The 120,033-nt window shown below is 48.0% G+C and overlaps 1 protein-coding gene across 12 annotated transcripts; it reads right to left on the bottom strand.

Annotated features, from left to right (window-relative positions):
- Nucleotides 1-1,433: 1,433 nt before the first annotated feature.
- On the bottom strand, nucleotides 1,434-76,081 carry PICALM (phosphatidylinositol binding clathrin assembly protein). 12 transcript variants are annotated; one of them, XM_040426378.1, is made up of 22 exons: nucleotides 75,673-76,081; nucleotides 57,224-57,366; nucleotides 46,710-46,785; nucleotides 46,192-46,294; nucleotides 45,678-45,771; nucleotides 43,915-44,026; nucleotides 42,212-42,318; nucleotides 40,504-40,545; nucleotides 38,641-38,726; nucleotides 36,980-37,103; nucleotides 36,663-36,799; nucleotides 27,223-27,317; nucleotides 24,135-24,215; nucleotides 22,268-22,378; nucleotides 20,618-20,749; nucleotides 20,505-20,535; nucleotides 20,328-20,427; nucleotides 18,083-18,106; nucleotides 14,178-14,237; nucleotides 11,031-11,129; nucleotides 7,747-7,849; nucleotides 1,434-2,756 (listed from the first exon to the last, which is right to left on the bottom strand). In XM_040426378.1, exons 1-21 carry the CDS (start codon nucleotides 75,800-75,802, stop codon nucleotides 7,757-7,759), a joined length of 1,980 nt encoding a protein of 659 aa, XP_040282312.1. In that variant the 5' UTR covers nucleotides 75,803-76,081; the 3' UTR covers nucleotides 1,434-2,756; nucleotides 7,747-7,756. The 12 variants fall into 12 exon arrangements, with proteins under 12 accessions (XP_040282312.1, XP_040282310.1, XP_040282313.1 ...); XM_040426376.1 differs by having other exon boundaries at nucleotides 27,223-27,320; nucleotides 75,673-76,080; XM_040426379.1 differs by having other exon boundaries at nucleotides 27,223-27,320; nucleotides 36,663-36,793; nucleotides 75,673-76,079.
- Between the last annotated feature and the right edge of the window lie 43,952 nt (nucleotides 76,082-120,033).

Here is a 120,033-nt window from a genome sequence, read left to right as displayed (position 1 = left end):
TTTCCCTTTCACTTACTACTTTCACTCATTTTTACGCCCACGATTGCTGGACGCTCCTAAAAGAAACCCCCTCATGGTTTGCAATGGCAAAAAGTTTTGTGAACTGCAGAGCGGCTGGGAATCCTCTTCCAGAGGTCTGCTGACTGAATTACACTACTCACAAAAAGTTAGGGATATTTGGCTTGTGGGCAAAATCTCAGGATGACCCTAAAATACCCTCTAACCTTTAGAGGTGAACTTAATGTGACCTTCTCTAAACTTTTTAAAGCCCATGTCCAACTGTTCAGTGTCAGAACTTTTTGCACAACTTGCTGTTCTCCAACAAGGTGCTTAACGGCAGGTGTTTGATCCATGAATCGCCCAAACCTGCACCAAACCTATTGAAGACTATTGCACTGCACTCATCACACAATGAACCCCACCTGATAGAGGACGACCCTGGAAGTGGAGGTGCTCAGTGGGTCTCCATTTCTCTCCTAACATCTCAGCATTGCATCCCCTCATCCGAGTCCATCTTGTTTGTATGGACGCCGTCAAGGGCTGTTTCCTTCCACATTTCCAAAAAAACAAACTAGTAGGGTGCCTGTAATAAAGAACCTGGGGGCAGTGACTGTGGCGGAAATCATTACCCACCACTTACCTCCTGAACATTGGGGCCATTTATTCTAGCTGTGTTCTAAGCTGCTCCCAATGGTAAATACAAGGGAACTGAAGGAAGGGCTCCCCAATCCAAAGGTTCACCATGAATGGGGTTGAAAAACATTGCTCCTTTCTTCCAAAAACTGCACCACACCTATCCACTGAACAGAGCCGAGCCGCAATACCCGACAACCCAAGGACAGGTGCGGTGCGGTTTTGGAAGCAAGCAGCCATGTTTTTCTAATCCTAGACATCCCATTTCTTTCTAAAACATGGCCAACCCAAGCAGTAAGAAATCCAACAGAAATGCTGTAAATGTCTCAACCACCAGCTGCCACCATGTACAAACCATTCTGTAACATTCACAGTCTATCCAATATGAAGATATGCAGCAATTTGTTGGGGGAGTAGAGTTCCCCTTATAAAGAGAACGTCTCATTTACACAACCCCATGGGCATCATAGAGGCATTGGTGGGAGGGGGGTCACCCACTGCTACGAACCAGAACGGAAAGCTTCTCAGTAATATCGCATCCCGTTGTGGTGGGCTTGAGAAGTTATTGAATTATATGGATGGCCATTCATCTGCATGGCTGCCATGTAATACTGCATTTCACCTGTAGTGGCCGCTGCAGGGGAAACGCTAGGTTTTTGCCAGGATTGGGACCAGGGGCGATCACGCTGATTGTCCTGAGGACTATAGTGTGAAAGTAGTGCGACAACCCCTCTAAACCATGCACTATTATTCCCCACCTTTAAATAATGTCACGATAAAACACTGACACAAAACCTCAAACCTGTTGAAGCTGAATTTTATTTGAAAATCCACCAATTCCTGACCACATACAACTTTTTATCTTTTAAACAAAAATAGAATCTGCAGAGACAATGCAGCAGGTACGCGCTTCATGTACAGAATTGCTTTCATGCCGAGAATTTCCCTTTCCGACGTTACTTCTGGCGTTTTATTTACATGACGAGCGCTGGTCAACAGCGCTGGGGAAGACCCCTTTAAAACAAAATGGGCGCGTGGGGTGTGTGTGCACGGCTGTAAGGCACTGCATGACAAGGGTCTGACTTGGCGATCTCCCGTGGGAAGGCCGGGGTTATTACTCGGGGGTCGTCACCTGTATCAGCAATGGGTTACAGTCGGGAGAGAAGAGGGTGGGGGGGTGTGGCTTAACCCCTAAATCCCCATATGGAAAACATGTTATGGCACTTAAAGTGACAGGTTTAAAATCCCCCCCCCAACTTTATAGGGTTTAAAAAGGAAATTATACAATGAAAGCAATTCCTCACATTCATTTTTTTCCTATTTTTTTTTCTTCATAAAAGGCATCACCATGTCCAACGTAAAATAATAATCTGCCAAGCACAAAGCAGTATTTCGCCCCCCCCCCCCAATTTAAAATGTAGTGCTCTTCACACCCCCATCCCCCTTTGCAGACTTCTAGGCACGTCGCTATTGGAATCAAAGCAGCTCAATAGGGTTCCAGGTCTACTGAGTTCACCTTGCACCCCTCCCCCCATTAGCAGTATACGGACTTAAAATATTTAGTGCTTGGTATGAAATCACTTTCATAATAAAAAAAGAAAAATAAAAAAAAGAAACCTGTTTACATCCATACATAGGTCATAAGGTGTTCGATACATTGTTAAATTGATAATCATAAATAAATACAAATAATACATAAGGAATGTCTACTGCAAACTGAATATATATATATTTATAGCTCTGAGAGGAAGGGGTGGGGTGGGGGGGTGGTACTCATTTTACGGCCCGGAGAGAAGGAACGTGACTGGTGTCTGTTAATGCGGCCGGCTGCGCTTCCCTCGTCCTGTGCCCCCTAGGGGGAAAGTGTACAGTAGTAGAAAGTTTGTACCCCTTCACACAGAATAGCCAAATACAGGACGCTCTACTGTATTCCCGTTGTGGGACCGGTTACGGCGTCCCGATTCCCCCCAACAGCCCGTTCTGGTACCATTCGTGAGGAAGTGGAGAGAGCTTCTGGTCAGCAGCTTGGATTTGACTGGAAGTAGGGATTTGTTACGTAGCCTTTTAGTTTTTTTGTTTTCTTCTAAGGGTTCTCCCGTCCAGCTGGGTTACATGAACTGCATCTGGAAAAAAGAAAAGGGACGGTCATAAGAAAGGCTCAGAGTAAAGGGGTTGTCCAGGACTTCCACCATCAATCAGTTGTTACCTAGTGGCTCCATCCACCGAGTAGTGGGAAGAGCAATGCTCCTTCCTACTTAAGTGAAGGGGGATCTACAAGGTAACAGCTGATCGGAGTGCGGGGAAGGGAATTGGACCCCGCTGATTTGATACGAATGACTGATCCACATCAAAAACCTGGACAACCCCTTTAAGGCTCTTGGTTCTGCACAGAAGCTGGTCCCGTGGCCTGCACAGGATACAACACTCATTTCTAGGCTTGTAGACCATGTGGCCGATACCTAATGTCAAATGTTCTCAATGGCCCAAAATTACCAACCTATTTGTACTTGTTTTTGGTGTTTTTTCACTTCACAAAACGTATCTGCCCCATGGCACCGCAGCCAGCTCTGGCCTTGAAGAACAGGCTTCTTTTTTTTTTTTTTTTTGCATCCCTGTTGTCCCAGAGGCATAACTGGGGTTGGGTTTTTTTTTTTTGTGTGTGAAAGGAGTGCATTTTTTAATGGCCAGATATAATCTATTGAAAACATTCCATCACAATTTTTTTATTTTTTTTTATTTTCTTTAAAGCAGCGAACATGCCGTATAGACGACGTTACATTCTAGGGCTGCAGCCATCAAGTAATCTATCGATTATTCCAACGACTGAGCACTCTAATAAGAAAAACCTTCTTAAAATAAAGTATTGCTTTATAAAAAACTATATTTTTTTATTTCTTAAAGTGGTATAGCAAATAACTGCACACACACACGAGGCTTCTTCCACAGCTGCAATATACATTCTGTCAGAAGAACAGCCAGAATGTACCGTATCAGGCATAGCTGGATACTGCCGGATGCTGCAGCCATTGACTGTAATGGGGTCCGGCCTCGTTACAGCATTCAAGCTGGGTTTTGGCCAGACCAAAAAAAAAAAATACCTCTTCAATTAGTGTTTTTCGGTTTGGACGATACCCAGCATGTATGCCGGACCACATTATAGTCGATGAGAGCATATAGCTGGTAGTATCCGGCTGTACCCAATACGGTATTCTTCTGCCAGAATGTGTATATAAGGCTATGTTGTGAACTCCGGCAGTTTGTTCCGGTGGAGGATCCGACTGCCAGAGTTCACTGGCTGCATCTGTCATAGCTGGATGCCCATTGACTGTAATGGGGATCCGGATGCTTTACCCAATGCTGCACAGTGACATAGCATCCGGCCAGATGATCAGAGCCCCAGTGTTCACACACCGCAATGTGAACCTGGCCTAAGCTGTTAAAGAAAACTAAAAAAGATTATCAAATTACTTTTCAAAGCAAAATTCAAATAAAAAATACTAAATTACAAAAAAAAATTACAAGTAAACAAACTAGTAAGACATGAACATTGCCTTACTCTTCATGTTGTTCAACTTTGAAGACTTACAGGCAACTTTAGTTCTGACCGTCTTGCATAACACATCTGTACTGTGTCTTTCTAGGGCTTTCTGGCATTTTTAGAAGGCAAAAACTATGGGGGAGATTTACCAAAAGTGGTGTAAAGTAAACTGGCTTAGTTTCCTAATAGCAACCAATCAGATTCCACCTTTCATTTTTCAGAGGAGCTCTGAAAAATGAAAGGTGGAATCTGATTGGTTGCTAAACCAGTTGACCATTACACCAGCCAATTGCCATGTTACCCACTCCCCCAGTGCCTTCAAAAAGTTTAGATCAGCCCCTCTATGCCATGTCCCCCACTCCCCCAGTGCCATCTGCCCCTCCATGCCATGTCCCCCATTACCCCAGTGCCTCCATGCCATTTATTGCCATGTGATGTCCCCCACTGCCATCAGATCTGCCCCTCCATGCCGCCCCCTCATACTATCCATTGCCATGTGATGTCCCCCCCACTGACATCAGATCAGCCCCTCCATGCCATGTCCCCCACTGCCATCAGATCAGCCCCTCCATGCCATGTCCCCCACTAACCCAGGGCCAGTGCCATCAGCCCCTCCATGCAATCCATTGTCAAATGCCATGTCCCACACCAATCAGATCAGCCCCTCCATGCCATCCATTGCCCCCCTCCCCCAGTGCCTCCATGCCATCCACCATGTCCCCCACTCCCCCAGTGCCATCAGATCAGCCCCTCTATGCCATGTCCCCCACTCTCCCAGTGCCATCTGCCCCTCCATGCCATGTCCCCCATTACCCCAGTGCCTCCATGCCATTTATTGCCATGCGATGTCCCCCAGTGCCATCAGATCAGGCCCTCCATGCCATGTCCCCCAGTGCCATCAGATCAGCCCCTCCATGCCATGTCCCCCACTGCCATCAGATCAGCCCCTCCATGCCATGTCCCCCACTGCCATCAGATCAGCCCCTCCATGCCATGTCCCCCACTGCCATCAGATCAGCCCCTCCATGCCATGTCCCCCACTAACCCAGGGCCAGTGCCATCAGCCCCTCCATGCAATCCATTGTCAATTGCCATGTCCCACACCAATCAGATCAGCCCCTCCATGCCATCCATTACCCCCCTCCCCCAGTGCCTCCATGCCATCCACCATGTCCCCCCCCCCCCCAGTGCCATCAGATCAGCCCCTCCATGCCATGTCCCCCAGCGCCATCAGCTCTTCTATGCCCCTTCAAATCACCATTATCACCCCCTGCGCCCACCCCTAACCACCCCCGCCGGCAGATTCGGGCCCCTGCTAACTTTATACTTTTCCTGGCAGTGCGCAGCTGGCTGACATGGAGTCTGCAGGAGACGGACATGCACTGGGAGGGACCTGATGTCTCACACAGCGTCAGGCTGTGCGCTGACGATGTGTGCACGCAAGGCCCTGGTCAGTGCAGCGCGGTGCCGACGGGAGGGCACGGAGCGGTGAGTGAGAAGCTTCACTTCACTCACGCTCCGTGGTCACGTGATTTAAACAAATCCTCAATGCAGGGACATTGCATCGAGAATTTTTTTGTATCGATTACATCGAGTAATCGTTGCAGCCCTATTACATTCATATAGTTTTTCTTAATGTTTTACTACTTTTGTGCAATATATTTTTATATGTAATATTTCATAAAAATAAAAAAAAACATTTTTTATGTTGCGTGGCTATATGAAAAAGAAGAGCAAACTGTATAAGAGATTCGGCGAACGGCTTTTTTTTAATTTTGCAGCCCAAATAAATACCCAAATCCAGGTGTGCAAACCTTGTAGCATCATCCCCAAGAAGACGGGAGGCTGTAATCACTGCACATGCACACTTTTTTTTGTCCTTATCTGTTCAGTTTTGTTTTTTTTGCGGTCTGTATGCGGAACCATTCAATGGGGACGCAAGAAAAAAAATAAATAAAAAATTTAATAAACTGGAATTTGTTTATTTATTTAAGGAGCATGTGCAAAAAGTGAAAGAGACTGAAGACTTTCTGAATGCACTGTACATGTCTGTGAAGGCCATGGTATATCCTTAGTGACAAGTCAAAGCAACAGGCCTTGTATTTCTCTTGAAGCCGTTTCGGTAGATATCCGAATGAGAAAGCCAGTCGGATGACTAACAAAATATGTTCTGAAGAAAATACGATTCCAGTTGCTCCGAGGTATTACTAATGATACATTCACATTAACATTTTCTACATTTTGTGTAAATCTTAAAAGCTCAGAAATCAGAGTGTTGTATCACAGGATCAGGCCAGTCCCCGGGAGACGCATACAAAACAATCCGGGCTGATCACCTTCAAGAACAGAAAAGAAAAGCTCAATACAAAGCTCGGCGCGCTGAACGTACGTGCTGCATGCAAGAAACAGATCAAAGCCGTGTCGTTCAGGCCTAAAATAATTAACGATTGGGAATTATTAACAGAACGTGACACAAAAAGCACAGATACAAAGAGGAGAATCAAGTGAACTGGGACAGAAGAGGCAAAAGGAAGCAACACAAAGAGGGTGAAAGGCGCGTCTCCTAATACTCAAGGATCAGGCGGTGAGGGGGGGGTGGTCTACAAACCGTCCAGGGGGGAGGAAAGACCATAAAACCAGGCTTCTTGAATGTCACCCGACCTACGGCATGTCCATCTGGATGTGGGGAATCTCTTCATGGAAGCTCCATGTTAGGCATCGATAGTCTACGCACCCGGTCGTGTTTCGTTGGATGAACAGCCTATCTCAAGTCTAATTAACCACTGCTTCTAGCAACAAGGAAGTCAGGAGGGCCCCATAGATGTCAGAATGCCCCCCAATAAGGGTATAGTCACACGTGGCAGATGTATTCTGTAACTGTCCCCATTCATCTCGATCTGGCTTGCAAAAACTCAAGTGCAGTTGAATGGAACAGATTTTCACCTGAAGACATTTCTGCAGCAAATCTGCCATGTGTACATATCCCCTTGTGTCTGCTCCCTCCGTTTAGATGCCACCTGGGCCAATCCTTCCTTTGCCAACAGTTTGGGGGGGGGGGGGGGGGGGGGGGGGGTTCTGCATGAATGAAACCAAAAAGGGCTGGGCCCCTCTTCAGGTTATAGTCTCGCTGCATAGATGGCTCAGCCTTGCCATAGGGTAGGGATCTCAGGGGTCCATCTTGGAATATGGTTCTAACATATACAGCCTACATCTTCTTTGTGGGCAGTACAGTTGCTGAAGGGCTTCTCCCCATCCAGTGTCACAGTATGCCATGACCACCCCATTAAACGGGCACTCCAGTCTTTAACTATCTTACAGTGAAGTAACCCGCTCTGTAACTGGACAGTAATCAAGTCTTGTTCTTCAGCACCCAGCCCTCGCCCATTCTGTAAGTGATCGGTGTGTGGGCCATGCCCAACGCAGGTCTTGCTATTCATGGTGTCGGGGTACGGCCAAATCAAGTAAATAAAACCAGGGGTAAAAACAGAAATTAAAAAAAGTGACAAAGCCCCAGAAGGGGACTGAGAAGCAGCTAGATAGGAGTGCTCTTCCTGCCACCCGCCTGCTGACTATACCTATGTGGTCCTACAAGAAATCCTGTAAAGAGAGCTGTGGATAGGGGTCCTTCCCGGGCGCTCTGTGAGGACTCTGACTGGAAGGGCTGGAGGCTGCAGACAACTGGGTGAGAGGCAGAGAGAAATAGGTCTGAGAAATGACAGAACATGGAAATGGAAAAAACAAAGGGATTCCCCCCTTTTTTACAGACAGAAAAGGAGAAAAGCACAGACAGATGTACAAGAACAGTCCCACTCCCTGCAAAATCTCCACACTGACGTCATGTTCTGATGAAGCATCCCCAGATCAGGACGACTTCCGGCGTGTTCCACCACAAGTCACATTGGGCCATTAAAGCCCTGAATGAGATGATCAGCGCTCATTTAAAGGGTCTTTTCACACGGAATGATGCAAAGTGAATATGGGACGAGCTGTCGTTATTATGACTGTGTCCACCCATCCATGTCGCACATTGTTAGCAATGTGCTGCCCACAAACTGGGATTTAGGGTGCTGGCATAAAAATCTGCATTTGTCGGGTGATCGGTGATGTGCCTACAAGGGGCAATGGATGTGATTGGATGTTTGCGACCATTATAGGCCCTATCCAACTGTGTAACACTGGCCTCATGAGCCGTCCTCTTTAGGCCAGATTTACATGGCATGCGTCACAGCCGGACCATGAATAGATTCCTCTGATGTTGTGAGTTTTGGCTGGGACTCATGCGAGTAATACAGACATGTCCAGGACATGGACGTGTGAAGCTTTGTGAAATATATCACTGCTGCAAAATAAGATGGCAACCATTAAGTTACTGGATAAAAACCACACAAGTGCACGGAAGGGACATGCACATTGTTAACCCCTTAGGCTAGGGCTACACGGCGACGTGTTGCGCGCCATATATATATCGTACAACTACACTGATGTCACACAACATATTTTGCAATGCTAGCCTATGGTGTCGCACTGCAACATGCGACACAACAGTCACACTATAATCAATCTTAGATGTCGCAGTGTGACACCATAGGCTAGCATTGCAAAATATGTTGCATGACAATGGTGCGAAATCAATGTCGCGCGAAACATGTGGTCGTGTAGCCCTAGCCTTACTGACCAGCCCCAGCCTAACCTTAAAGGGGGTTTTCCAGCTTTTCTTTTTAAATTTCCACTCCAGTCCACGCTGTGAAAAAAAAAAATCAATACTCGCTTGCTCCGTTGCTGCTGCCTGGCCGTCTTCACTGGTCTTCTCTGTAAACTACTGGATGGACAGGGTGACCGATGAGGCTGCAGCCAATAACCTCAGTGGTAATGTGTAACCAAGTGGAAAGTGATCCAGCGGTAACATGCACCTTGGGGACAAGTAACCGTGGCGGTCAGTCATTGGCTACAGCAGCACACGTCTCACCCTAACTATCCAGAAGTTTACAGACGGGAACGAGTGGTGGGAATAGATTCTTCCAGATACTGCAGGTTGCAGTGGAAATCACATGCCGTAACCTTTTTTTTCACTTTTTCCGTACTTTTTTTTTCTGAATAAGTTGCATTTCTCAATCACTATTGACTATGTTTAATGGGCAACTCATGTCTTAATAAAAAAATCTATTTTAGCATATGTTACTGCAGCATTATGCATAAAGCAATCTTTAGTTTCTTCACATAGCACCATTTTCCTTGAGTTTTTCCCTTCGTTATAATCTTCCCATGATGGCTCCTCTGCCAGTTCTCTGAGGCCAAAACTGCTTTCCCTCACTTCCCATACATACTTGCTTTAGCCAGAAGCTCCCTGCCAGCCAATCAGGTTGGATTACTGAGGGACACGCCTCCTCACTCTGAAGCCTAATGCAGACATGCAGTGTGGAGGACCGCCCCTCTGTCTTCTGTTTATACTAAAGGGGAGACAGACAAGCCCTAGCAACGGTCTTTTAAGGGAGCAGTGGAAAGGGACAGAGGACATTAATGAAAGCTGTTATTATAAGGTAATTACAGATCTTTTGATAATCATTGACAGACTAACTCAGGTATACATGCCTAGCTCTAATAAACTAGCAGATAAAATAAAAATATGACAGTAACCCTTCAAGAGGTTGAATGGCTAGGATCAGACCTGCTGCACTGGGAGCCTGGCAGTGAATGGCGAACACGCCCTAACTAGCCCCTACAAATAATGGACGGGCACGTCATTCTGCAGGTTAAGGAGTTAAACTATTTTCTGCCACATCTTTTTAGAACCTAAAGGTTAAGCTCCAAGAAGGAGCACACAAAGAGTTAACTGTGAGCTTAAAAAAAAGGGATCCAGTCGAGAAGCCAGGTAGCCCCCGCCACCTAGACTCTAATTGACAGTGGCGAGAATGCAGCCATTCCCCCGGCTGACACATGGAAAGAGCCTGTTCAGCCTGAAAATCATCATCTGTGTGAACGGGGATTAGATGCAGAGTATGTCATTGCATGACCTCAAATCCAATCAAATAAAAGATGATAAAAAAAATAAAAAAGCCCAAACCACATCGGATAAGCCTAGATTAAGCGCTGGCACAGGACTGCAGGTATAAATAGTGCGTGGAGAAAAATACCATGCATCAGATGCACTCAGGGAAATGTAGCGGTCTCAGGCACATTAGGGGCCCAAAAGGAGACCACAGCACCAACAATGGCAGGTGATGCTTAGGGCCAAAGTGTCGGGCTAAACCTCCTTATACCTCTAGGATAAGTTAAATAACTTTCTTCCATCATAACCAATTTTTTTTTTTAATGCTCCAAAATGAAAAATGAAACTACTTTTCAAATAATCTAAATTGAAAATCTCCTGCCGTTTCAGGCATACAGCTCCTATTCCAACTGTCTGATCCTGCAGCTCCCCTCCAACTGTCCATAGTCTATGAAGATTACTTAGGGGTTATGGAAATCATTAGGAGGGGTGGATGAAGGAGACACTCGGCAAGTATGGCGACCATGTAATGCTATCGTTCCCCTGCAGCCACCCTCAGACGGTTAGAGAAGCCGGGCCCCGACTGCTGTGCTGGCTTCTATCGAGATAGAAAACCTCTTTACCATTGTTCTTTGAGGCGCTGGTCTGCCTTTGGTAACATCTTGGCTTAAATGATAGTTTACGATACGTTTGTGATTTTCATAGGAAAGTAATGAAGGAAAACGTAACACACATTGGTCATGTACGGCCATCATGATCACCTCGCGCAAGGAGACAAGGCAACCAGAACTATCCTCCTGAGGGGGTCTCCAATTTAGATAATGGCTCATGAGGAGCACAGAATCTCTCTACTAGGGACCCGGCAGAACTTACCTGTGCTCCTGATACAGGGCCAAAGGGATTAGGTGGTCTCATAACAGGCTGGTTGTATATCAATGATTGCTGTGGTATTACAGGTCCCATTTGTTGAGGCTGCAAAATAACAGTAAAAAAATAATAATCAATTATACAAAATAATAATAATAATAATAATAATATATAAATATATATATATATATATATATATATATATATATATACACACACACACACACACACACACATATATATATACACACTGCTCAAAAAAATAAAGGGAACACTTAAACAACACAATGTAACTCCAAGTCAATCACACTTCTGTGAAATCAAACTGTCCACTTAGGAAGCAACACTGAGTGACAATCAATTTCACATGCTGTTGTGCAAATGGGATAGACAACAGGTGGAAATTATAGGCTATTAGCAAGACACCCCCAATAAAGGAGTGGTTCTGCAGGTGGTGACCACAGACCACTTCTCAGTTCCTATGCTTCCTGGCTGATGTTTTGGTCACTTTTGAATGCTGGCGGTGCTTTCACTCTAGTGGTAGCATAAGACGGATTCTACAACCCACACAAGTGGCTCAGGTAGTGCAGCTTATCCAGGATGGCACATCAATGCGAGCTGTGGCAAGACGGTTTGCTGTGTCTGTCAGCGTAGTGTCCAGAGCATGGAGGCGCTACCAGGAGACAGGCCAGTACATCAGGAGACGTGGAGGAGGCCGTAGGAGGGCAACAACCCAGCAGCAGGACCGCTACCTCCGCCTTTGTGCAAGAAAGAACAGGAGGAGCACTGCCAGAGCCCTGCAAAATGACCTCCAGCAGGCCACAAATGTGCATGTGTCTGCTCAAACGGTCAGAAACAGACTCCATGAGGGTGATATGAGGGCCCGACGTCCACAGGTGGGGGTTGTGCTTACAGCCCAAGGACGTTTGGCATTTGCCAGAGAACACCAAGATTGGCAAATTCGCCACTGGCGCCCTGTGCTCTTCACAGATGAAAGCAGGTTCACACTGAGCACATGTGACAGACGTGACAGAGTCTGGAGACGCTGTGGAGAACGTTCTGCTGCCTGCAACATCCTCCAGCATGACCGGTTTGGCATTGGGTCAGTAATGGTGTGGGGTGGCATTTCTTTGGAGGGCCGCACAGCCCTCCAAGTGCTCGCCAGAGGTAGCCTGACTGCCATTAGGTACCGAGATGAGATCCTCAGACCCCTTGTCAGACCATATGCTGGTGCAGTTGGCCCTGGGTTCCTCCTAATGCAAGACAATGCTAGAACTCATGTGGCTGGAGTGTGTCAGCAGTTCCTGCAAGACGAAGGCATTGATGCTATGGACTGGCCCGCCCATTCCCCAGACCTGAATCCAATTGAGCACATCTGGGACATCATGTCTCGCTCTATCCACCAACGTCACGTTGCACCACAGACTGTCCAGGAGTTGGCAGATGCTTTAGTCCAGGTCTGGGAGGAGATCCCTCAGGAGACCGTCCGCCACCTCATCAGGAGCATGCACAGGCGTTGTAGGGAGGTCATACAGGCACGTGGAGGCCACACACACTACTGAGCCTCATTTTGACTTGTTTTAAGGACATTACATCAAAGTTGGATCAGCCTGTAGTGTGTTTTTCCACTTTAATTTTGAGTGTGACTCCAAATCCAGACCTCCATGGGTGAGGCAGCCAAATTAAAACTACTACAAGTTCCTTACCGCTAGTGTGAAAGTACCCTAAATCTATTTAAAAAGTGAATTGGTTTCACTGTACTTCACACCGGTTCTCCACTGCAGTTTCTCCGTTAACACATCTAGCCATTTTTAAAATTTTTATGGTTACCCTCGGTAAAAAAGACGATTTACCTCCACCCCTCACAGACATGCTCTAACCTTCACCAAATCTATCAAACCTATCCTGAAGAAAGAGAGGAGAACCCCTTAATTTGGTTGCAATTTATCTATAGACATGCATCTATCTCCCATGGACACAGCATTTCAATATAGGGAACTTACGGCACCGCTGTAGCCTTATCATTTTGTCCAATCAATATCTGCTGCTCTTGCCCGAGGTTCCGCCAGACCCGAAGATTGTGCCAAAAGGCTGAGGATCCACTGATAAGTCTAATGCAGGCATGGCCAACCTGCGGCTCTCCAGCTGTTGCAAAACTACAACTCCCACCATGCCCTGCTGTAGGCTAATAGATATAGGCAGTCTGGGCATGCTGGGAGTTGTAGTTTTGCAACAGCTGGAGGGCCTCAGGTTGGCCATCCCTGGTCTAATGCATTCAGCCAGAATTACCACAACATTCAAAGGAAAAAGGCAGGAAAGACAGATGTGTGTCCCCTGTGCCTCCTAACTTTCCCTGTTTTTTGTTTTTTTTTCAACCGCATCCATTTTGCGGCCTGCAAACCAGGCCTGACTTCAATGGGTCTGTGGTCTGCATTTTACGGACATGTTCTATCTTTTTTGCGTAATCACATGCAGATCTGGAAAGCACATGGATGATCCTTGTACTTTTCGCATCTGTATGTCCGATCCACAAAAAGGCAGAACATGTCCTATACTTGGCCGCAAAATGTGGACCACAGACCCATTAAAGTCAACGGGTCTGCAAAAAAAAAAAAAAAAGTGGACGGCACACAGACCACATCCGTATCTTGCAGATCCGCAATTGGCAGACTGAAAAATACACACGGTCGTGTGCATGAGGTCGTAGGCTACATTCACACTCGCGTTTTATGCGGACCCGTCATGGACAGAACTGTTCAGATAATACAACCGCATGCATCCGTTCAGAACGGATCCGTTTGTATTATCTGCAACACAGCCAAGACTGATCCGTCTCGAACACCATTGAAAATCCATGGAGGACGGATCAGTTTTCTATTGTGCCAGTGAAAACTGATCCGTCCCCATTGACTTACATTGTGTCAGGACGGATCCGTTTGGCTCCAAAGCGCAATGGAGACAAAACTAATGCAAACAGATGCATTCTGAGCGGATCCTTTTCCATTCAGAATGCAAACTGATCCGCTTTGGACCGCTTGTAGGAGCTCTGAACAGATCTCACGAACGGAAAGCCAAAACGCAAGTGTGAAAGTAGCCTTAAAAGGGAACCAGTTAGAATTGCTGTATGAAAAACCAGTGTGTGACAAGCCTTACCATTCCGAACGCTGTGATCCCTGTGGGCGTTGTAGCTGGATAAGCCATTACTGGTGGGGCCTACGTGAAGAAAAACAGGACGTACGTTAAAATCCAAGAAACCAGGGTAATGCATTGTATCAGGCCATTGCAGTGTGGCCATGCAGCAGAGGTGACCCAAAGCGAGAAGTGATGTGCTGCACGGACCTGAGTGATTTGTGCTCAGACAGTGAATTACAAGCCAAAAATAAGGAAAGTTTATTCCCCGTATCAAGCAGGAGGCTGAATCAACACAAGCACCCGAGACGCCACACTCAATTATTAAAAGGAAGAGCTGGAAGCCGCCACTTCCCGCAAGTGATATTTTTTTTCATGCTGACTTTTGAAAAGACTTCTTGTGTTGAAACTCGGCAGCTGCAAAAGGTCAGGGCTTATAAAACGACGTTGTTGTAGGCGAGATGACACGTTATGTCAGTGAGTGTATGGGCTGCCTACAGACGCCAAGATCTCTGCAAAAACCAGCACGAAAAATCAACTTGCAGGGTATACGATACAAGAAAGCAGAAAGACCATCACCTACAGAGCTGAGCTATACCTGACCGACTCTACGTCTAGTCCACTGGCACCTTATCACAAAGGTATATCACATGTATGAGCACACGTGATGGCAGCACAGCCATGACATGTCGACTGCCTGGACTCTGCGCTCCAAGATCAGGTCTATAGAAAAGAATCTTCATCTTTAGGCCTCATGCACACAAACGTTATGCGGCCGTTCCGTAAATTGGGGACCGCAATTTGCGGCCCCAATGCACTGGCAACATCTGTGCGGCGGCCCGGATGGATAGAGACCCATTAAACTTGAATGGTTATGTGATCCGTCCGTACCGTAAAATAGAACATGTTCCTACATAACATGTTTTAAACTGACTTTATAGCTCTGTGGGAGGCAGATCTAGAACACTGATGGTACCCGGGTTTAGTTTTTCAGAGCCTCCAAAGTGCCCGGGGGGGGGGGGGGGGGCGGACAGCGTGCTGCAAGTGCCGGGGGGGTGGGGGGGGGGGGGGACAGCGTGCTGCAAGTGCCCGGGGGGGGGGGGGGGGGGGGGCGGACAGCGTGCTGCAAGTGCCCGGGGGGGGGGGGGGGGGGGGGGGGCGGACAGCGTGCTGCAAGTGCCCGGGGGGGGCGGACAGCGTGCTGCAAGTGCCCGGGGGGGGGGGGGGGGGGGGGGGGCGGACAGCGTGCTGCAAGTGCCCGGGGCGGGGGTGGGGGGGGTCGGCGGACAGCGTGCTGCAAGTGCCCGGGGGGGGGGGGGGGGGGGGGCGGACAGCGTGCTGCAAGTGCCCGGGGGGGGCGGACTTCTCCCGTCTGTATCATCCGGCCAGCCCTGTATCCTTGCCGCGTCATTCTCGTTTCCAGTCGTAATCCAGCGCCTGTTCGCTTTACCACCGGGTCCGGGCATGAGCAGTACATTGCCCACTGTGGGTAGAGGCCTACCGGGCACTTACAGCACACTATCCGCCCCCAGGCACTTGCGAAATGCAAATTACCTATCTTTAAAACTTCGTTTTTTGCACTTTGGAGGCTCTGAAAAACTAAACCCGGGTACCATGAGTGTTAAGGATCTGCCTCCCACAGAGCTCTATAGTCAGCTTGTCACCTACATAACATGTTTTAGACTCCCTTCAATAGAATTATTACGTACAGAAATCTGGTGCCACACTTTTCATACCAAGGTGTGTGCACTGTAACGGTTTGTCCCTAGGAAAGCATGTACAAAAGCTGAAGGGGGTCGACCACGATTTACAAACTATCAGAAGGTTAACCCAATGATTGCAGCGATCAGATTTCATCTGCAGGGAACCTGGCAGCAAGCGTTTAATTCCTGTGCAGCGCCACCACAGGTTAAATTACGCATTACACATTTCTCACAGAAATCAACGGGGTGTCCCTATAATGGACAGACATGATGGGACCTCCAGAGAGGAAAATCTCTGCAGAACCTCCTTTCTTAACTTCCATACATCAGCTGATAAAGGCGTTCAAGAGCTTCATCGGCAGCATTCAGGAAGATGCAACTACACGCACCCAGTCCTCTCAGGGCCTTGGATGGGGATTAATGGGGTGCAGTGTATGTGGGAGGTGCTGTATCTATCCCATAAGGTAGGCTTTTTGGCACCAGGACGACCTCTTGGATGTGACATTCAGGGCAGGCTCCATCAACACTGCAATCTTCCAATCCCTATGATCCCAAGGAAGTCTTCTCATGGTGGGCGGCATGACTGCACCTTGTAGTGTGAGCAGTCCTGAGGAGTCCGTGTATAATGGCGCTGTAGGGTACGGGTAGAGCAACTGGCTATTACGTCCATGCATCTCCCATTCGGACATGAAGTCCCAAGTCTGTGCAAATGAGAGGGTCTACCTGCCCCGGAAAGCAGAAGAGCATCATTTTAGCCAGAGGAGAAAAAGGGGTTTCCGGGTGAATTTTTCAGGACTGGAGTAAACCTAGATGGTACATTGATGATATAGGACTTCAATGTCTGGTTGCTCGGGGTCTAACCACCAAGCACCTGTTTGCCACTTGCCCCTTTATCCCAAGTGTGGTACAGTTTGCAACGTGAGAGATAAGGAATAAGAACAGACGGCGCTCAGACTGAGAGCCGAAAAAAATCAATCTGGAACACACAGAGCAAATGCTTAAGTAACAATCCCCCAAAATAAGACCACCATCAATACTACCACTGAGACTTGAATCTGAACCGCCCCGGAGTCACTTCTAGGACACTTGAGGGTTGCTATTTAAAGTGTTTGTCCATCTTTCATAACTTTTTAAACTGAACTGTGCATATTTGCTTCTTAGCAGATAATTATATTATTCAGGGGCCCATTTTTCTGAATCCGAGATCCACATCCCCTGCTTAGACAAGTTAAATCCCAACATGCTCGCTGCCTGCAGCCGCCACTAGAGGGAGCTTACTGCATACAGTGTTATTATTGAGTTCAATGGATAACCAGTGTGCAGTACGCTCCCTCCAGTAGCGACTGCAGGTAGAAATGAATCATTTCAAAGGGGTTTTCCGGGATTCATAACAGGACAGGTCATCTATATATGATCATCTGGGGTCTGACTCCTGGCGTCCCCACCCATCAGCTGTTTGAAGAAGCTGTGGGCCTCTTCCTAGACCATGTGACATCATGCTCATTGGTCACATGGCCTAGGTGCAGCTCAGCAACATTCAAGTGAATGCAATACCAAGAACAGCCACTATACAATGAATGGCGCTGTGCTTGGTAAGCTGCGAAAAGGCAGCAGTGCTTAGAGCTCTGGCTGATCGTGGGGGTGCTGGGAGACTAACCCTGGCTAATCTCATATTGCTGACCTATATCCTGAGGATAGAAAAACAATCTGCTCTACCATTCCCAAGATAATTTCAAAGGTGCTCTCCGGGCTTTTAATATTGTTGATCTATCCTCAGGATAGGTCATCAATATCAGATTGGCGGGGGTCCGACACCCGCCAATAAAGGAATTGGACTTACAATGAACATTTAAAGATGGAGGTCACTTAATTCAAGTGCCCCTCAGGCTCTTGCTGCACTGCAGCTCTCAAGCAGAGCAAGAATGATGATTACAAGACGGTAAAGTAGTGTCATGCAGAAACCATCATCACTGCAATCTCCCGTAGCTCAGAGGTCAGCTCCGCGCCCAAGCTAGAAGAAGCAGGAGGAATCGGGAGGCAGCACTCCATGCCGTTAGTGGAAGGATGCAGGGTGCACCGGGTGCAGTGCAAGAAGATTCAGGTCTCTAGACACAAACCGTGATTAGAGTGAGGAGGCAGGGTGCCGGGACCTGCGCTGCCGCGGCAAAAGGGTTAGTCACAACTGCATGCCAGATTAAAGCAGAGAGGCTTTTTGCGTCAACTTACGTATGGTGGGTAATGCATGCCATTCTGGTTTACGGGTCACCGAGACGAACAATGCAATAACACAAGATTAGAACACAAACTTACACAAAACGGTACAGACATTGCTAACAAGGGTGCAGGGGACAAATAAAAGGGACGTCGGCAGATGGGTGTGACCTGTATACACAGCGAGCATCTGCAGGCTAACCATTCACCTCTATCTACTGGCAATGACCTAATAAACGTGCAATGTGAACCCAGATGGTACAAATGGCTACCATCTAACACAGGCATCCTCAAACTGCGGACCTCCAGCTGTTGCAAAACTACAACTCCCACAATGCCCTGCTGTAGGCTTTTCGGGCATGCTCGGAGTTGTAGCTTTGCAACAGCTGGAGGGCTGCAGTTTGAGGATGCCTGATCTAACATGAAATTTAGCAAGACGCTATACTTTGGAGCAGCTACCGAGAAAAAAAAAAGGGGGGGGGGCAAAATGCCAAAACAGGGTTTCCCACGAGGCACACATAGGGTATTGGTGTCTGATCGGCGCAGGTCTGACAGCTGGGACTAGGGTTGAGCGAACTTCTGTTTTCAAGTTCGGCGTACAAGGTTCGGGATAGCTAAGAATTCTGTTATGGATTCCGCTACCACGGACCATAACTTAACGGGATTCTTAGATAACCCGAACCTTGTACGCTCAACCCTAGCTGGGACCACAATCCAATCACAAGGTCTGGAGTCTTGAATCCACCCCCATGTGAATGGAGAGGCAGGCGCTCGTGTCTGCTCTCAGTCCCCTGCAACTGCATAGGACTGTGATGAGAGCCGAGGGCGACAGACTCTTCAACAGTCCCAGAGAGATGGAGGCAGCAGCCACAGACATGTTGGACTGCCCACCCTCTCAAACAGTGACTGGCAGGACCCCCGATCTCATGATCAGCAGGGAAGGGGGGGGGAAGGGAGACCAGCTGCCAGACTCTCCTAAGTCTGGTAAAATCCATGTATTAATCATTGACCCCCTGCACAAAGGCGACTGCGGCTTGGGGTACACAGCTGGTTGTACTACATGATCAGTGCAACGTATACAGATAACTGGATAAAAAGCAATCACTATGTAAACTATTTCCAAATATTTTCTGAAAATGCACAGCTAGAGAGCCCGTCTATCAGAAATACTTCAGACTTTGTGCCATTTTTCATGCTGTGGCAGAATGTGTGTCTGCCCATCATCTTGCTGCTTTTAAATCCAATATTCTGTGCTGATAAATTTCTAAAAGTGGTTGCCCGACATAATTAATCTCAGACAAGCCCTCAAATGGTGCAGGATAAAAAAAATAAAAAAAAAGGAGGATGCTATAGATGCTATACTGCGGCATCCCCTGCCTTGCTGGTCCAGTCCTCCTGCCACCACTAGTTTACAGACTGCAGCACCACCACTGCAGCCAACTACTGTCCTCAGCCACACAGAGAACAGTGCCAAAGTATCATTTAAGTGGTAAAATTCTGGCTTCCGGTTGCCACCACTAGAGGGCACTCCCTGCATACAGTGCCATTCATTTCAATGTACGCCGGAAGCTTCCCTCTAGTGGTGACTGCAGACAGGTATAATGTACCCTACTCAATCTATATCTATGCAGGGGATATGGAGCTTTGTAATAATAAAATGAAGCTCAGAAAGCTAAAAAAAATAAGATATACAGAGATCTTAACCAGAGCAGAATGATGACAATTTAAAGGAGGACCTTTCACCAGAATAAAACCTCTAAACTGACTATACAGACGCGTAGAGCGGCGCCCAGGGATCCCCCTGCACTTGCTGTTATCCCCGGGCGCCGCTCCGTTCGCCCGGTATAGCCTCCGGTATCTTCATAGTTAGGCTCCACCCAGGGGAACCTGACAGCGTCTCATTCTCCTATGCTGTAGCGCTGACCAATCGCAGCGCTCCGCTCATAGCCAGGCTGAGAGCTGAGCGCTGTGATTGACCAGCGCTACAGCATAGGAGAAAGAGACCGCGGCAGGTTCCCCTGGGTGGAGCCTAACTATGAAGATACCGGAGGCTATAGCGGGCGAACGGAGCGGCGCCCGGGGATAACAGCAAGTGCAGGGGGATCCCTGGGCGCCGCTCTACGCGTCTGTATAGTCAGTTTAGAGGTTTTTATTCTGGTGAAAGGTCCTCTTTAAGCTAAAATAACAGCAGTGATCACAGGTGAAAATTCCATTTAAATATTAAAAGTACTACATTCTAAGTGTGGTCATTTTTGCTCACCAAAGTCGCTGGATTCCAGGTTGTGGTTGGGGCCACTTTTGGCTGCCAGTTGGTCCCTCCCGTTAGTTTCTTTTCTCCAGGCTGACTCCAATAAACGTCACTGAAATTATAATTACAAATCATTTACCAAAGTCCACTCTACCCCAAAAGAAACTATTAAAGTCCCCTTTTACTCACTTTTTTGTGGTCCCATTCCCGATACCCAGATCTACAAGGGATAACAGAAGTGAATGAGCAGAGAACTTCTAATGGCTTACAATGGGTGTTAATGCACCACTAATCATACTCACTGCCCACGAGGTTGGCCAGAGAGGAGTCCAAGTCGTCAGACACGAGCTTGCCCGGTGGGTTTTTAGATGAGGGGATGCTCTGATTTTGAGATGCTACGGTCGGCTTCAGCAGGCCTCCCATGTCATCAAAAGCTTGGGATGAAAGACAAGCATGTATATTAAGAGGGTGCAATGTATTGTATGCACAGCCTGCACGCTCTTCAACATCTTCAAGATCTTAGATTGCCGTCAGTGACTATAAACACTTGTGTTCCATCCAGCAACAGAAAACATGTTATGCACTAGTATAAAGCTGACCATATGCATTAGGACTGTTGCACGCAGCCCTTGTTCGGCTGTTCCGTGCATTGGGGACAGCATATTGCGGTCCCCAATGCACGGGCACCATCCATGCAGCTGCCGTGACGGAACCAGACCCATTCAACTTGAATGTGTGTGATCCATCTGCACCGCAAAAAAAATAAAAATAGAACAAGTTCTATTTTTTTGCAGCGCGGAGGCACGGAGAGCAACCCCATAGAAGCACTCTGTAGTGTTTCTGTGAGGTTCCATGACTCCGTTCCGCACCGCAGCTCCGGATTGTGGACCCATTCAAGTGAATGGGTCCACATCTGTGATACGGTGCGCACATGGCCGGAACCCGCATATTGCAGACCCGCTGTTTGCGGGCCACGGCCATGTGCATGAGGCCCTTAGATGGATGTCAGCCAAACCTGCTGATCAGAGTGGAACCAACTGCAAATCTAAAGTGCAAGTGACCTTCTGATGTTTGGGGGTGGAGAAGGATCAGGCTGTTAATTTCATCATGCCCAATCTTTTTTGCTGCCAGGAATATAAAGGTCCTTTTACACGGGACAATGGACAAGCAGATTGTCAGGAAGGAAGCGTTCCTTCACGACAATCTGTTGATCGCTAGCGGAGGAGACCTTTACATGCTAATGCCATCACTCTTCCCCAGCAGCAGATCATGCCACCAGGAAAAGTGGATTTTTGTGCTGCACTAACAATTCAATCACCCGATGAACGAGCGTTTTGCCATTGAGAACACAAGCATGCTTGGTCACGCTGAGCCTGCATATGTATAGGGCAGGCATGCTGAACCTGCTGCCCTCCAGCTGTTGCAAAACTACAACTCCCAGCATGCCATTGTGGGAGTTGTAGTTTTAGAGGGCCGCAGGTTGAGCATGCCTGGGATAGGGGATAGTGGGAGAACCGGCCCCTAAAATGTCACTTTTATCCTATAGACTAAAGAAATGAGAATCAATTTTTCACGTGTCCCAAGTGGACATGTTTAATGTAGACTATGCTTTTCTATGCAGTGGGCCACGGTCAAGAATGTATATCACGCGGCTTATGTTTTTTTGCCTTGTGTGCCTCTTCATGATTTAGCAGTGGCATACACGGAGGTATATAATGGGGACACTCACAACCTTATGTACAGACCATACACGATGTGAACAGAGCCTCACACACATCCCACTGCCATCAATAAGAACTGTGTAATGCTTCATTACTTCTGTGGTGGCGCTCTGCAGGGAAATGTGCTGCTGATTTACCACAGAGGGGTCCGCGCAGCAATAAACCCTTTTTATTGACTTCAGGGGGGGTGGCAGGCAGGACAGTGCCACATTTTCTGCACTCGGCTCTTACCTGTAGGATCTATATTAATGTTGGTGGGAGACTTGTTGCCAAAAACAGAATCAAAGTCGACATTAAGGCCACCGGAGGTCTGTGGTTGAACAGCTAGAGATGGAGTAAACCCTGCAAAACACAAAGGCGGAAGATGAGGGATCACATATCCACAAGTCCTTGTGTATTCCTCTGGAACCCAAGTACTTAGTGCTTTCTGTTTATAGGAAAGCTGGGTAGCTTTGACCGACATGGATGATTACAGAAATAATTACTTTAAGGGGTTTTCAGAGACTTTTATACTGATGACCTATTGTCTGGATAAGTCATCAGTATCTGATTGGTGGGGGTCCGACACTGAGGACCCCCGCCAATCAGCTGTTTGAGTAGGCACTGGCGCTCGCAGTAATGCCACGGCCTTTTCGCAGCTTTGCCTAGGCCGTGTGATGTCACCTTCATCGGTCACGTGGCCTAGACCTAGCTGAGCCCCACTGAAGCACAGCCGCTACACAATGTACAGCGACGTGCTTGGTGAGCTGAGAGAAGGCCGCAGCACCCAAAGGGGGCGCCAGTGCCTTCTCAAGTAGCTTGTCGGAAACCCACCGATCAGATACCGATGACCAATCTTTAGGATAAAAGTCTTGGACAACCCCTTTAAACCCCTATATACCTCTATGGTGCACTCAGACGCTGAATGAATGGAGCAGTGGCCATGCACATCTCCATTCATTTCTATGGGAGTTACAAAGCAGCCGCGCGTTCGCCTCACAAATAGAGAGGATGATCTATTCATTGCTGGAAGCCGGGCTGAACCTCTGCCAAGACTCATTCACAAGCGGACAATTTGCTCGGTATCTCCCCTTGATGCATCACAGCTGCCAACAAATGAGCATTCAAAAACCAAATAACAGGAGGCTGAAGGATCCCCCACCAGTGGAGAAGTCAGACGCACCGCGGCATGTTACAGCAGAGTAGAAATATTAAAAGATCTGTGTAGTATAAAAAAAAAAAAAACACAAATTATGGTGCTCGCCATGGCGTTTTCACACTTCTCATTAGGTTCTTCAGTCCCTTATGGGTGTATAAGCGAATCTCACTAGCTCTAGGTTAAAGAATCCGGTGATCCAGTCATAACGCAAAGAGCCTGCAGACAAATCAGCAGCACCCCCTGCTGCTGGGGAACCAGTTGTGACTCACGACCCCCTCTGAGCTCTGCTAAGTGGTTCAGTGGGGATTAGCATACCGGTATGTAATGGATTACAATGGCACGTGTTATTTTGGGCACATGTGCACCCATGCCAACTGGGCATCATCATCCAAAAAGTAGCCAAAAACACTCTACACAGGGTCAAAACCATCCAGCCCTGAAGACGGTGACTGAATCCATCACTTATGTCTCGCCCTCCTCCAAAAGAGGAAAAAAGGTCACCTGAACCCGCTATTGAGAACTTAGCAGAGCAGCAGCACCCAGTGATATTCTCCAAAAGTCTCCTCTCGTCATCTTCTCTAATTTGTCTCATATTACAATTGAGAAATATATCCAGAAATGGTGTCCCAGGACATCATCAATGTCCCCCCTCCTTCTCCTCACTGTCCTGTATCTGACTGCAGCAGGAGCCCCCTCTCCCTTGTATGCAGTTAGGCAAAAAAATAAACTCCCATTGACTAACCCCACCCATAACATCCTGCCCACTGACCAGCACTGGGGGGAGCCGATCTTCATGTCTAGGCATACTGTGGTCCTGTAGGGCTGCCTGCACATGGGCCTACATGTGGTGGGAGATAGTGTTTAGAATGATACCCGATGAACATCATTTTCTATAAACGTAGGCATTTCATTATCTTCCAGTCACACAATTCCTCAGGACTCGGTGGTCCCGGTACCTACCTGCATATAGGCCAGCTACTGTAGAGGGTTCAGTATGGAAATGGGAAGCGTTAGGATAGACTTGAGGCCCACAGAAAGAATCTGTTAATTCAGGTGACAGAATGAAAGGAGTTAGTCGGCGCAGGTCGGTATATGACGGTGTCACTACAGACATACAAATAGTGGGGTGGATGCTACGTGGAAGCCGTATACTGACCCATATCATGGAGGGGCCTTAAAGGGGCGTACCTTTTAGTGTAAAAGTCTAACCAGTCATGAAACTTTCTAATATACTTTGTATTTCCCTGGTCCTGTCAAAGTGCAGAGGACGCGGCAGCTGCAGAGAGAGCAGAGCCTCTAGGTGTAATGGTAACGCCCCCGTTGCTCCTGGAGGCTCATTTGCATATATTAAAACCAATTTTTTTTCTTAGCAATGCGGACACATATGAACATGGGACCAACAGAGATGCCTTCAGCTGCCAAGTGCACATGGAACAGGTCAGCCAGTGTCATAGGTACAGAACTGCTGACAGATGTCCTTTAAAACACTCGGACAACCCTTTTAAGAGGAAAATATAATAGATTGAAGGTTCACATACACTTGAGCAGCTCTCCGTTCTGGACCATAAAAGTGGGCGACAACTGGGGGTGTTCTAACTTGATGCTGCACTACCCTACCTGTTATTATCACTTCTCAGATAACTATTGAAAATAATTGGTTTAGGCCATGGGCATGATAAAGGAAGATTTTGCTTTGCATTGGTGTTATGTGGTAAAAAAAAACCATTTACAATAATTAATAAAAAATGTTTTACTTGTCATCTGCAGCCTTTATGTATTCACAAATATTGCAGGCTGCTCTGTGCCCTACTGTGTAAAATCCATAGGATGAGCTCTGACTGCTCACTCTGTAGCCTCTTCTCTCATTTCCTGAAGGCTCATAAAGCTGACATCTATTTTAATTTAAGTTTATTTGACTGTCAAGAGGCTACATTATATTTACAAAGATAAGTAATGTATGTACACAGTGACTGCACCAGCAGAATAGGGAGTGCAGCTCTGGAGTATAATACAGGATGTAACTCAGGTTCAGTACAGGATAAGTAATGTAATGTATGTACACAGTGACTGCACCAGCAGAATAGTGAGTGCAGCTCTGGAGTATAATACAGAATGTAACTCCGGATCAGTACAGGGTAAGCAATGTAATGTATGTACACAGTGACTGCACCAGCAGAATAGTGAGTGCAGCTCTGGAGTATAATACAGAATGTAACTCCGGTACAGTACAGGGTAAGCAATGTAATGTATGTACACAGTGACTGCACCAGCAGAATAGTGAGTGCAGCTCTGGAGTATAATACAGGATGTAACTCAGGATCAGTACAGGATAAGTAATGTAATGTATGTACACAGTGACTGCACCAGCAGAATAGTGAGTGCAGCTCTGGAGTATAATACAGGATGTAACTCAGGATCAGTACAGGATAAGTAATGTAATGTATGTACACAGTGACTGCACCAGCAGAATAGTGAGTGCAGCTCTGGAGTATAATACAGGATATAACTCAGGATCAGTACAGGATAAGTAATGTACAATTCATCAATGCTTCCTTATGGACGGTAAATCACAAGTGGATTCCCATATCCAATCAGCACAAGCATTGGGTTATCCCACACATTGGCCAGCCTACTCCTCAACCAAGCAGAGAAGGGACTGGTATGATCTAAAGATCCAAAGACAAATTAGACTACAGTCTAAACAAGAGGGACATGATATGGGGGGGGGGGGGGGGACACAGATAACTGCAGCCACTGAGCAGATGGATATAGATCGAAGGGTACTTTACCAACAAATATGTCATGGCTAGGAGTCTTAGCAGTGAAACTGGTGGTGTCAGTGGTTTTAGCGGGTAGATGGGCACCATCGCTAGGTTTACTTAGGAAAGGATTAAGATTTGGGATTGACTCATCCACCGCTTCGGACGTGAAAGGATCTGCTCCCCCCATTCAGAGACAGGACAGGTTAGAAGAAGCAGAGAGAAAAGCAGGTTAGAGAAGGAGACAAAACAGATTGCTAGCAAGAGAGAAAGTCAATTATATAGTCTGGACGCGTTCACATTCGGCCGATTTTCTGCCACAACTGAAAACCTTCTCCAAATATCTGAATGGGGTTATTTCTGCAGCGTGTACATGGACTCCTGCAAGCCCCAATCAAGAGGGATGGGTCAATTTCTCCAACAAATCTGGCACGTGTGAACTTACCCTTACAGTACTGCTCAGTCTCTGACACTATTAAGCTAGTCCCCAATTTTTCCCCCCAAAGTTTTGCAAGAATTGGGGCATGTAAGCAGAGGGTAACATGCACCTCAGCAGAGTAGAGACATGTAATTAACATGGCCTACATACAACTCGCCCATTTCTCATAGGAAAGGGAAGCGTCTGATCGCACTTTGCACCTTCACACAGAGCAAGTACAGCTTCCCGTGGATGGTGTGATATAAGAGGAATTACTTCACCCCTACCAATGCAAAGATTACCTCTCACCTCTATCCTAAGTGGAGGTTTCCTGGGGTAGGTTACCTTAAAGGGGTTATCCGAGACTATAAAAAGCTCGCCCATATGCCCGGGCCCCTGACACTGAATATACTTACCTGCACCGCCACGGCTACGGTTTTTATCCGCACATGGGGAGAACCAGGAGCGGCGCAGAGAGCCAAGTAAGTATATTCATTGTGAAAGGCCCGGGCATATGGGGGAGCTTTTTATAGTCTCGGATAACCTCTTTAAAGGGGTTGTGCAGTGCTTTAAGATTAATGACCTAACCACAGAATAGGTCATCAGTATCAGAACAGTGGGGGTCCGATTCCCGACATCCACGCCAATCAGCTGTTTTGAAAGCATTGCAGAGCTTGTGTCGTAAGCTCCGCTTCCTCTTGTGAAAATAGCAATATCCATAACGGAGAATCGCACTCGCACACTGAGAGCCAGCCACACTGTGGAGCACATTCACCCTATTAATACTGAAAAGCCGATGTGATGCTGGAGGATATGTAAAGCTTTCACGGCATGTTCCAGGCTTAGCATAAAATTCAGGCACGCTCCTTACCTCCCCATGTACTCGCTACTGGTGGCACGCTCAGCGGATGAACAGCTGGCTGGAAACTTGGCTGCATGTCAAGCAAGTCATTTGGCAGCTTGGAACTGCTGAGAAGAGAAAGTACAAGCAGTGTTATGTCTGTGCAATTACACTCAGCCCACACAAATATCTCGCCCGCGGCGGCCGGCTGGGCTCAGACAACCTCTACAGCTTCAGGCACCATCTATATAGCAAAATTATACAACGGCAATCATCCCACGATCAATGGCACTGAAGAAACCGGCCTTACAGGCTAACCATCCTGGCTACAGGTGAGCTGGGAGTTGTAGTGCAAGCCTGGATAATGATGATCAGATGTTTGAGAAGGCAGCAGAGCTTGCAGTAGCGCCACGGCCAGCGATATCACGACTATGCCACATGTCCTGGTCACAGCTCTGTCCCACTGAGGTGAACGCAGCTGAGCTGCACCCAGGCCAGCGGGAAGCAGCTGCGCTACTGCATGTGCTGCTGCCATCTCAAACAGCTGATTGGCGGGGGTCCTGGGTGTCGGCCCCCATGCCGATCAGATGCTAATGATCGATCCAAAAGGACAGATCATCAGTAAAAAAAAAAAAAAAAAAGGTATAGAACCCCCTTTTCAAATATTCATTAACCCTTTCAGCAGCAGAGGATTTTCTATTTTTCACTCTCTGCCTTCCCAGAGCCATAACTTTTTTTATTTTTCCATTCACAGCTACAGGAGGGCTTGTTTTTTGCGGGACAAGTCGTACTTTACAAAGAACATCATTTAATATTTCATATAATGTAGTGGAAAGTCAGAAAAAAAAAAATTCCAAATGGGGTGGAATTAGCATAAAAAATAAATAAATAAATAAATAAAAGAAATGCAGTTCTGCCATTGTTTCATGGGTTTTGTTCCTTATGCAAGAAAACTCACCTGTTCCCTTGATCCTAAGTGTCAGTATGATTACAATGATACCACATTTGTATAGTTACTCTTGATTTAATAATGGAAAAAAAAAAAAAATGCTTTTCTTTGCTATACTCTGACCCCCATTAATTTTAATGTGCTGATAAATGAGAGCTGCTGAAGACAGCAGGACCCTGGAGAGACAGATCCAGCATCTATTACTATGAGGGTCACAGACATGAAAAAAGGAGATTTTTGTGAAACTCACCTGTAAAATCTTTTTCTCGTCTTTTCCATTGGGGGACACAGACCATGGGTATAGCTTAGAGATATTACTAGGAGGGACACTATGCAAAAAAAGAAGCTCCTCCTCCTCGGGCTATACCCCCAGGCACCTCCAGGAGAACTTCAGTCGTTGCAAAAGCAGTAGGAGAAGGAGAACGGAAATAAAACACAATGGAAACCATCACACCGCACACCATAAGGCGAAAACCATAAAAAAAGGGGCGGGAGCTGTGTCCCCCAATGGAAAAGACGAGAAAAAGATTTTACAGGTGAGTTTCACAAAAATCTCCTTTTCTCGTTCATTCCATTGGGGGACACAGACCATGGGACGTCCCAAAGCAGTCCATGGGGTGGGAACAAGAAACAAACCCAACACCGCCTGGAATAAGCGTACCGCAGTTAAACAGGAACCACAGCCTGCAATACCCTGCGCCCAAAAATAGCATCAGCCGAGGCTAGAGAGTGTAGCTGATAAAACTTTGTGAAAGTATGTAAGGACGACCAAGTGGCCGCCTTACACAACTGGGAAACGGATGCGCGATTGCGTCTAGCCCAGGAAGCTCCCACTGCCCTTGTGGAGTGAGCAGTAATCCGTGACGGCGGAACCTGGCCACGAGCGCGATAGGCCGCAGCAATAGCGGAACGGATCCACCGCGCCACGGTGACCTTGGAAGCCGCCAGGCCCTTACGAGACCCTTCAGGAATCACAAAGAGAGAGTCTGAACGCCGGAAGGAGGCAGTAGCCCCCAGGTACACCTTCAGAGCCCTGACGACGTCCAGAGAGTGGAGAGCGCATTCCTTGGGGTTCGCCGGAGAAGGACAAAAAGAGGGCAGGACAAGATCTTCGTTAAGGTGGAAGGGAGAAACCACCTTGGGCAAAAAAGAAGGCACCGGTCTGAGCACCACCTTATCCTGGTGAAAGACCAGAAAAGGTTCTCGGCAGGAAAGTGCGGCCAGCTCCGAAACTCGCCTGATGGAGGTTATGGCCACCAGAAAAACCACCTTCCAGGTAAGTAAAACCAGAGAGATCTCCCTCAGAGGCTCAAAAGGCGCCGACTGAAGGGCGCGCAGAACCAAGTTGAGATCCCAGGGGGGCAAGGGAGGCACATACGGGGGAACAGAATGCGCCACCCCCTGCAGGAAGGTTTTCACAGGTCTCAAAAAGGCAATGGACTTCTGAAAAAAGATAGCCAAAGCAGAAACCTGACCCTTCAAAGAACTGAGCGACAGACCCATGTCAAGGCCGGATTGGAGAAAGGACAGCACCACTGGGACAGAAAAACGTAGGGGCGGGTAGCCCGACTTCTCACAAAAAACCAGGAAGGCCTTCCAGGTGCGATAATAGATCCGTGAAGAAGCCGGCTTCCGAGCCCTGATCATGGTTCTCACCACCGCCTCAGAGAAGCCTCTCTTCCTTAGGATGGAGGTCTCAACAGCCACGCCGTTAAACGCAGCTGCCGTGAATTCTGGTGGAAGAGTGGCCCCTGAGACAGGAGATCCTCTCTGTCGGGTAGCGGCCAAGGAACGTCGACCAACATACGAGCGACGCTGGAGAACCAGGCGCGGCGAGGCCAATCCGGGGCGACGAGAATGGTTGGTATCCCCTCCGCCTCTATCTTGCGCAGCACCTTCGGCAACAGAGGAATCGGAGGGAAGACGTTAAAGGAGGCCGAACCGCTGCCATGGAGCTACCAGCGCGTCTACCCCGTCCGCCCGCGGGTCTCGAGCGCGGGCTAGATACACCGGCACCTTGTGGTTGAGCCGGGAAGCCATCAAATCTACGTCCGGACGGCCCCATCGGTTGCAGATGTCCTCGAAAACCTCCGGATGGAGAGACCATTCTCCCGGATCCACCCTGGTGCGACTCAGAAAATCCGCCGTCCAATTGTCGACTCCCGGGATATACACTGCCGACAATACTGGAACATGCGACTCCGCCCATAAGAGGATCCTCGCTACTTCCTGCATTACTGCCCGACTGCGGGTCCCGCCCTGATGGTTGACATAAGCCACAGCCGTGGCATTGTCCGACTGAACACGCACCGGGCGAGTTGCAAGGAGAGGAGTCCAGTGGGAGAGGGAGTGGAAAATCGCCCTTAGTTCCAAGACGTTTATCGGGAGACGGGACTCCTCCGTCGACCAGATACCCTGAACTGTGAGGTTCCGGAGAACACCTCCCCAACCGATGAGGCTGGCGTCGGTGGTGACTACCGTCCAGGAGAACGGAAGGAAGGACCTTCCTGACGATAGGTTGAGGGAAGACTGCCACCAAGGGAGAGAAGCTCGAACTTGCCGGGACAGAAGAACAGGAGTGTCTAGACCCCGAGGGCTCTTGTTCCAGAGGGCAAGGATCATTTGCTGTAGCGGACGAGTGTGAAATTGGGCGTACGGAATCGCCTCGAAAGAGGAGACCATAAGGCCCAGCACCCGCATGCACTCCCGAATGGTGGGACGTGGAGAGCGTAGAAGAAACACCACTGCCAGTCGAATCTGGGAAACCTTGGAATCCGGAAGAAACACCCGAGAAATCGAGGTGTCCAAGATCATCCCCAGGAACGAGAGTCTCTGGGAGGGGTGAAGAGAGGACTTGGGAAGATTGATCAGCCACCCGAACCGTTCCAGGGCTTGAACGGTGATTCGGACGCTGTCCTCGGCCTGTGGAAGAGACGGAGCTTTTATCAAGATGTCGTCTAGGTATGGTAACAAAGAGATGCCCCTGGTGCGAAGAAGCGCCATGAGAGGCGCCAGAATCTTCGTAAAAACCCGAGGGGCGGTCGCCAACCCAAAAGGTAGGGCGACGAACTGGTAATGACGCCCCCCTATGGCAAAGCGCAGAAAACGATGGTGGGACTCTGCAATAGGGACGTGCAAGTAGGCGTCTTGAATGTCCACAGACGCGAGGAATTCTCCTGGACTCAGAGAAGCAATAACGGAGCGAAGGGACTCCATGTGAAACTTCCGCACCCGTAGAAACTTGTTGAGAAGTTTTAGATCCAAGATCGGACGCACTGACCCCTCCTTCTTTGGAACAACGAACAGGTTTGAGTAAAAACCTGTCCCTTGCTCTTCTGGGGGAACGGGGGAAATGACACCACGGTCCAGAAGAGAGGAGACCGCAAAAAAGAGATCCGAGGCCTTGGCCGGATCCCCCGGAACGCGAGAAGGGAAAAAAACGTTCCGGCGGACTGGACGCGAACTCCAACTTGTAACCGGACGTCACCACTTCCAGAGCCCAGGCGTCCAGAACGTGAGCCCTCCAAACTTGTTGAAAGGAGAGCAGACGTCCCCCCCACCACGAGGGGTGGGGGCACCCCTTCATGCGGAGGGTTGCTTGGGAGCAGGAGGACGGGCTGACTGCGCCCGAGGCCGCCAAGAAGGCTGGGGCTTGAAGAAAGGCTTCTTGCGGGAGTCCTGGGACCCCCCTGCCGATGAGGACGACGGCGTCCTGGCAGTGGAGAAGCGACGAAAGGACTGGCCCCGGAAACCTGAAGGCCGAGACCGAAAGGGACGCTTGGTCCTGGGCTGAGGTAGATGAGTGCTCTTGCCCCCAGTTGCGGCCGAAATAAATTCATCTAGTTGAGCCCCAAAGAGCCTGGACCCTTCAAAGGGAAGATTAGCGAGTGAACGCTTAGATGAGGCATCAGCATCCCACACCTTCAGCCAGACCTCCCTGCGCTGAATGACAGAGAGGGCCGAAATACGGGCAAAGAGGGAGCCGATGTCCATTGAAGCCTCACAGAGATATTTGGAAGCTTGAGACATCTGAATGATAAAATCCAGAGTATCTGCAGAGGCGTCCTGTTCTGACAGATCCTGGTGGTGGCGCTGCAACCACATTGTAAGGGCTCTGGCGACCCAAGCTGACGCGAAGGCCGGTCGCAGGGAAGCGCCCGCCAGGGAGAAGATAGACTTGGAAAGTGAGTCCAAACGTCTGTCCACCGCGTCCTGCAGAGAGGAACCGTCTAGGACGGGAAGGGCCGTGTTCTTGGCTAACCTGGCCACCGGAGGATCTACCTTAGGGGAAGAAGTCCACTTTTCCACTGTGTCAGCTGGAAAAGGATACAGTGTATCCATACGCTTGGTGGCCGAAAACTTTTGATTAGGACGATCCCAAGCTTTTGATATGACCGCAGTGAATTCCTCATGAATAGGGAACACAGCGGACTCCTGCTTCTTAGGTGGAAAAAGGGAGAACTCCCGACTAGTGGAGGGAGGCGAATCCCCTTGTATATTAAAAGTGTCACGGACGGCTGCCACCAACTCTGTTACCATGGTGGAAAGCTTAGGCAGGGGTTCCCGCTCCGTGACTTCGTCCGATCCGGACAATTCCCCTTCGGATTTGCGCTCCCTGCGGGGGGGAGAGTCAACCGGGCATGCCTCAAGGCGAGGGGGAGAAGCGGAGTCATCCGAGGAGGAATGCTGCCGCTCACGCTGCCTTTTAGAAGTCAGACGCCCTCTGTGAGAGTCACTGAGAGGAGATGGAGTGGTGGCTGCCACAGGGGTAGTAGCCGCCATGCGCTCCATGAAGGATATGGCTGCCTTGGCAACTAAGGCCAGATCAGCTGCCGCATTAGACATGGCGGAGGCCCAGGCGGGTACCGCTGGTTCCGCAGGGGCAGAGGGAGGACCGGGCTGAGCAAGAGAAGGAGGCTGATCCTGTATAGGAGCAGGGCATGAGTCACAAGAACCAGTGACAGAAAAAGGCCTAAGGCATATCTTACATGACTCCAATGGAGCCTGAGAGGGAGCCTTGGAAGGCTTAGGGGCCCCAGGTTTAGGCATGATGGATTCCAATGTAAAAACAGAGTTCCTACCAGGTTGCTGCAATTCCTACCACCCAGGCAAACAGCAGAAGTCTCCGGTCACTGAGGAGCTGCACGGCCACAAACCAGCAGAGTCTCCGGCGTAAGGAGAAAACAGGCCGGACGCCGAAGCTCCGCCCCCTTGAGCGCGTCATTGCGGCGCGAAAAAAGCGCGCGCGCGCGCGATTCAAAGTACACCCCATAGCTGTACGGCGCAGCAGGGGTTAATGAATGATGGAGCGGTCCGGCGGGGAGCTGCAGAGAGCGCAGCGGCCGCAGTCTAAAGGAACGGAAATAATCATATGCAGAGGCGTCCTGTCTCTGCCGATCTTAAGCTGCCGTTTGAGCTGTAGGCAGGTAGGAAAAATGAAGATAGGGAATCCTCAGCCCTGCCCGGAAGGCCCCCTCCTCTAGGAAAAAATGCCCCCAGCAGGTCCTTTTCCAGCTCACCCAGGCGGCCTCAGAGTGCCAGACAAACGACATGAAGATAGGGGGGAGGGAAGAGAGAGAAGGGAGATTGAAGCAGGCAATACTTATCTGCTCAGCATGCTCCCTCGATGTCCAAACCAGCAGGGATTCACCTCTTCAGACATCTGACTCCAAAGGAGGGCAGTGCTCTGGGGAGGGTAGGCAGCAGGTGTCCCAGCAGCTGGTGGGATGCCAGAGCTTACATGTCGAGCCTGGATCCACTTTTCTTCTGTGGGGGAATGGGAGGTAGCCAGGAACCTTCAGAAGACCGTGGCAGACACTCCACAGGGGCCAGGAAAGCGCAATGCTGACCTGCGTCCCCATCTGAAAACAGAAAAAAACAAACAGGAGAAGAGTAAGAGTCAACCTCCTTGGACGGACACTAAGCAAAGACTGAAGTTCTCCTGGAGGTGCCTGGGGGTATAGCCCGAGGAGGAGGAGCTTCTTTTTTTGCATAGTGTCCCTCCTAGTAATATCTCTAAGCTATACCCATGGTCTGTGTCCCCCAATGGAATGAACGAGAAATAACTGAAACTAGGAGCAGGCTGAATATCAGGATGTCTGAAAAGTTAATGAAGAAACGGAGACTGTGACTGAGAAATGTGACTGTGACGAGGGGACATCCTCTGCGTCTGGAGGAAAGAAGGTTTGTACACAAACATAGAAGAGGATTCTTTACGGTAAGAGCAGTGAGACTATGGAGCTCTCTGCCTGAGGAGGTGGTGATGGTGAGTACAATAAAGGAATTCAAGAGGGGCCTGGATGTGTTTCTGGAGCGTAATAATATTACAGGCTATGGCTACTAGAGAGGGGTCGTTGATCCAGGGAGTTATTCTGATTGCATGATTGGAGTCGGGAAGGAATTTTTTTTCCCCTTAAGTGAAAATTAGCCTTCCTCTGGATCAACTTGCAGGATAACAGGCCGAACTGGACGGACAGATGTCTTTTTTCGGCCTTATATACTATGTTATTATGACTGCAGCCTGAAACTCTCTGCAACTTTATATATATTTTTTTTTTATAAAACTCAAAGTAACCACTAATATACTTAAAACGAATTTTTCCATGTTAAAGGGGTTGTCTCATCATAGACAATGTGGGGATATCGCTAGGATATGCCCCCATTGTCTTATAGGTGCGGGTCCCACTGTTGGGACCCGCACCTATATAGAGAACGGAGCCCCGCAAAGTGGTAGCTGGAGGACTCCGGTCCGGCCACCACCAAGTCGGCTCCCCATAGAAGTGAATAGGAGCATACCGCGCTAGCGCGGCCCCCCCCGCTGCCATTCATTTCTATGGGGTCGACGGCAATAGCCGAGCAAACAATGCATACGGGGTAAATGCACGTTTACAGTGAGCCCACCCTTGCAGCTTTGGGTCGATATAGATGGGATTATACTGCAATAGTCATACACGTCATACTGGGGACTACAGAGGTCCATTATTTCCATCAGTGGACTTTAGCAAGATCAGGAAGGCACATGGCAAATAACTGATAAGAAACAGATAAAAAGAGAAAGGCAATAAAACTAATGCAGATGGAGAACAGAGACAACATGGCAGGAGAGGATGAAGTGTCCTGTGACCGATCCCTTCAGATTAGGTAATGCCTGTCAGCTACCTGATCATCTATACACTGGTGGAAAATTAACTTTTCTTCACCGATGAAAGGTTAATCTGTAATCCCAGCAACAAATAGCTGGATTATACTGTCCAAGCAGATCAATAGACACTGCAGTCACACAATAATCCTCCACCGTATAGAGCAGGAACTCTATGATCGAACTACCCATCTGCAGCCAGTCAATACACTGGAATTCTATGTGCCATAGGCAGCACGTTACTTTGATGCTGTTGGAGCTGAAGTGTCTCTTCTGGCAAACCACTCGCTCCAAGAGCAACCCAGGAAGTTGTATCAAAAATGAAGTAAAATTCCTTTAATCTGGAATGAGTAATCTCATGTGCCAGATTAGAGTATGGTCATAAACGAGTATATTATATATATTAAAAAAAAAAACACTATAAAAAAAACAACAAAAAAAATACATTTTAAGAAACCGCAACATTACCTTGCATATTTCTACTTAAAAGGGTTGTCCACTTTTTACTATTGATGACCTATCTTCAGGGTAGGCCATCATTATCTGATCAGTGGGGGTTCGACTCCTGGCACCCCCACTAATCAGCTATTTGAAGAGAAAGCAGGGCCGATACGATCGTTGCCTTCTCTGCTCTGTTTACCTAGTCGCCGCAGCAATTGCAGCGGTAAGCAGTGTAATTACAAATATGGCGTCCCCGATCACGTCTATGGGATGTCTCCATCCTTTTCATTTGAACAGACAAAGCCGTCCCATAGAAGTGAATGGGGACACCATACTTGAAATTACGCCGCTTGCTACTGCAATTGCTGCAGCCAGCAAGTAAACAGTGAAGCGAAGGCAGTGTTTGTTTGAGCGAGGCACTCTCTTCAAACAGATGCCAGGAGTCGGACCCTCGCCGATCTGATATTGATGGCCTATTCTGAGGAAAGGTCATCAATAGTAAAATCCTGTAAAACCCCTTTAACAATACTGCATTCCAGCACCAAGGCTCCTGTCCATGCTGGACCAAAAGTCTGACGTCCATTCACTGGCCTCAATGGTGACCCGTCTCAACGTGGCGTGTGACCATAGAGGCTTTGAGGTTACATGCCGCTTCTGGACAGGTCACCTCTAAGGTCAACAAATGGCTGCAGTGGTGCACGTGACCACAGCTGGGTCATCACACTTCCGTTCCAGCGGGTATGGGAGCCCCAGCACTAGAATGGAGTGGCGTTAAGCAGGTGGGTGCCTTTTTTCACTTAGGCTTAAACACTTTCCTAACTTTAACTAAAAGCGGCCTTAGGGTCGGACAATCCCCTAAAATCAAGGGACAGATTATCAGGTTTTATGGCCTATTAGAGGACTGAATTTTACAGTCAGTGCTGTAGAGCTTTAAGCATTTACCTGTTCAATGAAGTTGGTGTCGAGAACAGGTCAATGGCAGCCGTCGTGTTTATGCTGCCCGCCGAGGATGACACGGGGGAGGAGGCCGTAGTGGAAGCATTGTGAGGCTTTTTGGAGAGTTCCTTAAGACGCTGTTCCTTGAGGAAACAAAAAAACCTATTACATAGGAAAAGTAAAGACGTTCAATTACTTAAAAGAAATAACCTAGCACAAGGGAAGCTTCTATCCATAGAGACATCAGTGAGGAGGAGGAGGATGCCCAGCAGTTTCACCGCTGATGTGTGCGTCTCATTGTGCGACATGCTGCGCCACATTACCTTTAATGCTCTTAATCGTGCCTGCTCCTCCTCCAGAGCCGCTTGCTTTTCCCTTTCATCTACCCTGGTGAGAGACAGACCTGTGCTTGCGAGGGAAGACACGGCGTTGGAAAGCGTTGTCGCTCTGTGAGAAGAGGAAAAGGGGTCGGGACACTCAGAATCGCCATGCCTGAAACTTTTTGTTAGAAGAGTCCAAGAGAAGCTAGTCTATAAAACCTCTAGGGCTGGAATCAAACATGTAAGTATCTGAGCCAAAACTAGAAGCTGGTTAGAAAGGAATAGGGAATCATGCAGGAAGGACACTTCTCCGTCCTGCGGGATCCACTTCTGGCTTTGGCGTCAAATACTGCAGGTTTGTCTCCAGCCTTATAGCAACCTTCTAGGACATGCATAGGACCACTGTACGTGTGTGTGTGTGTGTGTGTGTGTATGCACAACCCACCAGGGGACACAGCCCAGCACTCAGACTGGACTACTATGGAGTGCAGTCAATGTGTTTTCCCAAGCTGAAGTCACGGACTAACCTTGTAGATCAGGGATGCAAAACATAAGGCCCTCCAGCTGTTGCAAAACTACAACTCGCACCATGCCCCAATAGCTGTAGACTGTCCAGGCATGCTGGGAGTTGTAGTTTTGCAACAGCTAGGAGGGCCGTAGGTTGGGCATCTCTGCTCTAGATTAATACAAATCAGCAGGAGCACCTCCTCTATGCTGCAGAGAAGACGTTTTATGCTGTACAGATAACCAGCCATTCAGACACAGAAAACACAATACATCCATATTTAATGGCATCTCCTGGGCAAAATGATGCATCGAGCTGGAGGGCGGCCAGATGAGAGTCGACTGCTGCCAGGAAAAATTATATAAACAATCTAAGAGACCTTTCACACTGAACAGCTTAACTAGACAATTACAGGGGGTTTCCAGGACTAATACCTTTAGGGTAGGCTGTTAATGTTAATCTGCGGAGTCCAATGTCAGGAACTCTGCTGATCAACAGATCGTTTTGCAGTGGCTGAAGTTTGGATTGTGAGGTTCTGCAGCAGCTGAGGTGTGTATTATGAAGTTCTGCAGCTGACGTGCACATTATGAGTCTCTGCACCATCTGAAGGGTGTATTAAAAGGTTCTGCAGCAGCTGTGAATATTATGAGGTTCTGCAGCAGCTGTGGTGTGTATTACAACGTTCCACAGCAGCTGAGGGTTGTATTAGGAGGTTCTGCAGCAGCTGTGGTGCATATTACAATATCCTAAATCAGCTGAGAGGGTGTATTGGGAGGTTCTGCAGCTGAGTTGTGTATTACGATGTTTTACAGCAGCTAAGAGGTGTGCTGCATAGAAAGATGTTCTGCATCAGCTGAGATACAGAATGTTAGGGTTAGAATGCTAACAAACAGCAGCTCCTGAAGACTCTTTCATGAGTGGAAGCACTATATGTGACAGTCTTTCTGCATGAAGAGATAAGCGGCGCTTACATAGCGCCGCTCGTCTCTGTATAATCGTCAGGTTCTGATATCAGTGACATTCGTACACATATCATTAACAGGAAGATTTTCAGTGCAATAGTCCACAGCTATAACACTTCCACTGTGCCCCGTGAACTTGATGAAAATACCCTTGAGAGAAGTGGACAGGCCACTATCACTGCTATCTGTCAGTCTACCTGCTTGCTGCCGTTGAGTCTTTGATTTTCTTCCCTTCCAGAGAGGCTAGGTGTTGTTCCAGGGCATCGAGTAGACTGCTTGGAGCCTGTGCAGAAAATACATCCAAGTCAGAAGAGCATTTGGCGGCAAGACATCCTCAATCAACTTCAGATCAGCATTCGTACAACCCAGGGCTGGCACAAGAAAGTACGCAAAAGTACACTGCACCACCCAACACTGACGGGCCATGATGACAGAAAAGCAGCAAACAATGAAGTCATCGACCAGTACTTGTTCTTAATCCATAATAATAAAAATGGAAAGTTTAATTGGGGATTGAAAAAAAATAAAAAGGGGGGGGGGGGGGCTGAGTCACCAGTAAAAATCGCATCAGGTGTGAGGACACTAAATGAAAACTGCTCAATTCTCCAAAAAATATATTAATTTAGGGGAGGGGGGGTTTTAGTGCGACATTTTCCTTGGCACAAAAAAGGTTAAGTAAGACCAAGCAAAAGGTGCGCAAATATCAGTCAACAATTGGCTTGAGACTTTCCGAAGGGTGGGACCGAGCCCATAGGCATTGCTTAGACTCGCTTCATTTAAAGGGGTGTTCCGGCTATAAAAAGGTGTTACTATTTTCTCCTCCGTACTGGATGGGTAATAACTTGATTCATGAAGGTCTGACCACTGGGACCCCGACCAACCATGAGCATGGGGGGGGGGGGGGTCTTAAGTCCCTTGTCTGAGTGGAGCGGTGGTCGAGTATGCGCATTACCACAGCATTCGCTGCCTACGGGACTGACGGAAGGAGTACAGCACTGTCCCATAGCGAACAAGGTGGCAGCACAGCTCCTTAGGGGGCCTTAGGACTCTCTGGTGATCTGTGTTGGTCCCAGCAGTCGGACTCACACTGAACCAGCAGTTATACCCTGGAATACCCCTTTAATGTTGGGGCAAAGTAAGCAGAAGTAACAGGCACCTCTGGGGAAACAACTAATTTTTCCATATTTGTACCAATTTTACTGCAATATGGAAAAAGCTGAATGAACAGGAGGACATGACCTGTTTGCACCTTTGGTTTCTTAAACCCTTTCCCTGCAAAAGGGGTCATTTCGGAAACCAATGGCGTATACCCCGGCTATAAAAGGCTCTAAGCCCTGGGATCAGTTGGGGCATCAGCGACCATAAAGTGACATGTTATTACGCCAGGTTCCGGGTAATCAGCCTCCCAGAACATGCACAGAAATTGCTGCTCAGCACATGTTATGGCTGCCTGCAGCGGTCATAGACTGCAGGCTCGAGATCAACCCCCCCAAAATCTGTAAGTGGCCGGCGAGCAGGCAGCTACGTATCATATATGAGCAGCTGGAACCCAGACATCTGGATGGCGGATAACTGGGAAATTCTTCAGAGAACGTGCACTGAACGTCAGGACAAAATATTTCCCTCGACACATTCCTCTGGCCTGGACGGAGCAGATTGTGGCAATGAGTCAGTGAACTCCTCTGTGATCTCTCCCATGAACGTGGCTCTGTACCGCCCGCGCCATTCCTAATTATCCGCAAAGAAATTCCAGTGAGAGAGCTCAGGCATGATACACTGGAGGGAAAGCCCCAACATGACCGTAATCACCACGGAGTTCCCCCAAATCTTCCTGGTTGTAGCAGTTGTCCTTAGACTATGGGATTGGATGTCAAACTTGCATATAAAGGATATTCCTGGGATACAGATTATAGCATAACAGGTCCCTGCAGACCCAATCTCTTGTCCCACGGGGTCCAGGAGGGGTACGAAGGGTACAGCCATGTCTACATGATGCTCAGTCATTCACACACACACACATAGAAGCTTCTGTTACTACCACTTTAAGAGATGGTGCTTACCTGAGATAGATCGGGTATATCTCCCCTGTCAATGCCGACTTGCTAAAATAGAAAAAAACAAAAAAACTGAAAATAAAAGTAAATCCCATATGGTAGAGTCAGAGCAAAAGGTGAAGCTCTTGAGCCAAGATCCAGTATCGGCACCGGTGTCCCCATATTACTTACAGTATTGCCGATTTCCAAAGAATACCTCCACCTCTAAAATGGAATTTTAATATAAATGGGTCTAAAATGCTGTGCAGATTACCTCCCTAATATATCTTTACAGAGGTAAGAATGCCAAATCGCCAGCAATGACCATTTAAAATGATGAAAGTCCGTCTGCCTGCAGCCACCACTAGAGGGAGCTCAGTGCCTACAGTTTTTGCATTAATCAGATTGTGCAGTGGCTTAAAGGGGTTTTCCGACGGTTATACTGAAGACCTACCCTCTGGATAGATCCACAGTATCTGATCAGTGGGGTGGGGGGGGGGGGGTCTGACACTTGGGACCCCCGCCGATCAGCTGATTGAGCAAATGCTCAAGAAATGGGGCTGAGCTGTGGGGCAGCGATGTGTAATTACAACTGTGTCATCTCATTCAAGTGAGCAGGAGCCGAGCTGCAGTATGACGTCCTCTACACAGTGGACCGAGCGCCTTACATCCACTGTACTCTGTTCTGGCGCCTGCTCACAACAGCTGATCGGCAGGTTGCCAGGCGTTAGACCCACACCGATCTGATAACCATGTCCTATTCTGAAAATAGGCCGTCAATATCTTAGTCCTCAAAAAAAAACTTTAATGGAGAACTCCTTTAAGCTCCGCCTAGTAGGCAGCAACGGGAAGCTTGATTGAAATGAACCCTATTGGGGAAGTCATCTTCGAAACAATGCAATTTTAAGGGTCCATTCACACGTCTATGTGTTTTTGCAGATCCGCAAAACACGGACAGGCACTAATAGAACATGCCTATTCTTGTCTGCAATTGCGGACAAGAATAGAACATGTTCTATTTTATTTTGTGGAGCCGCAGCCCGTATGTTTGGGGCCGCGCTCCGGATATGCAGAGAGCACATCGTGTGCTCTCCGCATCTCTTCCGGCCCCATTGAGAATGAATGGGTCCGCACCCGTTTCAGATATTGCGGAAAGGATGCTGACCCATTTGCGGACGTGTGAATGGACCCTTAGAAACTATGACAGAAACTGTTGCAAATTATAGTGCAAATCTACAATGACTTATTAGATGTAAATTTCAATATTGGAGTAAGGACGGCTAAAGATATGCAAATTTGGTGTATTTTCCTCCAATGAAGTATGGGTGAAGACCAGAGAATGAAATGCTAGTCTTCGAGTGGGTTCACATCACGCTTTTTCCACCCGTTTGACATATACATTAGGAAGAAAAAGAGATAGAAAAGCGCAGGACACAGTGTTTTTGTATTATGCAGTGTGGTTAAAAAACTAAATAAAAAAGTATACATTTTGTTTTTTACAATGGAGCTCTATGATGAATGGATGCCACTGTATGGCATCAGTCAGACGTATACGTTTTTTTTTTGCATGCGTTAAATGGATGGGAGAAACATGATGTGAAACATGATGTGAAACATGATGTGAACCCAGCCTTATTAACTCTCCGGAATTGTTTGGGGTTTGACAAAACCAGTGCTCACCATTAATAAAATCTAGACAACTCAGAAGAGACATCAATTTGCTCTGGGTCCTTACCTCGGCTACTTTCAAGAACTCAGAGATTCGAGTCATTCTAGTGAGAAACTTCTTGTAGATGTCCAGGCCATCCTTACACTGGTTCTTTTTCATGTCAAAGTATTTTTCTAAGGGAACAACAAGCACATAGTTATTACATACTGAAAAGGCAAAATCATTTCGGGTAAATTTCTCCTCCATCTAGGTGGATCAGGCGGGTTTTACCAACATCACTAATTGGAAAAACTGGCTGTTTCCAATAATATCCAGCGCAATTATGAATGCAGCTCTGGAGTGACCAGTACAAGATAAGTAACGTAGCAAAGGCGGATTTATACGGGCGTTATTGTGAACGCTCGTTCCTGATAATCAGCCTGTGTAAAGGTGCTGACGATCACCCGATGAATGTGCTAAAGGCTTGTTCATTGGGTAAAATGATCGCAGATGCGGACACCTCAATCACCGTTTATGGGCAGCAGATTGGGTGGTGTGAACAGGGATCTGCTGCTCAGAAACAATAAATCTGTATGATGAGCGATTGCAGTAGCCATTGCTTGTCTACATACAGTGGAGGTGATCGCTGCATGTAACTGCAACTCTTCACAACCACTGACCGGCAGGCAGTTATTGGGAAGGAATACTTCTATGAAATAACTGCCTGCTCAATCGGCGCATGTAAACACACCGCAACTTTTAAGGCAGATTATATCGATGTATTGTATAAACTGAGAAGTGTGCGACTGTCTGCAGCTTTCACAGGGAATACAGATATTCATGATGGGTTTTTGCAGCTTGACCAGTGGTGATCTACTGACTGTAGTGGGGTCTGTATTTAGCTGGGGTTACATGGTAACATGTCTATAGCCTGGTAACAGATCTGCTGATTAAAGGGGTTGTCCGCTTTTGTAATATTGATGACCTATTCTCAGGATAGGTAATCAATAGGCTTGAGCGAATTGACCTTCGGATCATAGAACCAGACTTCAATGTCAATGCCGTTTCCGTAAGCGTTAAAATGTGTGGACTCCGTGGAGCCAAACTTAGTCTTACCCAAAGCCGTGGGAGACTTCAGTTAAAATAGGAATCCAAAGTGGGCTTTGGTACTGGCTAGTACCTCGGTACCAAAGCCCACTTTAGATTCCTATTTTAAATACGCAGATACATTTTACACAGCCCATACATTTTAATGCTGTACGGAGACAGCATTAACATCAAAGTTTTTGAACAAATTGACTTCGGAACTATGATCCGAAGGTCAATTCGCTCAAGCCTAGTTATCAATATCAGATCGGCGGGGGGCTGACTCCCATCAGCCATTTAAAGAGAACGCAGCACTCGCATAAATGCTGTGTTCTCATCACCGTCAACAGTGTAGTTACAGCTTCGCCGTCCCATTCACTTTAATGGGACGGCTCCGGCCTACTCACTAGAATAGGAAGAAGACGTCACATTGAAGTAAATGGGATGGCGAAGCTGTAATTACACTGCTCACTGCTGCAATGCTGACAGCAAAGAACAAACAGTGAGGAGAACACAGCACTCGTACAGGCGCTGCGTTCTCTTCAAACACCTGATTGGCAGGGCTGCCGGCAGTTGGGCCTCCATCAATCTGATATTGATGACCTACCCCGAGCATAGGTCATCAACATGGCAAAAGCAGAGAACACTTGAGAACAGATCTGCAAATCAGAAACTGCTTTATAAGGCAGGACGGAGAGGTTTACCTAGAAGATTAATTATTCCTTCGTTGTAGGCAGCAAACAGTCTGATGGCATCTTTGAAGAGCAGCATGAATGCAGCATTAATGACGCCATTTGTCAGCTCGTTGGCATTTACCTGGGGATGGAGAGGGGAGGAAAAAAGGAGAGATCAGAGAAGCCTGTATTCCAGCACAGCGATCTATCGTTTTCATCCTGCACAATTAGAGATGGATAAATATAGAGCAATGAGCCCGATGCTGTAAGATATATGCCATAAATCCATAGCAAAATACTGAACACAGATCAAAAACTATTAGGTTCTTTGAACAACATTTTTCAAAAAATATGCGCCAGTCGGGGGCTGCGATCCCCTCGGCGCCAGTCAGGGGCTGCGATCCCCTCGGCGCCAGTCAGGGGCTGCGATCCCCTCGGCGCCAGTCAGGGGCTGCGATCCCCTCGGCGCCAGTCAGGGGCTGCGATCCCCTCGGCGCCAGTCAGGGGCTGCGATCCCCTCGGCGCCAGTCAGGGGCTGCGATCCCCTCGGCGCCAGTCAGGGGCTGCGATCCCCTCGGCGCCAGTCAGGGGCTGCGATCCCCTCGGCGCCAGTCAGGGGCTGCGATCCCCTCGGCGCCAGTCAGGGGCTGCGATCCCCTCGGCGCCAGTCAGGGGCTGCGATCCCCTCGGCGCCAGTCAGGGGCTGCGATCCCCTCGGCGCCAGTCAGGGGCTGCGATCCCCTCGGCGCCAGTCAGGGGCTGCGATCCCCTCGGCGCCAGTCAGGGGCTGCGATCCCCTCGGCGCCAGTCAGGGGCTGCGATCCCCTCGGCGCCAGTCAGGGGCTGCGATCCCCTCGGCGCCAGTCAGGGGCTGCGATCCCCTCGGCGCCAGTCAGGGGCTGCGATCCCCTCGGCGCCAGTCAGGGGCTGCGATCCCCTCGGCACCAGTCAGGAGCTGCGATCCCCTCGGCGCCAGTCAGGAGCTGCGATCCCCTCGGCGCCAGTCAGGGGCTGCGATCCCCTCGGCACCAGTCAGGAGCTGCGATCCCCTCGGCGCCAGTCAGGGGCTGCGATCCCCTCGGCGCCAGTCAGGAGCTGCGATCCCCTCGGCGCCAGTCAGGGGCTGCGATCCCCTCGGCGCCAGTCAGGGGCTGCGATCCCCTCGGCACCAGTCAGGAGCTGCGATCCCCTCGGCGCCAGTCAGGAGCTGCGATCCCCTCGGCGCCAGTCAGGGGCTGCGATCCCCTCGGCGCCAGTCAGGAGCTGCGATCCCCTCGGCGCCAGTCAGGGGCTGCGATCCCCTCGGCGCCAGTCAGGGGCTGCGATCCTCGCGTTATTTCCATTTAAACACCACCATCAGAATTGCTATTTAAGCAATAATTGACTGAATTTTATCTCGCCAGGAAGGCTGCTGGATTCACTCTGGACTTTCAACCCCTAACTCATACAGTGCAGTTTGTACAGCAAGGGATTATTCATCGTGTCTCATATGCACTGTTGTAACTCCCGCAGCCTAAGTCTCAGCTGGGAAAAGGAGCATTATGATACAGATTACAAAGGTTACTGAATTATAAGGTCAAAGTATGGAAATATCGACTTCGATCTGTGCAAAGTCACAGAAGAAAAATGTTATGATGCAACTGTAATATTACTATGTAATGGCGACCGTCTACATAGACAGAACATAACCTGACAGGGAGCAGCGATCCCTACACAAAAAAAACAGCGCAAACCCCAAAGGATGGGCAGCCGCTGCTGACAGTGTATTGCGGCCACCAGGCCATCCAACTTACATTGAAATCGAGCAGGGCATCCATTTGGTTCTGTATGATGGGCATGGTTTTTAATAACTTCTCAGTGTTCATTGTTCTCATAACCCCATCAGCTCTGAAAAAAAAACAAAAAAAGAAAAACACAAGGTTCATTCATTAAAACCTATAAAGCGTTGCCCAATACGAGGAAGCAGCTCCCATTTTACAGTCATCTACAAGTATTGTGAATGCTGGTGACTTCCTCAAGTGTACACTACACACAAACATGGATATATACATACTGCCCCATTGATGCGCAGATACCCCTTGGCATTGCTTACTCTCTATGGCTATACCTCAGTCCCTCACCCCGAACACAGCTTAGCCTCTATGCACATACACCCCCCTCTAAACACATATACCCGGGGCCCCGTCACATAGCTTACCCTCTATGCACATATACCCGGGGCCCCGTCACATGGCCTATGCTCTATGCACATATACCCCCCTCCATGCGGCTTATCCTCAATGTACATACACCCATGTCCTGGCTCACCCTCTTTTTACTTTGGTGAAGTCAAAAGCAACTTGTCTGTATGACACGGCCTTCTCATTCAGGTAGCGGCTGTAACGTCGTATAAATGTAGACATGTCATAACCTAGGAAGAAAAAAAAAAAAAAAAACACGACAAGTTAGAGACCACCATCCTTACCCTAAAAATAAAGTGAGAAATCACAACCTAAAGACTTTCCATCCAGTTCAGTGGCAGGCTTCTCAGACGTAGAAGACGGCCCATTATCGTGGCTGATTTCCCTTGGTAATCCTACAGACGATACCTCAATCTTACCCAGCTTTACACTTGTGCTTATACACAGGAGCCAATCTGAACAAGGGGAGCTGCGGAAAAAACTATGAAATAGACGGATCCATCAGGAGGACGAGCGACATCCAAGTGAGGGCGTGTGGGTGAGAACCAGCCGTCCGCCTGTGACCCGATTCAGCTTATCTTTCTATCCTGGAAAGAAAGGGCTTACGAGGAGCACACAGCCCCGGGCGCGGCCATCAGAACTCACCTTGCAGTCCACTTTTGTCCAAAAAATTGCTCAAATTGAACAGGGTATTGCGTGATGCCAGATACTGGATAAAGCGCTGAGGAGGAAGAAAAGACATGATGAGAACAGATTGACGGGAGGTAGAAATGTTACTCTATAAAGACTCAAATTTGTACATGAAAACATAGGACCGATGGATTAACTAAGACGCCTAAGCCAGACAGATTCGGGGGCTCAAGCGCGGGCACATGGACGACCCTGCACTTGCCTGCGTGCAACAAAAGTAATCCCAGCAAAAAGGCACATGTCAAGGAAATGCTGTAGGCCACTAATCTATGCATCTATATGACACTGCTGGGCCCCGCAGCCACTGACTAATAGGTCAGGACACTATCCTCAAGCATCTTCAGATGTCTGAAGGGAGCGCTGCAGTCTACCAAGTAGAGCATTGTATGTGTTATAGGAGATCTCCTGCTCCATAATGAGTCTTACTATCTGCCTCCAGTATCTGAGCGTCCATATTTGTCAGGTCAGCGCTTTCCTTCCCCTGTTCTCGGCATCTTTTCATCCCAGCAGGATGTTTACATGCAGGACTTCCTGTTTTCCTCTGCTTCCTGCTGCATTTTCTAACCAATCCCAGCATGCTTTGCTCCGCCTGCCACATCGTTCCCTCTGCAGTAGTCGCGCCCCCTACACCTCCCCTCTCCATGTGAGCTAGGCGGAGAAAGGCTTGATCATAGCACGGAAGGGGTTAAGCGCCAGGATCGGCGTGTGTTAGGGTGCCTTCAGCACACGGCACAGGTTTTGTTACAGAATGAGGCCTGCAGAAATCAGTGTGCTTGCGCTCAAAACAAACCCACTCGTGTGAACAGAGCAGAAATGTCCCTCCCGCCACTGAATTCAAGTGCTCTGGATGGGGAGAAAGCCACCGCCAGATACCCCTGAGTAGAGAAGACTTGGGTATGCTGCAACGGCATGGCCGGATCCTCCTCTCCCGTGACATCCGATGTGGGGGGAGGGGGCTCAGGACACACTGGACAAGCAAACGTTAATCACAGGGGTACGGACGGTTTTACACAGACACGGATTACATTTGTGGCAAAATTCTGCCCAATGAGAACTGTGAACCCCGCCAGACCGACACAGTACCGTCATCTAAATAGAAAAAAAACAAGAACATGATGCTCCATTACTTACATGGTCAGGGGATACAAGAGGACTGACTGGCTAGTCCAAACCCCATGCTTTAGCTACCAAAAGGGGTTAAAGGGGTCGTCCCACAAAAAATATTCTAGTTTTCAAACCAGCACCTGGATCTGATTCTGAATACTTGATTAATTGCAGGTAATTCAAAATGTAGTATAGCCACTGAATTATTCAATAAAATGCATCTGTAGAGCGCCACCTGCTGTCTGCTTTTTTTTCTAATTTCTCTGTCCTACTCACTGAGATAGCAGTTGAAGGAAAGAACTGTGAATGCGCCCCCCTAAGCTGCTGCAGATAGTGGGGGGGGGGGGGGGGCGTGTGCTTTCTGCAGCAGCTTAGTGGGGGGTGCGTGCTTTCTGCAGCAGCTTAGTGGGGGGGGGCGTGTGCTAAGCTGCTGCAGAAAGCACGCGCCCCCCCCCCCCACTAAGCTGCTGCAGAAAGCACGCCCCCCCACTAAGCTGCTGCAGAAAGCACGCACCCCCCCCCCGCTAAGCTGCTGCAGAAAGCACGCACCCCCCCCCCACTAAGCTGCTGCAGAAAGCACGCACCCCCCCCCCCACTACGCTGCTGCAGAAAGCACGCACCCCCCCCCCACTAAGCTGCTGCAGAAAGCACGCACCCCCCCCCCCACTAAGCTGCTGCAGAAAGCACGCACCCCCCCCCCACTAAGCTGCTGCAGAAAGCACGCCTCCCCCCCCCACTAAGCTGCTGCAGAAAGCACGCACCCCCCCCCACTAAGCTGCTGCAGAAAGCACGCACCCCCCCCCACTAAGCTGCCGCAGAAAGCACGCACCCCCCCCACTAAGCTGCCGCAGAAAGCACGCACCCCCCCCCCCCCCCACTAAGCTGCTGCAGAAAGCACGCACCCCCCCACTAAGCTGCTGCAGAAAGCACCCCCCCCCCACTAAGCTGCTGCAGAAAGTGTGTGGGGGGGGGGGGGGCGCGTGCTTTCTGTAGCAGCTTAGTGGGGGGGGTGTATTCTGCAGCAGCTTAGTAGGGGGGGGTGCATGCTTTCTGCAGCAGCATGGTGGGGGGGTGCGTGCTTTCTGCAGCAGCATAGTGGGGGGGGGCATGCTTTCTGCAGCAGCTTAGTGGGGGGGGTGCTTTCTGTAACAGCTTAGTGTGGGGGGGGGGCGCGTGCTTTCTGCAGCAGCATAGTGGGGGGGTGCGTGCTTTCTGCAGCAGCTTAGTGGGGGGGGCGCATGCTTTCTGCAGCAGCTTAGTGGGGGGGGTGCTTTCTGCAACAGCTTAGTGTGGGGGGGCGCGTGCTAAGCTGCTGCAGAAAGCACGTGCCCCCCCCCACTAAGCTGCTGCAGAAAGCACGCGCCCCCCCCCCACTAAGCTGCTGCAGAAAGCACGCGCCCCCCCCACTAAGCTGCTGCAGAAAGCACGCGACCCCCCCCACTAAGCTGCTGCAGAAAGCACGCGACCCCCCCCCACTAAGCTGCTGCAGAAAGCACGCGCCCCCCCCCACTAAGCTGCTGCAGAAAGCACGCGGCCCCCCCCCCCCCACTAAGCTGCTGCAGAAAGCACGCGGCCCCCCCCCACTAAGCTGCTGCAGAAAGCACACGCCCCCCCCCCCCACACTAAGCTGCTGCAGAAAGCACACGCCCCCCCCCACTAAGCTGCTGCAGAAAGCACACGCCCCCCCCCCACTAAGCTTCTGCAGAAAGCACGCGCCCCACTAAGAAAAAGAAAGGCGGGAAAATTATGGGAATCCAAATGGGAGGAAGTGACATCAGGGCAGTGTCACTTCCAGAATCTAAATAGGAGGAAGAGACATCAGGGCAGTGTCACTTCCTGTGTTGTGTGTTCCACACTGGAACGCAAATCAATTGTTTGCATATGCATGATTTGAATATGTGATTTATAGACAATGCTGATATATGTGGCCCACAGGGGAGAAGTAGGGGGCTTAACAGACAGTGTTTTCTGTTATCTTCTAGCGAGAACCAGAAGTGACGATCTGGTCCGTCACTTCCGGTCTTGCGCTCCGCCATGGAACGCATGCTCTCGATCAGGCCAGAAATGGCCTGGATCTCAGATGTAGTCACGCTTCCGGAAGCGGCTCGGATCTGGGCTACACCTGGACCACTCTGCAGCCTCTCTTATACAAACACACTACTAAGCATTTTTTCCTAAAAATCCCCAAGTCAAGTTGCCACTACATATATTCTGGGCACCCCCCTGGGTACATATCCAGTGACCACCCCTCAACCTCTCATTTCTTCCGTTTCCCTACGACTGCAGCTCAGGCCCATTCACTTGAATAGGCCATGTGATCAATGTACATGACATCATTTTCCTAGGAAGACTGCCAGAGCGGCCTCTTTAAACTGATCAGCGGGGGTGCCGGAAGTTGGACCCCCATAGAACAGATACTGATGACCTGGCCATCAATATAGAAGACCTGGAAAACCCCTTTAAGAAAAGGTGATCTGGAAGCCGACTGTCAATCCCTTTAGGGAATGTGCACGCGGCAGAACCTGCCTTGTGGCTTCCTGGAGCAGGTTTGGACTTTGATTGACGGCAGAACAGACTGTGGAAATCCAGTATTTCACAGCAACCCTATAAATGACCATGTAATGTATGGCTGTGCACCGCCGGAGCGCGCTCCTGAACGGAGGACCACCCCTATGACATCCAAATCCCCTGATGGAGCCCGTGGAAAGGATCTGCCGAGATGGAATAAACCTAGAGTGAAGGAGACACCATAAGGGTCCATTCACACGTCCGTAATTTGGGTCCGCATTCGTTCCACAATTTGCGGACCTATTCACTTTCAATGGGGCTGGAACGGATGCGAATCCGCATTTCCGGGATCCGCATCCGAAATTTCGGGATCCGTTTTTACAGAATCCGCAATTCTGTTTCTGAAAAAAATAGGACATGTCCTATTCTTGTCCAGAATTGCGGACCTGAAAAGGTATTTTCTATTATAGGGTCTGATGTGAGGTCTGCAAATTGCGGATCTCACATTGCAGGTGTCAGTTTTTTGCGTATCCGCAAAACACATACGGACGTGTGAATGGACCCTAATCCTGTACAGCGCCGGAGATGAGGCCGTCCTACGTATGCGAATGTACAGCCGTTCTCCAGCGCAGGGAACACGCTCTGTGCAGGACGGGCGCATGTACCGCTAAATAACATGCATCTTACACAGACGGAACGTGAAAAACCTGCCCCTCGGTCCCAGCAGGTCCAGGCACATAGACGGCGCGTGCTTCAGGTGCCAAGGAAGATTTTATGTCTAAACACAGACAGGGCTGAAAAGAGAGATGAAGGAGGAACTGCTGGGGGCAAATATCTCAAATGGCGGTGACTAAAGGGGTTCTCCGGGGATTCGTTTAAATAGGAAAACGGGGTTAGAGTGGACTATAATAACAATCCAACCTCTCCACTGCCCAAGTCTCCTCTCCAGTTCTAAGTCTTGGGCTCAACACGCTGCAAATGGCTGGGACTGCCGACTCAGACAATCACTGACCACAGTTGGAAGCGACAGGGGTTAATTTTACAGGGCGAGGCTTAAAGGACCTGACACCTCCCCTGACATTTCTGTTTTAGCAACTACTTGCCTTTGTAAAGACAGTTCTGGAGCATCTATTCCTATGACTCTGTTGTGCTGTTCCTTTAATATTCCAGCTAATGTTTGAAATTAAGGTCCAGCCGGGCGTTACCATCTGAGGAGGGGGGGGGGTCCCTGCACATTCTGCCTTTGTCCAATCAGTACTGCCGGTGTCAGGCTGTGCAAGGACGTCCCCCACTCCCAACTGGTAACACCCAGCTGGACCTTTGTTGCAAACTGCTGGCCATTCATAAAGGTCTTAAAGAAAGTACAAGAGAGTCAGAGACATAAGGGGGGTCTACTAACATCCAGAGAGTGCCTAGACCGCCACATTATTCTCACAGCCTAAAGTCGGCCCAAACCCACCATTTCCATGGGGGTGTCGCAACTCTGTCACGATGGTACAAGTGAAGGGAGAGGTACAGCCGCCACCAGACTAGTCTGAGACCATACTGAGAACGTATGCATGCTCTGCCGAGACCAGAGCCATGTGTATAAAGGGGGCAAATGGAATAGATGGCAGCCAAATGGCGGTGCACCAGACCGCTAATTAAGGGTTATGGCCACCATTAGCCCACCGTGACTTCTACTTGAATTGAAGCCATGACTTCAGAACCTCCTAGTAACCGGCCATACATTCACTGTGCAGCGGCCGTCAGGAGATACATTGGGGGTCTGGATAGGTCATATTGGGACAACCCCTTAAAGGAGCAAAGAACAAAGCTAGCAAATGGAGTCTAGTCCAGGCTGTAGGCATCGCAAGTATTTCCACTAGGAATGAGCGAATCTACTTCGGATGTTTTATCCAAAGTCGATTCGCTCATCCCCAATTAATTTTCCACAACAGCTAATCGCAGAGGGGAGAGACCCCCTAACCTGCAGGGAGATGCACTGCGTGTACTATGGCCGTCCCTTTAACAGTACATGACGCCCTAGCTTTGGACGCACCTGCCCGTCTTCACGTTTTCTTCTCTTAGAAAAGCAAAGCGTAAAAACTAAATATTTACAGCAGCAACAAAACGGCGTTCACCCTGGGCGCAGCCGGTTCTGTCACCCCCAGGGTACGCTCCTCCGGAAAACTGACGCCGCCACCTACTCTCTCACTACACGAGGAGAATAAATAACCATGCACGAGACACTGGCGAGGTGTGTCCACACAAAAGAAGAGACTGTCAAATGAGTAATGATCGGAGTCCTGACCTGGAGCAGCAGATGTGATCCGATCGTATTTCACTCTGCCCCACGCCTAAAGATGAAGCGAAGAATGACACACACCCCCCCCCCCCCCCCTCCGATGGGCTATAAGGAAGGGGACCGCACATATATAGTGAATGCTTCACCAGGGCGACAAACGAGGAAACAATGTGTGCAAAAAGTCCCTGGTGTCCCGAGGCAGTCCTGCACAGAGGAACCTCATGCACCTCCTGTGGCCGCTACCTACCCACCAGTGATGGCACACACTGCCACATGACGACAATAATACTCAGGATACACTGAGTCTCCCATATACTGGGGGCAGGCGAGCGGTAGCTGACTAGTCCACTGGACCACTAGAGATAAGCGGTGCCTCCTGAAATAAGAGGATCATGCAAATACAGAAATCTATTTTCATTTTGTGCTGTGCACACTGAGGGCAGGGTCAGCAATAATCTCACTATCATCACAGACATAATTACAACAGATAACATCTAAATACAGATAACCCAAGACCCACCTTCACAATAAGCGATAGATGCAGCTTATCTCCTCTCCCTCCCTGCGCAGGACACAAGGAATGCCCACAACATAATCCCACAGAAGGCATCTCTGGACTATAGTTTCCTTCCTCTCATTTTACACCTCTGCATTAGTCAATTTATAATTAAAGGGGGCATTTGAGATTTTGATATTGATGGCCTATCCTCAGGACAGGTCATAAATATCAGATCAGCGGGGGTCCTGGTTTCGGCAATAGATGCGGCCTCTTCTTAGGCCTAGGCGCAGCTCAGTTCCTTTCAAATGAATGGGGCTGCTGCAATATCAAGCACAGCCACTATCCGATGGACGCCCCCCTTCAAAGAGCTGATCCGCGGGGGTGACGGGCGTCAGACCACCATCCATCAGATATTGATGACCAAACCGGAACATAGGTCAAGGCCTGTGCTGCACTTGCTTGTGCGCGTTGCAGGCTCTTCCGTCCAGAGATCTCCCCATTCATTGCTCCAATTGCTGCGCTAGATTTATGTCAAGGAATTTATGTCAACTGCATCTGGGGGCAGCTGACGGATGGAACAGAGTATGTCAACCAGAGGGAGCTGGACAGAGAATTTAGAAAATGGGCAAACAGCAGGTGGCGCAATACAGACAGATTTCAGTGAATAACTCAGCGGCAATGTAAAATTTTTAATGACCTGCAATTACAAAAGTATTCAGATCCGGGTGCAAGCTTTAATAATGTAGAATTTTTTTTCATGGGACATCCTCTTTAAAGGGCATCTGTCAGAAGATTTGTACCTATGAAACTGAAACTGTTACATGTGCGCTTGGCAGCTGAAGGCATCTGTCTGTGTTGGTCCCATGTTCATATGTGCCCGCATTGCTGAGAAAACTGATGTTTTACTATATGCAAATGAGCCTCTAGGAGCAACGGGGGCGTTACCATTACACCTAGAGGCTTCGCTTCCTTTAACTGCTGAGCCCTCTGCACTTTGATTGACAGGGCCAGGCTGGAGTGATGATGTTTTCACTGCCTGGCCGGGTCAAAGTGGAGAGGGGGCGGCAGTTGCAGAGAGCAGAGCCTCTAGGTGTAATGGCGACGCCCCCATTGCTCCTAGAGGCTCATTTGCATATAATAAAGCCTCCTTTTTCTCAGCAATGCGGGCACATAGGAACATGGGACCAACACAGATATTTTCAGCTGCCAAGTGCACATGTAACAGGTCAGCCAGTGTCATAGGTACAGATCTGCTGACAGATGCCCTTTAAACACCCAGAAAAAAAAAACTTAATTGAATTGCTATTATTTTCTACTCGGGATGCAAAACCAGGCCGCAGCAAATACACTCTCCTCAGGAACAGCAGAGCAGTACAGCAATAACACTGCTACATCACGGTTTGGCTCTAGACTAGCGAACACTGTCAATCAGCGGCTTACCGTAATATCCTCTCTAATGGAAATGCTACCAGTAAGTGGCCACCGGTCTATAGACCTCTCCCTGCACATCTTTTAGCAGCCGCTCTGCTGTCTGCAGATTTACTGATAATGCAGAGATCTTGCTCGCTCATGTATCGCCTATGGACAGGTGTTTCCTAGACTCGAGGACTCGCCCCCCGGGGTTTTACCAAGCAGCTGATTCTCTACGTGAAAGGTGAAACCTGTCGGCGGCAGGGAGGCCTTACATAAGCAGAAGAGATCTGTAAGCGCAAGCACCGAAATAGGGAAAGGTACAGCAAAAATGTCATGTATATACCGTGTATATGTAACCCGTCTGCTGCGCTCTTCTGTGCACGCCCCAACACCCGCCGGGTTGGTAAATGGGGGTTATGTTTGGCATAGGCGTCAGGAACTTTCCTGGCGCATAAGCTGTAAGTGTTCGCAAAACAAAATGTGAACAGAGCCCGAGACTGGAATCACAAAGGTGGATTTTGATGCAGTTTTTGAGAAGGCTTTCCTTCTATTTGGATCTACTTCTGTGTTTGACCCAAAAACAATGTCACAAAGACGCGGTCATACGCTGCCCACCAACTCCTATTTAAAGGGGCTTTCCCCACAGTACAAACTTCTGGGGATCAATATCTGATCGGTAGCGTACAACCACTGAGACCCCCACAATTATAAGAATGGAGGTCTTGTGTCCCCATATGAATGTAGTGACAGGTCCAGCATGACCGCTGCCTCTCCATTCATTCGTGGGGGTACAGGACCCCATTCTTGTGAAGCCGTATGACCCCCACCAATCAGATACACATCCCATCCCCTATCCCGTGTATAGGGAATACATTTTGTATTGTGAGAAAATCCTTTAAGGCCCCCACACAGATGACAGACGACCCAACCAACAGATCTCAGAGGGGCCAACCTGTGTATGGGAGGCCCCCGACTCTCCTCAAACAGATGATGTTGGGTAAAAGAAGAAGAATTAGGCAAGTCTTGCTGCGAAAGGAAACAAGCAGCCAGCAAAAGTCATTTTCTCCTTTCTGGCCCCTAAAAATACATGCATACTCAGCCAAACCAAGCATGCAAGTATATGGCCGAGCCAGGAGGAATAACCGTCAGCTGAACGGGGAACAAGCTGACAGCTATACAAGGGGTAGCGGCACTATTCCACCCATTCCACGGTGGACAACTGCTTTAGGCTGTTTACTGCACAGAAGTGGAGGCTGTTTTTGATGGAGGGGTGGGGGCAGCCATCTTCGATCAGACCTGTTTACATCCCCCAATCAAACAAAAAGTTCAGACGACTTCCCCGAGAACGCCGCGCAGCACAATAACTCCACAACTTCACCCTCGTGTGCTTTCAATTTACTGACAACTGAGCCCCGAACATCAAAGTGCCTTCTACAAACAGTGCGGGGGACGGAGCAGAGGCCTGGATTGTAGATCATCCTGGGATCGGGCAGGAAACAGACGACAGTAATCAACACCAGGGAAAGCTGGAGACTGCCCTCATGGAACAGGACATAAACCTCATCAAATAACATGACGTGCTGGTAACGGGTTCTCGGAGTACCGGAGGGGACGCTGAAGAACGTGCACTGCTCCCACAAATATACACAAGGGGATAACGGGGGATGGACCACCAATGACCTCTCCATCAGTCCCATAGACAGTAAATGGAGTAGTAGTGCACGTGCTCGAGCACCGCTCCATTAAAACAGCGGAGGGCCCCAGTGAATGCACATCTATCAGAGCTGCGTCTTAGGCTTGTTACACACTTGTTCCAGCAGTGGAGCAGCCTGCCGGAGAAGTGCGGATACCGGACACCCATTATAGTGAATGGGGCCAGACGGCGATGCGTTGGCTTCCGGCAATCCCAGAATACAGAGAGTCAAGCAGGCCGTTCCCTGCCGAAACATTGAGCCGGATCACTTAAACAGGCCTCAGGCCCCTTGCAGCCAAGCGAGTATTCCGCGCGGGTGCAATGCGTGATGCGAACGCATTGCGCCCGCACGGAATCCGGACTCTTTCATTTCAATGGAGCTGTGTACGTGTGCGTTGGTTTTCACGCGTCACTTGTGGATTGCGTGAGAATCGCAGCATGTTCTATATTCTGTGAGTCTCACGCAACCCTGGCCCCATAAAAGTGAATGGGGCTGCGTGAAAATCGCAGCAAGTGCAGATGCGATGCGTTTTTCAGGGATGGTTGCTAAGAGATGTTGTTTGTAAACATTCAGGTTTTCATCACGTGCGTGCAAAACGCATTGAATCGCATTGCACCCGCGCGATAAAAACCGAACTGAATGCAATTGCATACAAAACTGAATGACTTGGTTTGCGAAATCGCACATTTTTCACTGAACGCATTCGCAACGCATCCGGACCTAATCCAGACACGCTCGTCTGCAAGTGGCCCTACAGTGAGCTCCATCCTGTCAGCCCCCCTATAATGATTGGACTGGCGTGCCGTCTCCATACTTATCACTGGGTCCAGCGGGTATTTATCCCAGGATCAAGCCATCATTGTATTCTCCCAGAAAAAAAAAAATGGCTGAATAGACCCCCTGCGATCCTGAGAACGAGGCCTCTGTGCAACTTATCCACAGTATAACTAGAAAGCGCCCTTACCTCATTGCCGTACACCATAAGGTGATGAGTCGCGATGAGAGACTTGAAGACCACCACCCAGCTGCTGTTGGTCGTCCTTTCAAATAAAGTGTCTGCCAGCTGCGGGATGTTCACGTTCATCTCATTCGTGCACTGGATCAGATCTGAAACATCACAAGAACGTATTAAAATCTAAACTACAATTAGTTTTTTAGACCCGACAGGTATTTCTAATCGGCATGGAAGAAGAAAGCAAAGCTACGTGACGTTTGTCTAATCCCATTCACTTTGCTGGCACTGTGTTACGCTGCGGTTTTTCACGCAAGAACCTTGCGTAATCTGCAACGTTTGCAGGCAGCCATAGAGTTCAATAGAGCGAGACTGCAAACGGGGGAAGACATGTCGGCATTGGTCAGACACTTAAAGGGGCAGTCCACAGAATCAGACAGGTGACAATCCGATAGACAGGAGTCCACATTTTCTGTGTCTCCTATAGACCGCTTAGGATATATAACGTTTTATCACTGTGATTCGCAACCTACATCCCTGCTTGTTGTCACTGACTAGGACCATTGGGCATTCACATCCATTCAGACCAAACGCCTCTCATTCAGTCTGGACAACCTGCCATAAGCTACATACATTACTGATACTTTGCTACAGTGTATCAGCACAGGCACAATACATCAGCCTGGAGTCCTGCCTGCCTAGACTGGAAGCAAATCTACCAAATTCTCGGCACCAGGTCTGTAGAGGTTTTAAGCCTTGGGATATCAACCAGAATGATTCCATTCACAGACAGCAAGCAGAAATTTTGATTCTTCATTATCCAACCATATAAGTTTTAGTTTCACAAAGCCAGACAACCCCTAAAATGGAGCGTTCCCAGTAACACCATCACTTTACCAGACACAGACAAAAACGCAGTACTAAATACAGCGGCCCTAACCTGGTGGGGGCCCGGCCTGTCAGAAACAGTGTCAACGAGCCACACCGTGTACAGCGCAAGGAATGGGCAGACACGTGGCAGGTCCCCTTCTGCATCCCAAACCTAAAAGCGGTAGTACGCAGAACCAGACAACCTAAAAATCACCATTTCTGTCATCCATTTTACTATAAAATTTGCAAGAAGATTTACAAAAATAAAAAACTTCCAAGAAACAGGGATCGGCGCCCGAGACACGGGTGAGATGAACTCGCTGCACCAAACCCCCCCACACCCCGAGGCAAAAAAGGAAACCACAAGGAACTAAACATTTCATCAGCGCGTCTGCTGACATCATCGCTCCGGGCTGTCAGACCTCTGCCGTCGTCTTCTACTTCTCCAGTAGTTCGCCATCATCTTTGGCCAGGAGACATCAGATTCCACAACCATTACAAGCGATGGCTCACTGGCTGTGTCTGACTGATACAGGGAGACGCGTCATGGAAGAAGTATCCCCAGCATTCGCCTGACATACAGGATTTCATGGGCACTGAGCAGACTTCAAGTAAAGGGGTGCAAAAAACTGCAAACAGGTGTCGCCGTCTGTGTGCTGCAGCGGGGCGCCCCCACGAAGCCCCGCACCTAAAGAGGGGCCCTGGAGCGAGGACCCGCACCTGAAGAGGCCCCCCCCCCCCCCCAAGTGCCTTATAATAATGCACAAGCTGGGACCACTAAGCAATAGTCACCTCATTACACAACCACCCAACACTAATCCACGAAAAGACACCGTGAGAGGTCCCTGCAACAGCACAAATCCTGAATAAAGCAGCCCTCTCTTCCCCTCTCCCAGCAGGAAGTCCCAGCACACAGCAGATTACCAAACCATCGCCCCTCTCCATGTGTGAGAAATCAGAAATTCTCGAATACTCGTGACCAGTCAGCACCCACGCTAAACCACATCAATACCGTTAACGTCCATCACTTTTATGGGAATATCTGGACAAATATGAGAAGTTTTCATCTCTCTGGGCGGTCGTCAATCACTGTATCCCAAGGTCAAAACGAAGAGCGTTAGCACTCTGCAGGACAAAGGGAGCTGCCGGTGGGTGCACATTTCAGCGCAGACAGATGCTCAGCACATGGAGTACACACATTCACTGACAGCAAGAGACTCTTTTCAAGCAGTGATATTTTAGGCCTCATGGATATCTGGCCAGCCCTGCTGCAGGGACATCTGGAAAACATGTTCTGTTCTGAGATCGACAAAACCTTAATATTTCAGTAAGCCGTGGCATCATTAACCCTTTAAAGCCGTAAGCTCAATTCTACAGGATTTCTAGCACTGAGATTATAATATTTAGATAATCCCTAAAAAGCACTTTCTAAGAATTAAAATAACTGGTCTCGACTACAATGGGATAAGACGGGGATCCACGTGCACGACGTAGTCCGACTGAAGGCGAGCATTTGTCCTGGGATCCTCCGTCACATCCCATTGTAGTCAATGGGGGATCTAGCGTCACGCTGCCATATCCGGCTATGCCGGACCCAGAGAAGCCCACCTATCTGCTCCCTTTGATGTAGATCACATGGCATATATGAAGCTAACCTTAAAAGGGGTTCTCGGGAATGACAAAAATGAAGGCCAATCCTTAGGATACACCATCTATACCACATCTGTGGGGGTCCAACTTTCAACACTCCCACCCATTAGCCATCAGTGGGAAATCAAGGAATGAACATGCTCAGTAACACATGTCCGCCTACACGTCATCAGAGCGGCTCTTTTTAGCCTCCCTCTACGGTCTCTGCTGCAGCCAATCAGTGGCCTAAATGGATATATGCTGATACCGGGAGTGCGGCACATGACCACTGAGGCCGCCGATGGGCTGCAGCTGCTTGTAAACAAAGACTGGGGGGACCAATGGGGCGTCTGTGTCAGATCAGCAGGGGATGGAGGAGGCGAGCAGTTTATTTTCTATTATTTCCTTTAATCTTTTTATAAAAAAAGTTTTTTTTTGTTTTTGTTTTTTTTTTAAGAGACAAATTTCTAGGCACTTTGAAAAGATTAAAGGGAGTCCGTCAGCAGTTTTGAACATGCTAGAGAGCGGCTGGAAAGAGCAGGAATTTTTTTTCTTTTACAAATCAGGAGTGGCGTGAATAAGAATTTTTTTTCTTCCAAATTCTGCTCCTTCAAGTGCCCAGGAGGAGGCGCTCCACCGAGATAAGCTCTCTACATTGAGCTGCTTCACAGCCCCTCCCTCCTGTCCCAAGTGACAGCTCTAGTTGTCTCCGGGTTGGATGCTGCACCTGTCACTCAGCAGAGGGGAGGGGCTATGTCTGGGCACTTGAAGGAGCAGAATCACCCAGTATATGGGTTCATAGTCACACTACTCCTGATAAAAGCTCTACAAAAAGGTACATTAGCCTTGCTTTTCCCAGCCCCTGCCTTGATGGGTCAGCAGTTTCGCATGGTCAAAACTGCTGACAGATTTATTTTTAATCAAAAAAAAAAAAAAAAAAAGGAAAAGCTAAAGACTTGCCCACCACTTGTATTCATATGTACTATAAAAACGAGAGTGGAATTTGGACCGTTCTTATGGGCGGCGGCTCCTCCACCTGTAGGCAAATCTGCCCCTTTGGCTACCAGTCTCCTGATCTGTCACGTCCTATCACCACACAGATGATGTCATCACATTCTCCGGGCTGGTCTACGTGGAAGTATTTCCCAACAGTATTCCGGCAGTGACTTCTGTGTGCAATACCCAGAGCGGCAGTCTGATCCACGTATGCTGGGGGAATCCAATACAATACTCCAGTTCAGGGATCAGATTCATCATTCCTCCCACAACACATTTTTGACATTAAAAAAATGGCAAACCTCGCTTTTGCAACTTTTAAAAATACCAGTTGCAACAAATTGTCCAAAACTCTGTTTCTACGCTACTTTCTGAAAAGGGGGCGCCTCAGCACATTTATCTTTTACGCCAGGCGTAAGTTAAAGGGGTCCTCTCACTTCAGCAAGTGGCATTTATTATGTAGAGGAAGTTAATACAAGGCACTTACTAATGTATTGTGATGCTCCATGTTGCCTCCTTTGCTGGCTGGATTCATTTTTCCATCGCATCATACACTGCTTGTTTCTATGGTTATGACCACCCTGCAATCCAGCAGCGGTGGCCGTGCTTGCACACTATAGGAAAAAGCACTGGCCCCTCTGGAGGCCTGGACCGTGGGAGCGCACATAGGCTGGTGCTTTTTTCTATAGTACGCTAGCACGACCACCGCTGCTGGATTGCAGGGTGGTCTGTAACCATGGAAACAAGCAGTGTATAATGCGATGGAAAAATGAATCCAACCAAAGGAGGCAATATGGACAATCACAATACATTAGTAAGTGCCTTGTATTAGCTTTCTCAACATAAATGCCATTTGCTGAAGTGAGAGGACCCCTTTAATACTGAAGTCTACATGTCGGAGTTGCCATAGATTTCTGTATAGAAGCACGGACCACGCACACCTTCATAAATTAGGCGATATGATGGACTGGTATAAAAATCTATGAAAAATCTGCCCCAAAGTGTCTCTGTGCCCCACATTCTTCACCCGGCTGAGGCACGGTGATCAATCTGGTTACGATTAGTAAATCTGCCCCATTACATTTTTTAGGGCGATTGCTTCATGCATGAACTTACACCCGTCACTGCATCGGCGTGTGCGTTCACATACAGAATGCGGACTACTATCCTGAGATGAGAATATCCCTTTAAGTCCTATCTGCAATCCCACTTATTTCAGTAAACATTTGCAATGTTTGCCAGAGAGCAGCCCCAGTCGTCTCCAGCGGAAGCGCCGGCTGCCAAGCCTCCGACGAGGACGGCTTAAAACCATCTGCTCGGAGAGAAACATTCACATCCACGTGAGGGACTAATGAAAGCTCGATGGACCGAAACCTGGGAGGAGGCCTCCACCGTGCCGGCAGTGTGACATCACATAACGGATGTACTTCCTGCGCGTCTCACGTGACCCGTAACCTCACGGCTGCAGGACATACACCGCAGGGGGAGGGGTGCATCTCAGGGGCCAAACCACCACAATATGGCTGCTGGCCCCCAACCTTGGGGCTATTTTCATGACTATGTAATGATAAAGACTGGCTCCGCTCAAGGACGTCTCTTCAGTTCTGACACCTTCTGGGTCTCCTGGAGGCAAAAACAGACTTGTGGGGGGGGGCTCTCTGGACCAGGACTCTGGGCTTTTTGTTAAGAGCTTTTTTTTTTTCTGTGTAGCCTCCCAAAATTTGCATTACTATTTTGACATGGCTGCATCGGGCCTTGTTCACTTTTTTCGGCACAGCTTGGGTTCATGCGGGTGCACACTGTACATAGGTGGTCCAGAGGGCAGCAGAAAGTGTCTTTGACAACCAACTACATAGGGTGCACCAGGAAGTCGGAGATGCAGCACGGCCATCTTGGATGGCAAAAGAGGACCTTTGGGAATGGCAGATCTGCAGCTGACAGGAATAGGAGGGCACAGGACTCAGTGGGTTAAAAAGAAAACAGAAGCCGTACCCCCCTGCCCCCTTACAGATTCCCCATCACTGAAGTTCCACTGCTCTTCAGGTCCCGGTACTGGCTCAACACCCAGAAAATGCTTGCTCATCCAGTCTCTAGCCACAGCGGTGACCTGCCATAGTCAGCGATTGGCTGAGCGGGTCTTTTCAACGTGTCAAACCAGGACTGGAGAGCGGTGGGGACCAGAGCCGCCTCAGAACACCAACACCGACGGCAGTTTTGACCCACTGAGAATATTACAAAAAATGAATTTGTAGATAATCCCTTTAAAAGAGTCTTCCCAGAGCTCAATATTAAAGGCCTATCCTCAGATGGGTGGGGGTCAGACTGCAGACACCCCCGCTGATGAGCTGTCTGAAGAGGCTGCAGTGCTCGTGAGAGCGCTGCAGCCTCCTCACAGCTCATCATAATTGTGTAGTGCTGTGTAGCGCCATAAACTGTATAGTGGCTGTGATTGGTATTGCATTTACAAGAACGGCACTGAGCGGCAAATAGGCCATGTGACAGATGACATCACAGGTGTAGGAGGAGACCGAAGCTCTGCATTCTCTTCAAACAGCTGATCGGTGGGAGTGCAGAGAGTCGGACCACTACCGATCAGTTAATCGATTACCTATCCCGAGGGTGGATCATCAGTATTCTACGTCCAGAAAAAATGGGATTACACTTATCGGTAATCGGTTTTCTTGGAGCCTATGACAGCACCCCCTGGGGAGACCGCCGCCGCCTCCTCAGGACAGGAAACAGGAACCAGAACCGCTTTAAAAGAGGGTCCATCCCCTCTACCTCCAGTCTTTTTCCAAGAACTAAGGAACATCATATTGCAATAATCTAATTATTTCTACATATAAACTTTTTATTAATTTTTTTGCTAGGGGAAGGGAATCAGCCGGGTGCTGTCATAGGCTCAAAGAAAACCGATTACCGGTAAGTGTTATCCCATTGTTCCCCTTCGTCTATGGGCGGGACAACAGCTTGGAGCACCTTACGGCCAAATGCCAGGCCTTTTATTAGAAGGCAGCTGAAGTGTGTAGTGTCTGAAAAAAGTACGTGGGGAACTCCTGGTGGCAGCCCTACAAATCTGCGCTATATAAGCGGAGGCCCTCTCTGCCCACGAAGTGGAGGCTGATCTAGTAGAGCGAGCTCCGAACCGCGAGGACCGGAACATTCCCCTTGGAGGAGTATGCTAAGTAAATAGCCTGTCTGATCCATCCAGCAATGGTCTGAGAAGATGCAGCAGAGCCCTTCTTCGTACCCCGAAACAAAAGCAACAGACGAGAGGAGGACGTCCAGGGCTGAGTGACCAGAAGATATTGAATTATACACCTCCTAACTCACCCTTTGGCACGCCCAGGTCCAATTGATTGACTGGCGAGTACCATTTACCAGGTGGACGCAGTACTGCTTTTGCAAAGCCAGAGCAAACACACATGAGGTCAGCAATGTCCACACGGCTGCAGGGGACATTGATCTGCGTGTGAAAGGTAACGGAGAGGTTCAGCTCGCAGGGTAAACACCAGCGGCTCCATATCAGTGCGGGCGATGGGGGCACCGAGGCAGAACTGAAGAGATCATGGGAACCGCACAGGGCAAGGACCTGCTGACTGCACCAGGGGAGGGCTCGGCCATCGAGGGGGCGCTGCCGGCAGATCCGGAGAGAAGACGCCGGCGACTATACGTATACGTCACCAGATCAGAAGATGATGGGAGGAAATGATATCATCTGTACTGGGGTGGACTGGACATGCATGCTCGGCTGAGCCATAAATACATGTGGATGAGAGTCAGGACCAGCCAGGAGCTATACCAGGTGTATGACAAATCCCAGTGTCAGCGGTAATCTGAGACCTCAGGTATACTGTTACTAGGCAGGGCTTCCCTAGCAACGACACACTGCAGAGTTGCGTTACCTGTCCCTACAAAATGGAGGAAACGCACCTGTAGATGTGCGGCCAAAAATACTCAACGTAAAACCGCAGTCATTTACACTAAAATACTCACAATATCGCTGCGCAATGAATGGCCACACAGACGAGCAGGAGAGTGAATACCTGTAGTGAACTCTGAGCGGACGGCACTATCATGATTTATAATGCTGTGTGTCTCTGCCCAACCTCCACTGTAATGATTTGTACTCCCATTAGATACACAGCACTACAAACCATTACAGTGGAGGTGGGTCAGAGACACACAGCACTACAAACCATTACAGTGGCGGTGGGTCAGAGACACACAGCACTACAAACCATTACAGTGGCGGTGGGTCAGAGACACACAGCACTACAAACCATTACAGTGGCGGTGGGTCAGAGACACACAGCACTACAAACCATTACAGTGGAGGTGGGTCAGAGACACACAGCACTACAAACCATTACAGTGGAGGTGGGTCAGAGACACACAGGATTATAAATCATTACAGTGGAGGTGGGTCAGAGACACACAGGATTATAAATCATTACAGTGGAGGTGGGTCAGAGACACACAGGATTATAAATCATTACAGTGGAGGTGGGTCAGAGACACACAGGATTATAAATCATTACAGTGGAGGTGGGTCAGAGACACACAGGATTATAAATCATTACAGTGGAGGTGGGTCAGAGACACACAGGATTATAAATCATTACAGTGGAGGTGGGTCAGAGACACAGCACTACAAACCATTACAGTGGAGGTGGGTCAGAGACACAGCACTACAAACCATTAAAGTGGAGGTGGGTCAGAGACACACGGGATTATAAATGGAGGTGGGTCAGAGACACACGGGATTATAAATGGAGGTGGGTCAGAGACACACGGGATTATAAATGGAGGTGGGTCAGAGACACACGGGATTATAAATCATTACAGTGGAGGTGGGTCAGAGACACACAGGATTATAAATCATTACAGTGGAGGTGGGTCAGAGACACAGGATTATAAATCATTACAGTGGAGGTGGGTCAGAGACACACAGGATTATAAATCATTACAGTGGAGGTGGGTCAGAGACACACAGGATTATAAATCATTACAGTGGAGGTGGGTCAGAGACACACAGGATTATAAATCATTACAGTGGAGGTGGGTCAGAGACACACAGGATTATAAATCATTACAGTGGAGGTGGGTCAGAGACACAGCACTACAAACCATTAAAGTGGAGGTGGGTCAGAGACACACGGGATTATAAATGGAGGTGGGTCAGAGACACACGGGATTATAAATGGAGGTGGGTCAGAGACACACGGGATTATAAATGGAGGTGGGTCAGAGACACCGATCATTATAGTCAAAAGAGCAGAAACCACTACAGAAATTAACGCTCGCACACGGAGGGTGTTTCATGCAGTGAACATGCTCATCTGAAACCAGCCCAAGGCCGTGCCAACCATCGGGTGACCAAGGGTGGTCGTGCAGCAGTGCAGCCATAAAAAAAGAATGGGGTCACAGAGTGACTGGCCGGCTACCGCCACCACAGAATTGAAAATAAATCGAGCAGGATTGGATTATTTAGCGATTTTGGGGTTGTGGCAGCGAGTTACGCTGCGACCTTCTCATTCCTATGGCTGCACAGATACATCCTTGGTCACACGATGGGTGTCAGGCCAAGGTTGAGAACACACAGCCTGACATCAACAACTTCACGTTTCGCACAAATCGCCAAATTCCCATCTTCAGGCAAGGAGCGTCAGGTGGATTACAGACAATACATTCCATTAAACCTGAGGGATCAGCTCGCCCGACACAGCGGCAAGCAGGAAAATCAGAGACGCCGAATATGCCTAGGAGATCTAGGAGGAAGGGTTCTTCCCAGACAGCCCCATGTACCAGAAACACCACAGCAACAGGCCGGCGCATGCGCACTTCACTCAACGAAGCCGCTGCCAGGAGTCCACGGCGCATCAGGCTGAGCCTAGTGCGCGGGATCTGGCAGAGGGACGGGTAGGATTGCGGAGGAGGCGCTGAGCTGTAGAAGGCGGCGCAGAAGACAAGGAAGGCGGCACTGGGCACCGGACGGCGAGGGGTGCGGCTGGGCATCCTGTATTAACGGACCTCCCCTTGGGCACCTTAAGTGATTGACAGGTTATAAAAACCAGTTTTTTGGGCGAATAGAGCCACAGTGAAGTTTAATAAGGCCAGCTTAGGATTCTTCTTATTAGTCCGGACATAAGCATATGTTTAGGTTAGAGGGGTTAAATCTGATGACAGAATCCCTTTAAATGGGCCCATACGGTACCCGGGCACGTCTCTGCCTAAAAACCGGAGCTTTAGAGTTATGCCCGGAGGGTCGCTTTAAAAGACAAACTGCGAGGAAAAGACAAACATGTCTGAAATATACGAAGAGACCTAATGCCTTCTGGTACCGGATGCACGCGCCGACCAACGCCCTCCAGACACGTGCAGGACTATCAAAGGCGCTGCCCCACAACTACTTACCTCCTACCCACAGGATAGGGGATAAGTGTCTGATCGGCAGGGGCTCCGCCATCCGAGTGATAGACGAGCATGCACATGCGCCCCAAAGAGCAGTGAGCATACGTGTCTGTTGCACCATTCAAAATGGGGGAACACAGGCCCCAGTTTTCAGACCCCTGCCAGTCAGACATCCATTCCCCTATCCTGTGGATAGACAGGATGTAGCAATGGGACTGACCCTTTAATAACCGCAAAAAAGATGCGAGGGTTACGGGAAAAGAGGACAACTGGAGCCCCATAAATGACAGAAGGCCTGTGTCCTGCTGGAGCACAAATCGGGGGGGGGGGGGGGGGGGGGGGGAATATATATGCATCTACAAGGGGATCCAAAAATGGTGTCTGAAGGTAAACAAATTCTGCCCTGTGATCGATTACTACAGGCAACAAATTCTGTAGACCAGGGATCAGCAACCTCCGGCTGCTATGAAACTACAACTCCCAGCATGCAAACTTACTCGGCTGTTCTTGTAACTCCCACAGAAGTGAAAGGAGGATTCTGGGAGTTGTAGTTTTAGAACAGCCGGGGTGCCGGAGATTGCTGATCCCTGTTTTAGACAGTTGTAATGATTCTGCCCCTTTTCTTCAGGAGCAGAAATCAGACTACAAACCGACACAAAGTGACTACGACACCGACTTGCTGGAAGAGGGGGAATTCGCTGACCGGCTGGTGATGAAAGCACCTGTCACCTCAGCGGGGAGGTCAACCTCCATGACCTTAGAATCTGGGGCTCAGAAAACCTGCGGGGCCCTCATTGAGAGCATGAGGGACTCGCCCAAAGTAAACGTGCTCGGTGCAATGAGCGGGTGCAAAGTCTACGGTTGCTTCTCTCTTGCAGAAGCCGCTCCTACCTGGAAACATTCAGGGAATGGCTTATGCCACAGGTAGAGGAAGATCGGCCAAAACGGAATCCGTCAGCAGGACGGTGTTCGCCAATACCAGAATGAAACTGCGAACGAGTAGAAGTCTGGGTGTCATTCCCCTTCTCCAAAATTCCCATCCCTATCCCTTGGATTTACAGTGGCGGAAATAATTATTTGACCCCTCACTGATTTTGTAAGTTTGTCCAATGACAAAGAAATGAAAAGTCTCAGAACAGTATCATTTCAATGGTAGGTTTATTGTAACAGTGGCAGATAGCACATCAAAAGGAAAATCGAAAAAATAACTTTAAATAAAAGATAGCAACTGATTTGCATTTCATTGAGTGAAATAAGTATTTGAACCCCTACCAACCATTAAGAGTTCTGGCTCCCACAGAGTGGTTAGACACTTCTACTCAATTAGTCACCCTCATTAAGGACACCTGTCTTAACTAGTCACCTGTATAAAAGACACCTGTCCACAGAATCAATCAATCAAGCAGACTCCAAACTCTCCAACATGGGAAAGACCAAAGAGCTGTCCAAGGATGTCAGAGACAAAATTGTAGACCTGCACAAGGCTGGAATGGGCTACAAAACCATTAGCAAGAAGCTGGGAGAGAAGGTGACAACTGTTGGTGCGATTGTTCGAAAATGGAAGGAGCACAAAATGACCATCAATCGACCTCGCTCTGGGGCTCCACGCAAGATCTCACCTCGTGGGGTGTCAATGGTTCTGAGAAAGGTGAAAAAGCATCCTAGAACTACACGGGAGGAGTTAGTTAATGACCTCAAATTAGCAGGGACCACAGTCACCAAGAAAACCATTGGAAACACATTACACCGCAATGGATTAAAATCCTGCAGGGCTCGCAAGGTCCCCCTGCTCAGGAAGGCACATGTGCAGGCCCGTCTGAAGTTTGCCAATGAACACCTGAATGATTCAGAGAGTGACTGGGAGAAGGTGCTGTGGTCTGATGAGACCAAAATAGAGCTCTTTGGCATTAACTCAACTCGCTGTGTTTGGAGGAAGAAAAATGCTGCCTATGACCCCCAAAACACCGTCCCCACCGTCAAGCATGGGGGTGGAAACATTTTGCTTTGGGGGTGTTTTTCTGCTAAGGGCACAGGACAACTTATTCGCATAAACGGGAAAATGGACGGAGCCATGTATCGTGAAATCCTGAGCGACAACCTCCTTCCCTCTGCCAGGAAACTGAAAATGGGTCGTGGATGGGTGTTCCAGCACGACAATGACCCAAAACATACAGCAAAGGCAACAAAGGAGTGGCTCAAGAAGAAGCACATTAAGGTCATGGAGTGGCCTAGTCAGTCTCCGGACCTTAATCCAATCGAAAACCTATGGAGGGAGCTCAAGCTCAGAGTTGCACAGAGACAGCCTCGAAACCTTAGGGATTTAGAGATGATCTGCAAAGAGGAGTGGACCAACATTCCTCCTAAAATGTGCGCAAACTTGGTCATCAATTACAAGAAACGTTTGACCTCTGTGCTTGCAAACAAGGGTTTTTCCACCAAGTATTAAGTCTTTTTTTGTTAGAGGGTTCAAATACTTATTTCACTCAATGAAATGCAAATCAGTTGCTATCTTTTATTTAAAGTTATTTTTTCGATTTTCCTTTTGATGTGCTATCTGCCACTGTTACAATAAACCTACCATTGAAATGATACTGTTCTGAGACTTTTCATTTCTTTGTCATTGGACAAACTTACAAAATCAGTGAGGGGTCAAATAATTATTTCCGCCACTGTATGTCTTTTTTTTAACCGTATTAACTATGTAACTACCGGAATGTTGGATGGTCCACACCAGAATAAGCGATTCACCGATGTTGCGCTGGCCTCCACGACCACCAGATCTAACCCCCTGCGACTTCTTTCTGGGCGGTTGCATCAAGAACTCATGTTAACTACGGCCCCCCAGCCACAGGATCGGAACGACCCAAGACGACGCATCATGGAAAATAGAGGAGCCCATATCCGAGGAGATGCTGGACAGAACTCCTAATCATCCGCCGGGTCACCAATGGAGCTCGCATCGATTTGTGTGAGGCTATCATTTTGCAATCCCCCCTCCTATATATACAGATGGTGAACACTCGGGGTAGGATCTAACACAGCCCCCTGCCTACCACACATCGTACAGCAGCGTCCTAAAACTATCACTCTCAGCAGATACTCAGCAGTTGGAGACCACCACCATCCAGGACTCCCATGTATGAGTACGCCCTTTGTACTCTGCAAAGAAAAGGACCATTTTTTTGGGGAGGGGGAGGCAGACTGACTGCACTTAGCATGAAAAAATAATTTCACGGGAGCGGTCTACATCACTGCTGCATATACAACGGTGAATAATTTAGAGGCCTCCACATGCCTCGTCCTCGTGACCTCACCCTGCTCCATATACAGAAGGTCTACACAAGGGACCAGGCGCTCAGGAGGTAAAAGGGACTGCCCAGGACAGAATCCCTTTAAGAAGCGGTCATCGCCTATATTTAGGAAGTTCGAAAGCCATGGCTGGAGAGATGTATTGGCGCTATTACAGGGCGTTAGCCGGCGGTGGTGGCAACAGGATTTACGGTCATATGCCGGGCTGCACCTAGACCAGGGGCAGCCGTCAGTTAGCGGTAAATTGGGACCACCTTTAGTACAATGAGGCAGATCCCCTGATGATGATGATCACAGTCACCGGGCAGCCGAGTCCTCCACTCGGGGTGTATTCACACTGCAGGTATCAATCACATTTTACGATGCGCTGTTTGAAGCCATAATCAGATACGGCTCATAAAAGAGAAGATACTGCACACAGATAACGGCTTCTGCTCTTTATTGAATCCACTCCTGGTTTCTGCACAAAAAACCTCCTGCAGGTGTGAACATATCCTAACAGGGGGGGGAGGAGGAAGTCCCTGAGACATTAGCTAGTATGTAATGAATGTCTGTGGTGAGGAAAACCCCTCTAAAGGGCATCTGTCTGCACCGATGACACCGGCTGACCTGTTACATGTGCGCTTGGCAGCTGAAGACATCTGTGTTGGTCCCATGTTCATATGTGCCCGCATTGCTGAGAAACATGATATTTTATTATAGGCAAATGAGCCTCTAAGAGCAACGGGGGCGTTGCCATTACACCTAGAGGCTCTGCTCTCTCTGCACTTTGACAGGACCAGGCATTGTAAATACCATCATGTCTGGCCCTCACTTCTAAAGTCAAAGTGCAGAGGGCGTGACAGTTGCATGTAACAGGTACAAATCTGCTGACAGATGCCCTATAAACCACATCTCTTACTGCTTTATTAACCCCTTAATGACCAGTGTTCTGCACCTAACGAAACAGACATTTTTTTTGTTAGCAAGGATGCTCAGGAAAGGCCATTGCTAGCTGGGAGAAGGGGGTCCGGCACCACTATTGATCACTGTGTAGCTCCAGCACCGTTTGTTGGCAGCAGAGCCACAATGTCTACAATGTTGGGACAGGGCAACTTTTTTATTTTACTAGTAGAAGGACCCGGCTTTGCTCAGGAATATTTCATTTAATGTTCTGTGCATCATTAAAATATATCAACAGTATTCCCTACAACAGTGACCTCCACAGTGTCTGCCCCTTTAACAGTGACCTCCACAGTGCCCTGCCCCTTTAATACTAGGGCTACACGACGACATGTGTCGCACAAAATTTTGTCTCAACAATCTGTATAATGATAGGCTATGGTGTCGCACTGCAAATGTGACATGCTGCAACTGTGACACGACAGTCACAAGAAATCCATCCAAGATGTCGCGTCGCAGCATGTCACGTGTCGCAGTGCAACACCATAGACTATCATTATAAAATTTGTCGCGCAACATTGGTGCGACATCAATGTCTTTGTGTAGCCCTAGCCTAAAGCTGACCTACAGCAGTGAAGAAAAATGGCTGGGTTGTTATGGAAACCTGAAGTAAAACTGTGTGTATGTGGAGACTAAGGGCCCGCAAGCTTCTATTGGCTGATAAGGGTCATGTGACCTTGTGTATGGCAGTTGGAATATGAGTGAAAGACCTGCAGGCTTCTACTGCATAATGCAGGTAATTTTTTGGGAATATCTCAGGAACGGTACGTGCTAGAGAGCGGTGACCCCTACAAGATTTCTTTCCAGGTGGATGTTTATACCAAGTTTAGTTTAAATCAATAGTTGCATTTTTGAGTGATCGCGGAACATACACACACACATATATATATATATATAGTGCAATTCCCCCCATTTATCACTAGCAGAGCTGATCTGGGTTTCATAAGGGCCCTTTGACACAAGCAGACAAACGGGACAATAATCGAGAATGGCTGACCACGAGCGATCAGTTCCTGGGGTAAATGCGCTGGCAATCACGTGACAAGCGGTCGGTGTCCGTTATAGTCTGGTGTAGGGTCGTGTAAAAGGACCAAGACCAAGGGATTCTGCCATGTAGGCTTCTCCTGGGGGTAACTGGCTGCCTCTGCTACATTGCAGGAGCTCGAAAACCAAGCTGTGCTCTTACAACTGAGCTGGTGGAAAGTAGATGCGAGGCAGAAGGCCTGACACAGGGGAACACAAAGGTGAAGGCTCAGGGTGACGGGGATATAAGCTCGGCTGCACCATGTAGGAGTGGGGCATCTCCTTGCTCCTCGCGCAGGGCAAGGTCGGTTTGTTGTGAGCCGGTGACGTCCCAGGCGTCACATCAGTATGCTAGGCAGAGACTTCCACCTAGCAGGGAGCGCGGTTACATCAGCGTCACAAATGGGCGGTGTACAGCGCTGTTCTTGTCGGGTTTTAGAGGCAGGTATCACTAGTAACAACCGGCCAGAACAGCGCTATACACCGCCCCATTTGTGCCGGTGACATCACCGGGCTTCCCATGGCTTTGCTAGACGGAGACTTCAGCCTAGCAGGGTCACCGGCTCACTACAAACAGACCTTGCCCTGTGTGGTGCGAGGCGAGGGGAGCAACAGAGCAAGGAAATGCTCCACTCCTACACGGTACATGAGTGCAGGGGAGCTCAGGGAAAAGCAGACACCCGCAGGGTAGGTAAAACCGTGACATTGGGCAAGGCCGATCAGATCGGGGCCAGCAGTCACCGCCATAGACACCATGAGTTGTCACTTCCGTCGCTGGTTCAGGCCTCAGACAGCAGTATCGTCAGCACGTTTTAGCTTCCGTAGTACAACGGCATCGCAGGGACCTATGACACCGCAGGTCCAGATCATTAGATTTGGAGTTGGGCCGGACCCCTGCCGAGGCCTTAGTCTGTACCATTCCCTTATCAATTAGATCTAATCAGACAATGCAACCAGGTGACGGGGGCAAGACCTGGGAGCCCCCCAGCACAGGCCTCCACCCCTACTGATGCCTATAGGAGTACAGTACGGGGGGGGTCCGTCACACACCGGCCGCAGCGCTCACGCGGATAGACAGAACGAGATTGTCAGACCAGAAGTAAGCAGAAACCTGAGCAGCGGAGGGTTAATACGGGCGATTATTGGTTACTAAGGCCTCGTACACGTGACCACATTTCTCATCCAGACAGCACACTGACACACGGGGCCTTTCCGCAAATTACAAAATATTCTGGTCTGTTCTGACGGGGGGGGGGGGGTTAGTATGGTGTTTGCAGACCAACCTACAGACACGGCCGAGGCCTACAGCACTCCCTGCAGTTACAGGACTGTTAAGGGACAACCCCTTTAATTATGTCCTGAAATGTCCCAACATTGACTTCTGATCCATCACCACTTTGCTGTCGCTGCTTTCCTCCTGTATATGAGGAGAGGAAAGCATCTGATACATTGTAACCAACATCAGGACAGAAGAGAGATCTGTGCTGCACTGGATACAACTGTAACGAACCCTCAGCTGCCAGAAGCAGTTGGCTTTCAGGCTCTGAGCATAAGGCTACATTCACACTAGGGTTGAGTGCAGAGCCTTAAAAATGTGAAAATAAAAAAATACCAAATCCGTTTTTCCGGATGACACCGGAGACACGGATCCGGTATTTCAACGCATTTGTCAAACGGATCCGCATCCGGAAACAAATGGTATCCGTTTGCGCACGGATTTCCGGATCCGGCAGGCAGTTCCGACAACGGTACTGCCTGCCGGATTCCTCTAACGCTAGTGGGAAAGTACCCTAAACAGGAATGTTCCCATTTACTGACAACAAGCAGAGATCCTAAAGATGGTGAGGAACTTTAGTACAAAGTAGATTAGCCGCTTTCCTTCCACAGCGGTCTTGCGAGGTCGCAGGACACAAATGACGCCTGAGCTATAACGAGCCGCGCACCCGTCACATGACCAGGGCAGAGCTCTTATCCCGTGGAAGGAAACAATGAGGGTTCCTATTGAGTGACAGCAAGCAGAGATCTTGAAAACAGGAATTGACACAGATGTATATCGAAAAGCTGCAGAATGCTGCATTTTCTATGAATAAGTGGCATCTGTGTCAGAACGACGGCCGTGTGTCCCATCACTGGGCGCAGCCTGACGAGCACTCGTCTGTGTGATGGATCCAGCACCTTGCTTTATTATACCCCTAAAATATACTAAACCACAAGAATGGGCATAATATACCGCTAGGGGTGACCCACCACCCGCTAGGAGAATAAGGGCCCGGCAGGAGAGGTGCCCAGGGGCTGGTTATACAGCAGCTAGGAAGATGGCCCAAAACACACTGCACCTGCGGACCACCCGCCAGGAGGGGACCCCAAAATAACCCGGAAAACTGGGGAGCACCGCTCACAACCCTGAACCCCCATACACAGTAGAACAAATACCCTGCAGACAGGAAAGCAAAGGCGACCCCACAATACACTGCCCCCACCCCCTAAATGTACAGGCAGGGAGACCCCACAACACACTGCCCCCCCCCCCCTAAATGTACAGGCAGGGAGACCCCACAATACACTGCCCCCCCCCTAAATGTACAGGCAGGGAGACCCCACAATACACTGCCCCCCCCCCCCCTAAATGTACAGGCAGGGAGACCCCACAATACACTGCCCCCCCCCCCCAAATGTACAGGCAGGGAGACCCCACAATACACTGCCCCCCCCCCCCCTAAATGTACAGGCAGGGAGACCCCACAATACACTGCCCCCCCCCCCTAAATGTACAGGCAGGGAGACCCCACAATACACTGCCCCCCCCCCCTAAATGTACAGGCAGGGAGACCCCACAATACACTGCCCCCCCCCCCCTAAATGTACAGGCAGGGAGACCCCACAATACACTGCCCCCCCCCCCCTAAATGTACAGGCAGGGAGACCCCACAATACACTGCCCCCCCCCCCTAAATGTACAGGCAGGGAGACCCCCCAATACACTGCCCCCCCCCCCTAAATGTACAGGCAGGGAGACCCCACAATACACTGCCCTCCCCCCTAAATGTACAGGCAGGGAGACCCCACAATACACTGCCCCCCCCCCCCCCAATGTACAGGCAGGGAGACCCCACAATACACTGCCCCCCCCCCCTAAATGTACAGTCAGGGAGACCCCAAAACACACTGCCCCCCACAATGTACAGGCAGGGAGACCCCACAACACACTGCCCCCCACAATGTACTGACAGGGAGACCCCACAATACACCGGACATTACCCCGGGGCCCCTCTACTCACAGTCCAGGTGCTTCTTCTTGGGCCCCATGATTTCGTGGGTCGTGGCCTTGCAGACGGTCTTGGAGACGGCGGAGCCGGTGACGCTGTGCTGCGCCGCCGTGATGCGGTCCGTGATGCTCTGCCCGGACATGGCAGCTTCTCCTACCCGCACAGATCAGAGGGATGAGGCCGGAGACGTGGGACCCGGTGTGACCAGACCAGCCGCACACCTGCTCATGGAGAGGAGCGTGCCCCACTCACACTGACACTCCGGGCCCGGCTCACTCCCTTGAAGCACGCCGGGGACCCGCCGGTACTGGCCGCCGAACGGCGCTGAGTGTCAGAGAACGGGAGCAGAGGGGAAAATGGCGGCGCAGCTCCACCTCAGAGCCGTGAGAGAGAGCCCGGTGGCATCACGTGACCCGGGGGCGGGGCGTATCCAGAGGAGCTGTTTCCCTGAGAGGCGGGGCTTTCCAGAGAAATCTACGGTGTGGGCGGAGACTTCGTGTAAAACCTTAAACGAGGGCGGGGCAAATACGTGGGAATCAAGCAGTGTGGGTGGGGCGTGTAGATGATCACGCCCAGTTTCAGGGCTATGGTGTGCTGGCTGCCAGTTCACTACTAGTCCACTACACCAGTAATCCCAGTATAAGGCCACATGCACACAAATGTATTTTCTTTCTGTGTCCGTTCCGTGTTTTTTTTTTTTTTTTGCGGACAGTATACGGAACCATTCATTTCAATGGGTCCGCAAAAAAAAAACCGGAAGTTACTCCATGTGCATTTCGTTTCCGTATTTCCGTTCCGCAAAAAAATAGAACATGTCCTATTATTGTCCGCATTGCGGCCAAGGATAGTACTGTTCTATTTTGCAAAATACGGAATGCACACGAACGTCAACCGTATTTTTTTGCGGATCAGTTTTTTTACAGATCGTAAAATACATATGGTTGTGTGCATGAGGCCTAACCGTACACTCCCTGTCCTATATGGACTTATTCATACAAACACTTTCCTAGTGTCCTGAGTGAGGCAAAGCTGTGGGACCCCCAGTATCCTAGAGATCTGTCACAAATCTGGATATTGGAAAAACCCAGTTAAAAGGGATTCTGTCATCAAGATTTCCGATATGGAGCTGTTCATATCACCCTCTCAGTCTCCATTATCTAATTAAAAATATACTAGTTTTACCCCCACCTGTCCTTTCATTTTGGATTAAAATCGGTTTTGTTAAAATGCTAATTACCTTACTAGCGTGCCCAAGGGGCTGTCCCTCCGGCCGTTTGTGCCCAGCGCGGCCCCACTGCTAATTATGCACTCCTCTCATCGCCTATGGTGCACCGCAATCTCGCGCATGCGCCCTAAATCCACTGGTCGGCGCCCGGGCGGTGTCCTGGCAGCAGCCTCAGCGAACGAAGTGCGCATGCACCAGCTGTCTGCGCTGACCAGTGGATTTGCGTTATGGATTCCGTTACCACGGACCATAACGCAATTCTATGACGGAATGTCTTTAGAGACATTCCATTATTCATTCCGTCATAATAGACGTCTATGGGCTGCAAAATGGATCCGTCCCGTTTCCGTCAGGCTACTTTCACAATAGCGTTGTTTGCGGATCCGTCATGGATCTGCAAAAAACCCTTCTGTTACAATAATATAACCGCATGCATCCGGCTGTATTATATCTTCTGTAGCCAAGACGGATCCGTCATGAACACCATTGAAAGTCAATAGGGAGCGGATCCGTTTTCTATTGTGTCAGAGAAAATGGATCCGTCCCCATTGACTTACATTGTGTGTCAGGACAGATCCGTCTTGCTCCGCACCACATCGCGGACAGAAAAACACTGCGTGCAGCGTTTTTCTGTCCGCGATGGGGACGCAACCAAATGGAACGGAATGCATTTTGGTGCGCTCCGTTTCGTTCAGTTCAGTTTTGTCCCCATTGACAATGAATGGGGACAAAACTGAAGTGTTTTCTTCCGCTATTGAGATCCTATGATGGATCTCAAAAACGGAATTGAAAGCGCAGATGTGAAAGTAGCCTTATGCAGGGGAGTCCTCTCGGGACGGATCCGTTTTGCAGCCCCTAGACTTCTATTAGGAAGGAATGAATAAAGGAATGTCTCTAAAGGCATTCCGTCATAGAATTGTGTTCTGGTCCGTGGTAACGGAATCCATACCACCAAACGAAGCGTTTCATAACATGAAATTCGCTCATCTCTAGTTTCCTCCTCTCAAAATCCTCCATTAAAAAAAAGCAAATGTGCTGTTTAGAACTCAAGGAAAGCTGGGTGACTACCACTGTCTGCCCTTATGGTTCACACATCTTTTCTATGAGCTTGAAACACACAGGGCCTTTTCTTTGTTGCCCATAGCAACCAATCAGAGCTCAGCTTTCATTTCTTAAAGTGCTCTGGGGGGAATGAAAGCTGAGCTCTGATTGGTTGATTGATTTTAGACAGTAATAAAATGAGGCCTAATTACTCAGAGGCAGTGTCACGGACGTTCCTGCGACAGGTGGCAGGAGATTGGCGAGACTGGCAACACGTGGTATGGCCACACCCCTTGCCTCAGGTGTTGCTAATGTGGTCATTTAACCTTCCTTATTTATAGTTGCTTCTCCCACTATGCAGTGTGCTATCTCTGCAGAGTTCCTGGTGCGTCCATTAGCTCCTTTGAAGTTAAAGGGGTATTCCCATCATCAGTTTTCAAACTTACCTGCGTCCGGCGCGACGTTCACTTCCTGGATTTGGCTAGGCTTGATTGACGTCTTCTCCCAGCCGGGCCGCACTTGCGCAGAAGACTAAAGATTTTCTCCCGGCCGGGAAATGTCCTAAACGCGCACGCTGCCGCGCATGCGCCATGGGGACTTATTCCTGGCCTGTATAGTTACAGAGCCGGCGTGCGCGTTCAGGACATTGCGCGGCCGGGAGAAAATCTTCAGTCTTCTGCGCAAGCGCGGCCTGGCCGGATTCGACAGAATCGTAACCAGGGGAGACTAAAGACAACAATCAGGTAAGAGGGGACTTATTTTCTCAAAAAGGGTGGGAATTGGGTAATAAAATGTATTGACAAAAATGATCACTGTCAGATTTAACAGAGATCATTGTGATGGGAATACCCCTTGAAGTTTTTACTTTCCCTTCTTGTATTTTGTTTGTGTTCTGTGTGTTGCTTTTACCTATTGTTTGTATTAAGGCCTGAGGGAGACTCCTGTTCGTCATTCCATTTGGAGGAACAGGTGGTCTCGTCCCTGCCATTAGTACCAGGGTCCTATAGGGCTAGATAGGACTCTAGGTACTCCTGTGTATGAACACACCTACCTCTGGGGTCTGTTCATAATGGTGGTCAGTCAGGATCTTGGCTAGGGTTTTACTAGGAGGTGTCCATCTTCTTTCCCTAGTTCTCTGGCCTGATTCCCTGTTTTCCCCGTCCCTCTTATGCTTGGTGTGGTGTATCCCTCCCACACCGAATCGTGACAGGCAGGTTGACAGCTCTCATATCTGTGTACAGAACTCAAGGAAAGCTGGGTGACAAACAATTTCTGCCCTTATGGTTCACACATCTTTCCCGTGAGCTTGAAACACACAGGGCCTCCCTGGCTAAGAGTGATTTTCTGTGTTGCCCATAGCAACCAATCAGAGCTCAGCTTTCATTAGTTAAACTGATCTGGGAAAATGAAAGCTGAGCTCTGATTGGCTGCTTTAAAACAGTATAATATAAAATAATGAGGCCTAATTACTCAGAGGCAGGTTGCCGGCTCTCATATTTCTTCACAGGACTCAAGGAAAGCTGAGTGACAACTTATGCAGCTGCTGCTGTACCTCACACAGGGGTTGTCACTTATCTTTCCTGTCAGTAGGGACGCTCGTTTCCAATAATTGCCCTGTCTGGCCCACTCAAGAGGGCGTCCCGAAGATGGTCCGGCCAAATATGGTGTCCATGTATGGCACAAAGTGCACCTGGCCGCATGTAGCCAAGCCACACCCTCCCACAGCAGCCAATGGCTGCACAATTTTACCACAAAATCACACGGCCATTGGCTGCAGAGGATGGGCATTGCATGCGGCCAACGTCACCATCGGACCGTACCTGTCACAGTGGGGAGTGGGGGAAAACTCCCCACCGTGTAATGTGGGACCCGATGGAAAAGCAACTAGGCCAGAGGCTGGGATAAGGGAGCAGGTCCCCTCCTATTGCATCCCTATTCCTCTTCCCTAACTCCTCACCGTATGAGCGGACCTGGATGGTAGGACGGCTCATACCTAGGACCCTAAGTCGCCCTGATAATCCCTGGAATAGGAGCAGGGGAGAGACGACCTGTTCTTCCACGACACGGATGAACAGGAGTCTCACAGGCCTAGCAGCAAGGGGAGGGACAGACAGTGCACAACTACTGCATCGGCAGGTAAGAGCCCAGAAACAACTCGCACTTACCTGCTACAGCAGACAACGATGACCGGAACCCTATGCAGACAGGATGCATGGCGGCCCCTAGCAGAGCTGCACACTAACTAGTGGTTCCCCCTCCGGGGAACCCTGAGAAACAACACTCAGGGAAAATGTCTAGCAACATGCTGGACTACAGACATCAATAGACCAGACATGTAACAACACTAGACAAGACAACACCACACATAAGAGGGGTAGAGAAGGTAAAGTGACACCAGAAAAACATAGAAGAGACTTTGATGTTCCACAACAGTGCTTGAGCACTGGGCAGGAGCAAGGCTGGAGGACAACTGACTCCAGCCAACAGGCCACAGGCAATGTAAACCTCGTGGCCACACCCAGGACACACCAAAATCCCCACCAGCTAGATAATTAACCCCTCTGGCACCAGACAGGGAAGGCCCCAGGAGAAAGGAGGGGGCACCTACATGCTGCAACCACAACACATGCCGGTGTCACAGCGCACACCAAAGGCTATGACAGTACCCTAATAACGCATACACCAAGGGGTTGTCAGGATAAAGAATCTCCTATAATGGTGGATATTTTAGTTGTTACCCAACTGTCAGAGATAGATGAGCAGAGGTGACTCATTTTTTAGAAAATGACAACAGATTAAGGTACTGTTCACATCTCGCTTTTTCTGTAAATCAAGTGGATACGTTTAGACACACAGCAAAAAAAAGTTTACAAATGTATGCAATTTTGTGGTTTTCTATCCTTTTCTTAACGTATACGTTTGACGGATGTGCATATGTTTTAAAACCTTTGTGTCCGTTTTTTAACAAAAAGCTTATACGTTGTTGTGAAACTTTTCTTCTCTTAAAATAAAGATTTGAAGGCATTATCTGAAAAAAAATAGAAATGTCTTACGTTTTCATCCGTCTCCTGTTTTTGTTTTTTTTGCAGGACAGAAAAGCATTTTCATTCGATTCAGACCTAATTCTTCTTGCAGTTGAGGGTTCGCTTCACCTGCATCCTATCTAGAAAGCCAGGACTCCAGTATGACAGTTCACCTTCACTGACACATTGTAGCAAACAGGACATAAGCGAGGCCTGTGCCGATGTGTTTAGCTCGCGGAGGATTAAAATTGTAAGTAACCCTCACCTGTGAGAAGTATTAGCTATGTGCAGGTTTTGGGCTTCCAAATGTAAAGAAGGGAGTTTCCATTCACTGACAGCAAGCAATGATCTTTATAATGGTGAGGAATGAAAACATAAAGTATATTGGAAAGTTGCAGGGAATTTTGTGATACATTGATTAAAGGGTTATTTCGCATGCCTGACCGGACACTCCGTTCATTTCAGGGGGGCTGCAGTGGGTACAGGGCCACTGTTCTCGTGATTGTGGGGGTCCTAGCAGTAGGATCCCCACCGATTTAATAGTTATCTCCTATCCTGTGGATAGAGGACAACTACTAACAACCGGAAAACCCCTTTAAGCTTTAGGTATCCTCTTTTTAAAGATGTCTCATATATCAGATAATAGGAGAGGGGGCACATACTTTTCGTGGCACTTTATCATAATATAGCAGGGACTCTTTGTCAGGGGTCATATAGAGTGTAGATTCCAGCCATGGGCTAATGTTAGTCTTTCCTACGCACTTATTTAGAGAGTCATTAACCTCACAAAATATGTTATAAACAGGAAATGCCAGGGTTTGACATCACCCGTGGCTGGAGCGAGCAGCTCTGCAGGACCGGCCCTTGTCATCTCTACATGTCCTTGAGTCGTCCTCATCCGTCAAGATCTGTTCCTGGAAAGGCTGGGTGACAACCACTGAGCTGGGGTAGACGTCCTGTATACCAATGCCACGTATAGGCTGTATCCTGCACACCACTGTATCCGTTCTTGCGGTCTGCAAAATCCGGATGCGGTCCGGGTGCATCCTGCAATTTTCATAGGGCCTACCGTAAAAACGCCTATTCTTGTCCACAAAACGGACAAGAATAGGACAGGTTCTATCATTTGTGGCCCAGCCGCACGGATGCGGACAGCAAAATGAATGGGTCTGTGTGCGATCCACAAAAAATATGGATCAGACACAGCAAAATTTGCGGTCAGCAAATCACAGATTCGCAGAATACAGATGTGGTCTGTGTGTCGGTTTTCCGCATCTTTTTTTGCGAACCCATTGTCTTCAATGGGTCCGTGGTCCAAATTTTGCGGACATATTCTATTTTTTGCAGAACGGACATACAGATGCAGAAAGCACAGATGATGCGTGTGCTTTCTGCATCTGCATGTCCGTTCCGCAAAAGGATAGAACATGCCCTCTACTTGTCCGCAAACTGCGGACTGCTGACTCATTGGGGTCAATGGGTCCACAAAAAATGCGGATGCAACAGACCGCATCCGTATTTTGCAGATCCGCGATTTGCGAGCCGCAAAAAAAACGGATATGGCCATGTGCATGAGGCCTAAGGCTCGTACTGCAGGTAAGCCTGTGGTATGGAGACACACCCATGTGAGTCAACAGGTACTGCAGTTATGGAACAGGTAAACTATACTGTAATTTGTGTTTGTAAAGACACTGCACTGTATATACTGTACATTCATGGCAGTGTAGGGGTTAACTGCCAGGTAATGAAGTAATGCTGAGCTCAGTCAGGAGTCAGTTTATGGGTCACGTTAAAAAGCACCCCCATGCCATGAGCACATTCCTAGTGTTTAAAAATAGAGGCGCCTCTGAGGATTATGTGGTCAGAGCAGTGTGTGCTCAGAGAGAACCAGCCACATGGTGGTAGTTAGCTAGCCAGTGGAGGTGAGTGGCGCTCGCAAATGGGTGCACTACCTTGAGGAATAGAGAAAGTAACGCCAGCAGCAGAGAAGGGTAGCCTAAAGCAGTGGCAGCCGACCTGCATTTCCTAGCTCCTGAACTTGTGACTACCCAGGTCGTCAAGAACAGGCCCGTCAACGTGCCGCAAGTAGAGAAACGCCTTTTTAGAAGCAGTCCAGACTGTGCCTGTCTTGCCTTTTATAATACTGCTGTGCACTAATGTGGCAGAAGAGCTGTAGGGCTCCCTAAGAAGGGGCAAAACTTGCACCCAATGCTAACCGGACCCCCCATCTACCATGCACCCTGTATTGTACTGCAGCAGGCATCACTTTTGGTGCATTATAAGCACTCCATTGCAGCACCCGGGATGGCATTTCTTATAAGGTGTATTTAGCAAATGCCCTGATTTTATGGGATGTCTCCATGACAGATCCCTTTTCTAAGGGTTGTACACCTATGACAGCGTCCTTTCTCTAGGCAGTGGTAAGCTGATGGGGGTTGTAACGGACCGTTTCAGCAGACAAGGGGTTAAAATCCGTTTAGGCGATATGCCCCTTTTCTGAGAGACAGGTACAGCTACTGCAGGACACCAACCTCCCGAACTGGATACAAAGTAGAATTCCAAACTGGAACCTCACGAATAGCTGCTAGCAGATGAACAGGAATCAGCTTACACTCCTGGCAATTAGTCTCTAACAGCATACAGCGGATCCCCCCAATAACGAGACAAGGCTCCATGTTGAGGGTCAAGCAGTGGTCTGAGGTGCTGGCACACCCAGCCTAGTTTTTATTACAGTCTTTTCAAATACAGGACCGCCCACAGGGAGGTATAAAACAACCAATCACATATCAGTTACAGCCCACATATTCCCTCCCCTTATCCTGAGTGGAAACTCAATTACACATACAGTTAAAACATACTTTCTACCTAGCTTTCATAACTCTAAAACCATACATCACATTCACATAAAAATTACATATTCACAATCAATCTATTCAGGGGAACAACATATTACAAAATGGCATGAATCAGACCAGGGGTTGAAAAGTTAGTAAAAGTATCTTTTGGGCCCTGGCTGGCAGCATGGCAATCTGGCTCAAGCAGGTTTTACAGAGACAATACATCCCCACAATGCATCATGGTTTCCTCCTCTCTGCCCTGGAGACACCCGAGGCGTAATCCAATTATCTCTCAAGACAAAGAGAAATCACCAATACACACGTGGGGACAATGGAACAGACATCACTTACTCAAACATACAATGTCCCACCCTTTAAAATACACATAGACATTTAACACATTCCCAGACAGCTCAAGTCTGAGTGCATATTATTAGGTGAATGGCACTCAGACAACATGAATACAATAAAATGAGCTAACTGGGTACCCTCACATAACATACAATACAATTACACAGACAGATGGTTCTGTCACACATCTCAAAACCCCACATGTCACCATATGGCTTGGATCTGAGCGCTCAGATGCCACAAACACAGTCAAATCGCCATGGGGTTTAAGTTTTGCATGGGCTGATGAGAGGGACCATAATCCTGGGGCAAGAGGCTGATAAACAGGCCTCTCCAAAACCCAGTGGCGAGGTTGGTTTCGCCACAGGGGTCAATCTGCGGTGACCGACTGTTATCACTGGACGCTGCAGTGGAAATGTAGAATTACACAGCGCCCCCTGGAGGCAACATGTAACCACCAAGAAATTAGCCATCCTCTGCAAGCACTTTTTCCCCCTTTGATTTGGAGGGGGGGGGGGGGGGGGCTTATAGAACATAGTCAATAGAGGTTGTCCATAAAGTCAGTCTTTCTTGCATAATGCAGAATCCAGGTGTGTAGAGTGCTCATATGCATCCACTATGGGTGTGAACTGGGCGCTCAACCTGGTCCCTGAGTTCTCGCTTTAGACTGTACCTCCGTGGGACACAGAATAAATCCGCCAAAATTATTGAATGCAAAAGTATTCCTCCAGGGGAAAGTACGAAGCCTTATGGAGGCTTCATTTATCACCTCACATGGTGCGTTAGGGTCTGTAATAATAACCTTTGCCTTGTGCATGACCCTTTGAGGTTATAGGTCAGGGCATAAGTAACATCCTTGCAGAACCCATACCTAATGCCCATGGGCGGCTTTACAGTTTTAAGTGCATCCCTTGGTTTCTACGCCCTCTTGTGGAAGTTGGATGACGGTGCGGTCTTGGAGCGGATTGTGGTCTGTACTTCTTGGTGCTTTTTTTTTTGCAGATTTAAGGCTCATGCTGACAACCCTTGTCGACCGGTGCCCGTATCACGGCCCGCAAACAGTGGGTCCCCAATATCCGGGTGCCGGCCGTTTGTGTACCACATCACAGATGCAGACCCCTTCACTAAATGGGTCTGCAATCTGGAAAGTGCAGAAGCACTATGGAGTCCGTTCTGTCCGTGCATGCACTACTTTTTTGTGGCGTGGATCGCAGACCCCATCCAACTGAATGGGTCTTACGGCAGCCCTACGGTCGTCCAGTCTACATTTTACAATGAATTTCCCTTATTTGAACTCAGGTCAAGACATTGTTCAGGCTAATCCAACACTTCGCATTTTCTCAAGAATTCAGATTAAGGTCTCATTCACACAACAATGAAAAAATGGTCATTAATAATGGGTCAGGGTGAGACCGCACGGTTTGATCTTGCCCTAATGCACACGCTGTCAGTTTTCCATGGTCATTTTGCATCAGTTTTTTACCCTTAGCCCTTTTTTAGCACTTAGTATACCTAATGTCCCCCATAGTGCCCCCTGTATATGAAATTCCTCCCTTAGTGCCCCCCAGTATGGATAATGCCCCTCTTAGTGGACCCCAGTGTGTGTGTGTGTGTATATATATATATATATATATATATACACACACACACTCACCTAAAGAATTATTAGGAACACCTGTTCTATTTCTCATTAATGCAATTATCTAGTCAACCAATCACATGGCAGTTGCTTCGATGCATTCAGGGGGGTGGTCCTGGTCAAGACAATCTCCTGAACTCCAAACTGAATGTCAGAATGGGAAAGAAAGGTGATTTAAGCAATTTTGAGAGTGGCATGGTTGTTGGTGCCAGACGGGCCGGTCTGAGTATTTCACAATCTGCTCAGTTACTGGGATTTTCACGCACAACCATTTCTAGGGTTTACAAAGAATGGTGTGAAAAAGGAAAAACATCCAGTATTCGGCAGTCCTGTGGGCAAAAATGCCTTGTGGATGCTAGAGGTCAGAGGGGAATGGGCCGACTGATCCAAGCTGATAGAAGAGCAACGGTGACTGAAATAACCACTCGTTACAACCGAGGTCTGCAGCAAAGCATTTGTGAAGCCACAAGACGCACAACCTTGAGGCAGATGGGCTACAACAGCAGAAGACCCCACCGGGTACCACTCATCTCCACTACAAATAGGAAAAAGAGGCTACAATTTGCACAAGCTCACCAAAATTGGACTGTTGAAGACTGGAAAAATGTTGCCTGGTCTGATGAGTCTCGATTTCTGTTGAGACATTCAAATGGTAGAGTCCGAATTTGGCGTAAACAGAATGAGAACATGTATCCATCCTCTGATGGCTACTTCCAGCAGGATAATGCACCATGTCACAAAGCTCCAATCATTTCAAATTGGTTTCTTGAACATGACAATGAGTTCACTGTACTAAAATGGCCCCCACAGTCACCAGATCTCAACCCAATAGAGCATCTTTGGGATGTGGTGGAACTGGAGCTTCGTGCCCTGGATGTGCATCCCTCAAATCTCCATCAACTGCAAGATGCTATCCTATCAATATGGGCCAACATTTCTAAAGAATGCTATCAGCACCTTGTTGAATCAATGCCACGTAGAATTAAGGCAGTTCTGAAGGCAAAAGGGGGTCCAACACCGTATTAGTATGGTGTTCCTAATAATTCTTTAGGTGAGTGTGTGTGTGTATATATATATATATACACTGACCAAAAATATAAACCCAACACTTTTTGCTCCCATTTTGCATGAGCTGAACTCAAAGATCTGAAACATTTTCTACATACACAAAAGACCCATTACTCTTAAATATTGTTCACAAATCTGTCTAAATCTGTGTTCGTGAGCACTTCTCCTTTGCCGAGATAATCCATCCCACCTCACAGGTGTGGCATATCAAGGTGCTGAGTAGACAGCATGAATATTGCACATGTGTGCCTTAGACTTCCCACAATAAAAGGCCACTCTGAAATGTGCAGTTTGATCACACAGCACAATGCCACAGATGTCGCAACGTTTGAGGGAGCGTGCAATTGGCTCCTCTTAGTGGCCTCCAGTACCATGCCAAATCCCCCCCACCCCAAAAAAAAAAATACTCACTTTAACCACTTGCATGCGCAGGAACACTCGCTTCTCACTGGAGGCAGCAGGACCTGCGCTCCCAGGGTGATCATGTGACGTCATCACTCTGGGAGCATCAGGTCCTGCTACCTCCAGAGAGAAGCAAGTGTTTTGTCGCATGCAAGTGGTTAAGTTGATTCGTTTGTATTATTATTTTAACCCTTGAAAGGTTCTTCATATGTACTTGTTAGCTGGTAGAATCTCTAGAACGACACCGCTCCATGCATTGTGGACAGGGCGGAGTTGATTACTGCAGATCTGCTCCCGTTCACGTCAGTGTGAGCTGCGCTGTAGTAACCAGTTCAGTCCACTACACATAATTTCCGGCGCTGGAGCTGCCTATGAACAGCTGATTGGTGGGGCTGTCGGCTGTCTGACCTTCACTGATCAGATATTGATCATGGCCTATCCCGAGGACAGGCCTTCAGTATAAAAGTAGTAGGAAACCCCTTTAAGCTACCCATTCACATTAGAGCTACATCAGCTGATCCTGCCCATTTTGCTGATACCAGCTGAGCCTCCAATGTCTATGGCGGCTTCCAAATTTCAACTACCGATCCCTTTTGGGGAGATAAGCTACAGGCAAGTGTATGAGGTTTTTTTTTGGGGGGGGGGGGGCAGTTGGGAGAGATTGGGCATAACAAGCGTGTATGTCTATGTGCACGTCCGGTCTACAGGTTGAGTGCGTATACTTTGGGATGAGATGTCTCGGCGGTCTAGGAGTAAGGCTCTGTTCACATCATGTTTATAGCCTCTATGTATAGTATATACACCAGGAAGGTGTCCTCTTGTCTTGGCCTTTGTTGGGCTGGTACGTGAGGAACGCAGTAGAATAATGCTTGAATATTGCTTTACGCTGGGATACAGCCTTCTGTCGAAGATGTACGCTGGGAGATTTTTGCAAGACCTAGAGGTAAAAAAAATATAGAGCGCCTTCTAAATAACCAACAGCAAAGATCGGTTTGCCCATCCGGATTCCATCGTCATGTGAGGTAGACCTTCACTTAGCGTTGACCATGTCCACATATAGTTCCTCCCATGTGATCAGACACGTTCTCCTATGAAGACCTGCAAGACCCCATTTAACACAGGTGTGCTAGCTGCTTTATTACCGCCCGGGAGGGGGGGAAGGCCAGACTGAGACTCCATAGACCTCCAGGCAGTGGAAAAAAGATCCTGGGCCCAGACAAGAAGCCTCCACCTGTGTTATCAGCCCTTGGACCACACACCTGCAGATCGGTATGTTGAGGGTGTTTACAGGTCTTCAGCCATGGAGAACCTGTTCCAAGCAGGCAGCAGGACCCGGACAGGCATGACGAGGAGACACTGAGTTGTCCTCTTTTGTCCACCTTGGGTAACATTTTATTATTACTTTTTTCATTTTTTATTAGCAGAAGTGAAAATAAAATGTTCACTTCGTTCTTCTTCATAAAACAAATTGTTGATCATAACAATACAAATTATATTAAAGGGGTTTTCTTATGAATGACGGCCCTTTTTAAAGAGTGTTGTAGTTTGGGGAGATCGCCAGAAAATAGCTAATTTTATTGCCACTACAGGGCAAAAGTGGTATTACATTCTGCCATTCAATTGAATTGCTCCTGGTCCCAACAAAGTGAAAGGCGCTGTTGGTTAGCGGCTCATGAATCCACCAGTGCAGTACTGCAGCCAATCACCGCCCACAGTGGTCATCTGTGCATGACCACTGAGGCCCGTGTTTGGCGGCAGCAGTCACATGAATGATGGGTATGACATCATGCAGCAGGACCAGCGGGGGCCCTAAGTGGTGAGGCTGGAGCTGCAGAACATTGAAAAGGTGTGGGCTTTTTTATTTTAAATCTCAGAACCCTCTTTGGATGAGATTAGAAAAACATGGCTGGCGTCTTCCAGAAACAGTGCCACTTGTATGCATGGACTGTGTGCGGTACTGCAGGTCAGCCCCATTCTCGTGACTGCTGCAATACCAGCTACAGCCGGTAGATAACAGTGGCAGCCATGTTTTTTTGTTCTCATGAAACCCCTCAGAGGTTATCTCATGACTGATGTAAAAATATCAGACAGTACATGAAAACCTCAAGGCCTCTTGCACACGACCGTATGGTTTTTCAGTATTTTGCCGTCCGCAAAAAACGGATCTGCAAAAAATACGGATGATGTCCGTGTGCATTCTGTTTTTTGAGGAACGAAACAGCTGGCCCCTGATAGAACAGTACTATCCTTGTCCGTTATGCGGACAATAATAGGACATGTTCTATCTTTGAATGGAATGGAAAAACGGAAATATGGAAACTGAATGCGTACGGAGTACATTCCGTATTTTTTTGCAGACCCATTGAAATGAATAGTTCCGTATATGGAACGCAAAAAACTGAACGTACACGAAAGCCTAAGGGTTCATGCACACAAACTTATTTTCTTTCCGCTTCCGGTCCGTTTTTTTTGCCGGACAGTATGCAGAACCATTCACTTCAATCGGTCCGCAAAAACACTGCAAGGTACTCCGTGTGCATTCAGTTTCCGTATTTCATTTCTGCAAAAAAGTAGTGCCTGTCCTATTATTGTCTGAAAATCATGGTCCGAGGCCCCATTCAAGTCAATGGGTCGGCAAATAATACAGAAAGCACATGGAACACATCAGTATGTCATCCGTATTTTGCGGAGCCATACTGTAGAAATGCTATGCCCAGCCCATATTGCTAATGTGTTTGGTGATTAATAAGTTACTGTTTCCGTATACAATCCGCAAAAAAACTGATCAAATTGCTCCAATTGCTAGATTGTCTTCAGGCTGGCTGCTCGGGGCTGTGTCCTTCCTGCTGCAGCTCAGGGTGTGACTGTCAAGGCTTCTAACAGAACATATGGCTGGTGGCAGCTGAGCATGTGCGACCACCTAGGTGAGGTGGAAAAGAGCAAACAGCAGGTGGCGCTATACAGATACATTTTATTGAATAAAACAGCGGCTATACAAAATGTTTAATTACATGCAATTACAAAAGAATTAAGATCCATGTGCTGGTTTGAAAACTGTAGAATATTTTTTTCATGGGACAACCCCTTTAAAGGGCTGAATTCAGAATAAACAGTGGAAGTCTCACATCTAGGACCCGCTTTACACCCAAATCTCAGACAGGATGAAAGTACCTGGGCAAATGGACCCTGTGTAATAATGCTGCGGGCAAATGGACCCAGTGTAATAATGCTGCGGGCAAATGGACCCCGTGTAATACTGCTGCGGGCAAATGGACCCCGTGTAATAATGCTGCGGGCAAATGGACCCCGTGTAATAATGCTGCGGGCAAATGGACCCTGTGTAACGATGCTGTATGCAAAGTGTCCACGAAAGAGATTAACCCTGGATACAGAAACCCTTCCTGCCTCCATTGTATTCTTATTACTGCTTGTTTGCTCTGTCTTGTGCAATGCTGGAGTCAGGGCCGGTTCTAGGTAAATTAGGGCCCTGGGGCGAAAAACAATAAGGGCCTCCCCTCCCCCATGACACTTTATGACTTTTACAGAAGAAACTGTATATTGTGTGGCACAGTGTAGGCTATATGTGTATAACAAACATATTTCACATGAAAACTTAGTTAATTGGCTTGACCCTTGGGGATCTCGGACACCACTTCAACACTTTGGCCGGGGGCTCGGCAGAGCTGATGTTGTGTTTTATCCTAATGAGAAAGATTTCATAATAAGGATTTGGAGAAGGGGCAGTGGGGTCGCAGAGCAGGGAGAGGCTGGTAATGCTATTAGGGGGTCATACCATGGGGGAGTAATAAAGCCCACTATAATGCGCCCCCCCCCCCCCAGTAGAAATAATTCTCCTTATAATGTGACAAACAATACCCCCTTGTAATGCCCCAGTTGAGCTAATGTTCCCATAGTGCCCCCATAATGTGCCAGTATAACATGCCCCATATATAGTGCCCCAGTAAATGCCCTCAGTGTCCCCCATAATTTTAAGTATAAAATACCCCTTCTCAGTGCCCCCGTAGATGACCCCATAGTAGTCCTTTCACTCCTTCCCCATAGTACCCACCATAATGTGTCCCAGTATAAAATGCCCCTATACAGAGCCCCCATATAAAATAACAGTTCTTTGTGGCCTCAGTAGATGCCCCTATAGTGCCTACCAATAATGTGCCAGTAAGAAGTGCCCCCAATAATGTGCCAGTAAGAAGTGCCCCCATAGATGTCCCCCAATAATGTGCCAGTAAAATGTGCCCTCATAGATGCTTCCCAATCATGTGCCAGTAATAAGAGCCCCCCCACCATCATGTGTCAGTAACAATAGCCCCCCCCCATATCATGTGCCAGTAGCTAGGGACCCCCCCTATATCATGTGCCAGTAGCCAGAGACCCCCCCCTATATCATGTGCCAGTAGCCAGAGCCCCCCCTATATCATGTGCCAGTAGCCAGAGCCCCCCCATATCATGTGCCAGTAGCCATAGGGCCCCCCCATATCATGTGCCAGTAGCCTGAGCCCCCCCATCATGTGCCAGTAGCCATAGTGCCCCACCCTATCATGTCCCAGTAGCCATAGGCGCCCCCCCCCCCCCCCCCGATCATGTGCCAGTAGCCTGAGCCCCCCCCCCCCCCCCCCAACACTTATACTTACCTCCATGTCAGCGATGTGATGCAGGCCTCTTCGGGCCTGTGTCCCACGCTGTATGGCTCAGGCAGCGCGATGACGTCATCGCGCCGCCTGCGCCGGACTCTGATAGGCTGCCGGCCTAGTGCCTGCAGCCTATCAGAGGAAGGGGAAGGGACGCACCTCTCCCTCCCCTGCCCTGCTGCACAGCCATCTGTATCGCTGTCCTGAGGACGGCGATACAGATGACTATGGAGATTAGCGCTTCTCATCTCCGTGTGACACTGACTGTCCTGCCTGCCTATAGTTAGTTGCGGGCCGGCGCGGGGGGGGGCCCCTAAGGACTCTGGGGCCCGGGGCAATTGCCCCCCCCTTGCCTCTATGGAAGTGCCGGCCCTGGCTGGAGTAAAGGCGACCAAACACGTAAGAAGCCGGGGGAAGGAACAACCTGGAGGACAGCCATGCTCACCAGACTCCCCCATAAGCCTTGAGTGAGTCAGTAAGGGGATAAATGGCTGCCAGATACATACAGTGCCGCTTGTCTTCTGGAGAAACATAGGATTTGATGGGTTAATGAGCAACCTAGAGCGCCCCTCCAAAAACGGTGTCAGAAAAATTCCCCTCCATAAGCAGCAAACAGCAGTGTCTCCATAAATAGTGTCAAGGTAACAAATAGTGGTAGGTTGTGGTGGCTCACTAGCAAGTAGTTACGGTATGGTGCTGCAAGCTCAAATAGAGGGAATCACCCCATCCTCTCTTAAAGGCAAATGTAGTAATAGGAAAATAAGCGAGCACTCATACACTTGGCAACCAGATTGACATATGCAGAAAATATTTATTAAATCCCCATAAAATACAAGTAATAAAATTTATAAGAACAATGTAGCAATAATATACAACATTACAGTCACATATATTGTGGTAGATATGATCGACACTATATTCATATGACTCAATAGTGTCGATAAATTCACACCAAAAAACTTCAAGTATATGCTGTTATTTGGGAAGAGGGGGTATTATCTTCTAGCGCTCTATCCCAATTTGGGAAACTGAATGTCACTGAAAATGTTGTAGGTGTATTCACTGGGAGCGCAACATGTTCATAAAGTGTCCACAGGAATCCTGATAATGTGAAAAGTCTCTTATAGCATATCCTTTTAAGGTCGATATGAGCTTTGGATTGAAGAAAACTTTAAATTGATGTTTGGCTTACCGTCTAGCGTCTGCTGTCTCCCTATTGCTTCAATGGAGCTTTAAATATTTGCCGGCTTATTCAGTCGCTCCATACAGCAAGCTGGTTTAAATTTCGCGGGAGTTCCAAAGATCGCGGGAGTTGCCACTCTGTTCCGCAATTTCCTTTGGTGCAGCTTTCGACGATAAGAATAGTTAATCCTTTACTGTAGAGATTTTCTTCTGTATGGCCATACAGTATTATCGGAGGCTTTTCAATGCAGGTACATCACTTGTTTCACCATACGCGTTACGGGTAGATTCACTCTCCCTTCCTCAGTGGTCCTCTGAGGAAGGGAGAGTGAATCTACCCGTAACGCGTATGGTGAAACAAGTGATGTACCTGCATTGAAAAGCCTCCGATAATACTGTATGGCCATACAGAAGAAAATCTCTACAGTAAAGGATTAACTATTCTTATCGTCGAAAGCTGCACCAAAGGAAATTGCGGAACAGAGTGGCAACTCCCGCGATCTTTGGAACTCCTGCGAAATTTAAACCAGCTTGCTGTATGGAGCGACTGAATAAGCCGGCAAATATTTAAAGCTCCATTGAAGCAATAGGGAGACAGCAGACGCTAGACGGTAAGCCAAACATCGATTTAAAGTTTTCTTCAATCCAAAGCTCATATCGAGCTTGAAAGGATATGCTATAAGAGACTTTTCACATTATCAGGATTCCTGTGGACACTTTATGAACATATTGCGCTCCCAGTGAATACACCTACAACATTTTCAGTGACATTCAGTTTCCCAAATTGGGATAGAGCGCTAGAAGATAATACCCCCTCTTCCCAAATAACAGCATATACTTGAAGTTTCTTGGTGTGATATATATTATTGAATTTATCGACACTATTGAGTCATATGAATATAGTGTCGATCATATCTACCACAATATATGTGACTGTAATGTTGTATATTATTGCTACATTGTTCTTATAAATTTTATTACTTGTATTTTATGGGGATTTAATAAATATTTTCTGCATATGTCAATCTGGTTGCCAAGTGTATGAGTGCTCGCTCATTATTCTATTACTACAGTGTCAAGATAATGCCCCCATAAGCTCTGAGTGCCCCCCATAAACAGCCAGAAAACTGCCCACCTCAATAAATGGTTCAGAAGAGTACCCCCATAAACTTTGTGAAAAGCTCCCCCCCCCCCATAAAAATATCAAAGTTCCCAAAAACAGCTCCAGAAAAGTACCCCAATGAACAATGTGAAAAAGCTCTCCACAAACAGAGCCAGAAGAGTGCCTCCATAAACAGTGCTAAAAGAGTACCCCCATAAACCGTGAAAGGAAGATTCCTCATAATAGTACTCCTATCGATAAATAGTGACAGGAGAGTGCCCCTGTAAACTGTGTGTGGGGGGGGAAAAAACCTCAATAAAAGTACCAATAGTGCGCCTATAAACAGTGCTAGAAAAGTGCCCCCATAAACAGTGACAGAAGAGCCCTCCAAATAAGTACCAACAGAGTGCCCCCATAAACAGTGCCAAAAGGATCCTTCATAAACATTGACAGCAGAGTACCCCATAAACATGATCTACACAGGGCTCCTATAAATAATATCTGCAGAGTGCTCCCATAAATAGTGTGAGAAAAGTGCCAACCCATAAAAAGCACCATTATAGTGCCTCAATAGTGTCCCTGTAAACAGTGTAATAAAAATGCCCCCATAAAGTGTCAGCTCAAGGGGTCTCCTTTAAATGGTCAGTGGAATCTAACACACATACAGCAATGGCGACTCCTATAACAAATAAACCTTAGGGCTCATGCACACAACCGTATGTATTTTGCATTCTGCAAAAAAAAAGATCAGCAAAGAATACGGATGACGTCCATGTGCATTCCGTATTTTGCAGAACGGAACAGTCCGTAATTCGGACAATAATAGGACATGTTCTATTTTTTTTGCAGAACGGACATATGGAAACGGAATGGACAGAGTAACTTCCGTTTTCTTTGCGGACCCATTAAAATGAATGGTTCCGCATACGGTCCGCAAAACAAAACAAAAAAAAAACAAAAAACAGGACGGACACGGAAAGAAAATAAGTTTGTGCGCATGACCCCATACGACACAGTCTGATCCTGTATGTTGGTTGACAATTGAGAGGGGCAGTGCGGTAACTCGTGTCTGCAAGACCAGACTACAGAGGGTGTTTGTAGTCTGTAACCATAGAGATGCACAGCTCGGCATAGGAGCAGTATACAGGATACGGTAGGAGATTTTGTGTTGCAGACCCTGATACAAGTACATAACCGCTGTGTAACTCATTTACTTCCAGTGCCTGGTAGCAGGCACTCCTGTGCCACTCAGCTGGCGGGCACATAACAGCAGGTGCCTGGCACAGGCTCAGCCCTCGCCCTCCTCTGTTTTCCTTTGTTAGCATGCAAGATCATTCCCCAGTTTTTTTTTGTGTAAAGCCCCAGAGGTGCATTACCACCTTTGCACCTTGCTACTGTCTCCTATGGTTAACCACGTGTCCTCCTATGTATTAATTTCCTATGGTCCTGCAAAATGTGTAATTATATTTCTTGTTATGTAACTGTTTAATTGTAATATGCCTGGTTCACCAGCAGGTGGCAACACGAATGGCAGAGCAACAGGTACATAGAATGGAACCTTCCTTTCCATTCTAACACCCCCCTCTGTGGTGTGGTGGGCGTTTCCAACTTGCTGCAGGAAGGGTGGGGAACAATTTAGTTCAGTCTAGCTTACCCCCTGCTAGGGGAAGGAAGCAGGTGCACGTCCCTGTTGGACGTGGCCTTGCGTAGGCCAGCTGGAGCACCTTCAGCTCAGCTGGACATGGAGGCAGAAGCTGAAAGTCTCTAAAGCCAAGAATAAAGTTCCCTGGACCAGTTTAGGGCTCATTCACACGACAGTGGTTTTGATCCGCATCAGAGACGCATTTTTTGCGCCTCGGGTGCGGACCCATTCACTTCAATGGGGCCGCAAAAGATGCGGACAGCACTCCGTGTGCTGTCCGCATCCGTTGCTCAGTTCTGTGGCCCCGCAAAAATTATAGATCATGTCCAATTATTGTCAGTTTTGTGGACAAGAATAGGCATTTCTATAATGCCGCAAATTGTGGAAGGCACACGGGCGGGATCCGCAATTTGCGGACCGGAAAACATGGCACGGTCGTGTGAATGAGCCCTTAGAGACAGACTACAGAAAGAAGTTGCAGCCTACAGCTAAAGCTAAGTTATACAGCTATCCTGTCAGCACAGCAGAGCCAGAGAGCAACAGACGTAGCAGAAAGGAGTTTGCCTGCCACCATTCATGCTAACGCCTGCTGGAACCAAGACAAAGTTTGAAGACTGTTACTGATGAACGTTTATTCAAGTAAAGCTGCTGTTTAACTATACACAAGGTTGGGACTCCATTTATTTCTTCATCCCCTTCAACAACAACCCCACCCATCACAGATAATGGGGGCATAGCACTAGGATATGCCCCCATTGTCCGATAGGTGCGGGTTCTACCTCTGGACCCCGCACCTACAACAAAAACAGAGCGGGGAGAGTTGTGGCTGGAGGACCCCAGGTTCCCCGGGGTCCAGCCACCACCAAGCGCTGCTCCCATACAAGTGAATGGGAACGCACCGCGCATGCGCGGTCCCTGCTCCCATTAGTTTCTATGGGGACGATGGAAATAGCAGAGCCAGCGCATGTGCAGTGCGCTCTCCACTACTTTCCCCGCACCTATAAGACAATGAGGGCATATCCTAGCGATATGCCCCATTGTCTGTGATGGCAAAACCCCTTTAATACTGCTGGATGTGCCACGTTATATTTTGCACTAAGTAAAGAGAGACTGTTCTACGTTTACTTCTGGCCTGAATCTTAAAATATAATTTCACTGATCCCCAGGGAGCAACAATCTGAGCGCGTACACAGTGACACAACGCCTCATCAGGACCACTACCACTCCCATCCTCTAGATCGGCTCCTCAGCGGCTCACTGCACGAGCAGCTACCATTTTGGCAAATTGCAGCCATCCTTGTATTTACTTGAATGGTCATTTATCTGGATGACTGTCATGTCACAATACACTTCCCTGAGATCTTTTGGCAATTACTTATATCCTGTGGGAACAAAGGATCGAGCATGATCAAATCCAATATGCCTGATCCTTCTTTCTTTCCACATTTGCTATTCAGGGGCGGTCGGGAGGCAATTATACACATCGGGGCTGCAGAAAGACCACTGCAAGGGGTTAATTATTGAGTTAAATGTTGGGATGAAGATATGCAAATCAGCTCTTTCCAAAAGGATAAGAAAGCTGAGCCTGTGATGCCACCAGATGTAGCGCAGCTATCCTATATGGCAGGGCTTTACCTTTTAAACAGGCCTTGAGACATGACTCGGATAATTACTGAGCCAGCACCTCATCTGCAGACAGCTGTTTTAAGGTGATTGACTCAGTGCAGAGCAGAGAGTACTGGCTTAAAGGGGTTATGCCATCATATAGGACATGACAAAGCTAGAACCAGCCCTGTACCTCAGATGGATCCAGAGATCTCTCCATTTATTGCTCTGCTAGATTGTCTTCAGGCTGGGCAGCTCAGGGAGCATGTCCTTTCTGCTGCAGTTCTCTCCCTATCACAGCTCATGGGGTATCCTTTCTCAGTGAAGGAGTCCTTTCTGCTGCAAATGTATCCCTATCACAGCTCAGGGGAGAAAGAAAGAAAAGAAAAAGGTTTTGCTTTCTTGTGGTCGTCTGTCTAGGCTGTTAGAGAGACGCCTGCCCCCTCCAGGTCTGAGGGAGCAGGCTGCCTCTTTCCCCCTTTCACCATCTTAGGGCTTTTAGGGAATCTTCAGCCTAGGCACGGGGACACGTTATTCCCACCTTCAGGGTCTGAACGTGGGCATAGAAGTCTAGGGAGAGCTGGTAGGGATTTGTCAGGAGGTGACCTTTATCCCCAGCTTCTTGCCTAGACACTTGTTTGATGGTATTCTGTGTATCTTGTATCCTGTCCACCGTGACACTTTGTGCTGCAGTTATTTCCCTGTGACTGCCACAGTTTCTAACAGAAGATATGACTGTTGGTAGTTGAATATTTAAACTGAGCATGTGTGACCACCTTACTGAGGTGGACAAGAAATAGCAAAAGAACAAACAGCAGGTGGCGCTATACAGATACATTTTATTGAATAGCTCAGTGGCTATACAAAATTTGTAATTACATGCAATTAGAAAAATATTCAGATCCAGGTGCTGGTTTGAAAAATGTTGAATATATGTTAAATTGGCACAACCCCTTTAACTGGCTGAGATGCCTTGGTCAGGTTTTAGGGGATAAAATTTCTCCTTATAGTTGGCGTGAGCACTGACTTATAGGATAGCTACCTTACATCTGGGGGCATTAGAAGCTCATCTTTCTCATCCTTTTGGAAATACTTGATTTGCATATCCTCCTCCTAGAAGACCATTGTCTGGCCTATAAGATTCCTTGTGCAGACTAGGAGTTCTCCATAAGGAAAAATAGTATCCCTGAGAAATGTTAAATGTGATTTATTATGTTTTTGTGCTCAAAAGCAATATATAAGGCAAACAGTCAACAAATTGTCAAACTGCTTAGGTTACCAGGGTGTTGGACCTGGTCCACACCCCTGGTTAGTTAGACAGTCTAGTCTGAGCCAGGCAAGAGACAAGACCTCAAAAATCAGCTCACACTACAGAAAGACCTGAGATTAAATAGGGGCTCATTTACGAACATTTGTATGCCAGTTTTTGGCATAAAAAAAATGTTGCATCCTCCCCTTTTTATGACTTTTAGAATTCCTGTTTGACAATAATTTGTCGCATGGCTGTTTTTGCGACACATAGGAATGTCAAGGGTTTGGCGGGGGCCAGCACTTCGGCCCAACAAATTTACTAACATTTACGTCTGGAGCGTCTAAATTTATAACTAGGTGCACGTCTCGTCATAAATTAGGCGCCTCTTCCACCAGAAAAGCCGGAGAAAAAGGGGAGTAAAAGACCGGTGTAAAAACCAGTCTTGGTAAATGACCCCCATAGACTCCAGACATCAGAATGTTTTAGACCTCAGACCAGACACCCCCAGCAATTCCTTGCCTTCTCCTGCGGCAGAGCTCGCATGCGCAGAGCTGTGTAGGTTACACACGGTACATTTTGGAGACGCGTAGCGTGCAGTCTGGAATTCTCCCGTTGATGTGTTGGGCAGGGTACGGCGTTAGACCTCGCGGTATCTAGTATTCATGTCAAGCATGATATATCGCCAGCTACTGATTGTACATGTTTCATGGCGGCGAGTTATTGCAATATTTTCAAAGAACAGAAATAAAAATAAAGTAATTTAGGGAAAGTACAAATTTACTGAATATTTTAAACCCGGGAAAAATATCGGGGGAGTCTGCATTGCCATGGTTTGCACCAAACTTTCTCAATGTTTGACAAATTTGGTGCATCTTGAGATGTTACTTCTACTTTCTGCACCAGCCCTTCACTGAAGTAAGATGGTGCCAATTTTTGCCTTTTAAAAAAAAAAAAAAAAAGTCATAGTTGATAAAGGTATGGCTACGTGGCAACTCGTGATTGATTCGATATAATGCATTTTAACCCCTTAAGGACCGGGCTCATTTTCACCTTAAGGACCAGGCCATTTTTTGCAAATCTGACCATTGTCACTTTAAGTGCTCATAACTTTAAAACGCTTTGACTTACCTAGGCCGTTCTGAGACTGTTTTTTCGTCACATATTGTACTTCATGTCACTGCTAAAATTGGGTCAAAAAAGTTAATTTTTTTGCATAAAAAAATACTATTTTTACCAAAAATTTTGAAAAATTAGCAAATTTCAAAGTTTCAGTTTCTCTACTTCTGTAATACATAGTAATACCCCCAAAAATTGTGATGACTTTACATTCCCCATATGTCTACTTCATGTTTGAATTGTTTTGGGAATGATATTTTATTTTTTGGGGATGTTACAAGGCTTAGAAGTTTAGAAGCAAATTTTGAAATTTTCAGAAATCTTCAAAATCCCACTTTTTATGGACCAGTTCAGGTTTGAAGTCATATTGTGAGGCTTAGATAATAGAAACCTCCCAAAAATGACCCCATTCTAGAAACTACACCCCTCAAGGTATTCAAAACTGTTTTTTCAAACTTTATTAACCCTTTAGGTCTTCCACAAGAGTTAATGGCAGATGGAGAAACAATTTTGAAATTTCTATTTTTTGGAAAATTTTCCAATATAATCAATTTTTTCCAGGAGTAAAACAAGGGTTAACTGCCAAACAACACTCAAAATGGGTTGCCCTGATTCTGTAGTTTGCAAAAACACCCCATATGTGGTCGTAAACTACTGTTTGGCCGAACGGTAGCACATAGAAGGAGGGGAACACCATATGGGTTTTGGAAGGCAGATTTTGCTGGACTGGTTTTGTTTATACCATGTCCCATTTGAAGCCCCCTGTTGCACCCCCAGTATAGAAATTTCAAAAAAGTGACTCCATCTAAGAAAGTACACCCCTCAAGGTATTCAAAACTGGGTTTACAAACTTTGTTAACCCTTTAGGTGTTCCACAAGAGTTAATGGCAGATGGAGAAACAATTTTGAAATTTCTATTTTTTGGAAAATTTTCCAATATAATCAATTTTTTCCAGGGGTAAAACAAGGGTTAACTGCCAAACAACACTCAAAATGGGTTGCCCTGATTCTGTAGTTTGCAAAAACACCCCATATGTGGTTGTAAACTACTGTTTGGCCGAACGGTAGCACATAGAAGGAGGGGAACACCATATGGGTTTTGGAAGGCAGATTTGGCAGGACTGGTTTTGTTTATACCATGTCCCATTTGAAGCCCCCTGTTGCACCCCCAGAATAGAAATTTCAAAAAAGTGACTCCATCTAAGAAAGTACACCCCTCAAGGTATTCAAAACTGGGTTTACAAACTTTGTTAACCCTTTAGGTGTTCCACAAGAGTTAATGGCAGATGGAGAAACAATTTTGAAATTTCTATTTTTTGGAAAATTTTCCAATATAATCAATTTTTTCCAGGAGTAAAACAAGGGTTAACTGCCAAACAACACTCAAAATGGGTTGCCCTGATTCTGTAGTTTGCAAAAACACCCCATATGTGGTCGTAAACTACTGTTTGGCCAAACGGTAGCACATAGAAGGAGGGGAACACCATATGGGTTTTGGAAGGCAGATTTGGTAGGACTGGTTTATTGACACCATGTACCCTTTCAAGCCCCCTGATGCACCCCTAGAGTAGAAACTCCATAAAAGTGACCCCATCTAGGAAACTACGGGATACGGTGGTTGTTGTTTTGGGACTATTTTTGGGGTAAATTTGATTTTTGGTTGCTCTATTTTACTCTTTTTTAAGGCAATGTAACAAAAAAATTAAATTCTAAAATTGTTTCTACATTCGCGATTTAGTTTTGTGGAACACCTAAAGGGTTAACATAGTTTGTAAAGTAACTTTTGAATACCTTGAGGGGTGTAGTTTCTTAGATGGGGTCACTTTTTTTTTGGAGTTTCTAGTCTAGGCTACATCAGGGGGGGCTTCTAATGGGACATGGTGTCAAAAAAAAAACTGTCCATCAAAATCTGCCTTCCAGAAACCGTATGGAGTTCCCTTCGTTCTATGCCCTGGCGTGCGGCTATATAGCCATTTACGACCACATATGGGGTGTTTCTGCAAACTACAGAATCGGGGCAATAAATATTTAGTTTTGTTTGGCTGTTAACCCTTGCTTTATTACCGGCAAAATGTTTTCAAATTGAAATTTTGCCCAAAAATGGGTGTTTTGGCACAGTTTTTATTTTATATTTTTATCACCGTTTATCAGAGGCGTTTGGTCAAAGGTTATTTTTATAGCGACGACTTTTACGCACGCGACGATGCCCAATATGTATGGCTCTCAGACTTTGGAAACACTAAGCAGGCATCCTAAAACTGCGGCCCTCCAGATGTTGTAAAACTACAATTCCCACCATGCCCTGCTGATGGCTGTAGGTTGTCTGGGCATGCTGGGAGTTATAGTTTTACAACATCTGGAGGGCCGCAGTTTGAGGATGCCTGCACTAAAACTAATATTTTTTGGGGAAAGAAAAATTGTTTCCGTGTCTCCAAAGTCTGAGAGCCATAGTGTTTTATGTTCTCTAGTGGACTGTTGGGGATTATAAAAATTTAGTACTCCATGGAAGTGTGATACTCCCTGAAGCAATTGATAATGCAGAGGCCCGGATGATCGGGGCACGTGTCACATTGAGTAGTGGTGTCCTTCCGTATCCCCCTCTTGTGACACACTCTGCACTTTTTTTGGGTTCGTCCCTTCTTTCCAGTATGGGGGACCACACCTGGAAAGTGTTGGCCAGGGACGATCCGGGCGCCTCCAGTTCCCGAGGTACTCCGGCCTGCTCTTTCCCGGTCCGAAAAGATCAGGGCCTTGAGGACTGCCTCATAGAACTGGAGGAATGTCCCTGTGCTGCCAGCGCTTCGGCATAGTACAAAAGAGTTGTACATGGCAACCTGTACCAAGTAGACCGCAACTTTTTTGTACCATGCCCGTGTTTTGCGCATGGCGTTATATGGCGTGAGGACTTGATCAGAGAGATCAACTCCTCCCATATACCGATTGTAGTCGACGATACAATCGGGCTTGAGGACCGTTGCCGCGGTACCTCGCACAGGGACAGGGGTGGTGCCGTTACCGTGGATTGTGGACAGCATAAGGACATCCCTCTTGTCCTTATACCTGACCAGCAACAGGTTTCCACTGGTAAGGGCACGGGTCTCACCCCTGGGGATAGGTACCTGGAGGGGGTAGGCAGGGAGGCCGCGTTGATTTTTCCGCACGGTCCCACAAGCGAACGTGGATCTGGCGGCAAGGGACCTGAACAAGGGAATGCTGGTATAAAAGTTGTCCACGTACAAGTGGTAACCATTATCCAGCAGTGGGTACATAAGGTCCCACACGAGTTTCCCGCTAACACCCAGAGTGGGGGGACATTCTGGGGGTTGAATACGGGAATCTCGCCCCTCGTACACACGAAATTTGTAAGTGTACCCTGAGGCACTCTCACAAATTTTGTATAGCTTCACGCCATACCTCGCCCGCTTTGTGGCAGGGGGGGGTCTGGGTTAGGGTTAGATGGATAGATGGAAGTTTGGAATAAAAGTTTTTTTTTTTTTTCCTAACTAACTTTTCCCTTCTTTCCCTGCCTAACGGTGCCTCTCCCTCACTGACCCTAACCTACCTGGGTGGCGATGGGTGCAGGAGGGTGATGGATTCCGATTAGGGGGACACAGGAGCTGGTGCTGGACGATGCTGCACGGTCAGGGTGCTGGACAGGAAGAGGAGGGGAGAGAGGAGCGCAGGAAGTTTGAATCTCGCGCCTCTCTCCCCTGCACCAATCAGCACCCTGGACAGCGGCGTTCAGCACCAGGGCCAGCACCGCCTCTCCAAATCCTCGGACTGCGATAGGTGGTGTAAAATTACGCCACCGATCGCAGTCTTTTTCCGGTTCATCGGGTCACAGGACACCCGAATGGACCGGAAACGCAGAAAACCGCAGGTCTGAATTGACCTGCGGTTTTCTGCGATCGCCGATACGGGGGGGTCAAATGACCCCCCCCTGCGTTGTTACGGGATGCCGGCTGAATAATTTCAGCCGGCGTCCCGTTCCGATTAACCCCCGCGGCGCCGGAATTCCGAATTTAAGTCAGGACGTACCGGTACGTCCTTGGTCCTTAAGGACTCGGGAAATAGGGCGTACCGGTACGTCCTATGTCCTTAAGGGGTTAATGGTGTGACCGGCTACGACTTATGCAACAGTCGCAAAAAATCTGTCCAAGTCTGATTATTATTTTTTTTGGGCAACTGTCGCATTGCAGTCGCAGCATGTTGACTTGTGACACCATTGAAATACATTAAATTAAATGTTGCACGACATAACCTTTTGTGTTGCATGACACATGTCGCCGTGTAACCATACCCTAAATCTAGAGTGGAATTAATTACCATAGTTAACCACTTCCACTCTTCAAAATTGGAGTAGGTGATGTAAAATGCTACATTGCTCAAAAATAAGCCTCTTACACACGACCGTATTTTGTGGTCCACAAAAAACGGATCCGCAAAAAAATTACACAGACGACATCCGTGTGCATTCCGTATTTTGCGGAACAGAACAGCTGGCCCCTAATAGAACAGTACTATCCTTGTCCGTAATGCAGACAATAATAGTACATGTTTAATTTTTTTGCGAAAGGGAAATACGGACATACGGAAACTGAATGCACACGGAGTAACTTTTTTTTTTTTTGCGGACCCATTAAAATGAATGGTTCCGCATACGGTCCGAAAAAACCCCCCGAATGGACACGGAAAGAAAATACGTTTGTGTGCAAGAGGCCTTATATCACCATACAATGCCAATTTAATACTGCTTTAGAGCCCAAATAATACTTCTATACAATACTCAAGTAAAACTTCTTACAAGACTCTAAATACCTTCGTACAGTAATTAAATACGTACTACCACCATGCAATGCCTGTTACTGCTCTATAGTGCCCAAATACACCTATATACAATATTTATATAATAACTCCAATAAGAACCCCATTAGGTCATTATAAAAGAGTGCTATATAGTGCCCAAATACTATACAGTACTCAATACCTCCAATAAGACTCAAAATAAGACCCCCATACAGTGACTGAATAATTTGTTTCCCACGTGCTGGATGCTGCCAGAATGCAGTCCATATAACTGGGTCCGGTGGCGATTCGGCCACGATCCGGCAAATATGCAGAGAAACAGCCGGACAAATACCGCTGCACGCAGTGTTTTTTGTCCTGCCGATTTCCAGCATTCTATGCCGAAACAGCCTGATGGCAGCGTGAAACAAGCCTAATATTGCCATGGAATGCCAATTTAACACAGCTGTATAGTGCCCAAATAATACTCCTATACGACTCTCAAATATTACCTCCATTAAGACTCTAAATCATATTCCATACACATTGAGTAACTGAATAATACCACTATACAATGACAATTAATAATGATGTATAGTGCCCAAATGATACTCCTGTACAGTGCTCAATAATGCATGCTGTTGTGGTAAATATTAATAGTTGTAATCCGCTCGCATCAAAGTTTGTGTAAGGAAAAAGGTGAATCCCTTCTCTCAGCCCCAGTCAGAGACAAACCCAGGTGTTACCATCTTGATTGAAAATTCTGAGCAACTCCTTCCGCCCTGCTCAGTCTGCTCACCTTTATTTACTAACAAAAGGTGTAAAAGGGGCTGGACAGGAAGTGATAACATGCAGGAAGTGATGTCAAAGGACAGGGCGGGGCAATCAATGTGGCCGGGCAGACAATGCACACGCCCCATCCCTGTATAAGGAAGGATGAGTCATGTCCATTGTCTGATCAGCCAGGTGGCCGCCCACCCCCCATCACTGTCAGCATGGACCTCATTCAATACTGCTCAAAGGTGATCAGTATCTAAAAAAGATCATTCTACTGGTTCCTATAGGTTTGAGATTATCTGCGAGACATTGCTACGGCTATTGTCAGTATACGGTACTAGTATACCGACAAGGCAGATATGCATGTCTTAAAAGCAGATATGTCTCCAAGCCCATGAGAAGGTTTTCATACTGACTGTTTTACCACTGGTCCCGATTCAGCCAAAGTACCCTCTGCTAGAGCGCTCCTTGGCTAAATCCGACACAGGGAGACAGATGACAATCTATAAAAACACACACACATCCTAAAGTAAAATGTCCGCATAATAAAATTTCCACAACAATGCCTTCTCAAAACTGTTATGCATATAGTAAACTATACCAGGACAAAGTAATTAAAGGGGTTGTCAACCCCTTCTCATAATCAAGCAGCTGCTTCCGTTTCCCTCCCATACCGCCACTCCCCCTCCCTCGGCAGTCAGCTACCCATCATGGCCACTGCAAGGAAAATGTAGCATTACCTGGCAGCCATTCATGTGAATGGTTATCCATGCGATGCATGGACTCATCTGGGAGGAGATCTCCATTCTGGCACATAAATGGGGGGATCCAAGCAGGGTTTCTCCCTCTATGATGTCCATATACCCCACTAGGGTCTAGGAGGATAGTGACCCTGTGTAAGTGTCACGGAACCATGAACCAGACGTACAACAAGAGATAAGTGAAAATAAGAAGGCTTTATTGAAAATAAAGCTGTAAAGCAAAAGTCCAAACGGATGGTGAAACCGAGCAGAGTCTTTGCGAAGCCAGAGGTCAGGAACCAGAAGGGTAGTCAGACGAAGCCAGGATCAGGAACCAGCAGGGTAGTCAGACGAAGCCAGGATCAGGAACCAGCAGGGTAGTCAGACGAAGCCAGGATCAGGAACCAGCAGGGTAGTCAGACGAAGCCAGGATCAGGAACCAGAAGCAGCAGCAGTCTTAGAAGCATGTGAACACAAGAGGACCAAGCAAGGAACTGAAGCCACAGACCTCCTATATATATGAGCTAGGCATCCAGCTCCTCCCAGGGGAAGGAGGAGCCGCAGGGTGGAAGGCTACAAGAAACCCAGAAACCAAGATGGCCGCCAGCACATGTCAAACGAAGGAGAGCAGCAAGCAGGTGAGACCATGACAGTACCTCCCCCTCAAGGGCCCCTCCTCCGCGGAGCACAAAACGGTTTCTGAGGGAAGCGTGCGTGGAAGGCTCGGAGCAAGGCAGGAGCATGGACATCTGCAGAGGGAACCCAGGAACGCTCCTCTGGACCATAACCACGCCAATGGACCAAAAACTGCAACCGACCGCGGACCAGGCGTGAGTCCAGGATATTGCTCACCTCATATTCCTCACGATTGCCCACTTGGACCGGACGAGGCCGAGGAACCGAGGAAGTGAAACGATTACACACCAGTGGCTTCAACAGGGAGACATGAAACACGTTGGAGATCCGCATGCCAGGAGGAAGCGCAAGGGCATAGGCTACCGGGTTTACCCTGCGAAGCACTCGGAAGGGACCAACAAAGCGAGGCGCCAGCTTGGGAGTGGGCACTCGAAGGTTGAGGTTGCGGGTGGACAACCATACACGGTCTCCGACCTGGTAGGAAGGAGCAGGCGCTCGTCTGCGATCAGCCTGGAGTCTCTGGCGCTGCGCAGAGACCTCAAGGGACTTCTGGATCTGTACCCAAGAAGCACGTAGGACGGAAAGGTGATCCTCCACAGCCGGAATATCCTGGGGAGAGAATACCTCCGGTAACACGGCAGGTTGGAACCCATAATTGGCCATGAAGGGAGACGTCCCAGAGGAAGAGTTCACCGCCGTGTTCCTGGCAAACTCAGCCCAAGGCAGGAGGTCAACCCAATTGTCTTGGTGATCGGAGACATAGCAACGAAGGAATTGCTCCAAGGCCTGATTGGATCGTTCTGCGGCCCCATTGGACTGAGGGTGGTAGGCCGAGGAGAAGGAGAGATGAATCCCCAACTGGGAGCAAAAGGCGCGCCAGAACCTGGACACAAACTGACTCCCCCGATCCGACACAATCTCCTTAGGCAAACCGTGCAACCGGATGGTGAAACCGAGCAGAGTCTTTGCGAAGCCAGAGGTCAGGAACCAGAAGGGTAGTCAGACGAAGCCAGGATCAGGAACCAGCAGGGTAGTCAGACGAAGCCAGGATCAGGAACCAGCAGGGTAGTCAGACGAAGCCAGGATCAGGAACCAGCAGGGTAGTCAGACGAAGCCAGGATCAGGAACCAGAAGCAGCAGCAGTCTTAGAAGCATGTGAACACAAGAGGACCAAGCAAGGAACTGAAGCCACAGACCTCCTATATATATATGAGCTAGGCATCCAGCTCCTCCCAGGGGAAGGAGGAGCCGCAGGGTGGAAGGCTACAAGAAACCCAGAAACCAAGATGGCCGCCAGCACATGTCAAACGAAGGAGAGCAGCAAGCAGGTGAGACCATGACAGTAAGACTTGGTGTCCTCACTTATAGCATCTCACCTCTATGGCGATGTGAGGTCTTTACTCCCTGCCTACTAACCCCCATCTATGCCCGTTTCCCTCCTGACTGACTATCCCTTGTTGCCATCAGGACCACTGCCATGAACCTGCCTGGCCCAGTTTTCACCAGTTTTACAGCTTCTTGGTTGTCCTAACTTCTGGCTCCATTCATGGTTCCTGGATCCTCTCACACCTTGGTTGTCAGTTGTCACCCAGGAGGTTCCATCTGGTAAAGATGGCCTTCTACATTATATACATATTTTATCATGTCACCTATAGACTCTGCTGTAACATCTAACTCCAGCAGAGGGTGCCAGCTCCGACAGGAAGTGGGCAGAGAATACTGCTCCAGTGTGTGCACACGTGTGCAGAGAACTGGTTGTGTAGCTCAGTCACAGCCGGAACAGCCAGTATGGTGAACAGTCACCAGTCACAATGTAGAGCCATTAGAAACTGGATGAACCGCAGAACTGGTAATTGGGTTCCCATGTGGCAAGTCTGGCATATGACCTCCTACAGTTGGCCAATTTGTCCTCCGACAGAACTCCATGTAAAAGGGTCAGGAACTTACATGTGTGACCCAGGGCCATCACCACTTGAGTATAAGAAGTGACTCGCATGGACTCGGCAAGATTAAACTTTAACAGCGGTTGACTCATTGAGGCAATGAGCATATGGTTGCAGTCTCTAAAAGAAGGCCCAAACTTGTTGGTTGCACACAATAAGGCGTCACAGAGCTTACTTACCACCAGCCACAGGACAATCTATTCACCCAGGCCCTGGTACACATATGCAGGGCCACTAGTTCACTTACAGTAAGTGGAAGCAGGATCTAGTGGTCTGACTGGGTCACAATCTTTGGTCACCACTATCTCCAGGGTATCAGGTTTGGGCCCACCCTGGTTACAGGGTGGTCTGACACCATTTGCTACTTGTGCTCGTGCCAGCAGCCCAATCAGCGCCAGCAGTACCAGAGCAAGTCCACAGGGTAGGCAATGGTCCATCACTACCCTGTTGGATCTCAGGGTCCTCCAGTTTCAACCATGTTTGTTGGTAGGAGGAGCTACATGTGGCTCCTCCTTTATTTGACCTGGACACACCTAGCATGCAACCCGTTACAGCACGTGAACACATGACCCTTGACCTCCCTACCGCATGCCCGCCACTAGAGTCTTAAAGGTACAGTGCACATGGAAAATGACAGCCTTAGCCACACATACAATGCTCAGTGCAACCTATCAAACATGGCTTATTACAGTATGCTGCAGGAAGAGGATGGAAAGGGCTCCTAGTGGTTCATGTGGTCGGCATCGGGACGCACCTTCAGTGCTACCTGGTGACTGAATTTTTAGTTTTTGGGTGGAGTTTTACTTTTCACCTGTCATTCTTGTGGCCTGTATGTTCCATACGTGAATGGAACGTGCGCCCTTTAAAAGCATCAGTCGTGGCGGTTTCCGACGTTGTCTTTGGCAGCAATCCTGGCTCCATTCACCAAATATTTCCTGCCATGTAAGAGCGATCATCAAAGTCAGACGCAGGTCTAATCTCCAACCCAAACATTCCACATCAGCCGCCCCTCCGGCTATTTATAAGCTGTAATCTGGGGAATTTTAAGTGTAAGTAAAGACATGCGAGCAGAAGAACTTGACATCTACGGCCACAGAGCAGCACGTAATCAGTGGGGGCTACAATATCATCACACCATTACAGGGACCCCTTCAAATCAGTGGTATGTGATAGTAAGGGGCATGGGTAGGGTTTAAGATCATGTTGACAGACATAAGAAAATATTTAAGAGCATTCTTAAAAAGCACGTCTTTAAACCAGACATTTAGCCGGTCTTCTGATAATAAAGCATCTAAGCCTGAAATCGGGGATAAGGGAGCAGGTCACCACCCCCTAAATTCTATCCCTTACCTCCTGACTGTATGAGCCGCCCTCGATGGTAGGGGGCTCATACTCCCGAATCTTGGCCCTACTGACCCCATCGATCCCTGCATAATGGCGTCAGGAGGCAGAGACAACCGATTCCTCCTAGAAACAGAGGAACCGGAATCTCACGCAGACCTAGCAACAAAAGAGGATGATGGCAGCTAGCGGGAGACAACACGACAGGTAAGTGTCCCGAAACAGCAAACGCAACCGCCAACAGGACAAAGATGGACACTTGCCTGACACAGCTGCAACCAGGAACTAGAGCCGTCCACGTCACAACCGCTGGATACTAGTAATGCGCCTAGGCCCAAACACACAGCAGGAAGGACCCAGCACCACCACCCAAACACTGAATCCAGTAGTCACTACCTGGACCACCATGCGGGATGATGCATGGCAGCCCCAGGCAGCGCTAATAATAGTTCCCCCTCCGGGGAACTTCCAGGGACCCCCTTTCAGATGCAAAGACGAAAAGGGGAAATGTCTAGAAGACCTGCTGGACACAACATCAACAGACCAGACATGTAACAACACACTAAACAGAACAACCAAACCTCAAATCAAACAGACACATAAGGAAGGGTGGAGACATGGAGAAGACAACGGGATGACATTGCTAAAAGACCTTGATGTCCAACAAGGTGGCCCTCAATGACTGGGCAGATGGCCTTGCCCAAGAATGGAGCATAGCTTCCAGCCCACAGCAAGGCAAGAGCCCAACTAACCTCCATGCTACAAGCCTAGGCTAAATAGCTCCAAGAGACCACACCCTGATCCAAACCTAGTCAGAAAATTAACCCCACGCTCACCAAACAGCAGGAAGACACTCCTTAAAGGGGAAGTGCACGTGCAAACCAAAAACTATACGTTGCCACCGGCAACCGTGTCACGGTCAAAATAACATAGGCAGTGACACCGCCTGGTAGGGTGGATCCTGCTGATTAAAATGATACCTGTCTTCTGAAAATCGGTTGCTGTGTTCCCAAGAAAATAGACTTTTATTCTTTATGCGTTTGAGGACTTTAGTGCACCGAGGAGTGGGGCCTAACCGCTTAGTGCACCTCAGCCTTCCAGCGCTGGCCACCACCCCTCGGTGCACTGAAGCTCTCAAATGCATAAAAAATAAAAGGCAGAGCAATGCTGGGAGTTGTGGTTATTTAACTGGGACTGAATGTTAGGGCTGAAGGGAAGGATGTTATTTACATGGGACTGTACGTTGGAGGGGTGATGTTTACATGGGATTGCATGTTGGAGGCGGCTGGGCAGGGGGTGATATTATTTACATGGGACTGTAGGTTGAAGGCGGCTGGGGGAGAGGTAATGTTATTTACATGGGACTGTATTTTGGAGGGGGCTGTAGATATAGATGGATGTTATTTACATGGGACTATATATTGGAGGGGCTGAAGGGAGGGGAGTGATGTTATTTACATGGGATTGTATTTTGGAGGGGGCAGGAGAGATAGTGTGATGTTATTTACATGGGACTGTATGGTGGAGGGAGGAATATAACTATAGGGGGCACTGCAGGGGGCATTATAAATACAGGGGGCATTATAAATACTGGGGGCACTCTTCAGGGAGAGCATTATAACAGTAGGGGGCAGTATAAATACTGCGGGCACTGTAGGGGTATTATAAATCCAGGGGACATTAAGCGTTCTTATTACTTCTGGTGGCTCTATAGGAGGGACTTATAGATCCGCCTTATTTCTACTAAGAGCAATATGGGGGCCTTATTACTACTGACGGGTCTGCAGATTGCTTTATTACCACTGGGGGAATAATAGGGGGCCTTATTTCTACTGGGGGCTTTGTGAGGGTATTATTAATACTGGAGGGCTCTTCTACTAATAGGGGCACTCTTGGGAAGCACTATCACTTTTGGAGGCACTGTAGGGGGCAGTATTACTAATGAGGGCATTCTAGAAGGGAATTACTATTGGTGGGACTATGAGGAGCACTATTACTATGGGGGGGACTCATTTTCCCTCAGGATAGTATTTGGGTATATTAGGGGGCACAGCGAGCAGCAGGATGTGGGGACTCCAGGTTGGGGGATGATGATAGAAAAGTGAGGAAGCTAAGATGTCTGTGTGTCACACTCTGCAGAGATGACGCGGCTGAAAGAAGTTGTATGGACCAAATGGAGAAGATGATGACAGAGAAGATCTACATAAGAGGAGACGTCACCTGGGAGGCACTGGATGTGACAGGTATGTGCTACTGTACAGCTTGTGCAACGGGCGGCCTTTCCCCGGGCCCTCTCTATAACACGCGTCCCAGGTGTAGGAAATGCTGAGTGGTATGTTGCAGCCTAAAATGTCTCTTTATGTGTGTCACGGTGCTCCTACCTGGATACAACTGGACCTCAGGCTTTGACTCCAAAGCAATAAATAGGGGAAATAATTGAGGGATTTGAAGAAATAACTTGAGTCCAGACCCTGAGATGAAGTTCAGTGGCAGTTTACTTTGAATAAACGTTTCTTCAAACAGTTTACAGGCTTTGTCTTGGTTCCAGCAGGCTTTAGCATTAAACTGACATATACCTACAATGTTGTTCACTCACAAACAACGACACATGCCCAGGATAGTCAAAAAATATAAATCCATTTTATTGCAAAAAGGCCATATACATAGTGCAATAGAGCCGGATATGGGGTAACGCTGACGCCACTTATGCAGTGGGCCAGGATACGGGTGGGGATAATAGTCTGTATTTGTTCATGACGCCAATTGCAGCGTGCGCAGGATACTACCCAAGGGCTCTTCCAAGCTGTTATAACGCACGTCCCAGATTAGGAATGCCAGAGTGGTGTAATAGCCTATAATGTCTTTATAGACTGGTGATAATTGTGTCAATGGTGTCTCCTACCTGGGTACGGCTGGACTCCTGGCTCACTTGCAATAAATTTGAGTGTAGTGATAGTAGGAGTAATAGAGAAATTTTTCAGCAGAAATAATGTCCAGACCTTTAGGTGAAGTTCAAACGTTTCTTTACTGAAGATAACTTGTATCCAAGCAGTATACAACTTTGGTCTCTGGTACCAGCAGGTTTTAGCAATCATTGGCAGGAATAAATGCTTCTGCTTGATATGGGCGGAGCTTGCAGGCTAAGACGTCTGCTTGAGAGCTCTGTAACTGTGGCAGGAATTAATTGTCACACACACAGGGGGTGGGGTAGTGACCACTGAACTCCACCCTCACCCCTGTCCCTGCCTACTTGCAACAAGCCGCGTCAAAACCAAGAGCGCAGAAAAGGTACCGGAGGAGCAAGCAGAGAATCGTCAGGACAAGCCGAAGTCAAACCAGGAGAGCACGCCAAGACCAGAGGATGAGATGGACGGGAAATCGGAAGCCGAGCAGGAACAAACAAACCAGGTGAGTATCCTGCAGGAAGGACCTCAATAACAGGCAATCTGTGGCCAGCAGATAGCCTGTTTTAAATAGAGCGCTGGTGGAGTCATGTGATGTGACCAGCGTCACATGACTCCTGAGTTCTGATGCAGCCGAGCGCCGAGTGATTAGCTCGGCGCTCAGCCCTATTGCGGTTGTCATGGGAACGAGCGACGCCAGGGCGCGCTTATGACGCGAGTGCGCCCCGGCCGTCCCCGCTTCCCAGAACACCGCATTGTGACATTAATCTTCTGCACTTTTCTGTACCTTCTGCTTTGTGGGGACAGACTAGCTGAGGAGGATATGGCTTCTCCTAGGTCTCAGGACTTAACTCACAGATAGTTTCTCAGGTGTTGCTTTCTTCCTGGAACTCTGGAGATTTTCTGCTTTCTTCTCATCCAGCTGAGGCTGCTGGTCTCAGACTGGGAATTTGATCAGGTCTCAGCCGAGACAAGATCCTGTCTTTCTTCCCTATGCAGGGGATCTCCTAGACACACACCCTACCCCTAGCAGGGGGTGGGCTACACTAACTCTAACTTCCTTCTCCACCCTGGCTGCAGGATGTGGGAACAGTCCACACCTCCACAGAGGGGGAGCTAAACTGGAATAATCCATTCCAGCATATATACACTAAACTGTAACTAGTACCTGGCCAATGTGTTGCTGCCACCTGCTGGTCAACCTGGAAAATTACAAGGAAACAATTGAATTTAACATGGTTTTAGATGCACATTTGAGAAGACATAATATAAATTATATCTGATGACAATGTAAAGGCTTTTAGAAGACAGTAGCGGGGTAGAGGCGTGTAGTAACACAAAAGCAGCAGGATGAGTTATGAAGTGTTTCGGGCAATATTATCTGCTCATATTCAGCCAAATGCTTCAGAATTCATTGGACGACGCTTCACAGTGCAGATGGACAATGACCCAAAGCATGCTGCAAAAGCAACCAAAGAGTTTTTTAAGGGAAAGAAGTGGAATGTTATGCAATGGCCAAGTCAATCACCGGACCTGAATCCTATTGAGCATGCATTTCACTCGCTGAAGACAAAACTGAAGGGAAAATGCCCCAAGAACAAGAAGGAACTGAAGACAGTTGCAGTAGAGGCCTGGCAGAGCATCACCAGGGATGAAACCCAGCGTCTGGTGATGTCTATACGTTCCAGACTTCAGGCTGTAATTGACTGCAAAGGATTTGCAACCAAGTATTAAAAAGTGAAAGGCACATATGCAAACTGTTGTAATTCCTGCACCGTTCACCTGATTTGGATGTAAATACCCTCAAATTAAAGCTGACAGTCTGCAGGTAAAGCACATCTTGTTCGTTTCATTTCAAATCCATTGTGGTGGTGTATAGAGGCAAAAATGTTAGAATTGTGTCGAAGTCCCAATATTTATGGACCTGACTGTAAATATGTGCACTATAAAGCATAAATCTCACATAGTGGCCAGCCAATTATATCACATGGGTATATCCCACAGTATAGGTATATCCCCATACAGAGTACATAACTAGGGAGTGTATAATAACACTAATAAGAAATGCTCACCCAAAGCTCAATACAGCAAGGGCATGGGATGGGGAGAATGAAAGAGAGAAATCAAAGGATAAGACACCAAGAAAACAACAAAAACAAGTGAAAACAGACAGAAAACAGGGAAAAGAAAAGAGAAAATCCCCCCATATTCATTGGGGCTTGGGCCCCGGATCTTTTGAGACCCTAGCAACGCCCCTGTCCTGCGGATCGATATCTTGAGATTCAGCAATGGTGATGTAGAAGAGCTGGATATGTTGTACAAGGTACTACAAAAGGTAGTCAGGTGAGCCAAGGTTCAGAAATGGTGATGTAGCAGAGCTGGATATGTGGTACAGTACTGCGTAATAAAGGAGGTAGTCAGACGAGCCAAGGTCCAGCAGTGATGATATAGCAGAGCTGGATAGACGATACAGTAATGGGTAATGCAAAGGGTAGTTCGATGAGCCAAAATTCAGCAATAGTGATATAGCAGAGCTAGATGTGGTAGAATACTAGGTAATACAGGAGGTAGTCAGACAAGCCCAGGTTCAGCAATGATGATGTAGCAGAGCTGGATATGTGGTACAGTACTAGATTATACAGGACAGAGGTAGTCAGACGAGACAAGGTTTTTCCCATCATTCTGTCAATGATTTTGAGCCAAAACCAAGTGTGATCTAAACCCAGAACAGGTGCAGATCTTTCTCTTATACCTTATGTCTGTGGAGGCTCCAATCCTGGTTTTGGCTCACAGTCACTGACCAAAACACTGACGTGTGAATAAAGCTTTACTCTTCGGCCCGGTCTGAGGTCCAGAGCGCTCTGGATCAGGTTTTCAGTAAGAATATCTCTGTACTTTGCTACATTCAGCTTTCCCTCAACCCTGACCAGTCTCCCTGTCCCCCCAGCATACCACCACCATGCTTCCCTGTAGGGATGGTATTGGGCAGGTGATGAGCAGTTGCCTGGTTTCTTCCAGACATGATATTTAAAATTGAGGCCAAAAAGTTCAGTCTTGGTTTCATCAGACTTGAGAATCTTGTTTCTCAGTCTGAGAGTCTTTTAGATGCTTTCATGTGTCTTTTACCGAGGAGAGGCTTTTTTCTAACCACTCTACATAAAGCCCAGATTGGTGGAGGCTGCAGCGATTGTTGGCCTTCTGGAAGTTTCTCTCATCTGCATACAGGATCTTTGGAGCTCAGCCAGAACCTCTTGGACCCAGGCCCTTCTCCCCCGATTACTAAGTTTGGTGGGGATGGCCAGCTCTAAGAAGAAGTCCTGGTTGTTCCAAACATCTTCCATGTATGAATTTTGGAGGCCACTGTGCTTTTGGGAAGTTTCAGTGCAGCAGAAATTTTTTGTCTTCTTCTCCAGATCTGTGCCTCCACACAATCCTGTCTCTGAGCTCTACAGGCAGTTATTTCCTCCTCATGGCTTGTTTTTTTTGCTTTGATCTACATTGTCAGCTGTGAGGTCCTCATGTCCAATCAGCTGAATTTGCCACCGGTGACTCCAATCAAGGTGCAGAAACATCTCCGAGATGATCAAGAGAAATGGGATGCCCCAGAGCTAAATGTCATAGGTCGCAGCAAACTGTATGAATACGGTACTTATGTCCATGAGAAATGTTTGTTTTTCTTTTTTATAAATTTGCAAAAAAATGTAAAAATTCTGTTTTCACTTTTTCATTATGGGGAATTGAGAGCAGATTGATGTGTAAGGGTACTTTCCCACTTTTGTCAAAGTTTTCCGGTATTGAGTTCCGTCCTACGGGCTCAATACCGGAAAAAAAACTGATCAGTTTTATCCTAATGCATTCTGAATGGAAAGCAATCCGTTCAGGATCCATCAGTTCAGTTCTTTTACGGTATTTGGACAGAGAAAAAACCGCAGCATGCTGCATTTTTCTCTCCGGCCAAAAATCCTGAACACTTGCCGGAATACCGGATCCGACATTTTTTTCCAATGGAATGTATTAGTGCCGGATCCGGCATTAAAATTGCCGCATGCGCAGACCTTTAAAAATGTAAAAAAAAATATAATGGATCTGTTTTTCTGGATGACGCCGGAGAGACGGATCCGGTATTGCAATGCATTTGTGAGACGGATCTGAAAAAATAAAAAGGGACTGAAGTCTTTCTGAATGCACTGTATAGAGCCCTGTGGCTTCTGTATACACCTATACCGAAATCTCTTCCTGAAAAAATTCTGTGCTAGTGAAGATGCATTGAACATGAATGGTGCTTTTGGAACTTAAAGGGAACCTGTCACCAGTTTTATGGTGTCCTAACTAAGGGCAACATAAATAAGTGATTGATTCTCTTAGCAAAATGCTGGGTCACTTTGTCAAATCTGCCAACATTTTGTATTGAAAAACTACAGCTGATAATGATAAGTCATGAATATTCATGAGCTCCTGACACTCCCCGCCTACCTGCTGCTGATTGACAGTTTTTTTCCATATGAATCAGCAGCAGGTGGGCGGGGGAGTGGCTATAGCTCTGAATTAAATATACGCTGGACTCAATGACATCACGCTGGACTCAAATCATTAGCATGTGGCATCTTTGTGTGTATATTATGAGGTATCCATCTGTCACACCAGTAAGTGAATACATCTAAGGTACTTTTTAGTAGTTAATGATTGTATATAATTAGTTAGATTATAATCAAATATCCACATGACAGGTTTCCTTTAAATTTCTGCTCATATTTCAGAGCTGGGTTATTTTAGGCCAATCGTGACGTTACGTAAGAACACTGTTTTCAGCAAGTAATCAGATATGAAGCCACAACGTTAGCCTCCCGAAACAATAAGAACTACTTTTAGAAACCTCACATCTTGTTGGCGAGCTCCGCTGAACGCTGACTTATCAAGAGTTCCTTTCCAATCGATGACTGGCTTCTGATTTAATTGTTATTTTTCTTTCTTCATCTTCTCTGGGATGGAATATAATGGTGTTATCGTGGTGGTGTAAGCAAGTGCAGCAGGAAGGCGCCTGAATCTCCTGCCAAGCTGAAAGGGCAATCTGGAACTAAGCATTATATTCATTCTGTATTGGCAGTGTTATCTATTGTCTGCTACTTACAAAGCTGTTCTAACATCTCTTGCAAGGCAGTTTAATCACACTAAATAGGTGCAGTCATGCAAATCCAATGAACATCTTACCTCCAGGAGGTCCTTCATCTTGTGTTGATTATGATAAACAGATTATGCTGACTAAAGCATAAGTCACCAGTACTTAATGCCGAAGATTCCTCGTACAAGTCATTCTAATTTAGAAAGTCAGTCAGATGACTAGCAAAACGGCTACAAGAGAAAATACAAGTCCAGTTGCTCTGACATATTAATACTGATGTGGGCATAGGGGAAATAAAATAAAAAAATTCCCCCTCTGTCGGCGCCCCAACGCCAGGTGGAGACCTAGGCAAATGCCCTTGAGTGCCTAATTGTCACTGCCGGCCCTGGGAGAGATGTTAGAAGTTCAAATAGAAGGAAGACTCAGGAGTCTATTTGAGAGATCTCTTGTTTTCATTGTTGCTGCTCATTATCAGTCAGGTGGCTCTTTATATGTTCCGCCTCTCACTTGTTTCCCTGCGGCTGATAGTTCTTCTGTGGAGTGCTCTGCTTGTGTGGTGGTTCTCCTGTTCCAGTTACATCTCAAGCTAAGTCCTTTCCCTTTTCTTGGTGTGTCTGTCCTGACTAGGCCTCAGGGAGACACTAGCTCCTTCAGTTTGGAAGGAGCCGGTTGCCTCTTTCCCTGTTCCCTAAGCTGAGGGTTTGGTGCAGTGTTTCAGCAGTCTCAGGTTCCTGTGCATGTGCATTTCTACCATTTGAGATTTGCACATGTTGTGAGCAGCTTAGGGAGAGTATCAGGGATTGCTAGGAGGTGACCTCTTTATTCCCTAGGTTTGGGGCCTAGTCTGTTGTTGTTTAGTTGTGGTTTCCTTTGGTTGTCTTTCCTTCCTTGTACTTCCCGTGACACTAATTAGAAATAAAACCTTGCTACTAATATCTCTCATGATATATGACCTTAAAGTTTCTATTGGGGTTCAAGGTATGATAAAGAGCTCTTTAAAGAATGGATATCTGTGAGATGTAAGGGGTTAAATTGGTGGGCCTCTAGTGCTCCCACTATATGGCCAAGAATCACCATATGGGGGAATACACAATGCCTCAGTGTGCTCAGAGTACTTAAAGGGGTTCTCCCATGATTAATGTAAAAATTGAAAATCGGACATCATATAGCACATGACAATCTATAACAAAGTTAGAACCAGCCCTGTACCTCACATGGATCCAGAGATCTCCACATTCATTGCTCTGTTAGATTTATATCCAGCTGTCAGCTCAAGGGGAGTGTCTTTTCTGCTGGCGCTAAGGGGGCGTGTCTTTTCTGCTGGAGCTAAGGGGGCGTGTCCTTTCTGCTGGAGCTAAGGGGGCGTGTCTTTTCTGCTCTCTCCCTATGATATTTTTCATAGGACAGCCCTTTTAATGAAACGCTGCTTTGATGGGACTGCACAGTCCAGATGTTTCCCCCCTCCTATACAGCTGTTTGGGGGCACATTCAGCACCCAGTGCTTTAAGTTTAAGGATATCTCTCAGTATCACTCTAACAATTCAGGCTCTTGTAAAACCTGCATTTGTCTCAGCTGAAGGTCCATGTGTTCTGAATGGGGTATGGGGAAATATAAGCCTCTGTCCAACACCTCTGATGGGGCTGATCTCTACAATAACAAAAGGATTGGACATATTGAAATCAAACTGCAGGGCGGCTTTCTTGCATTGAGAGACATGCTTTACAGCAACCAAATGGATATTGGAAACTGTGGTCTGGAGATAATTGACTTCTATGAGACCCACGCTTTGTGACCCATGCAAAAGTAATTGTGCAAGGAGGGGGAGGAGGTAAGCTGCGGCCCATCATCTATTGTGAATGGTGATTCATGTGTCATCCATCTATCTATCTATCTTACCTATTATTGTAATCCGGCCTGCAATGAGATGACTGGTTAGAAGTGATCTGTACAGTACGGTAAGGGTATGTTCACACAGAGTCTTTTCGTCATGGATTTTG

The sequence above is a fragment of the Bufo bufo genome, chromosome 3 (assembly GCF_905171765.1).
Source record: "Bufo bufo chromosome 3, aBufBuf1.1, whole genome shotgun sequence".
Taxonomy (NCBI): Eukaryota; Metazoa; Chordata; class Amphibia; order Anura; family Bufonidae; genus Bufo; species Bufo bufo.
Note: the sequence above shows the minus strand (reverse complement) of the source record. Positions and strands in the feature narration are given on the sequence as shown.

Bases quoted from the DNA above. Each gene is read 5' to 3' on its own strand.
- PICALM (XM_040426376.1), bottom strand. From the start codon at position 75,802: ATGTCCGGGCAGAGCATCACGGACCGCATCACGGCGGCGCAGCACAGC. The intron at 20,428-20,504 runs GTGAGTAAAAGG...TTATAATTTCAG, and splicing joins GGGAATGGGACCACAAAAAA to TGACGTTTATTGGAGTCAGC. The intron at 14,238-18,082 runs GTAAGTTGACGC...TTCTTCACGTAG, and splicing joins GCATGCATTACCCACCATAC to GCCCCACCAGTAATGGCTTA.